This window comes from Nerophis ophidion, linkage group LG18, assembly GCF_033978795.1.
Source record: "Nerophis ophidion isolate RoL-2023_Sa linkage group LG18, RoL_Noph_v1.0, whole genome shotgun sequence".
Taxonomy (NCBI): domain Eukaryota; kingdom Metazoa; phylum Chordata; class Actinopteri; order Syngnathiformes; family Syngnathidae; genus Nerophis; species Nerophis ophidion.
This window is the reverse complement of record NC_084628.1, coordinates 16,611,360-16,755,538: the sequence shown is the minus strand read 5'-3', so window position 1 is coordinate 16,755,538 and position 144,179 is coordinate 16,611,360. Positions and strand designations below refer to the sequence as shown.

General features: G+C 40.7%; 1 protein-coding gene across 1 annotated transcript; it reads left to right on the top strand.

Moving 5' to 3' along the window:
• Nucleotides 1–25,020: 25,020 nt before the first annotated feature.
• nectin3a (nectin cell adhesion molecule 3a) lies at nt 25,021–79,178 on the top strand. The gene is made up of 6 exons (XM_061877341.1): nt 25,021–25,206; nt 50,504–50,851; nt 59,868–60,167; nt 64,504–64,621; nt 68,202–68,353; nt 74,857–79,178. Exons 1-6 carry the CDS (start codon nt 25,140–25,142, stop codon nt 75,468–75,470), a joined length of 1,599 nt encoding a protein of 532 aa, XP_061733325.1. The 5' UTR covers nt 25,021–25,139; the 3' UTR covers nt 75,471–79,178.
• Nucleotides 79,179–144,179: the final 65,001 nt, after the last annotated feature.

Here is a 144,179-nt window from a genome sequence, read left to right as displayed (position 1 = left end):
CGCTTATCCGAGGTCGGGTCGCGGGGGCAGCAGCCTAAGCAGGGAAGCCCAGACTTCCCTCTCCCCAGCCACTTCGTCTAGCTCTTCCCGGGGCATCCCGAGGCGTTGCCAGGCCAGCCGGGAGACATAGTCTTCCCAACGTGTCCTGGGTCTTCCCCGTGGCCTCCTACCGGTTGGACGTGCCCTAAACACCTCCCTCGGGAGGCGTTCGGGTGGCATCCTGACCAGATGCCCGAACCACCTCATCTGGCTCCTCTCGATGTGGAGGAGCAGCGGCTTTACTTTGAGTTCCTCCCGGATGGCAGAGCTTCTCACCCTATCTCTAAGGGAGAGGCCCGCCACACAACGGAGGAAACTCATTTCGGCCGCTTGTACCGTGATCTTATCCTTTCGGTCATGACCCAAAGATCATGACCATAGGTGAGGATGGGAACGTAGATCGACCGGTAAATTGAGAGCTTTGCCTTCCGGCTCAGCTCCTTCTTCACCACAACGGATCGGTACAACGTCCGCATTACTGAAGACGCCGCACCGATCCGCCTGTCGAGCTCACGATCCACTCTTCCCCCACTCGTGAACAAGACTCCTAGGTACTTGAACTCCTCCACTTGGGGCAGGGTCTCCTCCCCAACCCAGAGATGGGAGAGAGAACCATGGACTCGGATTTGGAGGTGCTGATTCTCATTCCGGCCGCTTCACACTCGGCTGCGAACCGATCCAGTGAGAGCTGAAGATCCCGGCCAGATGAAGCCATCAGGACCACATCGTCTGCAAAAAGCAGAGACCTCATCCCGCGGCCATCAAACCGGAAACCCTCAATGCCTTGATTTCGCCTAGAAATTCTGTCCATAAAAGTTATGAACAGAATCGATGACAAAGGGCAGCCTTGGCGGAGTCCAACCCTCACTGGAAACGTGTCCGACTTACTGCCAGCAATGCGGACCAAGCTCTGACACTGATCGTACAGGGATCGGACTGCCACAATAAGACAGTCCGATACCCCATACTCTCTGAGCACTCCCCACAGGACTTCCCAAGGGACACGGTCGAATGCCTTCTCCAGGTCCACAAAGCACATGTAGACTGGTTGGGCAAACTCCCATGCACCCTCAAGAACCTTGCCGAGAGTATAGAGCTGGTCCACAGTTCCACGACCAGGACGAAAACCACACTGTTCCTCCTGGATCCGAGGTTCGACTATCCAGCGTAGCCTCCTCTCCAGTACACCTGAATAAACCTTACCGGGAAGGTTGAGGAGTGTGATCCCACGATAGTGGGAACACACCCTCCGGTCCCCCTTCTTAAAGAGAGGGACTACCACCCCGGTCTGCCAATCCAGAGGTACCGCCCCCGATGTCTACGCGAAGCTGCAGAGTCTTGTCAACCAAGACAGCCCCACAGCATCCAGAGCCTTAAGGAACTATGGGCGGATCTCATGCACCCCTGGAACCTTGCCACCGAGGAACTTTTTAACTACCTCAGCAACCTCAGCCCCAGAAATAGGAGAGTCCACCACAGATTCCCCAGGCACTGCTTCCTCATAGGAAGACGTGTTGGTGGGATTGAGGAGGTCTTCGAAGTATTCCTTCCACCTATCCACAACATCCGCAGTTGAGGTCAGCAGAACACCATCCGCACCATACACGGTGTTGACAGTGCACTGCTTCCCCTTCCTGAGGCGGCGGATGGTGGTCCAGAATCGCTTCGAAGCCATCCAGAAGTCATTTTCCATGGCTTCCCCAAACTCTTCCCATGTCCGAGTTTTTGCCTCTGCGACCGCTGAAGCTGCACACCGCTTGGCCTGTCGGTACCTGTCCACTGCCTCTGGTGTCCTATGAGCCAAAATAACCCGATAGGACTCCTTCTTCAGCTTGACGGCATCCCTGACCGCTGGTGTCCACCACCGGGTTCTAGGATTACCGCCACGACAAGCACCAACTACCTTGCGGCCACAGCTCCGATCAGCCGCCTTGACAATAGAGGTGCGGAACATGGTCCACTCGGACTCAATGTCCAGCACCTCCCTCGTGACATGTTCAAAGTTCCTCCAGAGGTGGGAATTGAAACTTTCTCTGACAGGAGACTCTGCCAGACGTTCCCAGCAAACCCTCACAATGCGTTTGGGCCTGCCAGGTCTGTCCGGCATCCTCCCCCACCATCGCAGCCAACTCACCACCAGGTGGTGATCGGTAGGAAGCTCCGCCCCTCTCTTCACCCAAGTGTCCAAAACATGAGGCCGCAAATCCGATGACACAACTACAAAGTCGATCATGGAACTGCGGCCTAGGGTGTCCTGGTGCCAAGTGCACATATGGACACCCTTATGTTTGAACATGGTGTTTGTTATGGACAAACTGTGACGAGCACAGAAGTCCAATAACAAAACACTACTCGGGTTCAGATCCGGGCGGCCATTCTTCCCAATCACGCCTCTCCAGGTCTCACTGTCGTTACCAACATGAGCGTTGAAGTCCCCCAGCAGATCAAGGGAATCACCCGGGGGAGCACTCTCCAGTACTCCCTCGAGTGTACCCAAAAAGGGTGGGTACTCTGAACTGTTGTTTGGTGCGTAAGCACAAACAACAGTCAGGACCTGTCCCCCCACCCGAAGGCGAAGAGAGGCTACCCTTTCGTCCACTGGGTTGAACTCCAACGTGCAGGCTTTGAGCCGGGGGGAAACGAGAATTGCCACCCCAGCCCGTCGCCTCTCACTGCCGGCAACGCCAGAGTGGAAGAGGGTCCAGCCCCTTTCAAGAGAAGTGGTTCCAGAGCCCTTGCTGTGCGTCGAAGTGAGTCCGACTACATCCAGCCGGAATTTCTCTACTTCGCGCACTAGCTCAGGCTCCTTTCTCCCCAGTGAGGTGACGTTCCACGTCCCAAGAGCGAGCTTATGTAGCCGAGGATCGGACCGCCAAGTGTCCTGCCTTCGGCTGCCGCCCAGCTCACATTGCACCCGACCTTTATGGCCCTTGCTATGGGTGGTGAGCCCATTGGAGGGGTGACCCACGTTGCCTCTTCGGGCTGTGCCCGGCCGGGCCCCATGGGTACAGGCCCGGCCACCAGGCGCTCGCCATCGTGCCCCACCTCCGGACCTGGCTCCAGAGGGGGGTCCCGGTGACCCGCATCCGGGCGAGGGAAATATGGATCCTTTGTTTTTACTTTTCATAGAGGTTTTCTAGCTGCTCTTTGTCTGGTCCCTCACCTAGGACCAGTTTGCCTTGGGAGACCCTACCAGGGGGCTTAAAGCCCCCGGACAACATAGCTCCTAGGATCATTGGGACACGCAAACTCCTCTACCACGGTAAGGTGGCAGCTCAGAGAGGAGAAAAAAAAAAAAAATATATATATATATATTGATTTAAAAAATCGATTAAAAAAAAAAATTGAATCGCACAACGTGGGATTCGCGATTTAAATTCGAATCGTTTTTTCCCACACCCCTAATACTTTTCAAGCATTTATTTTGTTAAAGTAAAAACCAACACTTACGTATCTTATGATTTCATAGGAAATTATCCATCACATTGCACACTGTAAAAATGGCAATAGATTTTATGGTAACATTTACGATGGCTTTTACAGCATATTACTGTAAATTGTAAAACCTCAACTGCTGCTTTTTAATGATACATTTATTTCATATATATATATATATATATATATATATATATATCTTAATAATATCTTTATGTATCTCATCTTTTTTTGTAAGGGGCGCTGGAAGCCGGCAGACCCGTCAGCGAGCCTGTTCTGTCTCCCTTTAATGTTTGTCTGATCTTGAATGGGATTGTGCTGAAAATTGTAATTTTCCTGAAGTAACTCTCCTGACGGAATAAATAAAGTACTATCTAATCTAATCTAATCTATCTATCTAATATATATATATATATATATATATATATATATATATATATATATATATATATATATATATATATATATATATATATATATATATATATATATATATGTCTTGATTGGATTATCCAGAGAATAGTGCTCGATACCGTGGTAGAGCGCAATATGTAGGTGTGGGAAAAAATCACAAGACTACTTCATCTCTACAGAACTGTTTCATGAGTGGTTCCCTCAATCATCAGGAGATTTTAATGGAAGCATTCACATACAATGGTTTATATAGAGCACAGAGTGGGTGGGTACAGGCAGGCGTAGGGTGTGGTGATTGGCTCATGTGTTACCTAGGAGGTGTTTCCGTCTGTGGCGGCATGTTGAAATGATTTCACTGCGCTTGTTGAGGGATGATAGATTTGGATGATATATAATAAACAGTTTCTCTTTTAAGCATAGGTTGCATCTTTTATTACCACTGTTGTAAGGTGTGCTGGATGCAAGAATTTGGCATGTTATTGAATATTCAACATTATTGTCTTTGAGGTTCCAAATGTGTTTGCTGAGTTCTGTAGAATTCTGCAAAGTCTGGTTTCTAAAGGAGGCGTTGTGATTATTCCATCTTGTTTTGAACGCTCCTTCGGTTAATCCTACGTATGTGTCGGATGTGTTAATGTCCTTGCGTGTTACCTTTGCTTGGTAAACGGCTGATGTCTGTAAGCACCCCCCGTTGAGAGGGCAATCAGGTTTCTTGCGACAGTTACATTCATTATTGGTTTCAGAGTCGTTTGGTCTGGGGGTGGGCAGTCCTTTTGCAATTGCTTTGTTGTGGTTTGAAATGATTTGTTGCATGTTATTCATACAGCTGTAGCTCAATTTAATGTTGTTCTTGTTGAATATTTTTCTTAGGGTGTTGCCTTTGGGGAAGTGTTTGTCGATCAGAGTGAGGAACTTGCGGCCGATGTTGGTTGAGACGTCTTTGCTGAAGGGCGGATTGTACCAGATGATGTTGTTTCGTTTTCTGCTCTTTTTTGGTTGGTTTCCTGGATATATATATATCTATCTTTATATATATATATATCTTTATATATATATAGCTATCTTTATATATATATATCTTTTTATATATATAGCTATATATATATATATATATATATATATATATATATATATATATATATATATATATATAAAACATTATTTATCTGACACCACATGGACAAAGATAAGACCTTCTGGAGGAAAGTTCTTTGGTCAGATGAAACAAAAATTGAGGGCACAATACTTAGCAATATGTTTGGAGGAGAAAAGGTGAGGCCTTTAATCCCAGGAACACCACACCTACCGTCCAGCATGGTAGTGGTAGTGTTATGTTCTTGGCCTGTTTTGCTGCCAATGGAACTGGTGCTTTACAGAGAGTAAATGGGACAATGAAAAAGCAGGATTACCTCCAAATTCTTCAGGACAACCTAAAATCATCAGCCCGGAGGTTGGGTCTTGGGCGCAGTTGGGTGTTCCAACAGGACAATGACTTCAAACACACGTCAAAAGTGGTAAAGGAATGGCTAAATCAGGGTATAAGTAAGGTTTTAGAATGGCTTTCCCAAATTTAAACTTGTGGACAATGCTGAAGAAACAAGTCCATGTCAGAAAACCAACATATTTAGCTGAACTGCACCAATTTTGTCAAGAGGAGTGGTCAAAAATGTAACCAGAAGATAGCCAGAAGCTTGTGGATGGCTACCAAAAGCGCCTTATTGCAGTGAAACTTGCCAAGGGACAAATATTAATACTCCTGTATGTATACTTTTGACCCAGCAGATTTGCTCACATTTTTAGTAGACCCATAATAAAATCATAAAAGAACCAAACTTCATGAATGTTTTTTTGTGACCAACAAGTATGTGCTTCAATCACTCTCTCAACAAAAAATAAGAGTTGTAGAAATTGTTGGAAACTTAAAGGCCTACAGAAACCCACTACTACCCACCACGCAGTCTGATAGTTTATACATCAATGATGAAATATTTAACATTGCAACACATGCCAATACGGCCTTTTTAGTTTACTAAATTGTAATTTTAAATTTCCCGCGAGTTTCTTGTTGAAAACGTCGCAGAATGATGACGCGTACGCGTGACGTCACAGACTGTAAGGAAATATTAGCGCTGCACCAAACACGGCTAAAAGTCGTCTCTGTTAATGGCGTAATTACACAGTATTTTGGACATCTGTGTTGCTGAATCTTTTGCAATTTGTTCATTTAATAATGGAGAATATAAAGAACAATGCTGTTGGTGGAAAGCGGTGTGTTGCAGCTGTCTTTAGCACCGAGACACAGCCAGTGTTTCTTTGTTTGTTGTGAAGCTTTAACACAGAGCGGTCAAGCGAACATGTTTTCTCTACGTCAACTAACATGTTTTTGGATGGGGAAATTGCGATAGATGTCTTACCAGAGAAATCATTGGATTATTCGTTGTCCTGCAGCAGCTGTTTAAAAGGCAGCTGTGAGCTTGGCTCCTCGGCTTCTCTGTGAGACACTTCGTGTTCACCGCAGCCATCCGACCTCGAGGTATGTCTTTACAATCTTTAAAATCTCACTAAAACACTATTAAAACAATAAGCAGATAAGGGATCTTCCAGAATTATCCTAGTAAATGTGTCTAATTACATCTGAAACGCTCACACTGCTGTCGCCTGGAGCCGTCGCTTTTTATTTTTGTATTTTTTTCTAGTCCTTCACTATCAATATCGTAATTCACAAATCTTTCATCCTCGCTCAAATTAATGGGGAAATTGACGCTTTCTCGGTCCGAATTGCTCTTACTGCTGGTGGCTCCCATTAAAAACAATGTGAATATGTGTGGAGCCCTTCAACTCATGACGTCACGCGCACATACTTCCGGTAAAGGCTGGGTTTTACTATTAGCGACCAAAAATTGCGAACTTTATCGTCGATGTTCTTTACTAAATCCTTTCAGCCAAAATATGTCAATATCGCGAAATGATCAAGTACGACACATAGAATGGACCTGCTATTCCCGTTTAAATAAGAGAATCTAATTTCAGCAGGCCTTCAAGACATCCATCCATTTTCTACCGCTTATTCCCTTTTGGGGTAGCGGGGGGCGCTGGCGCCTATCTCAGCTACAATCGGGCGGAAGGCGGGGTACACCCTGGACAAGTCGCCACCTCATCGGAGGGCCGCCTTCAAGACAGCCATGACATTATGTTCTTTACAAGTGTATGTCAACTTTTGACCATGACGCTTTTAGCACACTGTGCCAGCAGATGGCAGTCCAGGTGCACATTTCCACTGCATGCATCCACTGAACCATTACCTAATCATTATTGACTCATTAGTACTTGTGTGTTTGGGGACCACATAAATGTTCCTTTATAGCGTGTACAAGTGGGCATTAATCCTCATAAGTCCCTCAAACATTTCCTATCCTAAACATTATCTCCCACACACATTTTAAGGGCATGACTCTGCAAGAGACAAAGTGCATGTCCAATTGTCTGCATATTAGCCTTTCAAAGGTCACTTGTGTTCTGCAGACGCAGCTCATTAAGGGGACAGGCTACAGTATGTGGTGCTGCAAACACAAACACCTGGGTGACCTCTTCCCACTCTCGTCCAGTTTTGGCGGGACGGTGCGACTGGGGCTATAAGAGGCGAAGTGGGTGGGAGAGTTTGTGCGTGCAGGTCCTGGCTGACCAGTGAGGAATGCGGTGTTTTAACAAAGGCTGTGTTCACAGGCTGCAAAGCCAAATGTCTCATACTCTCTGTGTGGAAGGAGCAACCAACCTGGCATGTGTGTACACAGGGAGGAGAGGTAACAAAGTGTATAACTTTTTTTGCCCCGTAAAACTCCCATGTCAAAGAGGTACGAACACAAAGGTCGTGACTCGCGGGAAATAAACCTTCGTTTTTATGACAGCCGATTATTTGTGCAGCAATTGATACTGAAAGCACTCATGACACTGCATGCAAAACAAACTGAATGGAACTACAACACGATGTTGCCACCTACGGCTGTCAAAAATGTTTATTTTTTAATTAATCCTGATTCTTATATGTAATGATTCTTAATTTAAAAAAATCTATATTTTTTTGTTTTGTTTTTATTTTAATTTTTTAAAATGTGTCCTGTCCAGCCACTCAGACAAATTGATTGATTTAAACTTTTATGGAGACAAGAATATAAGTTGGTGTATTACCTGATTCTGATGATTTGCATTGATTGGAATCAGACAGTAGTGCTGATAACGTCCACATTTTCAAATGGAGGAGAAAAAAAGTTCCTCCTTTCTGTCTAATACCACATGAAAGTTGTTGGTTTTTGGCATCTTATTTGTCCAGCTTCCATATTTGTTTTTATACACTTTACAATAAATACATTTGCGGCAAACTCCGTAGCTTGCTAGCTTGTTTGCGCTGGATTTCGGAGACTCTCATTTTGTTAGCGCAGGCGCGATAGAGCGGCACTTTTATTGTGAAGACAGGAACTGTGCAATCAGTCTTTAGGCTTTTGACGGGTAGTACGGTTGAAATAAAAAGTGTTTTTTTTCCTTCACACTTTTTATTGATTGATTGAAACTTTTATTAGTAGATTGCACAGCACAGTACATATTCCGTACAATTGACCACTAAATGCTAACACCCGAATAAGTTTTTCAACTTGTTTAAGTCGGGGTCCACGTTAATGAATTCATGGTAAACCATATAGTTGATGTAAATGTCTGCTGTACAGATTTACTTTAGAATTGATAACTTTTCTTCTTGCATTATTTGTATTTGACTTTATTAAATGTTTGGGTAGAATTTTATTAAATAAATCAAATTTTCTTTTAAAGGCCTACTGAAATCAGATCTTCCTATTTAAACGGGGATAGCAGGTCCATTCTATGTGTCATACTTGATAATTTCGCAATATCGCCATATTTTTGCTGAAAGGATTTAGTAGAGAACATCCACGATAAAGTTTGCAACCTTCGGTGCTAAAGTCGGAAGTCGCAGACGATGACGTCACATTTTGATGGCTCCTCACATCTTCACATTGATTTTATTGGGAGCCTCCAACAAAAACAGCTGTTCGGACCGAGAAAACGACAATTTCCCCATTAATTTGAGCGAGGATGAAAGATTCGTGTTTGAGGATATTGATAGTGACAGACTAGAAAAAAAAAAAATAAAAAAAGTTAAAAAAAAAAAACGCGATTGCATTTGGACGGATTCTGATGTTCTTAGACACATTTAAGAGGATAATTCTGGGAAATCCCTTATCTTTCAATTGTGTTGCTAGTGTTTTAGTGAGTTAAACAGTACCTGATAGTCGGAGGTGTACGTCCACGGGTGTGTTGACACTTAGTGTTTCAGGGGAGTCGACGGCAGCTTTATGGGCGGCACAAGCTCAGCTACTTTTTACCACAGTTTTCTCACCGAAACCTGCTGGTTGACATTCGGTCGGGATCCATGTTCGCTGTGATCCATAGTAAAGTTTCACCTCCGTGAATTTTAAACAAGGAATCACCGTGTGTTTGTGTGGCTAAAGGCTAAAACTTCCCAACTCCATCTTTCTACTTTGACTTCTCCAATATTAATTGAACAAATTGCAAAGGATTCAGCAACACAGATGTCCAAAATACTGTGTAATTATGCGGTTAAAGCAGACGACTTTTAGCCGTGTGTGTGTGCAGCGCTCATATTTCTTAACAGCCCGTGACGTCAAGCGTACACGTCATCATTACGCGACGTTTTCAAGAAAAAACTCCCGGGAAAATTTAAAATTGCAATTTAGTAAACTAAAAAAGCCGTATTGGCATGTGTTGCAATGTTAGTATTTCATCATTGATATATAAACTATCAGACTGCGTGGTGGGTGGTAGTGGGTTTTTCCAGTAGGCCTTTAAGTCTTGTAGAAATGTATCACCGATGTTTGTCTATTTTATGGAGGAATGTAGTTAATCATAGACCTGGCACCCAATGTTATCAAAAAAAACGTTTTAAATCAAGAATCAATTCTGAATTGAATCATTACAACCTCAAATCGAATCAAATGGTGCTCAAAGATTCACAGCCCTTTTTCCACCTAGCGGCACATTATAGGTATTGCTGTTGTGTCATATACATACAGTACTACGTTGGCTTGGGATGTCCCAAACTTCTTCACTTCCTATACAATACCAATAATGGAGCCTTGAGTAATCGCGAGGGCAGCACGGTGATTCATGGGATTGTGCATGTGCCTCACAATACGAAGCCCCTGGGTTCCATCCCTGGCCTCAAGCACACCCCACGAAATACAGTAATTATTTTGCGGTGCGGAATGTTAGAAAAGCTTTGATCACGTGAAATTAGTCAAACAGAGAACAATATTAGGCATGAATAACAATAATCTATTTATTATTATCTTCAAGGAATTGACTTATACTGTCTCTAAATTGAAGTCCAGTGGTTATTGTTTCCGGTGAGGTTTATTCAGGTGTACTGGAGAGGAGGCTTCGCCGGATAGTCGAACCTCGGATTCAGGAGGAACAGTGTGGTTTTCGTCCTGGTCGTGGAACTGTGGACCAGCTCTATACTCTTGGCAGGGTTCTTGAGGGTGCATGGGAGTTTGCCCAACCAGTCTACATGTGCTTTGTGGACTTGGAGAAGGCATTCGACCGTGTCCCTCGGGAAGTCCTGTGGGGAGTGCTCAGAGAGTATGGGGTATCGGAATGTCTTATTGTGGCAGTCCGCTCCCTGTATGATCAGTGTCAGAGCTTGGTCCGCATTGCTGGCAGTAAGTCGGACACGTTTCCAGTGAAGGTTGGACTCCGCCAAGGCTGTCCTTTGTCACCGATTCTGTTCATAACTTTTATGGACAGAATTTCTAGGCGCAGTCAAGGCGTTGAGGGGTTCCGGTTTGGTGGCCACGGGATTAGGTCTCTGCTTTTTGCAGATGATGTAGTCCTGATGGCTTCATCTGGCCGGGATCTTCAGCTCTCACTGGATCGGTTCGCAGCCGAGTGTGAAGCGACCGGAATGAGAATCAGCACCTCCAAGTCCGAGTCCATGGTTCTCGCCCGGAAAAGGGTGGAGTGCCATCTCCGGGTTGGGGAGGAGACCCTGCCCCAAGTGGAGGAGTTCAAGTACCTAGGAGTCTTGTTCACGAGTGGGGGAAGAGTGGATCGTGAGATCGACAGGCGGATCGGTGCGGCGTCTTCAGTAATGCGGACGTTGTATCGATCCGTTGTGGTGAAGAAGGAGCTGAGCCGGAAGGCAAAGCTCTCAATTTACCGGTCGATCTACGTTCCCATCCTCACCTATGGTCATGAGCTTTGGGTCATGACCGAAAGGATAAGATCACGGGTACAAGCGGCCGAAATGAGTTTCCTCCGCCGGGTGGCGGGGCTCTCCCTTAGAGATAGGGTGAGAAGCTCTGCCATCCGGGAGGAGCTCAACGTAAAGCCGCTGCTCCTCCACATCGAGAGGAGCCAGATGAGGTGGTTCGGGCATCTGGTCAGGATGCCACCCGAACGCCTCCCTAGGGATGTGTTTAGGGCACGTCCAGCTGGTAGGAGGCCACGGGGAAGACCCAGGACACGTTGGAAAGACTATGTCTCCCGGCTGGCCTGGGAACGCCTCGGGATCCCCCGGGAAGAGCTAGACGAAGTGGCTAGAGATAGGGAAGTCTGGGCTTCCCTGCTTAGGCTGCTGCCCCCGCGACCCGACCTCGGATAAGCGGAAGATGATGGATGGATGGATGGATGATGATTGACTTCCCTGCTTAGGCTGCTGCCCCCGCGACCCAACCTCAGATAAGCGGAGGAAGATGGATGGATGGATGGTTTATATTGACAAATGTCCTGTTTTAGATTGCAAAATTGCTCAAATAAAGACATCAATTGCGTGATGACTAGCTTGTGTGGTACTGTGCGCTTAGCTGTTGTGCTAACCTGGCAAGAAAAGACCAACCTTGTGTTTATTGGAGGACATTTAGATACTAACTGGCTGTCCAGCTTTGCACAAGTAAATACGCTGCAGGGCGGCTTGTATCGGGACATTTTAGATGCAAGCCAATATCAATATTGGATTGGAACACCCCTAAATTCAGCATCTATCCACTTTATAATTCAAAGGGGCTAAAATTGGAGAGCGGCCGGCCCGAAACTTGAGGGTTCCTTGTTTGAATCCAGCTTTGGCCATCCTAGTCACTGCCATTGTGTCCTTGGGCAAGACACTTCACCCGCCTTCCTCCTTGTGCCCCTCACACTGGTGTAAAAGTATGGGCTTCTCAATGTAAAACACTTTGAGTCACTAGAGAAAAAGCGCTATATAAATATAATTCACTTAACTCCACTTTGCGTACATAATTTATTATCTAATCTATTTAGGGCTTCTGTTGCTGCAGCATGTTTCATTTCTGGTTTCCCTTTTTTGTGCTGGCTTCACAAAAAAAGCCTAATAAAAAGCCCATCAAACTCTTAAACAATTTAATATGCTATCACTCATGCAGCGCTTACAACAAAATGAATCAATGAAAGCAAACAATAAGATGAGAAAAAAACAACTGACTAGATTCACTGTACAAAAGAGTAAAACCATTCACCTTTTGGAGACAACTACTAATGCGGGGAGAACAGTAAGGTGTTTGAGGGCATCACCTATCGTGGCACTTTATAGGTATTGCTGTTGTCATGTAAGTTAGCATTAGTTTATTAGTCTATATAAAATTATCTTTAATTGCTTATAGGGCTCATATTATGGTTCCATCTCTGGTTATACGGTTATCATCACACTTTAGCATTTAAAAGTTAAAGTGCCACTGATTGTCACAGACACACTAGGTGTGGTGAATTAGTCTCTACATTTGACCCATCACCCTTGATCACCCACTGGGAGGTGAGGGGAGCAGTGGGCAGCAGCGGTGGGCGCGCCCAGGAATCATTTTTGGGTGATTTAACCCCCAATTCCAACCCTTGATGCTGAGTATCAAGCAGGGAGGTAATGGGTCCCATTTTTATAGTCTTTGGAATGACTCGGCGGGGGTTTGAACTTACAACCTACTGATCTCAGGGTGGACACTAACCACTAGGCCACTGTTCATATTGTTGCAGTGCATTCCCATTTCTGATTCTATGGTTATCATCACATTTTACCTGTTTTTCACCAATACTTGGGATATTGTTAAAGTCAGTTTTAGGTCTGGTTCTGTGGTTATCAACACACTTTACTGTCTGTCCTGGCATCACCGAAAAAACAAAGAAAAGGCAAAACACACTGAATGTAATCTGCAAGCGGAATTCTCACTATGTCGACATTTCACAGGAACTCCCACAGGTCTACTTCTCTTTTAATAAATAACATGGTGGTGTGTTCACTTTCTCTATGTGGCTTCTGTATACAGCTCCTATAAATGCTGTTAACAATCGTATATGATACATGTTTGTGTTATGAACACAATTATTCATGAATTCTGTTGCTATGTGAAGCCACCTGGGAGGGAACGTGGATTAAGTGTTGGAAAAGGGCACAATTTCTCACCTGAAAATTGATTTATGCTCACTCAGGATATTAAAAAAAAAAAAGCCCCAGAGGCTGTAAAAGTCATATGGTTTGCAAACATGCTTTAATCCCATTAATGTCCTAAAATAAGTAGGATGATGCAAGGAGGACTCAAGATTTTTACGGCCCCATTCGTCACAGTTTGCCTGACACATGAATCGTGACAAAATGGGGAGTGAACTATGTGTTGAATATTGTATAATATATTTGTGGCAATTCCAACTTCGACCACAGCTTTAGTTGCTATGTAGAGTGGCGCGTCCCATCATTTCCCCCCCTCTTCCTCTCACGCAAGATCCACCCAAAAATTCCTGCCCTATTTTATGAAATAAACACTATAACAACTTCTAAAAAGGAGCACTTTTGCTGAAGTGAATAAACATGAACAATCAATGTTTATTTATATAGCCCTAAATCACAAGTGTCTCAAAGGGCTGCACAAGCCACAACGACACCTGCGGTACAGAGGCAAAGAAAAACTCACCCGAGTGGGAAGTTGATGTGAATGACTATGAGAAACCTTGGAGAGGACCGCATATGTGGGTTGACATTGCCTCAAAGTGCTGAAAAATTGGTATTGTCAGTCATGTTAGTACTGTGAGTTTATCAGGGTTTCTTACCCTCTAGTGACGTTAAATGTGACTCTTTGTCCTTTAGGAAGTGATCTCTAATAATTTTACATTTACTTTCACTTCCTTATTTATGCTTTCCTTAACAATTGTTGCTTCTTGACAACGCCAGAGAGACTCACTGAACACAGAAGTTGCCCATTATCTGTATACTTAAACAGAGAATTTATTCTGAATATTTTGCTGATCAAAACTATCCCCCCAAAATGAATGATGAGGAACCACTGAACTATACCTGATGTACAAAACCCAAAACAAGTGAAGTTGGCATATTGTGTAAATCGTAAATAAAAACAAAATACAATGATTTGTAAATCATTTTCAACGTTTTTTTTACTGCCTAAACGGGCTGCCAAACACCTCAAAACAACATAAATGTTGTAGAAGTTTGGACTATCTTGGACAATAAACTAACTACAATGTTTTTTTGTATAGAATGGTACAGTTTTGGTTGGAAGGTGAAAAAAGTAACTTTCCCCGACTGCAGCTGCCTCAACAGGCCGACAAGACCTAAAAAAGCAAATAATGACTGTAACTGTAAAGTTTGGGCTATCTTGGACAATATACCAATCAAATATATTGTATAGTACATTTTGGTAAGAAAGTGAGAGGAGTGATGAACCGTAACCAGTTTGCTGCCTAAACGGGCTGCCAAAGAATTAAAACCGAAAAGTAATCTTTGTAAGGTTGAAGTCTCGACAATGTTTGATGATAAACTATTTCAATTAGTTAATTAGTATAATACATTTTGGTTGAAAAGACAATAGAGATATACAATCTACAACTTGTTTGCTGCCATCCATCAATCCATCCATTTTCTACCGCTTATTCCCTTTCGGGGTCGCGGGGGGCACTGGCGCCTATCTCAGCTACAATCGGGCGGAAGGCGGGGTACACCCTGGACAAGTCGCCACCTCATCGCAGGGTCAACACAGATAGACAGACAACATTCACACTCACATTCACACACTAGGGCCAATTTAGTGTTGCCAATCAACCTATCCCCAGGTGCATGTCTTTGGAAGTGGGAGGAAGCCGGAGTACCCGGAGGGAACCCACGCATTCACGGGGAGAACATGCAAACTCCACACAGAAAGATCCCGAGCCTGGATTTGAACCCAGGACTGCAGGACCTTTGTTTGCTGCCAAAGACCTCAAAATATGAATGAATCACTGTAACGGTGAAGTCTGAACTCCTCAAAGATGGACGCTTTTGACCTACCTTTTTGTCAATAACACCTGTGGTCGAACTTTGAGATCGGCCTCAGTCCATTTAAAACATTTTATCATCTCTCCCAAGTTAATTGGGTATATATGCACACACGACCCCCACCCTCGAATTAACGCCTTCACCACCGCTTAATTCCTCTGGGGCTGTGGATGGCTGAGCAGCGCTATATAGCGGCAGCGGGTCTACTCAAACCCACCCCTCCCTCTGTTGCAAGTTGGTGTGATATACGTACCATGTTTAATGTGTGCCATGCTATGTGAGGTTTTTTCCTTGGACTCAGTCTGGACCCCTCCTGAGGGTCTAGCCTTAGACTGATATTTTATTTACTCCCCAGCCCTTCCCCAAAGCCACCCTTTTCTCACCTTTTTTATGGAGCGCCGCAAGAGGCTGATTCGTTGGCGGTCTCGTCTTGTCCCCCCCTATAACGTATGTCTGCTCTTAGCGGGACTGGTCCGAAAATGAAATGTCGTTGTACTTGTGCAATGACAATAAAGATCTATCCTAGCCTATCCTATCCTATCTATCATATCCTATCCTAATTTGGACAATAAACTTTATGTTACAGTATATTTTGGTGGATAAAGTGAATGGAGTGGCATTCCCCAATATTTTTGCTGCCTAAACAGGCTGCCAAAAACATTGAAACTGAAAGTAATCTCTGTAAGAGTAAAGTCTAGACTATGTTGTATGATAAACTTTATAGTTCAGGGTAACCTGTATTATAAAGTCTCTGCATCACTGTTCCGCCCGAGACTCGAACATGGGTTGCCTCCATGAAAGAAGAGCGCGCTAACTACAGAGATAAAAGCCCGGTATATCAAGCAGATAACCCACACTGGTCGTGAGGTTGTCATGTAGTGAGGTTTACGAACCTACACATGGCCCAGCCTCAGTGGCTGGCCTCCTTTACAATACTACATCTCAGTGGGGAAAGCGAAAGGAGTTCCATTCCCCAATTTGTTTGCTGCCTAAACGGGCTGCCAAAGACCTCAAAACAGTACGAGCAGTCTGAACTAGGTTGAATGATAAACGGACCATTGTGTTTTTTGTTGGAAAGTATTTTTTTTTAGTTGGAAAGGAAATGGAGTGACGTTCCCCAACTAGTTGGCTGCCAAAACAGGTAGCCAAAGACCCCAGAACAGGAAGTAACCACTCCTGTTGATTGATTGATTGATTGAAACTTTTATTATCAGTAGATTGCACAGTTCAGTACATATTCCGTACAATTGACCACTAAATGGTAACACCCGAATAATTTTTTCAACTTGTTTAAGTCGGGGTCCACGTTAATCAATTCACGGTATTCACTGTACTCCTCACTCCAGCAGATGATGGCGTGGAGCACTGCACTGTGAGTGGGTGTCAAAATGGTATTGTTTCGTCATATGTATGTGCACAATATCTATTATTCACTGCAGGTTTTTTGTAGAGTTTTCCTTTGTAGCTGTATGTAGCCATGGCGCCACTAAAGTGGCAGCTTTTAACATAAAAAGCTCTGTGCTCTTTAATATATTTTATGTCCTTGTGTACTTTAATGTTTCCCTCTTGTTTTCATGTGGGATTTTTTTTTACCTTATTTGTGTGGCCCTTATGAACCTGCACTGCAACCTCATAATTTCCTCATTGTGGTATGAATAAAGTCTATCTTATTCCATCCTAAGAGTGAAGTCTGGATGATGTTGGACAATAAATTGTATAGTATAGTAAAACAAATACTGGATAGTGACATTCCCCAATTTGTTTGCTGCCTAAACGGGCTGCCAAAAACATCACAAAAGAAAGTAGTGAAGTCTGGACCATGTCGGATGATAAACTAACCACATTTTCTTGCATAGTATAGTAAATTTTGTCTGGAAAGTAAATTAATTGGTGTTTTTAACTAGTTTGCTGCCTAAAACAGGCAGCCACAGACCTCAAAACAGAACGTAATCGACGTGAGAGTGACGGTGTTGGAGGATAAACGAACCATCCATCCATCCATCCATTTTCTACCGCTTATTCCCTTTCGGGGTCGCGGGGGGCGCTGGCGCCTATCTCAGCTACAATCGGGCGGAAGGCAGGGTACACCCTGGACAAACCACAATTTTTTTAATAGTATAGCGCAGGGGTGTCAAATTCATTTTAGCTCAGGGGTCGCATGGAGGAAAATCTGTGCACATACGGGCCGGATTATCGAAATCATGGCATGATAACTTAAAAATAAAGACAACTTGAGACTGTTTTCTTTGTCTTACTTTGGCCAAAAATAGAACAAACACATTTTGAAAATATTCCAATAAAAATATAGAAAAAAGACAGTAAAGCGGTAAAGTTTAGATCCATGAAGGAAAGAAGAAAGTGAATGAATGTTTACAACTAAATACATTTACATATTAGATTAGCTAGATTAGATAGTACTTTATTTATTCCGTCAGGAGAGTTCCTTCAGGAAAATAAATTTTTTTTAGTACAATCCCATTCAAGTTTAGACAAACATTACAGGGAGACAGAACATGATCGCTGACGGGTCTGCCGGCTTCCAGCGCCCCTTACAAAAAAGATGAGATACAGGTAAACAAGGGGGAGGGATGGGAGAAAAAAATAGAAGATTAAAATAAAATAAAATAAAAATCGGTCTTAGCCTGGGCCCTGGAGAGGGGGTGCAGACTGAGGCCAAGGGAAAAAAACAACAACTCATAGCCATGGTACACAGCCCTCTTCCATGTGTGTAAGAGGGAAACATCAAACATCAAAGAACACAGAGGACATTAAAGACATTAAAGCAGCAGATACAAGCAGACACTTCTACATACAGCTATGAATAAAAACTAAAAGAAACATATTCACTGTGGTGGCCTCTGCGGTGTTCCACGCCATCGTCCGCTGGGGTGGAGGGAGCATGGCCGGAGACAGGAGCAGACCCAACAAAGCAACCGAGACAGCAGACTCCACTCTCGGCCAGTGTCCAGCCCGCATGGATGAGCGAGGATACGTCCAAGGTGACTGAGGTGTCCAACACCTGCTCACCCAGCCAAGACACCACGAAGCCTCTCCGTCCCAGCGCTCAGTGCTAGCTCCGCAGACCTGTCCCCTCATCCGCATCTCCTCCAGTCCCTCCAAACTCTGCAGTCCTGTCCCCTCATCCGCATCTCCGCCAGTCCCTCCAAACCGACTACGGTGGGGCAGACACCCAGCAGCTGGTCTCCATGGCCAAAAGGCTCCCGGGAGGCAGATCCAGAAGTCCACAAAAAAAGCACCACAGAGGTCACGAAAGTGGCACCCCTTGTCACACAGTCCCAAAGGGTCCCGGACCAAAAGGCAAAAAAATATAATAAGACATGAAAACAAGAGGGAAACACAAAAGGATGACACAAGAGCACAGAGCTCCTGCCTACAGCAGCCACTACAGCAGCGCCATCTTGGAAAAAAAAAAAAAAAAAAAAAAAATGCATAAAATTGTTTTATTTTGTACTATTATTTTTAATCAATTAACTAAAATGTATGACAAACTTTTTTCAAAACACAATATACAGTGTGAGATATAACAGGATACTGCATACATTGATCATTTGTTTTAAAAAAAATTCCAAAAATGTGGGACCCCAAAAATTTCTTGTGAGACCCCATTTTTATGACTTGATGGAGCGGGACCCCATTTTGAAAATTCCTAGCGCCAACACTGATGGAGTATTGGTGCGTGCAAAACAGCAGCAGGCGGCTGTGGCCTGTGGGTCGGTTCTAATACTAATCAAATATCATGCCGGGGGCCATAGATAATTATTTGACTATGACACATAGGCATTAAACCATGTCCAATTGTATTTACAATCCACAAAGTATGTGAAACATAGGTGAAACATCACAAAACGCCACAGATACATTCAGCCATTTTGAATGTTCCGCTCCGAATACCTTTGGCTATTTTTGGAGATTCTACGTCACGTTAACTCCTTTGCAGCCTGACCATGTTCATAATGGAAATACGCAAAAATTGGAACACGATGAAGTGAATTATATTTATATAGCACCTTTCTCTAGTGACTCAAAGCGCTTTTACATAGTGAAACCCAATATCTAAGTAGTGTGGGTGGCACCGGGAGCAAGTGGGTAAAGAGTCTTGTCCAAGGACACAACGGCAGTGACTAGGATGACGGAAGCAGGGATCAAACCTGGAACCCTCAAGTTGCTGGCACAGCCAGTCTACCAACCGAGCTAAACCACCCCAATGTACTGTTTATCATACACTGGCTTTTTCATCCATTCAAAATCGTGGTAACACTTTAGTATGGGGAACATATTCTAAGTAACACAGACTTAATTTAGAGTTATTTGGACACTAGGGGAACATGTTCTAAGTAACAAAGACTTAATTTAGAGTTATTTGGACACTAGGGGAACATGTTCTAAGTAACAAAGACTTAATTTAGAGTTATGTGGACACTAGGGGAACATATTCTAAGTAACAAATACTTAATTTAGAGTTATTTGGACACTAGGGGAACCAATTCTAGGTAACACAGACTTAATTTAGAGTTATTTGGACACTAGGGGAACATATTCTAAGTAACAAAGACTTAATTTAGAGTTATTTGGACACTAGGAGAACATATTCTAAGTAACACAGACTTAATTTAGAGTTATTTGGACACTAGGGGAACATTCTAAGTAACACAGACTTAATTTAGAGTTATTTGGACACTAGGGGAACATAATATAAGTAAAGAAGACTTAATTTAGAGTTATTTGGTTCGGGTTAGGGTTAGAGGGTTAGCGTTGGGGTCAGTTGTATAATAAGGCATTAATAAGTACTTAATAATGACAAATTGAGAGCCATTATGTTACTCATTTGCATGTTAATAAGCAACTAATTAATCATCAATCAATCAATGTTTATTTATACAGCCCTGCGCAAGCCACAACGACCTCCGCGGATCAGCGCCCACATAAACGCAAGGAAAAACTCACAACCCAGTGAGACGTCCAAAAGAACCCTTGGAGAGGACCGCAAATGTGGGTAAACCTCCCCCCATCCCCAATGGTGAACATGTTCCCCATTCTAAAGTGTTACCGAAATCGTAAATAAATAGCTAAGAATTAATTAAACGGATCGAGGATCCTCTATTGCACTCATTATACTCTATCTAATACTAATACTTTACCACACTGAAAAAAATAACTCATAAGATTTACTTTAAAAAAAATTTGTAAGTAGTTGCACGTAAATGATTTAAGTAAAATTCAATGCTGCGACATCAAGTAACACTCACTTGCCAGTATCAAGTAAATTCTACTTACCATATAACATAACAGTTGTGAAGATATAAAGTAACAGTTGCTTAATTAACAGTTCGAGATGCTACCTCAGTAGAAGCATTTAAGTCTCACCTTAAAACTCATCTGTATACTCTAGCCTTTAAATAGACCTCCTTTTTAGACCAGTTGATCTGCCGCTTCTTTTCTTTTTTCTCCTATGTCCCCCCCTCCCTTGTGGAGGGGGTCCAGTCCGATGACTTTGGATGAAGTACTGGGTGTCCAGAGTCGAGACGCAGGATGGACCGCTCGTCGGGACCCAGGATGGACCGCTCGCCTGTGTATCGGTTGGGGACATCTCTACGCTGCTGATCCGCCTCCGCTTAAGATGGTTTCCTGTGGACGGGACTCTCGCTGCTGTCTTGGATCCGCTTGAACTGAACTCTCGCGGCTGTGTTGGAGCCACTATGGATTGAACTTTCACAGTATCATGTTAGACCCGCTCGACATCCATTGCTTTCGGTCCCCTAGAGGGGGGGGGGGGCTGCCCACATCTGAGGTCCTCTCCAAGGTTTCTCATAGTCAGCATTGTCACTGGCGTCCCACTGGATGTGAATTCTCCCTGCCCACTGGGTCTGAGTTTTCCTTGCCCTTTTGTGGGTTCTTCCGAGGATGTTGTAGTCGTAATGATTTGTGCAGTCCTTTGAGACATTTGTGATTTGGGGCTATATAAATAAACATTGATTGATTGATAATTACATACAAGTTTTAAGTTATATATTTTCAAACAAATTAGGTAATGTCCACTTGTTTTTCATCAGCGGGAACATAATTTTTCTTAAAATTTTAAGTAAATTTTATGTACCATATTTCCTTGTATAGCCGTCGGAGTGTTAATTTTATCACAAACTCTTCCCACTTCTACGCAAAACGATGGAGAGTGATTGAATAAACTTTAATAAAACTTAATCTACGGCCGCCGCACGGCGGAAGGGGATCAATGCTAACCGCGCCCAGCTTCACAACTTCCTGCCTACGTGCCGGAACAATGCATGCGGTTCTATTATTTACCAACGAGTTTGCAATGCACATTTGATCAACAGCCATACCTTTAACACTGACGGTTGTGATATAAACAACTTTAACATTATTACTAATGTGCACCACACTCTGTGAACTCACACCAAATACATTTCTGATAAAGATCGACTCTGTAACACATTATAAACGCAAGATAAGAATGACCCATAATGCCACTTTGCAGTGCTCTGTGAAGTGATCCTAACAGCCGGAGCAGAGCCAGTCGGCCCTGTAATGTTTGTGCTGTGCGCATGCGTTGTCGTGCATGCGTTTCAAAACACTAGATTTTCAGAGTAAAGTTTATGTAATATTTTTAGGTTTATGTACGTACAACTATTAAACATTTAAATAGTATGAGGAAACATAAGTAAAACTTACTCTTCCCCTATAATTCATGTATTACGTTAATAACATGTTTAATTTATTTAAGAAACTCTAATTCTTACTGAATGTTAAAAATATTAGGTATAAATTATGACAGTTACTCTAATAGAGTTTACAGCTCCAAAAAGTCACTTTTTTCACTGCATGAATTGATTAACGTGGACCCCGACTTTTTGGCTTTTGGTACGGGACCCTTTGGGACTGTGTGACAAGGGGTGGCAATTTCATGACCTCTGCGGTGCTTTTTTTTGGACTTCTGGATCTGCCTCCCGGGAGCCTTTTGGCCATGGAGACCAGCTGCTGGGTGTCTGCCACACCAGAGTCAGTTTGGAGAGACTGGAGGAGATGCGGATGAAGAGACAGGGCTGCGGCGCTGGCACTGAGCATTGGGACCGACAAGCTTCACAGTTTCTTGACTGAATGAGCAGGTACCGGACACCTCAGTCTTCTTGGACGTATCCTCGCTCATCCATGCGGACTGGACACTGGCCGAGAGTTGGTTGGCAACCGAGAGTGGAGTCGGCTCTCTTGGTTGCTTTGTTGGGTCTGCTTCTGTCTCTGGCCATGCTCTTTCCACCCCAGCAGACGACGGCGTGGAACACCGCAGAGTCCACCACAGTGTATATGTTTCTTTTACTTTTTATTCATAGCTGTATGTAGAAGTGTCTGGTTGCATCAGCTCAGCTACTTTAATGTCTTTAATGTCTTTAATGTCCTTTTTGTTCTTTGATTTTTGATGCTTCCCTCTTACACACATGTAAGAGGGATGTGTACAATGGCCCCCGTCCCTAGGGGCCCAGGCTTAGACCAATTTTTTTATTTTAATTTATTTTATTTTAATCTTTTATTTTTTTCTCCCATTCCCCCCCCCCACTTGTTTACCTGTATCTCACCTTTTTTGTAAAGGGCGCCGGAAGTTGGCAGACCCGTCAGCGATCCTGTTCTGTTTCCCTGTAATGTTTGTCTGACCTTGAATGGGATTGTGCTGAAAATTTTAATTTCCCCTCGGATTAGCCACAACGACATCCGCGGATCAGCGCCCACATAAGGGCAAGGAAAAACTCACAACCCAGTGGGACGTCGATGAGAAACTTTGGAGAGGACCATTTAGTGGTCAATTGTACGGAATATGTACTGAACTGTGCAATCTACTAATAAAAGTTTCAATCAATCAATCAATGCCAAAAGTATCCCGGGGTCCATATATAATTCATTCACGGGCCTAGTACTCCGGCGACCCCTGTTTCCATAAGGGGGGTCGATGTGGACATGGTTGAGGATTATAAATACCTCGGAGTACACATCCACAACTAGCTGAATGGGTCAAAACACGCTGAGGCCCTCTACAAAAAGGGACAGAGCCGCCTTTACTTCCTCAGGAGGCTAGTATCCTTCAACGTCTGTACAAAGATGTTGAAGATGTTCTACGAGTCGGTGGTGGCGAGCGCTTTCTTGTATGCCGTGCCTTGCTGGAGCAGCGGGCTGAGAGTGAAGGACGCAAACAGACTGGACAAGTTGGTAGAGAAGGCCAGTAACGTGGTGGGAGTGGAGCAGGAATCTCTGGCGGTGGTGTCAGAGAGGAGAAGTCTAGCAAAACTCCTAGCCATTATGGACAACACCTCCCACCCACTACACTCGGACCTTGCGGAGAGAATGAGCACGTTCAGTGGAAGGCTCAGACTCCCAAAATGTAACACGGAACGACACAGGAGGTCCTTCATACCGACAGCCATCAGACTGTATAATGCATATGTTCCTTCTTGACTGCACTTAAATGTAGAATATATAATAAATGGGTTGTACTTGTATAGCGCTTTTCTACCTTCAAGGTACTCAAAGCGCTTTTGACACTACTTCCACATTTACCCATTCACACACTGATGGAGGGAGCTGCCATGCAAGGCGCCAACCAGCACCAATCAGGAGCAAGGGTGAAGTGTCTTGCTCAGGACACAACGGACGTGACTTGATTGATTGATACTTTTATTAGTAGATTGCACAGTTCAGTACATATTCCGTACAATTGACCACTAAATGGTAACACCCGAATAAGTTTTTCAACTTGTTTAAGTCGGGGTCCACGTTAATCAATTCATGGTAAAACGAGGTTGGTACTAGGTGGGATTTGAACCAGAGACGCTCGGGTTGCGCACGGCCACTCTCCCCACTGCGCCACGCCGTCCCTTATATGTAGAATATATTTATATTATTCACATAGTATATGTATAATATATATCATATGTTATTTGATATTATTATTGTTTATTGTGAGCGAACTGTGGTGCTGAATTTCCCTCAGGGATCAATAAAGTACTTTCTATTCTATTGTATTCTATTCTATTCTAGACTTTGACAGCCCTGGTATAGTGCATTTCGGTTGGAAAGTTTTGATTGATTGAGACTTGTATTAGTAGATTGCACAGTACAGTACATATTCCGTACAATTGACCACTAAATGGTAACACCCGAATAAGTTTTTCAACTGGTTTAAGTCGGGATCCACGTTAACCAATTCATGGTAAAGTTAATGGAGTGACCTTCCCCAACATGTCTGCTGTCTCATCAGGCCAGGGCCATTTTTGAAGCTAGGTTGATGTATTATAACAAACATGTAAACATATGCCCTCAAGGCTCATTTAGGTTTTCAGCACCGAAGGCTTGGAATAACCTACAATCGAATACTCAACTTCAAACCCTTGTTACATTAAATGAGTTTAAAGCTTCTGTGAAAGGATTGCAGTCTACCTTGTCTGTATGCACATGTGGCATAGGAGAAAGTTTTAATGTTGTAAATGTGATGTTTTATGTGTTGTTTACTGTTTACTGCTGCCCTCTCGGCCAGGTCCCCCTTGAAAAAGAGATATTTAATCTCAATGGGATTTTACCTGTTTAAATAAAAGCTAAATAAAAATATAAAGGAGGAACATAACCAGAGTGCATTGAGCTGAGTTAGTGCTATGATCTTCACCGTGTCATAAAAGTACCTTACTTGGATCCCCTCCCGGCCAAAAGTTGACCGTTATTGCAGAAGGAGAGAAGTTTGCAGCGCTGAGGAGAGTTAGTTGAAGTGAGCAGCACAGAAAGTGGTACAGCCCATGTGGAGGCAGGAAGCCTGCGAGAGAGAGGCAGTCAGTCAGTCTTGCTGGGACACTCGCTCATACAACACAGTCCATTCCTCGGAGCCATGGAGAGAGAACCCTCGCTCGGACTGCGACTTTTCACAGCGCTCGTCGTCTTTTACGGACTCACCGGTGAGTTGTTGAGTCAGACCTTTTTCTTTGTTTCTAGAACTTGTGTGTTTTTTTTTTCTTCGCCACCGCCGCGTCTTGACCGGCGAGTCGTGGCTGCTAGCTTAAGCTAACATAAGAGTTTCTCTCTCCATGCCTATGTTAATCATCACCATAGCAGTGCTAACTTGCCTCGCTTTTTGCCAAACTTTCTCCACTGGGGTCGTTCTGCTGCTCTCCTATCTTCCAGGGATGCCACATTGCTTCGCCTTTACAGCAGTTGTCTCCGACTAACGGGACGCGGTCGGTACCAGTTCGTAGGCGGTACCAAAACACTCACAGAAAAATCAATGGACACAGTTTTTTTTTTTTTTTACACATTTCTTAAATTTATTTTATTAATAACTTGGTCAAAAAAAGTGAAATGAGTTATACCTGTATAGTGTTTTTTTTCTTTTACCTACAAGGACATCAGAGCATCCATCCATCTTCGTCCGCTTATCCGAGGTCGGGTCGCGGGGGCAGCAGCCTAAGCAGGGAAGCCCAGACTTCCCTCTCCCCAGCCACTTCGTCTAGCTCTTTCCAGGGGATCCTGAGGGGTCCCCAGGCCAGCCAAGACATAGTCTTCCTAACGTGTCCTGGGTCTTCCCCGTGGCCTCTTACCGGTTGGACGTGCTCTAAACACCTCCCTAGGGAGGCGTTCGGGTGGCATCCTGACCAGATGCCCAAACCACCTCATCTGGCTCCTCTCGATGTGGAGGAGCAGCGGCTTTACTTTGAGTTTGTCCCGGATGGCAGAGCTTCTCACCCTATCTCTAAGGGAGAGCCCCGCCACCCAGCGGAGGAAACTCATTTCGGCCGCTTGTACCCGTGATCTTATCCTTTCGGTCATGACCCAAAGCTCATGGCCATAGGTGAGAATGGGAACGTAGATCGACCGGTAAATTGAGCGCTTTGCCTTCCGGCTCAGCTCCTTCTTCACCACAACGGATGGGATCGGATTTTTACATATTTCTTGAATTTATTTAATTAATAACTTGGTCAAAAAAAAAGTTAAATGGGTTGTACCTGTATAGTGTTTTTTTCTTTTACCTTTAAGGTACTCAGAGCATCCATCCATCCATCCATCTTCTTCCGCTTATCCGTGGTCGGGTCGCGGGGGCAGCAGCCTAAGCAGAAAACCCCAGACTTCCCTCCCCCCAGTCACTTCGTCCAGCTCTTCCCGGGGGATCCCGAGGCGTTCCCAGGCCAGCCGGGAGACATAGTCTTCCCAACGTGTCCTGGGTCTTCTCCGTGGCCTCCTACCTGTTGGACATGCTCTAAACACCTCCCTAAGGAGGGGTTCGGGTGGCATCCTGACCAGATGCCCGAACCACCTCATTTGGCTCCTCTCGATGTGGAGGAGCAGCGGCTTAACTTTGAGTTCCTCCCGGATGGCAGAGCTTCTCACCCTATTTCTAAGGGAGAGCCCTGCCACACGGCGGAGGAAACTAATTTCGGCCGCTTGTACCCGTGATCTTATCCTTTCGGTCATGACCCAAAGCTCATGACCATAGGTGAGGATGGGAACGTAGATCGACCGGTAAATTGAGAGCTTTGCCTTCCGGCTCAGCTCCTTCTTCACCACAACGGATCGGTACAACGTCCGCATTACTGAAAACGCCGCACCGATCCGCCTGTCGATCTCACGATCCACTCTTCCTTCACTCATGAACAAGACTCCTAGGTACTTGAACTCCTCCACTTTGGGCAGGGTCTCCTCCCCAACCCGGAGATGGCATTCCACCCTTTTCCGGGCGAGAACCATGTCGCATCACACTCGGCTGTGAACCGATCCAGTGAGAGCTGACGATCCCGGCCAGATGAAGCCATCAGAACCACATCATCTGCAAAAAGCAGAGACTTAATCGTGCGGCCACCAAACCGGAACCCCTCAACGCCTTGACTGCGCCTAGAAATTCTGTCCATAAAAGTTATGAACAGAATACTCAGAGCACGTTGACACTGTTTCCACATTCATCCATTTTGATTAATTGATTGATTGATTGATTGATACTTTTATTAGTAGATTGCACAGTTCAGTAAATATTCCGTACAATTGACCACTAAATGGTAACACCCGAATACGTTTTTCAACTTGTTTAAGTCAGGGTCCACGTTAATAAATTCATGGTACAAATATATACTATCAGCATAATACAGTCATCACACAAGTTAATCATCGTAGTATATACATTGAATTATTTACATTATTTACAATCCGGGGGGTGGGATGAGGAGCTGTGGTTGATATCAGTACTTCAGTCATCAACAATTGCATCAACAGGGAAATGGAACTTGAAACAGTGTAAGTCTTACTTAGTAGGATATGTACAGCGAGCAGAGAACATAGTGAGTTCAGATAGCATAAGAACAAGTAAATACATTGGAAGTACATTTGATTATTTACATTAGGTTATTTACAATCCAGGGAGATGGAACACACGCTAACCACCACCCATAAGAAGCAAGGGTGAAGTGTCTTGCTTAAACACAATGGATCAGACTAGGTAAAAGCTGGGGATTGAACCAGGAACCCATATACTTGTATAGTGTTTTGTTTTGTTTTTACCTTCAAGGTCCTCAAAGCGAGTTGACACTATTTCCATTAGGGGTGTGGGAAAAAATCGATTCGAATTTTAATCGTGATTGTCACGTTGTGCGATTCAGAATCGATTCTCATTTTTAAAAAATCTATTTTTTTTCTTTTATCCAACCAAACAATGCAATCCAATTCCAAAACCAAACCTGACCCAGCAACACTCAGAACTGCGATAAACAGAGCAATTGAGAGAAGACAAGATAAAAAAAAAAGAACAATAGTGTCACAGTGGCTTACACTTGCATCGCATCTCATAAGCTTGACAACACACTGTGTCCAATATTTTCACAAAGATAAAATAAGTCATATTTTTGGTTCGTTTAATAGTTAAAACAAATTTACATTATTGCAATCCGTTTATAAAACATTGTCCTTTACAATTGTAAAAGCTTTTTACAAAAATGTACTACTCTGCTTGCATGTCATCAGACTGGGGTAGATCCTGCTGAAATCCTATGTATTGAATGAATAGAGAATCCTTTTAAATCGGAAAATAATAATTTTTGAATCGAGAATCGTGTTGAATTGAAAAAAAAAAAATCAATTTTGAATCGAATCGTGACCCCAAGAATCGATATTGAATCAAAGATTTGCAGCCCTAATTTCCATATTCACCCATTTACACACGTTAACCACCACCTATCAGGAGCAAGGGTGAAGTGTCTTGCTCAAGGACACAATAGACCTGAGTAAATAGAAGCTAGGGATTGAACCAGGAACCCTCAGGTCGCTGGCACGGCCACTCTCCCAACCGCGCCAAATGTAAATGCAGTTTCTTTTTTATCAGTGGTATCCAACAGGGTTTGTACGGGTGCTTAAAAACCTTGAAAATGTTTGGGTTTTAATGTTGGGTTTCCAAGGTTTGAAAAATGCTTGAATTTGGGTTGAAGTGCTTTTAAATGCTTGGAAATGCTCATCATATTTCTCGGCAGTCTGACTCAATAGGCTAGTAACAAAATTGGCTAAATTAAAATAAGTTTCCTTAAAAATGAAAGCTACACGCTTCATCTGTTGGCTTTGCACGAGCCCTTACATTAGGTTTTTGTCATGCCAATACGGCTCTGTGTTGCCCACAAGAGGACTGTGGTGCATTGGTTTATCATGCCGGGATGTTGTCGTTTGGGAATACTGTGGTTTCTTTCTTATCAGTCGTATCCAACAGGGTTCGTACAGGTGCTTAAAAACCTTGAAAATGTTTTGGTTTTAATGTTGTATTTTCAAGGTTTGAAAAATGCTTGAATTTTGGGTGAAGTGCTTGTAAATGCTTGGAAATGCTCATATTTCTCGGCAGTCTGACTCAATAGGCTAGTAATAAAATTGGCAAAAATTAAAATAATTTTCCTTAAAAATGAAAGCTACACGCTTCATCTGTTGGCTTTGCACGAGCCCTTACATTAGGTTTTTGTCATGCCAATACGGCTCTGTGTCGCCCCCAAGAGGACTGTGGTGCATCAGTCCATCATGCCGGTGGTTGTCGTTTGGGAATACTGCGGTTTCTTTCTTATCAGTATTATCCAACAGGGTTTATATGGGTGCTTAAAAACCTTAAAAATGCTTGGGTTTTAATGTTGTGTTTTCAAAGTTTGAAGAATGCTTGGTTTTTGGGTGAAGTACTTGTAAATGCTTGGAAATGCTCATCATATTTCTCGGCAGTCTGACTCAATAGGCCGGTAATAAAATGGGGAAAAATAAAATAAGTGTCCTTAAAAATGATAGCCACACACTTGATCTGTTGGCTTTGCACAAGCCCTTACATTAGGTTGTTGTCATGCCAATAAGGCTCTGTGTCGCCCTCAAGAGGACTGTGGTGCATTGGTCCATCATGCCGGGCGGTTGTCGTTCGGGAATACTGCGGTTTCTTTCTTATCAGTATTACCCAACAGGGTTCGTACGGGTGCTTAAAAACCTTGAAAATGCTTGGGTTTTAATGTTGTGTTTTCAAGGTTTCAAAAATGCTTGGATTTTGGGTTAAGTGCTTGTAAATGCTTGAAAATGCTCATCATATTTCTCGGCAGTCTGACTCAACAGACTAATTATAAACTGAAAAAAAAAAAAAAAAGTTTCCTGTAAAATGAAAGCTACACGCTTGATCTGTTGGCTTTGCACGAGCCCTTACATTAGGTTGTTGTCATGCCACAGCCGTATATACAGCTCTGTGTCGCCTCCAAGAGGACAGTGATGCATCCGGGGTAGAGCGGCCGTGCCAGAAACCTGAGGGTTCCAAGTTCGCTCCGCACCTCTTGACATCCTAATCGCTGCCGTTGTGTCCTTGGGCAGGACACTTCACCCTTGCCCCCAGTGCCGCTCACACTGGTGAATGAATAACGGGTGGTGGTCGGAGGGGCGGTAACCGCAAATTGACAGTCCCGCTTCCATCAGTCTACCCCAGGGCAGCTGGGGTAGACTGACGGGCTCAAAAAGGTAACACTGAATTAGTAATCTTTCTCTTGATTTTAATCATATTCAGTAATTAAATCTAACCTACTTACAGTTTACATCCTTTTGAAATGATATAAAAACCTTGTTAATTAAAACAAATCATGGCATAGGTTAGGTTGATCACAAAAACAAATATTAAGGCATATTAGTAACAGAACATGTCTATAGATTGTCCTTTAATTAAACAATACCTTATATTATTTAATTATTTACACCATGTATTTTGTGTCCCTACATGTTTGCGTTTACAAGTACTTGCATGCTATCTGTATCACATGCACAAGAGCAATCAAATTCAATTAAATGACTCCTCTTTATTTTGATTTAATTGATTATTTTTGGGCCGTGCGATGAGTTGGCGACTTGTCCAGTGTGTACATCACCTTCCGCCCGAATGCAACTGAAATAGGCTCCAGCGACCCGCCGTGGCCCCAAAATGGACAAGCGGTAAAAAATGGATGGATGGATGGATGGATTATTTTGGAGTCTTTGTATTACCTTCTATCATGAAAGGTGGTGGTTAAGACCTATAACTGTGGAGGAACGATTGCAATATCAGTCACCCATGACAACAAAGAAATCTAAATTCAGTCTGAAATAAGTACGAGAGCTCCTTATACGGTTTTATAAGTTACAGGCATGCTAAAGCGCCAAATCCCTATTTGTGTCGAATGCGGGGGACTTGTTCTTTGTGCCGTCAATTTGGATTCAAGTTAAAAGGACTGATCCAGAACTTTCCAAAACGGCACCGTTGTTGACATTCTAATCTAATTACGTACATAGGGAATTTCGGCACTGGACAATACCATAACATACAAACCCCGTTTCCATATGAGTTGGGAAATTGTGTTAGATTTAAATATAAACGGAATACAATGATTTGCAAATCCTTTTCAACCCATATTCAGTTGAATGCACTACAAAGACAAGATATTTGATGTTCGAACTCATAAACTTAATTTTTTTTTGCAAATAATAATTAACTTAGAATTTCATGGCTGCAACACGTGCCAAAGTAGTTGGGAAAGGGCATGTTCACCACTGTGTTACATCACATTTTCTTTTAAAAACACTTTATAAACGTTTGGGAACTGAGGAAACTATTTGTTGAAGCTTTGAAAGTGGAATTATTTACCATTCTTGCTTGATGTACAGCTTAAGTTGTTCAAATGTCTGGGGTCTTGTTGTCGTATTTCACGCTTCATAATGCGCCACACTTTTTCGATGGGAGACATGTCTGGAGTGCAGGCGGGCCAGGAAAGTACCCCCATTCTTTTACTATGATTCCACGTGGTTGTAACACGTGGCTTGGCATTGTTTTGCTGAAATAAGCAGGAGCGTCCATGATAATGTTGCTTGGGTAACTTACACAGATAGATGTAAGTTACAGATCTTGGCTTTTGAATTTTGCGCCTATAACAATCCGGATGGTTATGTTCCTCTTTGTTCGGGAGGACACCACATCCAAAAACAGTTTGAAATGTGAACTCGTCAGACCACAGAACACTTTTCCACTTTCCATCAGTCCATCTTAGATGAGCTCTGGCCCAGCAAAGCCGGCGGTGTTCCTTTGTGTTGTTGATAAATGGCCTTCGCTTTGCATAGTAGAGTTTTAACTTGCACTTACAGATGTAGCGACCAACTGTAGTTACTGACAGAGGTTTTATGAAGTGTTCCTGAGCCCATGTGGTGATATCCTTCACACACTGATGTCGGTTTTTGCTGCAGTACCGCCTGAGGGATCAAAGGTCCCTAATATCATCGCTTAGGTGTAGTGATTTCTCCAGATTCTCTGAACCTTTTAAAAATTTTACGGACCGTAGATGGTAAAATCCCTAAATTCCTTGCAATAGCTTTTTGAGAAATGTTGTTCTAAAACTGTTCGACAATTTGCTTACAAATTGGTGACCCTCGTCCCATCTTTGTTTGTGAATGACTTAGCATTTCATGGAATATGTTTTTATACCCAACCATGGCACCCACCTGTTCCCAATTAGCCTGCACACCTGTGGGATGTTCCAAATAAATGTTTGATGAGCATTCCTCAACTTTATCAGTATTTATTGCCACCTTTCCCAACTTCTTTGTCACGTTTTGCTGGCATCAAATTCTAAAGTTAATGATTATTTGCAACAACAAAAAAATGTTTATCAGTTTGAACATCAATATGTTGTCTTTCTAGCATATTCAACTGAATATGGGTTGAAAAATCATTTGCAAATCACTTTATTCCGTTTATATTTACATCCAACACAATTTCCCAACTCATATGGAAACGGGGTTTGTATGGTTTTTTTTTTTGTTTTCAGTGATGTTAATGTGCCAAATCCTGTTTTGTTTTTGTTGTTCCGTCATATTGGATTAAGGTTGAAAGGAACGATCCTGAACTTTCCACAATGGTACTGTTGTTGCAATTCACATCTAATTATGTAGGATTTTTGGTGTTGACGGTTACCAAAACAAGACTGCCCTGCAAAATGCAAGGTTAAAAACACACTGTGCCTTTTCACTCATGCAGTTCCTACAACGCTATTATCGTCTTCCTGCTGGAAAATGAATTCTATACTCGCATGAGTCGCACACAATGATGATTTAGTAATAAATGTACGTTTTGTTTGGTGCTTCTGTTTAATATTTAGTCCTTTGTTTTTGGTGCATGTCAGAAGCATTAGTCTACCATGAGGTGTGGACTTAAGTGTTCCTCTCACTCCAGTCAAGTCGGTCCATGGACTCAAAAATATGTGGAACTACTGTTTGAGCGTAAGGAGTTAGCGTTCATCCTAAAGAGTGATGGTCCCTCAAAAAAACTTAAGTGAAATTAGACAGAAATGGGAATAAAATATGAAGTTTGCTAGTTTGAATGCTAGGATGCAAATGGTTTGACTGACTGAGGGAAGGCAGCACAGACTCCTCTGCTTCAGGCGTGGAGGATGGCAGGGGGAAATGAAGACCCACTCCGGGGGAGGCACTGCAGTCGCAGAGTCTCTGGAAGTATTGACCTGGAGTTGGGCTGAACGCCAGCTGGAGATTCACCCCCTCCTTCCTTCTCCTTTTCATACTTTGTCCCAAGTGGTGCAGCCTGGGGGGGGTTTGTTCCTACATCCCCGGTCCTAAACTGGAATTACCAGACACAACCAAAGGGGTACAATGTCTGATTGATGTCTGTCTGAATGCTTTTAGGCTACTGAAACTTGACAACCAAAAAGAAGAAACAAAAAGGTTGAAATCCAAAATGTATGGTATGTGTGCACGACACGTATGTTTCCCTAGGTACATCTGCACAATGATGTCACTAATGAACATGTGTATTATTGTGCTTGTAGTCTGCACTGCTGTAAAACTGCACTATGACAGACTAAAAAGGTGTGTGTCATACTTGGGTGACCTTATTTAGCTACATAAGATGTGGGAAATGTTGTAGTTTACCACTGCTGCCTAGACGACCTGCCACAGAATTGAAAAAAAAAATTAACCACGTGACCATTTTTGATTATAAACAAAGCAAGTTTGTTGTTCCCCCATGAAAAGAGATGGGAGTGACGAGATTGATCCCTAAACGGGCAGCCAAAGACCTCAAAACGGGAAGAAAATGCTGTAAGAAAAGAAGTCAGGACCATTTTAGATGTTAAACTAACCCCCATTGTTGTGCATACCATATTAGTATGCACATTTTAATTAAGTCTGCAACACAAACTGATTGAAAGTGAATCGTGTGAGGTTCCGTTGGGTGGCCAAATTAGCAGCTCAATACATAAGCATCCCCTCCACTTTGGCACCTATGAGGGCAATTAAATAACACTTGTTTGTATTTTAAAATATAAATGTGAAAATGTGTGTTGAATCTAAAATTCACACAAAACAATCAGGTGTTTTTTTTTAGTTCCTAAAATGACTCTTTATTAGTTGTAGCAGCACAACATACCCAGTTTTTATAGTCTTGACACGTTCTGCATATTTGAGGCCACCATTTGACAGCAAAACTACATGTAATATTCTTAGACAAATACTTTGGATTCGATGAAACCACTTTTATATTGCTGCGTTTGTCAAAGACATTTACTGTCAGACTGCAATTTACACTTCCCAGCAGCATAAAGTAAGGAATTTCCTGATTACATGTGTTTGTCCCTGATCCATAAACCTTTCACAATGTGCCATACCACGCTCACGTATTTAAATAGTGATTACATTTATGGAATCAAGTTGTTTGATTGTTAGATGTTTGTTGGTATTGTCTAGACCCTTACCACGATTGTCATGTGTGCATACTGCATAGCATACCTTACCTTGTTTTCAGCATGTAACCACAAAATTTGGCATTTAAATCCGCAAACTTTGCTTCCAAACAAGTTATAGCTCATAGTCCATCCATCCATCCAGTTTCTACCGCTTGTCCCTTTCAGGATCGCGGGGGGTACTGGAGCCTAACTCAGCTTCAATCGTGCACATTTTATTTTGACCAGATAGTTCCCCTAGCACCTAGATTGATACATGATTAGGTTTGGGGGACTCAAACTGAACTGCAAAACTCGCCTGGTGTTGTGTTTTGGAACAGAAACCTCCCTAATGGTTGGAGCCTCTGTTGCAGAGGCTGTTGTACAGTAAGCAAGGCAGACAGAATCAGTTTAACTTGACACTGTCATTTTCAAGCTCCTTGCGGCTGGGATTGGGGTTGTTTGAGTCGCAAAGTGGGGATCGATGCTAGTGAGGGCGGGGTCTAAAGCTGTGAGGTCTTTTAATTGAAGACCGTAGGGCGGTTTGGTCTTGTCATGCAACATAATTCACATCTAAATAAATATTACAGTAATTGAGCCACTGAAATTACAGGATTGAAACAGAAATAGATTTTTAGAGGGCAGCACAGCGACAGAGCAAATTCATTAAGGATTTACTGTAGTTTGATGTGCGTTAATAAAAAGCATTTTTTCAAAGTTTTTATGCTTATGTTGTACGGATTGTACAGATATACATTTATAGAAACTGGTTTTAATTATTTTGATAGCTGAATTGTTATTTGAAGCAAATGTTAATAATTTCAGACTGCAGAAAAATCTTAGTCCAGAAGAAATGATCTACTTTATATTATGTTAATCATTAAACTTTGGTGCAGCAGTAAGAGGCTCAAGTTTGAGACTCTGAGCTAAACTTTTTGACATTTTTATGCATTTACTGGCTCTTAAATATGGATTCTTGCTTAAAAATTATAAGCATGTCAACAAGGGAAAATTCCAGACAGTTGGTATTGTCGTTTGAAATTTTAATTATCGTAAAATCGTAATTGATTAACGCAAGTTAAAAACACTTTATTAGCTGAAATGCTAGCATCATTACAAGACACACTAACGTTTTGTAATTAAATCTGGTTAAAAATTTCAGTGGGCCATTAAGTACTTTTTAAGCACCTTCAACAATAACTTAATAGTAATGATAACTGTGATCATTTTGGCCACTATAACCGTGATGTGAAATTTTTGTATCGTTATTTCTCCAATATCAACATATGAAGACTTGCTCTAAAGATAACCAAGTTAAAAAAGGAGAGGGTGCTAGCTTTTCTAGCCAGGGTAACCTCCCTCCATGCACTTTAATCAGTTAGTTTTGCATACATACAGTATACAGTATGACAATAAAATATTGTTTTTTAGTCCAAACTGGCCCTGCACCAAATATCACTCGTCCTGTTAACCCTTTGTTTTGTTCTAGCAAGCCTACTATCTATTGAATCCTGAGACTTTGCAGTGTGTTTGTATTAGCATTTTCCTGACACTGTGCCTAAATATAGGTAGTTTTCAGAAATGTGTAACACTGACAAAAGAAATAGACCACTAACAAATATTTATTGCCGAGGATGCATTTTCTCTATATGATAGGGATTTCAGATCTATCATTGATTGATTGATTGATACTTTTATTAGTAGATTGCACAGTACAGTACATATTCCGTACAATTGACCACTAAATGGTAACACCCGAAAGAGTTTTTCAACTTGTTTAAGTCGGGGTCCACGTTAATCAATTCATCAAATTATGCTATCAACTTCTGCATTATTGCGTATCTTTTAAGACTCTCATCCCTGCACTGAATAGACCATTGGCAAGTGTTGTTATTTGTCACCGGAGTTAGTTTTAGCATAAACATCTCTGGTCTCAGCTGTTGCGTTCATCTGAACTTCTCTTATGACCTTTTTTAATCTCAGCTGTGAGGCATCAGACAGCAAATCTTGATCTCATTAAAACACATGCAGTGTTTTGTTTGTGGAGGAAAGCCCATCAGCAGATGACTGTCGCTTTATTGTGGGACCTGCTGGCGGAGTGTGGAGCTCCACAGCGTTCTAGCGGCCTCTGTTCCCCAGCTTCTGTAGGACTCCACCCGTTGCTTCGCCTTTGCTGACAGATGTGACTGTAAAGTGCTCTACAGGGAAAACTGCTCCCTGGTGGTCCATGGGTGAATTTAGAGTTGTATCTTATCTGTGTTAGGACACTGGCTACGATAAATAAGAAGACAATAACGGCTGTGATTTATAGATCATGCTGATGAATGAATGCATAAGTAACTGCTTGCACTTTCGCTCTCAACTTCACCCCAAAATGTTTTTGCACTAATCGTTTAAAGATACTAAGCAGAGTTCCTAACTTTACTGGTCAAATTAATTCCTTTTGTGAAGTGTGTCTAATGATAGATGATGTCACATCTTTCATTGGCCCTCCTGTCATTAAAAAAAAAGTGCCTGGCAACTCAGTGTGTGTATGCTGAAAAACACATGGCTGGCCAGGCTTTACTGCACGCACAAAAGTCATATGCTACAGCTGTGTTCTGACCATGAACTTCCAGTTTCACCTGATCTCACCCCAACTGTGTGTCTTGTCTTGTTAAACCTTTAGCTTTTGATTGTTCTGAATGCTTAATTGCTTAATTGGACCAGCTTCTGTCTGCCAGTTCTTTATCTAGATCAGATTTTTTTATATGCTCGGTGCATCGAAATCTTTTTCGTCTGTTGTAAGAAATTAATGGCCTCCTTTTGTCTAGCTGACTGACATTTGTACAAGCTAACTCTTCTGCATCACTAAACACAAAATGCGTCATATTTACTAAAACACTCCCCTCTATTGTGTAGCCTGTGCTATTATTTTTCTGACAAATACATTTTTTTGGGGTGCTGGTTTTAAATCCCAAAGTTTGACCCATATATGACGGATTGACTTGAAATTGCTCGTACAGCTCAATGCGCTCTACAAAACACTCACGGTTACTTCAGAATGTAATGCTGAATCACTGCAATCACTTCAACAGGACTCACAAACAGATGTGTGTAAAATTTTAGCAAGTTTCATTGATACACGTGGATGCCATGAAATGAAAGTTCTCTGCAGGGGCACAGCCAGAACTTAACGTATGGCGTTTTCAAATAATTGCCCATTTGCCTAAACTTAATAAAACTTTGAGGATTTTTGTATTACATGTAAGTTAACATTTATTTTATCCCAATCCATATGGGACGAAACAAATGTTCTAAAAAAATGATGACACATGAATCTGTGTTAATCCTTTGGCAAAGCATATGTAGAAGAAAGTAGGTTTTTCCTGTGTGATATATTTTTGTTTCTTTTTTATTCATCATTGTGCTCTGCATCTGATTTTTAGTAAATAACAGAGCCACAGTAGCAAGTGTAGGTTTTTCGATGACAAAAAGTGTGACACATTTTTGTGTTTTGGACTTTCCATGAGGGTAATCTGGAGTTAGTGGATAATTGATGGAGAAAGATGAGCTTTTGTGTCCCTCGTAGTGAATTTAACCCGCATGCACATGATTGTACAGACAGAGGCTCACTGTAGAACACAACTACACGGTAAAAATGGCTTGCAGGTATTTCCATAGTTAATTCCCTGTTGCGAATGGCCCTTTTTTGCCTGCTGTTTAAAGGGTTTAGATTTTTTTTTCCACCTTCTGAAAGCAGTATCCCAGCATGCTCCTGATGCTAGGATCAGTTGAACACACTATGGTTTCATCGTTTATATTAAAGAGAGGTATAAATGCGAGGATGTGCAGAGTCAGCAGAATCCTCCCCAGGAGAGCTGCAAGGGGTTATGGGAAACAGGTGTGGCATCTATTCAGTCTTATTTAGTCCAGTCATTCAGCTGTCAGGTGGTTAGTGTGTTTGGGTTGTGCGCACAGTCAGTTGTAAGGACGGACACACCCCTGCCACCCAAGTGGGAGATTATTAACGGCCATCAGTCAAATACTGAGAAACGCTGACTGTAGCAATTGAGCTTGTTGTGTTGTCTCATTTTCTAGTGGCACATCCCCACTGTATGGCTGCTACTCAAGGCAATAGAACCACTTGGCGGTCACATACATCTTAACAGTTTACAGAGAAAAGACAGAAAGTGTGGCAAGCACTCTCAATGAATGACAGGTCCAAAACCATAAGAAGCAGGAAATGTTCGCAGCATGCATTATTTACTGCAGTGTTTCGCAGTCTAAAACATTTCCCATTGTAGTCAGGAGGCGGCAATTCCTGCATTTCTGAATAAATGTCCGCTGTTTCTTTTGATGAAAGTATAACACGGTTGGATTAGCCATATAGAGATTTTAATGTGACCAAGTTGTGTAGCTTTCCACCTCATGGTTGGAAATGCCAAGCAGAGTGGAAATTATAGTCCCCTAGCTTGGATTGCTGTGGTTGTGTTTGTTCAGCAGCCCCGGTCCATGAGACAGATGTACTGTGGTAATGGCCTCAATAAGAATATGTTTAAATATATCTACACTGGTTTTTGGCCAGTTTAATATTCCCTCTGCTCTACTTCACATGAACCCACCACCATATTTAATTTTCTGTGTTACAGTAGTAGCTGAATGCAGTGCCCTTTTCCCCTCATACACTTGTGGTCAATGGGAAGACATAATAGTTCTAAGGAGTGCATACACTGTTAAAACATTAATAAGCTGTGCACTCAGGATCTGTAAGAGCGACTATAAATGGGCTCCCTTTATGTACTCAAAATATTTGTCTTCTACATCCCAGTAATCTTTTTTAATACAGTATGGCACCACTAGTTCAAACCAGATATGTATCCTGAGTCTGAGAATAATACAGTCGCAGTACACCAGTATTTCTCTTGTTTCTAAATACGAACAAATCAGAGGTGTACTTGTGTTCAGGAGCTGATTCTGTTCAATCCTGTTTGAGCAAAAAAAAAAAAATTATGTCAAATACTTGTGTTTTTGGCATCATAGGCACACCGTCACTGAAGACTGTTTTCTTTCCACTATGTCCGAAGTGGCATTGGATCTGTTTGGGTGAAACCAAGCGTAAATTTATGGGTGTCATTCATCTTTTAAGTGCTGGGAAAAATGGTTGTCTCAGAGAAAGTGAACTCCCTCTGACCAGGCGGAATAATGTTGGTGCAATGCCACGCTTAAACCAGACTACTCTTTTTGACTCACCACTGTATAGATGGAGGTTTTTTTTTGGCGGTTGGACTTCCTTCCCATGAGCCCAAATGGGCAGAGACACCGATTTGCTTGTTTCCTCTTTTTGGTAGGCCTTAGAAATTGAAAATAAATAAATAAAGTTTATGAAAACAAAACTTACAATGTTTTCCTAAATCTGCAATTGTGCTATTTTCCTACTTAAACAACTACCACAATGCTATTGAATAACCTTAACATTGACAACTGGAAAGTTTTTCTATCCGATGTGTCTGTGACTTTATACAACTGGATACTATTGGGAGGAGGTTGTCACACAAGGGATCTGAAATAGGACAATCATGGGAAAGATTCAAAAGGAAAACAATGTAGTTCCCAGCTGGGTTTCACTAGTATGTGGGAACATATGTACTGTATGCACGTATATTATACTTCTGTGTAAGTACAATTGCCTAGACTCGTTCCCTATTAGCAAGGGCTAGTATTGAATTGTATAATTTGTCCAATTTGAATGTTTGCATCAGTCTTGAATTTAGGTACACATGGGATCACTGTTCGATTAGTTGTGTTTTGTGAAATAATAACGTTTCTCCGCTCTCCGCCTAAACAAAGCTCAACCAGATGCAATTGGCGAGCAAGCGTCCAGCAGCTAGTCCTTTATCATGACAGAGGCTCTTTGTTTGTGCTGTCTTTGTCAGCGTGGAGATTTATGGTTGTATAGTTTGTGTTAAGAGGCTGTCCTCTTGGTCTGTAGGATCATTAGTTTGTGAAAGCCCGGGCAAGAGTATCTGATTAGAGCTACCCCAACTGTGGAGACGTGAAGATTGCATGCATTCTTTGCACTCATACGTGAGGTAAGGCACACACATTGCCTCTAATTGGGGATCACCCGGTTATCACCAGGGCAACAGCTTGTCTTTTACAAATTGTTTGTGCTTTCTTAAACTTCTTCAATCTGAGACCAGTTAGCATGGCTGCCATCTATACGCAAAGCATTGTGAGTCCACCCTAAAAATACCACAAACCCCCCTCGACAAACAATAAGGCTGGACTCTAGGAATGTTTGCGTTTCCTCGGTACACAAGACATTGTCCGTCATGAGTACCACATCACAGCAGTTGACTCTACACTACCCCCTGACACTTTGTATGTTGACACTATTATTGATGTAGTCCTGTTCAGCGTCAATCTTTAATCGGATGACAAGGAGGGCGGTGGGCTCCACTTTGCAGTGGGGGGAGCAAAGAGAAAGGGCTGCTGAAGAGGACGGTGACAAGTGAAAGAGACCCGCCTGCCTCCTTTTTTTAAAGGCCTGTCACCGTGTATTTGTCGCCGCTGTGAATTAACCATCTGAAAAACGGCCTCTCGCCCTCCAGGACACAATGCAAGGAAGGAAGGGCACATTAGAGGTGGTGTACGGCCTAATGTTGTTGTCACCCTGCACAAATATTCTTTATGATAAAGACACGCTGTATAGGAGGCACTCTGCCACTTGGGCTTTCCTGTCTTTTGCAGACTGTGGGGAGAGAGTTATAGGTCTGGCAAAGATAAAGCCAAAGGTCTGCGCTACTGTGTTAAGCATATAGACATTGTATGTTGGTGTTTAAGCCTCTTTCAGAGAACAACACTAGAACACAATGGCTTTACGTTGCTATTGACCACTGTGTGCACTGTGCAGACTCACATACCCATCAAAGCCATGCCAGAGGAATTTGAATGTCTCATTTGGGGAGTTCTTCTCTCTAAGTTTTCTTGTTAACAACTTGGACAGTACTTGTACGTCCATTAAAATCACTAAGTCATTTATGAGAGGCATTATAGTATATTTTCGTCCTTGATCAGAAGCACAGAAACCATCTTAATGGAACATAATGGATGTTTAATAGTCCGCTTACATTAGCACATACCGGACCAAGAGGCCTCGGGTGCGCACTCTTTTAAACAGTAATGAAACACTGCCCCTCATTATGTCTACCTGCTAGGAGGCAAGAAAGAGGGTGAGGCTGAGGGACCAAGGCGAGCCTAGCACCCTCCTTGGAGGTTTGCTAACTTTGGACAGAAGCCACTTTTATCCTGACAATCTGTAATACTGCTGTGAAAACAAGCCAAGTGTGAACACCAGTTGGCTTGCTTAAATGCCACCAGACAGGTTGAAAATATGACCCCCAGTGGGTAATGTGGCCATGTTTCTGTTATTGTGACGTACATTCAGTACATTGTTTCTGCATGCGGTACTAAACCACACTCCCTTCTGCACGCTTCTTAAGTCTACATTCTTGATTTGTGAGGTCTTTAAATCAATCCCTTACGACCATCCATACAAGATATTTGATAGCATTGTCTTCTTCTCTGCTACTTTTGTGTATTTGACTTGGAATTCTCTCATCCCATTCCGGTCCTTACATACATACCGACCTAATGGAGTGGATCTCCATCCAGATGACGCGCTCCTCTGGGGAGGTGAGCTTCGCAATCCGGTCAGGTCTGGTCCACGGGCGGGTGGAGAATTCAGCTCATCAAGCGGCCCACGTGGAATGTTTGAGCTGGTTTCCAGGCAAAAAGGAAGGTTTTGATATACCCTTGCGCCACGCGGAGCAGCTTGTCACAATTAGTGATGTCATGAGGGAGAGAAACAAATATGGAGCATTTCTTCAAAGAAAGCGTAGTCTTCCCATGAGTTCATTGTTTCTCCAAACTTTATGAAGGGGGTGAAAAGGGCAAAAGTGCAGCTGGTTCCTCCACTTTGGTATGTTTTGCAGACAAGTGCACTTGATGGTTGTACAGCAGGACTACAGCTTTCACCCAGGATCCTAATATCCGATAGATACAGTACGTGTGTGAAGTAAACAATATTGCGCCATTTGCACTCAAAGCAAAAGTGACTGTTAAACTGTCTTGGGATTGAAAAATCCCCTGTTAAACAGGCGTGATCTCACCTCTGTAACGCCTCTATAGGCTTCAAATTGCCAGGTTGAATATTTCCACCCATTCAGTGTCGGCGCCGTTTATAAATTTGAGACAAAATGCCTGGTCAGCAGTTGGTAATGTCTTTTTGTAAAAAAAAACACTGCGCATATGTGCGCCAACTGCTTGTCTGAAGTCTCATCCATCAGTCGTCTTGTGAATGCCCCTTCTGCGGTGCACGTGTTGGGTATAGAATTTGACGTATGTAACTAATGCGATTCTGCTGGACACTGTATATATAATGTATTCTTTACGAGAGAAGAGTCATAAGCCCAGCAGCCCTGTTGTCTCCCATCTGTTTGGTTTTTGAGGAATTTGTGCATGCCAACACTTAAAAGGGAACTGCACTCTTTTTTGGAATTTTGCCTGTCATTCACAATCCTTATGTAAGAGAAGAACAGGTTTTTCGTTTTTTGAATGTACTCTAAATAGTAAATAAATGCAATAAAAATAATCTTTACTGCCTATAAAACACTCTAAAAACAGCCTAACACCTCCATTAAGGTTTTACATACACACTGTAAGTAAATATGTAATGAAACAGACATATTTATAATAACATGTAATAATTACGTATTTTGATAATTTTAAGCATTCGGCAGCGCATTAATTTAAAAAACGCATCACGACGTTCGCTGCTTAATACTCACTGCCGACTTTGTGAGAGCCAAATAATATCATAATAAAACATCACATACTGTTTAATGTCTGCTGTCATTAGGATGCCGACTGTGAGAATGTTTATGTATTACCATTTAGATGAAGAAGAACTCTTAACTCTTACGAAGAAAAAAGGGGGTGGAACTAAGAGTCTTTTTGGGTCTTTGTCACCATTCCTTGGTCTAGTTTGGATGCCAAAGTGTACTAACTCGTCAGATTATGTCTTCATCCTTCTACTATCAAGGTGAGAGCCAGTATTTATGATCTACAATAAACTTTCAAGCTCTGATGCGTGAAAGCAGCTCACCGCAGCCGCTGATGTCAATATCGCCAGCACAAGCTCTCTGTTCTCTGTGATCATGGCGCCGCTAAAAGTAGTCTCCGTTAATGCTTATAATAAAAGTTTTTCTAATAATTGGTTAATATTCAAATCACAAAATGTAATTGGAGTATTTTTTGCCGCTTTTTTAGAGGTTTTTTTTAATGATTAATGGGCAGAATAGAGGACCTCCCATTGACTCTTGTTTCAAGCAGACTTTTATTTACATTTATTTACGAGTTAGAATACATTAAAAAGAAAATACATCCATTGCCATCTCTTTCATAATTATTGTGAACCATTGGCAAAATTCCCAAAAAAGTGGAATTCCCCCTGAATACAAGGAGGTTTCGAAGTGTGGCACAATGTGAGGGAGCCTCAGATGGAAGAAAAATAATATGGTTGAGCCCTCCCCCACTCCCAAAAAGCTGATTTTCTGCGGCATATGTTGTGGCGTTTCTTGTACAGTACATTGTTTACTCTCTCAACAAAGGAACTTAGGCCATCTGCACACAAATGCAATTATTCAAATTTTTTTTATTTCTGTATACATTTGTCCACATTCAAACAGAGTGCAGATTTTTTTTTAAAATCTGTGGTTTCAGCATTTGTAAATGGACAGGAAAAACTGTTATTTTTGTGTCATAAGAAATCTGCGAGAAGAACTGCAGTTGTTGATTATTTTAGACACTGAGAAATCTCTTGATCAGTTTGTTTGAATAATTGAGCAGTTGGATAAAACACAGTGTCAATGTGCGTTTTAAAGAAAATCCATCGATCCATTTTTCCACCGCTCGTCCCTTTTGGAGTCGCGGGGGGTGCTGCAGCAAATATTAGAAATAAACAAGCATTTCTGATTGCCGTAAATTTTATTATTTTTCTCCAATCAACATTGGAATGGAATGGAACCAGTTAAAGTAAAAAGTAACATAGTGATGCATGTATGGAAATAAAGCGCCACTGTATGTGTTAAATGAGCAAGATAAGTAAATATTACATGTTATAATGAAAGCACATGTTACTAGATTACATATACACTATAGCATGTATATAAAAACTTAATGGAAGTGTTTGGATGTTTTTAAGCGCGTTATAGACGGAATAGAGTGACTCACCTATGCTCCATTGTAAGTGAAATTTTGCTTGCATTTATTTACCATTTTAGAATACATAAAAAAAGAAAAATGTGTGTTTTCTTGTCTAACTAAGGGCTGTGAACGATAGGCACAATTCCAAGAACAAATGCAGTACCCCTTTATCATGTGTGCATTAATTAAATAGTTTTTAATTTAAATAAAAATGTCTGCTTTTCGGCACCACGAAGCCACCACGCTCTATTGCAGCGGCCGTGTGGAAACTATGTCTGCAAATTTAAAGTTCCAGGCACTTGATGCTGGCTGGATTTAATTCCTTTTTAATTAGCTACAGCTATTAAACAATTAATCAAAGGAAAGTAATATAAATCAAACCAATAGTTTAATCCTCTAATCACCTATTTAAATAGTATTTAAAAGAGAACACGAGTAAGTAAATTGTTGACTTACGGGGGTGTAAGTTTGGTCTCGCTGCAAGTGTGGGCTGATTGAACGATAAGATCTAATTATATATCAAATTTTAATGAACATTCAGGTAAGTGCTATAAATAATGAACAACCAAGTCAGCTTTTTCAGGTTTCTACTTGCTCAAAATTATAAATGACATCCGGGGAATATGATAAAAATTGTGAACATAAGAAATAGCCTTTAAAAATGTGTTTTTTTTTTAATCTTTTTTTTAAGTTATTGTCCATCTGCAGTTTGAAAATCTGTAGACCTAACACACAGCCCCAAAACACCACCATTTATTATCCATCCATCCATCTAATTTCTACCGCTTGTCCCTTTCAGCCTGTTTTAAGTTTTAAACTGTGAAAAAAAAAATTGGTTGCAAAGCACAGGATGATAATCTCTACCAGACATTTTCCGAGCTGGCATGTTTTCTCCATGAACCTCTGTAGCAGCTTTTATTCAGCGCAATGCTTACATTTGATTTTCCAGACGTATTTTTCGGTAATATTTCACGGTTCTTGTTCGCTGTACTACTCTTCATAGTCTTGTTGATGACATTGCCAAGTTTCCCTCCCAGCCTCTTCCTGGCTGTAGGTGTCCCATGCAGAGGACCATCTGTCTCTCTCTCTCCTCCCCCTAACGGTCAGGGTGGAGTCCACTCATGGCTCCACCACCCTTTTTCCTCTCTCCGTGTTTATGTACATGCTCCCCATATGCCTACTGTAAAGCAAACAGCACATTGCATGCATGAGAGCTCGTGTTTCTCTCGGTGTTTATACAGGCATGAAAGCAGACACGTTCTGAGAAAGCAAGAAGTCGTACGGTAGCAGTTGGAGCGTTGGGTCAGGTGGCTGCAGCAGTGCGCCGGGCACATGTGTGGGCGCACGTGTCTGCGTACTTCAAAACAATGTCCCGGGTGTGATAACCATTCGCAGTCTTGCCAATGCATGCTGTTTAGTATTAACTTAAACATGTTTAATGGTATATTATGGAGATGCACTTGTAACATGTCGGCAAGCAGCTGTTCTTCTCAGCTCCCATTGCTGTGAAGTGGAGAATGTCAAAGAAAATCTGACCTTGGTTGTCCCACTTGTAAATAAAGGTAAACACATGCACTGTTCTTTTTATATGTACCATAATAGTACTTAAAGGCCTACGGAAATGAAATTTTCTTATTTAAACGGGGATAGCAGGTCCATTCTATGTGTCATACTTGATCATTTCACGATATTGCCATATTTTTGCTGAAAGGATTTAGTAGAGAACATCCACAATAAAGTTTGCAACTTTTGGTGCTAAGAGAAATGCCCTGCCTCTAACGGAAGTCGCAGACAATGACGTCACACGTGTGGGGGCTCCTCACATATTCACATTGTTTTTAATGGGAGCCTCCAACAAAAAGTGCTATTCAGACCGAGAAAATGACAATTTCCCAATTAATTTGAGCGAGGATGAAAGATTTGTGTTTGAGGATATTGATAGTGACGGACTAGAAAAAAAATAAATAAATAAAAAAAGTTAAATTAAAAAAAAAAACGTGATTGCATTGGGACGGATTCTGATGTTCTTAGACACATTTACTAGGTTAATTCTGGGAAATCCCTTATCTTTCTATTGTGTTGTTAGTGTTTTAGTGAGTTAAATAATACCTGATAGTCGGAAGGGTGTCTCCACGGGTGTCTTGACGCGCAGTGTCTCAGGGGATTCGACAGCAGCTATGGACGGCACAAGCTCAGCTTCTCTCCTGTAAGAACTGACTTTTTAACCACAATTTTCTCACCGAAACCTGCTGGTTGACATTCGGTAGGGATCCATGTTGGCTTGGCCGCGCTCTGATCCATAGGAAAGTTTCACCTCTGTGAATTTTAAATAAGGAATCACCGTGTGTTTGTGTGGCTAAAGGCTAAAGCTTCCCAACTCCATCTTTCTACTGTGACTTCTCCAATCTTAATTTAACAAATTGCAAAAGATTCAGCAACACAGATGTCCAAAATACTGTATAATTATGCCGTTAAAGCAGACGACTTTTAGCTGTGTGTGTGTGCAGCGCTAATACTTCCTAAAAACCCGTGACGTCTTGCGTACATGTCATCATTACACAACATTTTCAACAAGAAACTCCCGGGAAATTTAAAATTGCAATTTAGTAAACTAAAAAGGCCGTATTGGCATGTGTTGCAATGTTAATATTTCATCATTGATATATAAACTATCAGACTGTGTGGTGGTTGGTAGTGGGTTTCAGTAGGCCTTTAAAGAAAGAACCCCTTCTTTCAAAATAAGCCAAAAAAAGGAGTTATTTGGTCAAAAAGTGGATAAAACAATGTAGGTGGATACAAGAGTCCCCTCAGAAAATATTGTGACAACATCGACTGTGCTGGCAGGGAAAAGAATCAGGAAAGCCCGAGTATTATAGCAGGGCTGGCAAGTTTACAGATACAGATTCACAATTCACCATACGTTTATAGCACTGAGTAGCCATTCAAACATAATGTCTGACTGCACGGTCACACACTTAGCCTTTATTTTGGAAGAGAGAAAGCGTGTGTTTTGTGTATTGTGTGCATGTGTGTGCGTGTGTCTGTGTGTGTAATCAGTGAAATTACAGGGGACGTACGGGGGGAGCTTCAGCCTCCCTGGCTCTGGTCCTCACAAAGCCAAGCAAGCATTGCTGTGGCTTACCACTCACATTCATGCCAAAAAAAAAAAAATACCAGCCAGTGCACCACTTTTATGCTTAAAAAAAATAAAAATACAATTTATGCAGCACACATCCGAGACGACGCACAAGAGAGCAGATTGATGGTTCCCAAATTTAACTAACTTAACTGACTGTAAACATGTCATCGCAGCTAAAACAGTGCAGAAAAATATCTTGTCTGTAATCCATGTTTAACTTTATGGGCCTAAAATACTTTTGAACAAGAACCCCATGAATGAATAATGAATGCTGTTTTAATAAAAGTTTGAATATGAGTATAAAAAAGTATGCATTTTAACTTATTTTTTTATTACATTTATACCCAGATTATTTTCGTAGATTTTATATTACACTTGAAACACATGGTCAAAGACAACCACAATGTATCCCACCAGACATCTTGATTTTCCTCCAATACACAAGTGCAATAACCAAATTATAAGGCAGTTTGTTGGCAGAAAATGTCAAGTTTGTCCAAAATTAAAGGCAATTTCATTTTTCTCACGCTCGATGCTCAGAAATGGACTCATATGACCGTTTTAAAACATAAATAAAAAGTAAATTTTTAATCATAGGGGATCTCACACATTTTTAGCCATAATAACACTATTGTTGGACTCCTTAAAAAAAGAAAGCAACTTTAAAGAGTCTTTCTGCTGTTCTTTCTGGGTGGTCCCCAAAGCACAAATGACTGGGGAAATATTTGATAGAAAGAAAAAGAAAGGTTGAAAATAATTTCTTTATGCATACAGTGTCCTATGATATTGACTCAAATATATATACGATATAGGTAATTATATTCCAATAACGACATACTTCACGAGATAGTATTTTTTCTGTTGTGTATATATATATATATATATATATATATATATATATATATATATGTATGTATATATATATATATATATATATATATATATACACACACACACACACACTTGACATGGATGCTAGTTTCGCTGATCTTTTTCCCTTTTTTTAAAGACATTACACATTGTACTCACATTTGATATATAAAGGACAAGACAATTTACAAAACAATAAGCAGTATTTTTAGTGCCAGCCCTTCTTTTTGACAATGTATATTAGAGCCCTGTCAACATTTAAATTTAGAGATGGTATCTGTAATTTAAGTCGTTTACATCTTGTTAGTGGCTTGTTTTACAGATTTCCTTTGTTGTTTGTTTGTGACTGACTCTTCCAATCTAAACCAAAGCTAAACAATAAAGTAAATTTTTCATTGTTTTTGCCTCCAAATTCTCTTGGGGTTTTGTTGGTTTAGCGTCCATTGTGCTTTCCATCTCTGCGAGTAGAAGACTGCTACATTGTTGACATACATGCGCCGCCGGCTCTCGTCGTAAAGTTCTTTCAAGTGACATAAAAATGCCACTGCGGAACAGCAGCTGCTGCTGTAGTTACTTTATCCACAGCTCAGATGTTTAAATTACAATATAAACAATAGAGAATTATAACATACAATAAACCTTTTTATGTTGCAGTACTTAATTGGTCCGCTGATTAAATTGATTAAATCAGTTAGAAAAAAAACATTGATTTATATAATACTTAAAAAGTGTAACTAATACAAACGTATCAAATCCAGACCTCATAGAGTGCCCGGAACTTGTAATGAGTGTACATAGTTCCCACTTAGTCACTACAACAGCGCGCACATGGGAGCAGTGGTGTGCATGCGACGATATCTGTGTGGTGGAAAACAGCGGACTGCTAAGAAGTTTTAAAAAATGCATTAAAGCACTCATGTTAAATGTGCAATTTTATTGTTTTTGATATGCATTTAGCTGAGATAGGCGCCAGTGCCCCCCGCGACCCCGAAAGGGAATAAGCGGTAGGAAATGGATGGATGGATGGATTTATTAGAAACTTAATTAAGTTTATGACAAGCGGACTATTTTTTATTTTATCTATTTTCCCTAAAATACGCATTAGGCTTTAAAGTGTGATTTATCTGATTACTCGATGAATCGAACAACCTAATCAATAGATTACTTAATTACTGAAATAATCGATAGCTGCAACCCTAATAAAATATGTATTGTTTTATCGCGCAGCACTATATGTATGTCTTTAAGACAAGTCAAAAGAAAATTGATTAACTCATTTCTAGTCTGAGCTGATTGATGCCACTAGTCAATCCAAATGTACTTGTAAAGCATTTTTTTTTTAATTATATAAGATTTAACCTGAACATTGGCAGCATTGGTTTATGATTAGGGATGCAACAATAAACGGTGTTACTGATAACTGCGGTAAAACTCCCAACGGATAGTATTACCGTTCTAAATACAAAATGTTGAAAACTGTGATTTGTAACTTTATAAACTCACGGACCATCTAGTGCTAGCTCAAATGCTAACATGAATATAAGAGACATTAACATTTTGACATACCCCAATATATTCACTTGTTTACATTAAACATACAGACTTTGCTCTTTTTGTTAAAATATTTCAGTGTGTGTTTCAGTACTTTTTGAGCAAATTGAACATTACTGCGATAATAATGATAACTGTAATCATTTTAGTTACAATAACTTTGATATAAAATGTGTGATATAAAATAATCAAATCTAATCTCTATTCATTTCTCTGCAGGTGTGTCCAGTAACCTGGTGGTCGTCCCTGACAAAACCGACGCTGTGCTGGGCAAGAACATTACACTTAGCTGCAGGATCGAGGCGCCCCCTGACCTCATCCTCATCCAGAGCTCCTGGGAGCGTCAACTCCCTTCAGGCAAAGAGATCTTGGCCGTGTTCCACAAAGAGTTTGGAACGTCCATCTCTGCGGACTACGCCAGGCGCATCTCGTTTGTTTCCCCCTCTGTCCACGATGCCAGCATTACCCTTGGAGGAGTCGACATTGCAGATATCGGCTTGTACACCTGCAAAGTGTCGACATTTCCGCTGGGAAATTCCCAAGCGTCCACCAACGTCAACGTATTAGGTAAGTAGTATGCGTCTTTGCATGTATACAAGGGCTGAAGCCTGAACAGGAGTCATTTCACAGATTTACTGACTTTTGTAAGCTGGAGCCCTGTGTGACATTTACTGGCAAGGTCTTCGTGGAGGTGGACGTTTCAATGCAGCTAAATGTGTTTGTAGCCGTCACATAAAACACAAGTGGCGCTTATAAAGCTCTATGTACTTTGTGTATGGAAGCAGTACATCTTTCCACTACCTCACAATATGAAGGTCCTGGGTTCCATCCTGCGCTCGGGATCTTTCTGTGTGGAGTTTGCATGTTCTCCCCGTGACTGCGTGGCTTCCTCCCGCTTCCAAAGACATGCACCTGGGGATAGCATGATTGGCAACACTAAATTGGCTCTATTAGATTAGATTAGATAATACTTTATTAATTCCTTCAGGAAAATTTAAATTTTCAGCACAATTCCATTCAAGATCAGACAAACATTACAGGGAGAGAGAACAGGATCGCTGACGGGTCTGCCGGCTTCCAGCGGCCCTTACAAAAAGGTTAGATACAGGTAAACAAGTGTGGGGGAATGGGAGAAAAAAATAGAAGATTAAAATAAAATGAAAAAATCGGTCTAAGCCTGGGCCCCTGGAGAGGGGGTCCAGACTGAGGCCAAGGGAAAAAAACAGCAACTCATAGCCATACTACAGATCCCTCTCACATGTGTGTAAGAGGGAAACATCAAACATCAAAGAAGACAAAGGACATGAAAGACAATAAAGCAGCGGATACAACCAGCCACTTCTACATACAGCTATGAATAAAAAGTAAAAGAAACATATACACTGTGGTGGCCTCTGCGGTGTTCCACGCCATCGTCCGCTGGGGTGGAAAGAGCATGGCCAGAGACAGGAGCCGCCCCAATAAAGCAACGAAGAGAGCCGACTCCACTCTCGGCCGCCAACCAACTCTCGACCAGTGTCCAGTCCGCATGGATGAGCCAGGATACGTCCAAGGAGACTGAGGTGTGCGACACCTGCTCACCCAGCCAAGACACCACGAAGCCTCTCCGTCCCGGCGCTCAGTGCCAGCTCCGCAGCCCTGTCCCCTCATCTGTATCTCCTCCAGTTCCTCCAAACCGACTCCGGTGGGGCAGAGACCCAGCAGCTGGTCTCCATGGCCAAAAGGCTCCCGGGAGGCAGATCCAGAAGTCCACAAATAAGCACCGCAGAGTTCACGAAAGTGCCACCCCTTGTCACACAGTCCCAAAGGGTCCTGGACCAAAAGGCAAAAAAAAAAAAAAAGCAAAAAATAAATAAAAACAATATATATATATACAGTATATATATATATATATTTATATGTGTGTATATATATGTGTGTGTATATATATATATATATATATATATATATATATATATATATATATATATATATATATATATATATATATAGTATATATATAATATAACACATGAAAACAAGAGGGAAACACAAAACACAAAAGGATGACACAGAAGCACAGAGCTCGTGGGTGAATGTGAGTGTGAATGTTGTCTGTCTGTCTGTGTTGGCCCTGCGATGAGTTCGCAACTTCTCCAAGGTGTACACGTACACCGCCTTCTGCTCGATTGCAGCTTCGCGACCCCGAAGGGAATAAGCGGTAGAAGATGGATGGATGGATGAATCACTGCCAGTTTATTAATTTTAAAATACTCTACTAAGCACATTAATCTGACTGCATATTCAACACAAATATTTTAAAAGATGAATTGAAAAGACCTAGCATATATTGCGTATCCCTTCTCTTTCTCTTCTTCTTTCCTTTCCAGGCCAGCCGGGAGACATAGTCTTCCCAACGTGACCCAGGACACGTTGGGAAGACTATGTCTCCCGGCTGGCCTGGGAACGCCTCGGGATCCCCCGGGAAGAGCTAGACGAAGTGGCTGGGGAGAGGGAAGTCTGGGTTTCCCTGCTTAGGCTGTTGCCCCCGCGACCCGACCTCGGATAAGCGGAAGATGATGGATGGATGGATGGATATTGCGTATCCCTGCTTCCTAAAATGAGACTTTACTATGAATTATGATAATTGAATTCCTTCATGAATGTTATATGTTTTATATATTTGTATTACTCTTTATCCAAACCATACTTTGACTAGATTTTCTTTAAAGACAAAAAAATGTTACAATTTAATAATAGTAATAATAATAATAATACATTTTATTTATAAGGTGCCTTTCTGGGCACTCAAGGACACCGTACAAATTCTAATCAATTTACACTGAAATATTAGCTGATCATGCCGCCATATATTCCAAGCATTGTTTTGGTTATAAAAAAAATACATAAATATCAGTTCATCACAGATATTTTAATCTTAATTTCTAATACAAAGTGGCGTATAGTTTGAACATCTGTCAGTAGACTCACAATGGAAGCGCTAAAAACTACGGGGAGAAGACGAAGTCAAAGTGAAAGCACGTAAATAAGAATGGCCACATAACTATAATTTGAAAGTCAGACAGTCAGAAAGTGTTTCGATGATGGTCGGCAAAACATAATGGATTCAAAATGTTGACCATAAGAACCACCATTACATGTTATGCAGAGCAAAGGGGAAGTGTTTTAGATGTAGAAAAAACATTATAATAGGACCCTTTTAAGATTTCAAAGTAATTTATCCATCCATCTGTTGGTGAAAACTATCAATCAATCAATCACAGTTTACTTGTATCGCCCTTAATCACGAATGTCTTAAAGGGCTGCACTAGCCACAACGATATCCTCGGCTCAGATCCCACATCAGAGCAGGACAAAACTTAACCCAAAGGGAACAACAACCAACCTTGGAAAGGACCGCAGATTTGGGGATCCCCACTTGGGTGACTGGTGCAATGGATGCAGAGTGTATACAGTTAACAATGTGTTAATAGTAATCAAACACAATTGCCCATTGAATAGTCTATTATACGTGTATAGTCATGTACATAGTCATGTACTGTATATTCATTGTAACAAGTGGTCCACTGAAGGCAGCTATAATTGCGATGTGGCTCTCAATGAAAACGGGTTTGACACCCCAACCCTAACACATTTCCCCTTCTGAAATATGTGGAATATTCCACAAGTCACATGGTCCACAGCAAGTAACATTCTTCAGATGCTCTGTAGGCCATGGCCAGGACCAAAATTAAGTTCACTCATTTTCAACTATGACTGGGAGGGTTGAATTAAGTCCTCTTGCATAAATTATTGGGAAAAAAAATATCTAGAAATTTAGTTGTAGTTTTCATTACCAAATTTTGAGGTGTTGAAATCTTCAGGTAAAATCGCTAATGCTAATATTTAGCATGTCTATGCCAAATTCAATGTAAATTGGTATTGAGCTATCGCAGCAATCTGTACTTTTGTGCACCTTCTTCTTTATTCTTGCTTTGTGGAGTGCAGGGTGCAGAGACTTTTTGTTTAACTGCCAAATGCTTGAGCTTTTGACGTCACTTGCAACAAAGGTATCGAAATATGGCACCATTTGATTTTACGTGAATCGATACCCGGTATTACCGACGGACTTCTGTCGGTACCTATAAAAGTACTGAATTCAGTATCCATTCTTAAGCATGCTGTTAGCATGAATGCCATTTTGTTATGGTTCATGTATTTGCTAATTTTATGCCAAAAAACCCCTTTCTGTTAGATTTAGTTCTCTTACTCAAATGGGTCCTTTTTGGCTCAGGAACCTTGTCAAAAATAAAATAAACTTCTCTGAGATCGGCCAATATGCATTGATAGTGGTTCAATATGTGTGTTATCAGAAAAAAGGCAGAAATGTTAGGTTATTTTGAGTGTTACAACAAACAAATGGCACCGATTTGGTGGAATGCCCCCATTTATCATTGGCACACAATCTATGTGATTTTATATACCGTATGATGGAGCTATCGCCATCTTGCAAGATTCGGGTTTACCACAGCATATGGATGGAACTGAACTGTACAGCTTGTTGAAAGCATGACCCGTTGTCACCCACTGGAATGGTTATGTTTGGTGTAATGGGGGAATGGCACGTGGCAGTAGCAGACACAAAAGTATACTGTTGTCTAGCTGGCAGCTGTTAAATGGCTTGGCCCCGTCTGGGTAAAGTTCTCAACATCTTAGTTTTCTTCATGGTGAGATGTCTTTGCTTTAATGTTTTAACTCATCCTTTGGACTCTGCGGGAAAACCTCAATATTTATTATTAATGAGCATTTCATCAATTCAATGTGGGATTTTAAAGGCAGCATTGGGTTTGGTTGTGTACAAACAAACCTCAAGAACATCCCCCATTGCAGTCTTGTACTGTTATACTTCTTAACATTCTCCAATTGGCACAACAGCAAGACTTTTTTTCCGGAGTTTTTATTACACATAGGCCTATAAACCAGACAATGACTGTCTATTGCCACATGGGTTCAATCACGCCACACAATCTTTGTAGCAGAGAGTTGACACTCAGTCAAATCAGCATCATCGAAGATAAAATTGAATTTTTCTGTGTCCATGATCATTTACAGGCAGTCTTCGGTTTAAGACATTTTGTGGTTATGACACACTCCAATGAATTACTTAAAACATAGTTTCGACTTAGGCACTTTGTTTTGTAATTATAAGACTCACACAACAACAAAAATTAAATTTTTATTACTTCAATGTACTGTATGTCCCTCAACTGTTCTATGTACACTAGCATGAAAAATGTTGGTGTTGATTTAGGTATAATTGTGGTATGAGTTAATTTACTCTGAATGCGTTTGTAAACCCAATAATCTGCTGTATCGTCATAGGAAAATATTAGGACACTACATTATGAACCCCTTATTGTTTGTGCTCAAAATGTTTAGGGAGACATGTAAACATACTTACAGTATAATACAGATACCCTCAAAGTTTTGAAATCATTACAAAAATGGTCTTAGTTGCTAAATAATCGGTAAATATGTTTTGCTAAATGGCATTTATGTTTTTCAACCAATATTACTCAAACTTTATATGCATGTGTTTGCTAGTCTACTAAAAGTGTGCACCAAATTCCGTGTGAATTCGGGCAAAGACTCTAAAGCTACAGTGGGTGTTTTATAGAGTGCATTATAGGGGCCTATGATGAATTTCGTCTTTTTTGACTTGTAAATGTAGCTACAAAGTTTAATACGTGTGTTAAACGATGCCAACGTCTCAAATCACAAAAACACCAACGTGTCATATGCAGTGACATAAATGTTGCTAAAAACAGAATTTTTAATGCAGCTCTGGAGTCTGTGTCGATCAGAGAGTGTTCAAGTTTGCTTAATGTTGTGACCGGGTGAACCTATACATCGAGGTGACTCTAAAAAGGTATATATTTAACAGTGTACACTGTCAAAAAATGAATTTATACTTTTGAAGAGCATATCAAGTACATTTTATCTAGACCATTATTTCTTAACCAATGTTCGGCCGCGAGCCCCCCGTTGTGGGTCACCAAAAATATCTGATTTTCTGCTGTGGTCCGTATGGGCCGCAGCGGTATTCAGTTGTATACACTATTAGACCATTTGGGGTACTAAGGACAATATAAAACCAACAAGAAGTCTGGAGCTACAGTAAATTTATGAAGAAGTTTTTAAGCACAAAAATTATGACTAAAGTGGTGAAGCTATACTTGATTTGCATGTAAATGTTTTATTATTAATTATTAGATTAATTTAAAAAAAAAATTTAGCTTTGCGTAATTGTGTGTTAATATATTTTTCATTAGTATTTATGAGTCCCTTCTTTTGGAGTATATTTGATCAGTATTTATTTTTGTTATTATCCTGACCTAAGCCGTGATAATAATCTTTTTGATTAACACATGGTTTCATATCATTTGCCAGGTTTATCCTGTTGAACTATAAGTAGGTTCGCTATAATTATTGAATACGATCAAAATCAAGAGTAGTATTACTAATTCAGTGTTAATATTCGAGTGGGCCCTGTTCCCCTCTGTAATGGAAAAGTTGGGCCCCGAAGTCATAAAGGTTAAACACTGATCTCGATCACATTAAAGTGTTTTACATGTAGATTAAAATTATCATAGGTCCTGTTTTAAGGTGTGAGAGCAATTTCAGATCAATCAAAAAAACAATAACAGAAGCAATGAGAGTTGGGGGGAATAATTTATTTTTAGATGCATTGTAATTCGGACAGGTCGATTCTAAAATTGCTGAGTAAACGTCAATAATCTACGTATTTATTGTAAATAAGGTAATACAGACAGTTCTAAAATTTGGCTGACCGCAACGAGCCACCTCACCAAGAGATCTGACCAGCTCCTTTATTGTAAAGCATTTATGTTTTAGTTTTGCACACATTTCTATGAATTTAATAAATGTGATGGAAATGTCCTATTACAAATGCACAGTTTTTAAAAGTTGCAAGTGATGAACACCTATTTAGTGAAAGAAAAAGAAATGTAAAACTGCATCAATATACATAAATTAAAGATGCATCAATAATCGATTTTTAATCGAATCGTAGCTCCTGAATCGTAATCGTAATCAATTCGTTAATTGGCCGAAAATTCCCACCCCCAGAAGCAATACGGAAGCAGTGCATATTTTGACAGATTTTCACCATTTTAAGTGCAGCGGTTCAGGAGTAGAATAAGGTAGCTTCCACAAACAAACGGCTTTCTCACAGCTGTAAGTTACAGCCCAAGAAGACGGAAGCTTTGAGAAGTCCCAACCAATAAGCAGTAGGCTGGAAATATATGATGCAAGTAACCAAAAGGATTAGAATGACCTTTTTGTCTTATACTGCTGATAGGTTCACAGGAAACCTGCTGTATAAGTAAATGGACTTTCTAAAAAAAGCAGGTCTATGGTACACCAAGTTGACAAGTGCAGCAGCTCTGAGAATTTATTGTTCCGCTATGAACTATTTTTTCCCCTCTTTTAAAGTTGTCTCCTCAGTCGTGCAGCCAACGATGCAGCAGCTCCTCTTCTTTTTTTTTTTTTTGCCTAGTCAGAAAGCTGAAAAATCCGCTGCATAGAGATTTGCTTACTCATGGAAAAAAAAAACAGTGCTCATCCAGTGGCAAGTAATGCTCAACTGAAGCCAGTTGTATGTTACTGTAAAAAAATAAAAAAGCATCAGATGCAAACCTAGAAGCATTATATCTGATCATATTGCACTGCCAAGTCAGATATTAATGCCCATGTAAAATGCTTCTGTGGAGTGCAGGTGGCTAGAAAGGAAATGGTTGCCCCTTTCCAATCATCAACTGTTCCCCTCCCTTCCTGACATTGACTCCAAATGAACATGTCTGTCTGATTTAGTCATTGTGAGGGCTACGAACATAGAGCTGCTACTGTTTTTAGCCCCAGTCTGTTAGGAGGGGCAGAGAGCACGGCGTCCCCGCCCTCACACAAGAAGACGGCTGGTTATTTTTAGGAAGCGGGTGCCAAGAGTTATTTGGATTTGTAGCCGCAGCTCCTCCCTCGACTGGGACGAGGCTAGCAGATGTCCTAAAGGTGACGGCCTTGTCTTGTGGATTAGGTGGACGGGCAGACCCCCCTCTTTCTCCTGTGTCACCTTTAAAACTGTCAGCACTGCAGTAAGTGGAGCAGTGTTTCTTTTATTAGACAGCAAAGGAGACAAAAAGTATCATGAAACATACCAAGACAATTAAAGCACTTTAAGGGATGGCCGGAGCAATACCAAAATTACGATACTTTGATACTGAGGTTCTGGATACTAGTATCGACTTTTTTGCAATGGATTTGCAAGTTTTGCATATTGTCTTTTCCTCCACCATTACATACAGTAACACTTTCAAAATAAATACGCAAACAAGGAGTAAAAAAAATCACAAAAATGCAGTGAAAGTAATAAAAAGATTATGAAAGGGAGAAAGGAAGAAATGCTTACTAATCCAAGTCTATCCATCCATTTCTTACCACTTATCCCTTTCAAGGTCGCGTGGGGTGCTGAAGCCTATCTCAGCTACAAAGGCGCCACCTCATCGCAGGGCCAACACAGATACACAGACAACATTCACACTCACATGCATATACTAGGGCCAATTTAGGGTTGCCAATCAACTTATCCCCAGGTGCATGCCTTTGGAAGTGGGAGGAAGCCGGAGTACCCGGAGGGAACCCACGCAGTCACGGGGAGAACATGCAAACTCCACACAGAAAGATCCCGAGCACAGAATCGAACCCAGGACCTTGGTATTGTGAGGCAGACGCACTAACCCTTCTACCACTGTGCTGCCCTAATAGTACAAATTTGCTTAATCATACATATCCATACATCCCTTTTAAGACCCCTGTATTCATCTCTATAGAAATACAGTTGGGCGTGATGGATAAGAATAAATCAAATTGTACATTTCAAAACCAGGACTCTTTCATAATGATTTGACATTTGTCTGCCTTGTCAACATCACAATAGATGCACAGTGTTGTCTTAAAATATGCTGTGGCTCAGTCAAAGTTGGTAATCAATACAGGCCAGGCAAAGCATTGGCCAAATAAATGCCTGCGTTTACATAATATTTTTATGGATGTTGTGGGAGAGACAAAATGTTAGCAAACAGCATTAAAAGCTAAACAAATGTTTTTAGAAACACAAATTAACTTTCTTTTGTTGCTTCTTTTTGTAATTAGTTTTTTTTGTCACAAGCAAGGCGGCGCCGCCTGTGAGTACTTTTAGACGGGGGGCGCCAAATGTGTATCCGCTGTCATAACACAGTGCAAACTAGTGACATCCTAAGTGAATGTCATGATATAAATGTGCACTTTAAAAGCGATTAGGGTTTGGCGGATCAAAACAGGGCTAATAGATACGACCATTGAAATCTTCTTTTATGATTGAATAGCATCCATTTTTAATGCATGTACAGTATGTAAATGGAGGATATGCTTCCACTCCGCGGTCAAATCCACCAAGGGCCACTTCCTTTACTTCTTATCTAATGATGGACATGATTTATTCATAACAGAGGTCCGAAAAACATAATTCTCCCCTCCCCTCATCTCATAGTGGAGCCGAAGGTGTACGTCTCCGCCGGCCCCGCCACCCTGCTGGACGGCGAGAGCGAGTCGCTGGTGGCCACCTGCATCGCCGATCACGGCCGCCCCGCCGCCGAGGTCTCCTGGGAGACCGATCTGCACGGGAGAGTGGAGAGGCAGAGTCGCGACGAGACCGACAGCACCACCAGCGTGCACGTGCACTACCTGTGGAACCCGCAAAGCTACGCACAAGGGAAGACGCTCACGTGCGTCGTGTACCACCCGGCCCTGCAGACAGAGTTCCGTATCCCCTACACGCTCAATATTCAATGTGAGTAACCCATACCTACGTACGTTCAAATGTTGTATGAGCAAAAGTGCATCTATCCATCCATTTTCTTTAGCGCTTTTCCTCATTAGGGTCACAGGTGAGCTGTAGCCTATGCCAGCTGACATTGGGCCAGAAGCGTGGTATACAGTGGACTGGTCACATGACAACCACAGGACACATATAGACAACCATTCACACTCGCTTTCAATTATATGGACAGTTTAGAGTCTGAACTGACCGTAAATTGTCTAAATCCGTGTTTTACCATAATTAAGCTGTCTAAACATGATTTAACATCCATGTAGTCACCTTTACACTCATTTCAACAAATACGTACAGTAGCCTTTAGGGCTCCACAATTGATTGACATCAAATCGACATTGAGGCTTTAATTAGTGCCATAACGTAACTGCAAGAGGCGGAGGTTTGTTTTTGATTTACCAGCAAGTGAGTGACAGGCATTTTCGCTAATGAACCTCACGTATCTTCGTTTCTAGCTTTGGAGAAAGTCTCGATGTGCATGGTTCTCAGCACCTGAGCGCGTTTATTTAACAGTATGATTAATTGAACACAGTGAGCCTTCTTTTCAGTCATGGGCAGAGAGCAAGAGTGCTAGCTTTACACACACAGGAAGAACGGACAGAGAGCCATGTGACTCACTGGTGAGACGTCCTGCAAAGTAAGTCCCATTGTGGGAATATCCAGCTTCAAACCAAATAGGCAATATGAGCCCATCAACACGGACGAACGAGCGAGAATGCCGTGATGATAACCAAAAAATCCTGGATTATTTCTCTCAATTAAAACTAAGCTTTGATGTGCTGAAATCATGGGCGTTTTTTCTTTTGCAAAAACTTGGTCAACTTTACAGTAGCATTGGCTGTGTTGTTAGCACTCCATGTTGTTAGCATTGCGTCACGTGCGTTGTCATTTCACATCCACAAGGCTCCCCAATGTCATATGGAGCTGTACTACTGATTTTGAAGATGAAGTGCATACTTGAATCAACAGAGTTCATCTCCACTTAGCATCAGCTGCTGAAAGCTGATAGCCGTTTTGTTAGCATTCGGTGGCGCACCAAGTCCCATCGAGTCCTGATGTGTCTCGAGTCGAAGATGAAGTGTGTTAAAATGTTGTTCTGCCAAAAGTTTGTGAACTTGATTGTCGTGGCAAAGATAGTTAGCAAAGTGAACCGCCGTGTTGTTAGCAGTCTTCACTCTTAATCTGGAAACAGAAGTCCTGCTTGATGACTACCTGTATCAATCACCACTACATAAAAAGACAAAAACTGCTCTGTAATACATCCATCCATCCATTTTATGCCACTTGTCCCGTTCGAGGTCGCGGGGTGTGCTGGAGCCTATATCAGCTGCATTCGGGCGGAAGGCGGTGTACACCCTGGAGAAGTCGCCACCTCATCACAGGGCCAACACAGATTGACAGACAACATTCACACTCACATTCACACACTAGGGCCAATTTAGTGTAGTCAATCAACCTATCCCCAGGTGCATGTCTTTGAAGGTGGGAGGAAGCCGGAGTACCCGGAGGGAACCCACACAGTCACGGGGAGAACATGCAAACTCCACACAGAACGATCCCAAGCGCAGGATCCAACCTAGGACCTTCGTATTGTGAGGCAGACGCACTAACCTCTCTTCCACCGTGCTGCCCTGCTCTGTAATACATGTAGGACATAAATAAAACTAATTTTTTACACCAAATTTTGACCAAAATATGTAGAATATGCTTAAAAGAAAAATAATTATGCGATGGAGTGAAGACACAATATTTGAGGAGGAATGACTGCACTTGGAGAAGACCCAAGCACACATGGGAAACATGAAAAGTACACATACAGAGACTTCAACCCGGATCTCCAGCCTTTGAGGCTGATGTGCTTACAACTAAAGTTGATCACTGTTCCTTGAGACCTGCACAAATTTAAAATAAAATAAAAATGTCTCCACCTATATCAGGGAACACCATACCGGCCCCCACAGTTCAGTTTAAAAGTTGGGAGACAGACATTGTCTCCACCTAGATCAGGGGACACCATACCGGCCCCCAGAGTTCAGTTTAAAAGTTGGGAGACAGACATTTTTGTAGCAAATTCGTAAAACACAAGAGTGCCCCTGTTTTATAGGAGAGCTTGGAGAACTGTAAACAGATCCATCTATTAACATATTAACCTTGCTAGCAAACAAAGAACACTAAGGTCTAAAGTTGTGATTTACACAGGTGAGGCATTCCTCCGGGAACCCCTTTAAATTCTCTCCTTTTTTGGCAGTTACATTTTTTTTTTAAACTAAGCTGTTAATTTGTCCTGTTTTTTACTTCAGATGCAGTCAGTAGTCATTTGTTCAACCTTTTTCCTTATACTAGTAGTATTCCTCGAGTTTTGATTTTAGGTCCTCTCTTCTTTTTCATCATTTGTGCTATTCAACTGGTGGCCCGCGAGTATGTTTAAAAAAAGCTTGTGAGAGACTCCTATTTTTGCAGCAGATTCTTAAAACCATAGATTGTTGTCATAGAGACATTTTTTGACTTGCTTTTTTGCAGGAGGTTCTTAAAAACAGCAGAGTGCTCTTGTAATTCCGACAAAATACATAGAATAGACCAGAATCAATGTCTACTGTGGAGGACGCTTGCTCTCCGGAACTTATAGAATAAGACTAATATTAAAGGAAGACGTCTGGCTTCCCGGTCCTTAGCTTTTTTCAAATGTAATGTTTTTAGGAATGTATGAGTGCCAGATATTGAACACATTTATAAAAATAAAGTGGATGGGTAATAAATGTGACTGTGGAGCAAAATGTACGCCAAAATTTACACCAAAGCATATCAAATACATATTATCTAGACCAGTGTGTCTTAATGGTAGGGCCCATTGTTTGGCCGCAGGCGCTCCCTATAGGGCCACCGAAAAATACTGTTATCTATTTCCTAGCTGTGGTCGTATAAGTTGCAGCAGTACCCAGTTGTAATACACTTTTCCACCACTTGTGGCAGTAATGACAATGTTAAACAAACAGAAGAAGTCTGGCACTAAATTCCAAGACAAGTTTCTGATGCGCAAAGTTTATGACTAAAGTGGTGAAGCTGGATTTTCATTTGCACTTACATTTTATTGACAGTTTGTTTAAGAAACATATATATATATATATATATATATATATATATATATATATATATATATATATATATATATATATATATATATATATATATATATATATATATATATATATATATAATATATATATATTATTATTTAGTTATATAGTATGTACATTTATTTTTAACAACCGTATATGAGTCCCTTCTTTTAAAGTAGATTTGATTAGTTTTATTTTGTCATCAGCCTGACCTAAGCCTTGTTAGTAATATGTTTAACTAACAAATGGTTTCATATTATTTCAAACTGTTTATCCTGTTAAACTATAAGTAGGTTGGATATAATTGTCGAATATGACTAAAATCAAGAGTAAAATCACATTTTCAGTGTTATTATCTGAGTGGGACCCAGGCCCGAAGTGGAAATATGGCCCCCAAAACAACTAAGTTTAACATACCCTGACATAGATGAAACGCCACACAATGGTCTTGAAACTATTATTCATTAAAAAAAACACAAATTATTTTTTCAAATGTTTTTAGGACTGTATGAGTGCCAGATATTGGAGACTGTTTATAAAGTCTGGATCAAATATTAGCAGCAACACACAGAGCAGGACTGTGCTAAGGGCCAGTGGGCGGAGAAGCAGGAAAAGCAAAGGTTAATACTGGCGGAATGATGCTGTGCAGCTCAATAAATCGTCTCTGAGGCAGAAGAAAAGGGGTTTTCAACTGCAAAAGAAGCACAATTTCAATACTGACAGGGGTCAGAGGATAAGACGAGGCGAGGCATCCTCCTTTTGTTCAGTAATGAGTTCCTCATTTGTTCTCCAGAGAAATCAAAATGAAAAAAAAAATGGATATCTAAGTCAGTGTTTGCCGTGTTTTATTACAGTAGCACGTGCTGGCTTCATTTAGTGCTACCTCCTGTTTCCCTTGTTTTTGTTTTTGCCAGGCAGTAGACTTTATTAGCTGCTCAACTTCTTTTTTCAGACCGAAGGTTCACTATTTCATATTAGCTTCCTTTAACACAATAAAAAAGTAAAATTTTAGTGCTTGCAATATAACATAATGCATACTCTGTTTTGCGGGGTATGGAAACGCCTGTGTCGAATTGAGTATATAGTCCCAAGTGTTAAAATACAATATGCTTTGGTCGGCATAACCCGCCTATTGTTGTAGCTTCTCAAGCAACCTTTTGTTTCGCTCTGTTCCACAGTTGCACCGATGGTCTCAATAACAGAAGTGGAGAAAAACTGGTATGCCGGGCAAGCAAATGTGAGGTTCATCTGTGACGGCCAGGCCAATCCCCCTGCCCGTCAGTACACGTGGGTCAGGTCAGTATACCACCTCCCAAAATAACATCCTACGTATTAGATTATCTCACACCTCTTAGATTTCAGCAAGCATTTTACTCCAGTTTCTTAATAGATGAATTAAACGCGGATGTTTTGTATAGCGGCATCCGTGATCCCTAGGGGACTGCAGAGGTATTGCAGGGGAGTCGTGAAATGTTATGTTGAGTTACATTTTTTTTTAAATATATTTATTTGTAATCCCACTGCAGTTTTTGTTCAAAATTTAAATGCCTTTAATGCACATTAGTTTATGAATGGTAGTGGAATAGCCACCCTACTCACTGTACATTGCAGGTTTAAAATCAAGACATTGAATAAAAAATTCCATTATTACAGTATATTTATGCCGGGATTTAAGATAGCTAGCAATGTGTTCTCGCTGCCTTTTTATTTGAATATCTTAATATAGCACAATAACAAGTTTGATTTAAAACTAATTTTCAGTAAAGGGGTTCTCTGCCCCAAAAATGTTGAAGACCCCTGCTTTAGAGGAGTCAGTGTACAGCTTGTATTGCAATATGGAGTTCAAATCCAGTGAAAATGTGTCAAAGCACAATATCTATTTTTGAAATAGCTGGAATTAATGTTTCCACTCTGTGAACTGCAGCTCTCTTGTGTTGACAGCACTCATGCAGCCCCAGATCATGGCAATATCACCACAATGCTTAACTGTAGGCAAGACACAATTATCTTGCTACTCAATTGCGTTGCCAGCAATCTGGACAAAAATGGCTGTGTGTGGACTTATTTTTTTGTGGAGGCTTTATGCTGACTACTATAAAGTATATCTTTAGAAACGGTTTTTTACAAGGAAAAGGAGCATGTTTTGCTTCTCAATGTCCCACTGCATGGTGGAATTCATGTCCTCTCAATGAACCAAGGCTCCCTTGTGTCGACAGCACTAATATAGCCCCAGATCATGAAAATACCACCACCATGCTTGAGTGCCGGCAAGGCACAATGATGTGCGGACAAGGCACAATGCATGTTGGTATTTTTGTGTACTGTCAATGAACCTCAGCTCCCCAGTCTCGGCAGCTCTCGTGCAGCACCACATCAAGAAAATACCCCCACCCCTCGCCACTACGTTGTGTTGTTGGTGCCTTAGATCAGTGGTTCTCAAATGGGGGTACGCGTACCCCTGGGGGTACTTGAAGGTATGCCAAGGGGTATGTGAGATTTTTAAAAAGTATTCTAAAAATAGCAACAATTCAAAAATCCTTTATAAATATGTTTATTGAATAATACTTCAACAAAATATGAATGAAAGTTCGTAAACTGTGAAAAGAAATGCAACAGTTCAATATTCGGTGTTGACAGCTAGATTTTTTCTGGACATGTTCCCTAAATATTGATGTTAAAGATTTCTTTTTTTGTGAAGAAATGTTTAGAATTAAGTTGATGAATCCAGATAGATCTTTATTACAATCCCAAAGAGGGCACTTTAAGTTGATGATTACTTCTATGTGTAGAAATCTTTATTTATAATTAAATCACTTGTTTATTTTTCAACAAGTTTTTAATTATTTCTTATATATTTTTTTCCAAATAATTCAAGAAAGACCACTACAAATGAGCAATATTTTGCACTGTTATACAATTAAAAAAATAAGAAACTGATGACATAGTGCTGTATTTTACTTCTTTATCTCTTTTTTTCAACCAAAAATGATGTGCTTTGATTAGGGGGTACTTGAATTGAAAAAATTTTCACCGGGGGTACAGCACTGAAAAAAGTTTGAGAACCACTGCCTTAGATAATAGCTGACTGTGTGCTGGCTTATTTAAAGTGGAAGCTGTACACTGACTACTCTAAAGTATATAATGATAATGATGATAATAGATTGGATTTATATAGCGATTTTTTTGACACTCAAAGCACTTAACAGAGAGAACAAATTTTCACCGGGGGGTACAGCACTGAAAAAAGTTTGAGAACCACTACCTTAGATAATAGCTGACTGTGTGTTGGCTTATTTAAAGTGGAAGCTGTACACTGACTACTCTAAAGTATATAATGATAATGATGATAATAGATTGGATTTATATAGCGATTTTTTTGACACTCAAAGCACTTAACAGAGAGAACTGAGAGCCTATCACTCATTCTCTCACGTATTCACACATATTTGTAGCCACAGCTGCCCTGGGGTAGACCGACGGAAGCGTGGCTGGAAATTTGCACCTACAGCCCCTCCGACCACCCCCAAACATTCATTCCCATTTGTGCACCAGTGTGAGCAGCACTGGGGGAAAAGTGGATGAAGTGTCTTGCCCAAGGACACAATGGCCCTGACTAGGAAGGCTGAAGCTGTTATTCGAACCAGGAACCCTCAAGTTGCTGGAAGGCCGCACTACAATCTGAGCCACGCCGCCCCAATCTTTAACAAGGAACCGCTTCACCATTTGCATTTTGGAATTAATGTGTCCTCAATGAACTGCAGCTCCTTAGTGTCGGCAGCACTCGTGCAGCCCCAGACCATGGTCGCAGGCAATATAATTATCTTGCATATCCCTTGTGATGCCAGCTACAGTATTTAGACAATAGGTGGCTGTGTGTTGACTTGTATTAAGGGAAAGTTGTACACTGACTAATCTAAAGAAGTGATTCTCAAACTGTGTTACGCGGGCTCCATCGAGTGGTACGCCACAGAACCACCTAATTAAATATTAATTCACAGTATTAGTGTTCAAACTCGGTTTAATGTTACAGTGTAACCAAAATATTAATATACTGGTTAAATAAAACATCTGCCTTGTTTTAATGAATATTCAGGCCTACTACGCTACTGTGTTTTAATGTTGGTCATTATGGTGGTACTTGGAGAGTCAAGTGTGTTCTGAGGTGAGGTTTGAGAACCACTGCTTTAAAGTATCTCTCGGAAAGATGTTAATTTAAGGAACAGATTTGCCTTTTACATTTTGAAATTAATGTGTTCCCATTGAACCGTAGCTCCCCGTTGTCGGCAGCACTCGTGCAGACCCAGACCATGACTTTAGACAAAACAGCTATCTAGCTACTCACTTGTGTTGCTAGCTATTTAGACAATAATTGGCTGTGTGTTGACTTATGTTAATTGAAAGCTCTACACTGACTACTCTAAAGTAAATCTAAAAAAGCAGCATGTAAAAAAGGCAGAGAAATGCTGTCTTTTAAAGATAAATACCAAAAGGGCTATACTCGGGAGCCAAATAAAGTGACCCTGACAGCCCAACTTGACACTGGATCTGTTGAATCAGGAAGACTCTTGACGGCTATAAATAAAAGATTCCAAATGGTTCCTGCATCAGTGTAACTCCGGCCCAGTGGCACTTTGTTGTCCTCTGATATGAAAACAAGGCTCATGGCGACCTGACAGTAGAAGCAGAGTCTTGCCCGGTGAAACCTTATGCCCCACGGTTTTGACTTTAAAGAGTCTTTAAAATTGTTATTATACCAAATATATTTCCTGACTTTTGTAACTTTTTGTCCATGAAGTGCATGTAGTCTAGTTTGTACGCTTAGGCTGGTGCTTCTTTATGGAAATGAAAGGTTTCCTGTCGTTTCGTTTGTGCACAGGTTGGATGGGCCCATGCCTGACGGCGTTGAGATCGTAAGCAACGTGTTCATGTTTATGCGGCCGCTGCAGCTCAACGACTCTGGAGTGTATCGATGCGAAGTGACCAATGACGTCGGCCTCCGCAGCCAGGACGTGTCCCTGTGGGTGCAAGGTAATGTCCACCAACATTAAGGTCCAGGTCCACTTTGGCTCCGTCCCGACCGGATCTGGCAGATGAAGGGTATCACTAGCAGAGTTTCCCAGCGTTGTGGTTCTGGAACCGTAGTATTTGTTTGATATAGAAAATATCCCATGCAGCTCGGGTTTCACAGTCGTAATGAATCGCAATGACAGATTTGCAGGGCAGAAGAGTAATGTGCCGTATATATAAGCCGTGAAATGTTCCTGCGTAACCCTCACAGCGGTCGTGCGTGCGCAAATGTCAGTGCCATCGAGTGAAGGCCAAAGAGTGGACTTTTCTGGATCATCCAAATAGATTTTCCTGATTGTGGTTGTATAAACGTTGGGGATAAATCCTTGTCTGCAGACACTTACGACATTCACATCTGCTTCCTGTGCCGGGCCCTGCGTCGCCGCTTCAGCTCACTGCTGCAAAGTCAGGGGTGTGGACCCTGAGAATGCCGCGTCACCGCCTTTTTTTTATTTTCATTCCTCCTTCGCTCCTTTGTAATCCTTCTCCAAACAAAGCGACCGCTGCTTTGGGTTCCCCACCGGGCCGCACCGATCACTCGTTGTTTCTCACCGCCGAGTGGAAAGAGCTGGACAAGCCCCAAAAAAACTGTCATGCTCCATCTGTTTACAGGCCCGAGCCCCAGTCCTCGCATCCAAACGAAAGCACAGCTGACAGACATCCCGTCCAGGAAAGACTTGGCCAATTATCTTGCCTCTCTTGTCAAATATTAAGACTTGCGGCCCCCGTCTCCTTCTCTCACCCCGGTGGAGATAGCCATTCTCTAGCGCAGCAGCCATAGTTCCTCCTGCTAGCCCCCTCCCCCTGTTGCTGTTTTGCATTCCCGGCCGCATGTAAAGCCTTGTGGTTTTGGGCCTTTTACTCTCCCAGATGATCAGCTAGGTGTTCGCAGATGCTCTTAACCTACGTGAGGTTAACCCCCGCCCGTCCCTCCAGGGTGCAATCGACAGCGACCCACAAGGAAGGTTAATACCAGGATAACGGTTCCTTGACTTGTCGTTGCATAATTGCAACTCGTAATACTCCATGTTGTTTGGAAATACAAATCTTTTTGTGTTTTGGACCACTGAAGGCAGACTTTTTGCCAAGTTTTCACGACAGCCTACGTTTATGACATGCAGTACGTTGGTATTTTCCAATTGGTGGCTTTCCCGTGCCTCGTTAATTGAAGGGTTGCATCAGGAAGAGCATCCCGTGTAAAAACTGAGCCAAACAAATCACATTATTAGCAAAACTGACTCACGGTGGCTGCCCCGCATGAGAGTTGCTGATTTTTGTCCCGATCAACACATTTTTAAAAAGCTTTTCTTGTTAAATGTTGTGGCATCGAATGCTACATAAGATAAAGTGACTTGTGCACAATTAGGGATGTTTATGGAAAGTTCATTTTACAGTTAACCTGACCAAAATTAACATGGTTATTATTGCGGTATCTTTGAATGTGTTCAAAAAGTACCAATGTTTTTTTAAATAACTGATATAAATAGACACACAATTTTGCATGTTGTGTGTCTTATGCTTCACTGATAGTTAGTATTCTATCTTTTTCATGGCTGAACTTTTTTTTTTTTTAGTTTGTATTGCAGCACATTCAGATTTATTTAAATCAAAAGTGCATAGCAAATAAAAATTGTTATTACTGTTTATTATTTCTGGCAGGCATTCTACTCTGTTCAGCGGTCCTTGAACACACCGTAAAAACACCTGTTCTAAGTAAGCAGAGCTTGTAGGTTTGTTGTGCACAATAGAATAGTTTAGTTGCTCAGTCATCAACATGTTTGTATAAGTTTAGATTGAGATATGTTGTTTTTTAATGGGGAAAGACGTTAATGTCTCTTGTTTTCATGTTAGCATTTAAGCTTACGAGCTGGCGCCAGTCAGTCTGTGTGTTTATCAAACTGCAATTATCAATCACAGTTTTTCAATAATTTTAATTTTATCGAATTACCGTCAGTCAGTCTGTGGGTTTAAATACTAACCATCAGGAGTTTTGCAGTGATTATCATTCGTACCGTTTATCAATACGTCCTTATGCACAATGACTAAACAAAAGCAAAAAAAAACATCAGTAATGTTGGTATCATTTGTTTTTTGCACTCAAAGCCTTCCTGTAGTACAGGGGTCTCAAAATCAATTTACCTGGGGGCCACTGGATGTAGAAACTGAGTGAGGCTGGGCTGCAAGAAAAGATTTCTTGAAAAAACTAACATGCACTTTTTAATGACTTCACCTTCTTTGAATGGCTTTCCCGCCCTAGCAACATACTTGCCAACTCTCGCGATCTTTCCGGGAAACACACGAATATCAGTGCCCCTCCCGACAATTTCCCGGGGCAATCATTCTCCCGGTTTTCACCCGGACAATAACAATAAGGGCGTGCTGAGATGGCACTGCCTTTAGCGTCCTCTACAACCTGCCGTCTCGTCCGCTTCTCCAGTGTGCCGGCCCACTCACATTTTATATGTGGCTTCTGCAAGCCTACGGAAGTGACTCCCAATTTTCAGTGCCCCTCCAGGGGTAATTATTCTCCCGAACTTTGCCTTTACAACATTATTAAGGGGGCACCGTGAAGGCACTGCCTTTGAAATCCTCTACAACCTGTACAAATTGCGTGCCAAATTGATCAACAGCCATACAGGTCACACTAAGGCTAGCCATATAAACAACTTTATCACTGTTAAAAATATGCGCCACACTGTAAACCCACACCAAACAAGATTGACAAACAGGGCAGCATGGGATTCTGGGTATTTGTTTTGTTGTGTTTGTTTTGTGTCACAGTGCGGATGTTCTCCCAAAATGTGTTTGTCATTCTTGTTTGGTGTGGGTTCACAGTGTGGCGCATATTTGTAACAGTGTCGAAGTTGTTTATACGGCCACCCTCAGTGTGACCTGTGTGGCTGTTGATCAATTTGGCACGCAATTTGTACAGGTTGTAGAGGATTTCAAAGGCAGTGCCTTCACGGTGCCCCCTTAATAATGTTGTAAAGGCAAAGTTCGGGAGAATAATTACCCCTGGAGGGGCACTGAAAATTGGGAGTCTCCTGGGAAAATCGAAGGTATACAAATATAACGTTGTAAAGTGCCATTCATATAAACCTCGCAGGTCGTACCAACATTAAATTTTCATATTAAGGTGCGGGCCGCAAAATAACGTCTCGCTTTTGAGACCCCTGCTGTAGTATATATAGAGGCTTACTTACCTGAGTTTGTAAATAATTTACAAAACCAAACAAAAAATATTTTTTAATAACAAGAGTAAAAGAAAATCAATCTACCGGTAATCATTTTAGTACTAGTTGTAAACTGATACTAAACTAGGTATCGATAGTATTCATATCTGGATAGATCGCTCCTACTTTTCATTGAAGCTTTAGCGGTTAGCTTTTTGTGTCATTCTTTTTTCTGTAGTTGTTTCAATGATAATGATACTTATTTAGTTGTATTAGTATATTAGAAGTATTATGGTTTCTGTGGATAAAAGACGCGTTTGAGCCGGTGTTTTGGCACACGCACCTCCTGCATGTGTGTAACACGGAATATGGAAATGTAATCGTGTCTCACTGAGCGTGCATCACTTTTGAACGTGTGTACAATCATTAGCCGTGTGAACCCTGGCACAGCTGCGGTATAGCTCAGTTACAAATGGCAAATATCGGCCCCAAAAGCAGGATTAGATCATCAAACATCTCAAATTCAAATGTTAAGTTTTCAAATAAAAAATGCCTTGATTTACTTGTGTGCCTTTACTTAAGTAGTAGGAACTTCTACAAACTGTGGTACATTAGTGGTATGCCAAATAATCACTTGATTAAAGTAGTAGTGTATATTCAAACAAAGTGTTACTGTTCAAACTGTGTGTAATTTAATTTAATTTAAGTGTTTAACCTTAAATATAGTTGTTAAATTACACCTATACCTTGTTTTGAATAAATACTTAGGCCTACAACGCTACTGTATTTTAATGTTGGTCATTATGGTGATACATGGAGAGCCAAGTGTTTTATGAGGTGGTACTTGGTGTAAAAAAGTTTGAGAATCACTGTTCTGCATAATTGGAAGATACAAGAAATAAACCCTGCATAACTTAAGAAGGTGGCCTGTGAAGCTTTGATGGTGACTGATAAGGAGCAGAAGATGGAGAATGCATACAGCACAGCACCATGCTCGTGATGTATTGCTGCAGGGAAGGAGTGGCGGTATCAGGCTCCTACTAGCCCCACAGGCTGGAGGTCAAAAACGGAGACGGGCCTTTTGACCTTCTGTTGTATGCCGCCCTTTTCTGTCACTCTGGCTGCTATCACAAATGCCCCCCTATCCCCCGCACGCCCCAAATCATATGCAGGGACCTCACATCCATCACAGCATCTCATCTTCTCACCTGATGACCCTGCAGGAGGCTTTGGGAGAGCGGACGGGGGAGGGGGAGCTAATAGACTCTACCTCCTCGTCTACTTTTATGTCTCCCGTGCTCCAACGTAGAGCGTGTTTTATGTTCATTTCCTCCTTTTTTTTGCTCCGCAGTGCAGCTTTTAACAGATTATCTTCTCCTGCGAAACATAGTGTGTGTGGAAATTAATCCGAAGAAATGTTGTCAGTTGTTACAGAACATAAAGTGCAGCTCGTAACATTTATGATCATCCGGTCGCGTTTATTAAAGGGACCCTACTATGCAAAAAAACAACGTTGCTTACCTGATGTTTCCTCGTTATGTGTACCGTATTTTCCGAACCATAAGGCGCACCTTCAATGAATGGCCTATTTTAAAACTTTGTTCATATATAGGGCGCTCCGCATTATAAGGCGCATAGAATAGATGCTACAGTAGAGGCTGGGGTTACGTCAGTGGTTCTTAACCTGGGTTTGATCGAACCCTAGGGGTTCGGTGAGTCGGCCTCAGGGGTTCGGCAGAGCCTCTGCCGCGGAGGTCAAGACACACCCGACTCATCGTGTAAATTAAAACTTTTCCCTATCGGCGTATTATGGATAGCTCCAAACAATGTTTCCTATAATATTCCATCTGATTTGCAGGTGTGTAATTTGTTGTGAGTTCATGCACTGTGTTGGTTTTGTTCTTTGAACAAGGTGATGTTCATGCACACTTCATTTTGTGCACCAGTAAAAAAATATATATAACTTTGTCTTGAATTTGAATTAAAAAAACATTTTATTTTCCACTAAAAAAGGGTTTGGTCAAGGCGCGTATGAAACTGGTGAGGTTCGGTACCTCCAACAAGGTTAAGAACCACTGGGTTACGTTATGCATCCTTTAGATGGAGCTGCGCTAAAGGGAATGTCAACAAAACAGTCAGATAGGTCAGTCAAACTTTATTAATAGATTACAAACCAGCGTTCTGACAACTCCGTTCACTCCCAAAATGAATTAACAGCTGTTTTATTATTTTCCCCGATTCAATAAACACGTAAAAACTGTCTGATACTGTTACGGTAAATCAAACGTTAGTGCAATCACAATATAGTAACACTCGAAATAGTGCAAAGCATTAATATATCAATAACTCAACCTTGCTCAAACGATAATGTCAAACAACACAACACACAAAATAAACATGTAAAGCTCACTTTATCAAGTTATTCCTCATCCACGAATCCCTCAAATTCTTCTTCTTCAGTGTTCGAATAAAACAGTTGGGCGAATATGGCATCCAACATGTCCGGCTCCGTCTCGTCGAAGTCGTCATATATCCAAGCATGCACCGCGCGCGGCTTCTTCTACGGGGGAATATAAGGTTGGCGGCTGCTTACTGTAGTTGCGAGACCTCTTGTGGCATGTTTAATTCAGACACTGAAAAAGAAGAATTCGAGGGATTCGAGGATGAGGAATAACTTAATAAAGTGAGCTTTACATGTTTATTTTGCTTGTCTCTTAATAGGAGCAGTTTTGGGGTCTTTACACACAGAAACGTCACGCCTCCCGCAGTCATATATCCCAGCATGCACCGCGCGCTTCTTCATCTACGGGGGTAAATAAGGTTGGTGGCTGTAGAAGAAGAAGCGTAGAAGAAGAAACGCACTTCTTCTTCTTCGGGGGAAAATTAAGTTGGCGGCTGCTTATCGTAGTTGCGAGACCTCCATCCATCCATTTCTACCGCTTATTGTGGCTCAATATTGGTCCATATATAAGGCGCCCCGGATTATAAGGCGCACTGTCAGCTTTTGAGAAAATTTGAGGTTTTTAGGTGCGCCTTGTAGTGCCGAAAAAACTGTATTTGGGATCTGCGTAAGTCCTGAAAATATGCAATCAAACTGTGAAGGAATTGCAGAGATATTTATTAAACAATCTTGCCTTCCTTTTTACTTCCTTGAAAATAGGTCTGTAAAACAAAAATGTTTCACCAAAGAAGCATCATTACATGTTATGTAGACCTCATGGAGGTTTTTACATGTTGAAAAAAATCATGATATAACCCCTTTAATCCTTTCATCGCTTGTACCCACTGCAGAGCCCCCGTCCACCACGGCCAGGCCTATCACCACCACCGCGCCAGACCACATCTTCGGACTCGGCACCGCGGCGGACCAGCGGAGGTCCTCGTTCACCAACTCGACCCTGGCCTCTTTGCCAGACAGCACCCTGGGCACTATCATTGGTGGAGCTGTGGGCGGCGTGCTTGTCCTGGTCCTGGTCCTGATCCTGGCCGCAGCCTGCTTCATGCGCCAGCGCCGCACCTTCCGGGGCGACTACTACACCAAGCAGTACCTGGGACCCTCGGACATGCAGAAGGAGTCTCAGCTGGACGTGCTGCAGCCGCACGAGCTGCAGGAAGTGTACGGCGACAAGGCCAGCAAAGGCAGCCAGGATCTGAAACCCAAACTGGGCGGGGACATCATTTACCCCGACCACGTCCCGCAGAGCAAGGATAGGAACGACTGGGCCGACCGGGAGGGGGACTACTACCCCGATCACTACCACGGCCAGAACATGCACCCCTGCGGGCCTCCGGTAGCGAACGGCTCGCCATACATCCCGGAGGACTGCTACAACAATTGCACAGACGGCGACTACGTCTCCCACTTGGACGGATCCGTCATCTCGCGGAGGGAGTGGTACGTCTGAGGACGTGATCAAGAGACAGAAAGACTGGAAACCACTTCCCTTTAAGGACGCCTTTGCTGCAGACAAGCCAGGACGCCTCCACGATTTGATCTGTATGGGTTTACGGTGGAGGAGACGGCGCCTCATGTTTGTGCACCTGTCTTTAAGCGCAGCGCGGGAGGTCAGGTGTAGAGACCCCTCGTTTGTGATGCGTTTAAACCTCTTAAGTGGCTGGAAAGCTGCATTTCAAAGAGACTCTCCTCATGCGTGTTAAAGGGAAAGTCAGGAAAAAGGGAGCGCGAGAGGACTTCCTTCCACTTCAGTATTGCTTTAGTTTCAACTACTGAGAAGCGGCCGCGATAACCAAATCGAGGTTATTTTGGCGTCTGGAGCACCGAGTGATCATCATCGCGTTTTGTTTGTCTTCTCCCTACTTTTAATTTGGCATCAAAGCGACGCCTTGCAGATGTGAAGCTCACAGCTGTCATCATTTGGGGCTTCTGCGGCGACGCACAGCGCCGCCATTTTCAGCGTCGGCGGATAAGGAAAATAACACCACGCAGAAGGAGGGGGAAGCGTCGGAAACATTGTAGCCCGCTGACATCACCGTCGATCACAGAACTGTTTGGCTGCTCCCTGGAAATGTGATCCGCGGCTGCAAACAAAATGACGTGAAAAAGCGTCTCAAGTCGAGAGTGCGCGCCTCCCAAAAGGACATGTATATTTTCTCTCTTCACACCGACAACAAACCCGCTGACATCATTCTGATCTCACAGCCCGCCGCTTGATTTGAGCTTTTTTTCCGCCGCTCTTCCTTAGGATTTGAGACCACACCACTTAGGGGGGCTCAGACACAAGAAGCACGTGTTGAAGTGCGTCCCGGACGAGGCGTCTCCTGCCTCCTTGGGGTTTTTATTTTTTATTTTTTTCAGCTTGTGGGTGCTTCCCATCTCCGCCCTCGCATGCCGGCCCACCCCGCCCCGCCTGGGAATAAACCAGCTTTAATGTCAGTTGGCCTCAATGGCCGCACACACACATCTGCACACACGCAGCCCACATACGAGGAGCGGCCCTCGCCTCAAAGAACCTTAATTTAGCCTCTCGCACTCAATGATTTGCAGCACGTGTTCTCTGCTCGGAGGGTCTATCGTCAAACCCAAAACATTGTGAGCTGAACTAAGTGATGAATGTCGGAGGGTTTTTAAACCTGACTTTTAGTTTAAGTTATTGATACCCATTCTGTGTACATAATGCTTAGCATTAGCCTTTACCGTGTACGTTCCACCACAGATTAAATAGCCGGTGCCTTAGATGGTCTTCCTCGAGGCGTCTTCCATTTTAATATTAAAGTTTTCAAATGGTTCAGTCAGACAAAAGGTTGATTGACACGCCTTATACGCTTTTTAAACGGACGCATGTAACGAGTTAAGTTACCAAGCGAGCCAGAATCATAGAAAATATTGTCCTGTAAATAAGCTGGTGTTTGTTTTTGTGCATTGATGTGGGAAAAAAATTGCTTTTTTTGTTTTGTATGACTTGTTTGATATTCATACGAGAGTGGTACCTCGGTTTTTGTTAGTAATCCTTTCAAAAATGTCCGTCAAAATCAAATCGTACGAAAATCGAGGACGTTTTTGCCATTAGAAATCATGTAAATTCAATTGATCCAGGCCCTGCGATGAGGTGGCAACTTGTCCAGGGTGTACCCCGCCTACCGCCCGAATGCAGCTGAGATAGGCTCAAGCGACCCCAAAAGGGACAAGCGGTAGAAAATGGATGGATAGATGTATGGATCAATTGATCCAAAAGGAGTCCAGGATAAATGATATCAGACACTATGGCTTTCATTCAATAATAATGAATACATTCAGGATAAATGATCTCAGACATTATCATTCAATAATAATAATTTTTTCATTAAATATTATGAAATTATCATTTTAGTATAAATAATATCAGACACTGGTTTTCATTCAAAAATAAATATTATGAAATGATCATTTTAGCATAAATAATATCAGACACTGGTTTTCATTCAAAAATAATGAATAAATTCAGGATAAATGTTTTAAACACTGTGGTTTTCATTGCATAATAATGAATACATTCAGGATAAATGATTTCAGACAGTGTGGCTTTCATTCAATTTTAATGAATACAATTTAGGATAAATTATATCCGACGGGTTTTCATACAATAATAAATAAATTGGGACGAAGTAAATAATATCAAACTCTGATTTTTCATCAGATATGATAAAATTATAATTTCAGGATAAATGATATCACACACTGAGGTTTTCATTCATCCATCAATCCATTTTCTACCGCTTGTCTTTTTCAGAGTCCCTTAAAATTAGGTCAGGGTAACTTATATCCGACTCCGGTTTTTTATTAAATACTGTGAAATTATCATTTCTGGATAAATGATTTCAGACACTGTGGTTTTCATGCAACAATACCTAAATTGATTAAGCGTAAATTATATCCTACTCTGCTCTTTCATTAAATAAAATTATATGGATGATTTCAGGATAAATAATATCAAACACTGTGTAAATATCATCCAAAACTGTGTTTTCAAGAAATATTATTAAATGATTAAATGAGGATAAAGGATATCAGGTGCTGTAGTTTTCATTCAATAATTCCAAAGTCTATTCAGAAACTGCATTGTACGAAAATCCAAGAACATGTTCCTGTAAGATGTTCAGTAAATTTAATTTAACAAATAATAACACGTTGAGGATGAATGATATCAGACACTGTGGTTTTCATTCAATAACAGGGTAAGGATATATAATTAATTCCGGATGAATGACACCAGGTACTAATTTTCATTAAATAATAACGTTGAATTCAGAAGCACTGATATCAGACATTTTTTTTTAATAATCATAAATGAATTCCGTACAAATTATATGAGACACTGTGGTTTTTCATGAAGTACTACTGAATATTTCAGGGTTAGTAATATCAGATTCACTTTTAATACATGAATTCAGGATACATTATATCAGACAGTCTTTCATTTATTACTAATAAATCTATTCAGGATGACTGTAGTTTTCATTGAATAAGACCTTAATTATTTCCAAAAACAAATCATTTCAATCAATCCATTCAGGATTTTAACAAAACACATATAATGGGGAATAGTCATATGATATGTTGTACTCTAAAGATAATATATTAAATGAATATTTAACATCACTTACCTTTAATCAGGACTTTTGTTGGCAAAGACGGCGATGAGCAAAGTGGGAGGAAACCATGGGAGGGGGCGGAGCCACACTAACACCACCCTGTACTTTCCCACCCCAGTTATTTCTAGAATCGAACAATGTTTCTCACCTTCTTCATCAAAGTGCTGGCACTCACAACTTTATTCGCCCCCAAAGTAGATTATTTTGCAGTCATGCTGAATAAAAAAGTAGAAAGATCAGCTGAGTCTTACCTTGGCCAGGGATTTTTTTTTTTCCAATTTGAGAAAACACGACTCGTTTGTAACCCACAATATTTGGCCGTACGAAAACCGGGACAAACTGTTGGCAAATAAGAACCGAGGTACCACGGTATTAGTTGACCCTGTTTGACGAATATGGAGCATTTAGTGTTGTTCTCGACCCATGAACTTTTTGTACGGGATGATGGCGGTCTCACAGGAAGCGGAGATGAACGTGTGTCAGTTGTTGTTGTGTTTGCAATAAAGTAAAACCACATTATTGCACCCGTGCGTGTCTTCAGCCTGTCCTTCCAGACATGAAGCCTCACTTTGGACATTTGAAGAGTCCACTTAAGAGGTCGGACTTAAGGGACTTAACATCCTTTTTTTTTTTTTTTTGTCCATTCATGCACTGGCCCACAATGTTGACTTTAGTGACAAGTCATTAGCGTATACCACTCATCATTTCACTCCAGCTTGTTTTTAAAAGAATTTAGGAGGATTTTCTACCAAAAAAAACAACTAAACTAGTCATAGTTTGCGGTTCACTTGAGCGAGACTGCTTTAAAAAACTGCTTTGAGAATATGATATTCCTTAATAACCCCCCTTAAATCCACTTTGAAATAGCTACATTTACTCAAATGCAGCTTTGTGGTTTGGTTTTTGTGACGAGTTCTTGCTCTAAAAGCTAATGCAGGTGCTATGATGCTCATGCTGCTTTAAAAACCTATAATTTTCAAAATAAAATTGTCTGTTTTTCATATAAATTGTTAGAGAACGTGTGAATCGGCCATTGTAGTCCTGCTTCTTTAGTCTTTTTTTTTTTTTTACCAAATATCCTTGAAACTATGTTTTTGTGTAGCTCCTGTTTTTGTTTGATATTCTATCATGTTTTTACTGAATTGTATGCATTCAACTGCTTTTGTATGTTTGTTAGCAGCAATATGCTAAAAAGATATGCGAAGATCCGCCATTATCAACTTTTTAAATATTCTCCTGAGAACCGCCGTCCTCTGCGGTGGACAGTTATGTTTTGCATAACGCCTAGTGGTTAGAGTGTCCGCCCAGAGATGGGTAGGTTGTGAGTTCAAACCCCGGCCGAGTCATACTAAAGACTATAAAAATAGGACCCATTACCTTCCTGCTATGCACTCAGCATCAAGGGTTGGAATTGGGGGTTATATCACCAAAAATTATTCCCGGGCGCGGCCACCGCTGCCGCTCACTGCTCCCCTCACCTCCCAAGGGGTGATCAAGAGTGATGGGTCAAATGCAGAGAATAATTTCGCCACACATAGTGTGTTTGTGACAATCATTGGTACTTTAACTTTAACTTTAACATGGCTGTAAAACTGGTTTTCATTGAGGGCTACATGGCAGCCCAGCAGGCACAACACATTGAAACAACGTTGAGAACTTGTTGAATTAGGTCCTGATGTTGAACAACTCAAACCTAACGTTGAAACAACATGTTTTTTGACGACGTTTAATCAATGTTGGGTTCTGACGTTTATTTGACCATTGAATTTTGGTCATTTCCCAACCAACACAAACACAGCGTTGAAACAACATACTTTTTGACGTTGTTAATTCAATATCAGGTTGTGACTTAGATTTGACCATTGAATTTTGGTCATTTCCCAACCAACAACCTGGATTTAAATACAACAATTTTGCAACGTTGTTTCGAAGTCAGTTTTAAAGGACATGTATGTATAATCAACGTTATATCAATGTCTTGTGTCTGCAGGGAGTAATGGCTGCCCTCACAATGTGTGTATATATATATATATATATATATATATATATATATATATATATATATATATATATATATATATATATATATATATATATATATATATATATGTATATATATATATATATATATATGTATATATATATGTACATATATGTATATATATATATGTACATATATGTATATATGTATATATATATATATGTACATATATGTATATAAATATATGTACATATATGTATATATATATATGTACATATATGTATATATGTATATATATATATATGTACATATATGTATATAAATATATGTACATATATGTATATATATATATATGTACATATATGTATATATGTATATATATATATATGTACATATATGTATATAAATATATGTACATATATGTATATATATATATGTATATATATATATGTATGTATGTATATATAATAATAATAATAATAATAATAGATTAGATTTATATTGCGGTTTTCTTTTATTAGATACTCAAAGCGCTCACAGAGAAGTGGGAACCCATCATTCATTCACACCTGGTGGTAAGCTATATCTGTAGCTACAGTTGCCCTGGGGTAGACTGACGGAAGTGTGGCTGCCAGCTTTGCGCCTACGGCCCCTCCGACCACAACCTATCATTCATTCATCATTCATTCACCAGTGTGAGCGGCACCCGGGGCAACGGTGAAGTGTCCTGCCCAAGGACACAACGGCAGCGATTTGGATGTCAATAGGGGCGGAGCGAACCCACTACGCCATGCCGCCCACATATATATGTGTATATATATGTGTATATATGTAGGTGTGGGAAAAATCACAAGACTACTTCATCTCTACAGAACTGTTTCATGAGGGGTTCCCTCAATCATCAGGAGATTTTAATGGAAGCATTCACATACAATGGTTTATATAGAGCACAGAGTGGGTGGGTACAGGCAGGCGTAGGGTGTGGTGATTGGCTCATGTGTTACCTAGGAGGTGTTTCCGTCTGTGGCGGCATGTTGAAATGATTTCACTGCGCTTGTTGAGGGATGATAGATCTGGATGATATATAATAAACAGTTTCTCTTTTAAGCATAGGTTGCATCTTTTATTACCACTGTTGTAAGGTGTGCTGGATGCAAGAATTTGCCATGTTATTGAATATTCAACATTATTGTCTTTGAGGTTCCAAATGTGTTTGCTGAGTTCTGTAGAATTCCGCAAAGTCTGGTTTCTAAAGGAGGCGTTGTGATTATTCCATCTTGTTTTGAACGCTCCTTCGGTTAATCCTACGTACGTGTCGGATGTGTTAATGTCCTTGCGTATTACCTTTGCTTGGTAAACGACTGATGTCTGTAAGCACCTTCCGTTGAGAGGGCAATCAGGTTTCTTGCGACAGTTACAGTCCTTATTGGTTTCAGAGTCGTTTAGTCTGGGGGTAGGCAGTCCTTTTACAATTGCTTGGTTTGAAAGGATTTGTTGTATGTTATTCATACAGCTGTAGCTCAATTTGATGTTGTTCTTGTTGAATATTTTTCTTAGGGTGTTGCCTTTGGGGAAGTGTTTGTCGATCAGAGTGAGGAACTTGCGGCCGATGTTGGTTGAGACGTTTTTACTGAATGGCGGATTGTACCAGATGATGTTGTTTCGTTTTCTGCTCTTTTTTGGTTGGTTTCCTGGAGTGGGTTCATAGGTGAGGGTGAAGTTGTATCCGCTTTCATCAAGTGCTTTCTGGTACGGGGGGGTTGCTTGGTCGAATTCAGCTTTGCTAGATGACAGCATCGATAGCCTTTTATTAATTCCGGTAGGTATTCTTTTCGTGGTGGTGGGTGGGTGGTTGCTGTCGTGGTGCACGTATTGGAGTGTTGTGTTGGGTTTCGTGAATGGTTGGTAGCTGTTATTTCTCAGGTTGAAAGTGACGTCGAGGAAGTTGACGGTTTGCTTGTTGGCTTCAATCGTGATCCGTAGGCCGTTTTCTTTGAAGATTTGGCATATGCTCTACTTGGTGTTCTCGCTGCTCCTTGGCGAGGCGCGGCACACTGCCAGTCCGTCATCACGGTAAATACCAAGGTTCAGTTTGAGGCTAGCAAGCTGGGAGAGGAGGAAACTCCCAACGAGTTCGCACGTTTCTGCTCCGTCAAAACTCCCCATAGTAACGTCAAATGTTGAATTGTTCTTTTTTTGCCATGGTGTACTGTTGTGGATGAGTATGGAGTTCTTTGCGTGGATGATGATGTTTCTATCGTTGCCTGTGATTGAGTCGTAGTCCGAGGCGAAGTTTAGTGCTTGGGTCAGTAGGTCTTGCGTGATGGAAGGGTAAAATTCTTCGATGTCGAAGGAGATAAAGTTGTGTTGTTGTTTGTCTTGGATGTTGTTAAACCATTTGATTACTGCTGCTGTATTTCTCCATTGGTTGAGTGGTGTTTTGTCCTTGATTTTTGTGTTGATTCTGTCCAGGATTATTTTGCTGATTTTTCCTATTTCGGATGTGTATATATATATATATATATATATATATATATATATATATGTGTGTGTGTGTGTGTATATATATATATATATATATATGTGTTTGTATATATATATATATATATATATATATTTATATATATGTATATATATACATATATATATATATGTATATGAATATAAATGTATAGTATAAGAAGTCGCCTCATGATTCTACTGCACAATTGCTGATGCATTTGCTTGTTACATATTTTTTCATGCCCTGTCATGATCTGTTGTCTAAATCATGTTTTGTTTTGTTATTTTCTGTTTATTTTGGAGTCTTTTAGTTCCTGTTTGACATCTCCTGAGTTTGGTTTGGTTGCCGTCGCAGCTTATCTTTTTCACCTGCCTCCGGTGTTCGGGACGTTCATCTGTGTCTAATCAGAGGCACTATTTACGCCTGCTTTTGCCAGTCAGTCGACCTGGCGTCATTGTTCGATTCATGCCGTGTCCACGTACGTTTTGTTACCTTGCCAAATAAGTCTTGTTAGTTTATTGCCACAGTTCCCTGAGTGTTCCAGGCCATAGTTTATGCTAAGTATTTAGCCTCAAGTGCGATCAGCACCTTCTTCCTTTGCCTTGTTTTCCGTTTTTTGTACCTCTGAGTTTTTTGTTAAAGATTAAATCATGTCCCTACCTGCAAGTCCTGTCCGGAGTGATCCTTTTGCATCCCGGGGGAAAAAACTCATTGTGACATCAGCACTCTAAAGGCCTACTAAAATGCGATTTTCTTATTTAAACAGGGATAGCAGGTCCATTCTATGTGTCATACTTGATCATTTCGCGATATTGCTATATTTTTGCTGAAAGGATTTAGTAGAGAACATCCACGATAAAGTTCGCAACTTTTGGTCGCTAATAAAAAAGCCTTGCCTGTACAGGAAGTAGCAGACGATGTGTGCGTGACGTCACGCGTTGTGGAGCTCCTCACATCCTCACATTGTTTACAATCATGGCCACAAGCAGCGAGAGCGATTCGGACCGAGAAAGCGACGATTTCCCCATTATTTTGAGCGAAAATGAAAGATTCGTGGATGAGCAAAGTGAAAGTGAAGGACTAGGAAAAAAAAAACTAAACGGCAGAGCGATTCAGATGTTATTAGACAAATTTACTAGGATAATTCTGGAAAATCCCTTATCTGCTTATTGTGTTACTAGTGTTTTAGTGAGATTATATGGTCGTACCTGTACAACCTGAAAGTCGGAGGGGTGTGGCCACGGTTGTGGTGACCGCCAGTGTCTCTTCTGGGGGAAGTCATGTTCTCGACAAGGCGAAGGCAGCCGGGCTGAGATTTTTTTTTTCCCCTCCTCCGTGGTGGAAGCATCCGACAGGGGCGGCCGGTGGGAGGAGGCAAGAGAGTCCGCAGCTGCAGGAGGACCGACTCAAGCTCTCTACGGTAAGAGCTGACTTATTTCCACCATTTTCTCACCGAAACCTGCCGGTTGACATGTGGTAGGGAACAATGTTCGCTTGACCGCTCTGTTCCATAGTAAAGCTTCACCGTCATCCTTCGGGAATGTAAACAAGGAAACACCGGCTGTGTTTGTGTTGCTAAAGGCGGCTGCAATACACCGCTTCCCACCTACATCTTTCTTCTTTGACGTCTCTATTATTAATTGAACAATTTGCAAAAGATTCAGCAACACAGATGTCCATAATATTGTGGAATTATGCGATGAAAAGAGACGACTTATAGCTGTGAACGATGCTTGACCAAAATGTCCTCTACAAAGCATGACGTCACGCGCACACGTCGTCATACCGCGACGTTTTAGCATGATACTTCCGCGCGAAAATTAAAATTGCAATTTAGTAACCTAAACCGGCCGTATTGGCATGTGTTGCAATGTTAATATTTCATCATTGATATATAGATTATCAGACTGCCTGGTCGGTAGTAGTGGGTTTCAGTAGGCCTCTTGTAGACTATGCGGCAGTGAAAGTGCAGTTCAGTCGCCAGAATTTTTACATCAGGCAAATCATATCTGCTGTACACATTTACTTCAGAAAAAAAGAAGTGTTGGATACTTCTATTTTTACATTATTTGACTTAAATAAATGTTTGGGTAGAATTTTATTAAACAAAACCGTTTTTCACAGCGGTTTACCTTTTCTATAGTAAATCATAGAAGTGGCACCCAATGTTATTGATTTTAAATCGATTCTGAATCCAATCGTTACCCCCGAGAACGGAATCGAATCGTGTGGTGCCCAAAGACTCACAGCCCGAGTGTTCAGTGAGACGCCTTAAATGGATGATGTGACACCTTTTCCCCCTCGTTTGTCTCTGTCAGCTTCCTCCTCCGCCGCTGTCTTCACCTGTGAAGCGGACTTAATGGCCCGTTCCACACAAGGCCTCGTCCTGTCCGACTCAGCACCCACTTCATCACCTGGCCGACCAACAAGAGGCGCGGCGGCTTGTGTCGCACCTGGAAAAAGGTCGATGACCACCCACGTCTTGCCGCGACCCTGCAAATATGTCCGCTTTATGGCATCGGTCCCTAATCCGGGCTCTCCCACTCGGAGTGGCTGACTGTAATCCCCTATCAATATGTGTTGTTTAGCTAAGTGCCAACACTCCAGCCTGGTCCTGATTAGACCAGAAACCAGATCCTTAATCCTCAGAGGCATGTCGGCCCCCCAAAACTCCCTTCTTGGACTTCACTTTCATCACTCGGGCGTCCACGCCGTCAGAGCCGGACAACCTGGACCATCGCTAATCCATCACGGCGTGTTTGTGCAGGCATTGTGGCCAAATGCTCTTGCTGCTGGGCTTGGGTTACCTTCCTAAACTCTGGGGCAGATGGCCTTTTTTTTTTTTTCCCCCTTTTTTCACACTTAACGAATCCGTCAGCAAACGTGTTTGGTTTTGTTACGTCGTAAAACAGCAGTTTACCTCTTTCAACCTCCTTTAAAGCGCCAATACCCAGGGAGGCGATGGCGTGCATCAACTATGAGGGAAATGGTCCGTTTCACACTTCTTTTGCTGTAACCAGGGTGTCCAAAGTGCAGCCCGCGGCTATTTCTTTCACACATTTCCCAAGTACTACAACACAAAAACATAAAAGAGTGCAATGAAAAAGCAAACAGGTGAAATGTAACAAGAAAATGTTGCAACATTGACACTAAAACAGAGCTGCCATTCGGTCCAGTTCAGTTTCAGTTTATTTCGAACGTGCATAAAATACAAGCACAATGTAATGCATCACATATTTCCTGTTGTTTCATTTCAGCACATCAAAAAAGTAGTAGGAAGAAGCAGAGCGTATTTAATCCTACCCCTTTTCTTCCATCTATCCATTTTATACGCTTATTCCCTTTGGGGTCGCGGAGGGCGCTTTTCGTAGCAATTTTATCCTATTTGCTTGTTCTCTGTAACAGAAAAGTGAACAAAGAAAGAAATAAAAAAAAATAATATACCATAGGAAGTAAACGAATATTAAATACATAAATAATCTTTGTCTTAATAAAAAAAAATGTAGGCAGTTTTTTTTTTCTTTAAAACGGTCATTGCTCAAAAATATATTTAGGAATTAAAATGAATGGTGTTATTGAATATTTCCCTTAGAAATATTTGGGGGGAATATATTGCATATTTCGGGTTTGCCATAAAGAAAATATTTTTTATTTCACCAAAAATGCATAAAAAAATTAATCTGCAAATAGATCTAAAGTTGATCTCAAGATTTGAGCATTGAATTTTTTTTAATTTCACTCTCTGAATTATTGTTTTAAGGGAAAATGTTGCATATCTTGTGTGTTTGCCATTTAAAACAGTTTTCTTTACAAAAAAAAAAAGGCAATACGAATATATACAAATTTAAAATCGACAAATTCATCTGAGGTTGATCTAGAGATTTAAGCATTGAAAAAATGTCTATTGTTACTCTCTGAATTATTGTTTTAAGGGAAAATGCTGCATATCTTGTTTGTTTGCCATTACAAACAGTTTTCTTTACAAAAAAAGGCGATACGAATAAATACAAATTTAAAATCGACAAATTGATCTGAAGTTGATCAAGAGATTTAAGCATTGAGAGTAAAAAAAAATGTATTTCACTCTTTGAAATATATTTTTGGGACAAAATATTGCATGTTTTGTGTTTTCCGTAAAAAACTAAGTATGCTTTTACAAAAAAGGGCATTAAAAAAAAATAAAAATAAATACATCGGTAAATGGGTTGTACTTGTATAGCGCTTTTCTACCCCTTTTAAGGAGCCCTAAGCGCTTTGACAGTATTTCCACATTCACCCATTCACACACACTTTCACACACTGATGGCGTGAGCTGCCATGCAAGGCCCAAACCAATAGCTAGTATTCACAAAAATTCAAGTATTTGTTTTATATATATATATATATGTATATATATATATCTGCGATGAGGTGGCGACTTGTCCAGGGTGTACTCCGCCTTCCGCCCAATTGTAGCTGAGATAGGCACCAGCGCCCCCCGCAAACCCCAAAGGGAATAAGCATTAGTAAATGGATGGATGGAGATATATATATATATAAATATATATATATATATATATATATATATATATATATACATAAATACTTGACTTTCAGTGTTCATTCACATATACACACACATAACACTCCTCTACTCATTGTTGTATTTGAAGTGCAATGCTTTGCAGCCGGGCTTCACGGTGCCGGAGGGGTTTGTGCGTCTGCCTCACAATATGAAGGTCCTGAGCAGTCAGGGTTCAATCCCGGCTCGGGATCTTTCTGTGTGGAGTTTGCATGTCCTCCCCGTGAATGCGTGGGTTCCCTCCGGGTACTCCGGCTTCCTCCCACTTCCAAAAAATGCACCTGGGGATAGGTTGATTGGCAACACTAAATTGGCCCTAGTGTGTGAATGTGAGTGTGAATGTTGTCCGTCTATCTGTGTTGGCCCTGTGACGAGGTGGCGACTTGTCCTTGGTGTACCCCGCCTTCCGCCCGATTGTAGCTGAGATAGGGACCAGTGCCCCCCAAAGGGGAATAAGTGGTAGAAAATGGATGGATGGATGCTTTGCAGCCAGGAGCTTAGCCTTTGAAGGGGCATAGGTATGGGCAGCATCTGTGAGATTTAATTTGCAGGAAAGTAAAGGGTTCAGGGTTGAATTGTCCATCCTCGTTCTATTCTCTGTCACTATCTTTTTTTGGACGTCACTACTTGCCGTAGTTTTGAATTGATTGATTGATTGATACTTTTATTAGTAGATTGCACAGTACAGTACATATTCCGTACAATTGACCACTAAATGGTAACACCCCAATAAGTTTTTCAACTTGTTTAAGTCGGGGTCCACGTTAATCAATTCATGGTAAAGCAATGCATGATGGGATTCCGGATGTTGTGTGTCAGTGTATTATCATGCCGGCTGGGATAAAATCACGCTGAGAAATTGTCAGGCTTGTCCCTGACAGTTTGGCCATGTTTTAGTTTTTCCTCTGCATTTGTCTTTGTTTCCTGTCAGCGCTCTTATTTTGTCCGTTTCCTGTTTGTCTCCCTGAGTGCTGTGTCTCCCCAGCTGTGGCTGATTGGCACCTGGTCACACCTGGCCTCGATAAGCCAGATACTATTTAAAGCTGCCTTCCCCTCCAGTCAGTGCTGGATTATTGTCACCACTACCTGTCAATGTCATTAAGACTTATCGTTTTAGCTGTGTCTACTTCTGTGTCATAGTGCCTTCGCGCCACAGTAAGTGTTGTTGTTTCAGGTCCACAGTTAGCCTTTGTGCTAGTTTTTGTTCATAGCCAAGTTTGTTCTCCGCCTTGTGCGCGCCTTTTGTTTGTACCCTTTTGTTTGTTTTTGATTTAGTCTTAAATTAAATCATGTTTACCTCCACAATCCCTGCCGCCTTCTCTGCATCTTGGAGTTCGTCACACACTCAATGTGACAGAAATAGCTCCGTGCCTGTCTACTTTATGGGTTGTATATAAATGTATGGCTAACAGAGACATATATAATAGTCTCCTTCTTGTTGTGTGTGCAGTTGCGCACTGAGCTCCAAACGCCGTAGATGTCATACCGTGACTAGGCCGGCACGCTGTTTAAAAGGAGGAAAAGCGGACGTGACGACAGGCTGTCCTCACTCAGGTCCGGCTGGAAATCGGGAGAAATTCAGGAGAATGGTTGTCCCTGGGAGAGGCACTGATTGATTGATTGATTGATTGATACTTTTATTAGTAGATTGCACAGTACAGTACATATTCCGTACAATTGACCACTAAATGGTAACACCCGAATAAGTTTTTCAACTTGTTTAAGTCGGGGTCCACGTTAATAAATTCATGATAATGAAATTCGGGAGTCTTCCGGAATATTCGGGAGGGTTGGCAAGTATGGTTTAACAACCACACAATGTTCAGAAAAAAAAGTCAGAAGCAGCACTCCCTTCCTCATGTCATTACCGGGAACTTTGATGAATTATATATATATATATATATATATATATATATATATATATATATATATATATACATATATATATATATATATGGTGCTTTTTCACTATTGATTTATTACATTAAGAAACCCATATATTGATGTTGGTAGTGGGGAGTTATATTTATACCAGTGTGGGTGGCACTGGGACCAAGGTGGGTTAAGTGTCTTGCCCAAGGACTCAAAACTTCACTGGTTTAATTGTAACTTAGATAGTGTGTTTCTGTCATGTCCTGGTGATCATGTTTAGCTTGGCTATGATCTGTTTGGTTTTTAGATTTTGTCAGCTCCTGTTTTTTCACTCCCTGCTTTGTTTCCATGACAACCCATTAGTTTTCACCTGTCCTCATGTCACGCACCTGATTCATTTGGACTCACGCACATGTTGTTAATCACCACATCAGTATTTAAGCCTGCAGTTGCCAGGCAGTCAGGCTGGCGACATCACCCTGTACACACCCTTGTTATTCATGCTCTTTTCTTGTTCCAAGTACCGTATTTACATGAATTGCCGCAGGGGCGCTGATTAATTTAAAACTTCTTCTCACTCCTGCGCGTACCAAAGGCAGGCGGTAAAAGTAAGCATGCGCTACATATTTTACAACCTCTTCTCACTCCGGCACTTACCAAAGGTTTGCAGTAAAAAATTGAGTGTGATGTAAGGATACCATCATGAAAATTACATTTAATAAAAAAACGTTATTATGGTCTTACCTTTACTTATAAATATAGTCCATGTCAGCTCCTTCTGATCAAAAGTATCGATATTTATAGAAGTCTTCCTTATCTTTCTTCAGTTTCAAAAGTCTCTCTGTCTCGATGGAGATCTTCCTTTATTACCTCCTGCTTTGATTGAAATTCCAGTTTAGAAAACTGTTTTATTTTAATAAACACACGCTGCTCACTCTTGCTGGTCCAGTTCATATTCGTCATATCCGTTCCAGCACATATCACGTCACTCATTTCACTTCTTCTGCAGCCGAGTAGTCGCAAGAAGGATCACTAGCGCCCTCTACCACCAGGAGGCGGGAGTCATTTAATGACTCATATTTGACACATGCAGCTAGGTTATTATGACGGTCTCAAGCCGTCGTCTTGCGGGTTCCCAGGACCACCAAGGAAGGACATGGCTTGAGCAGTTTGACTTTGTTTATCTTTCAATAAAACCTCAGTCCAGGTCGCTCTTCCGCTCCTCCTCTCCGCTTGCTCGCCGTCTCCTCGCCGCCATCTTGGGTCGGGCTCCTGCGTGCCCTGCCTGTCTGTCCGACCGTCGGCTCCACAGGTATATTATTAATACATAGCTGCTTACACTTCTTTTTAGCATAGCTTGGACCTTAAATCCTACTGAATAGCTCTTAATCGTCCTCCCTTTTATGCAATTTCGAATTACCGGTATTGAAATCAGCCTCCTCCATTTTGAAAATGACGACAGGGGAAGTGTCACTCGTGACGTCACGAGTTTGACCAGGCGGTAATACTAAGCATGCGCTAATTATTTTGCGAAGCAAGTTTGACCCGGCAGTAATTCAAGGCAGGCGCATACTATATGCCCGGCGGCAATGCAAGGTAATACGGTAAGTTTTCTTTATTCATACCATAGTTTGCACGTTTTGTTTTATGTCCATAGTTCTGCCTTTGTGCGAGTTTTTGTTGATAAGCTTTGTTTTTGTAGTATTTTTGAGTGTTAAAATTAAAAGATGTCATTACCTTCACGCCAACCGATTCAGTCGCTTCGCACCTCGGGAAAACAATCCAAACCATAGTCCTAGTCTTGACAGTTTCACTATGTAAAAGCGCTTTGAGTCACTAGATAAAATCGCTATATAAATATAAGTCACTTCACACTTCACAAGGACACAATAACTGAAGCTGAATCTACAATTCTCATGTTTTGGGACAGCCGATCTATAAGCTGAACCTCGGCGGCAGTACCAAGTGTCCTGCTTCACTCAGGTAAAGTTACATTGTAGAAAGTACAAAGTATTTAAAAGTACCTAAACACATGGTGTTTTCCCCCAGAATGCAACGGGACAGTTAAAACGGCTGCCACTGTGCACCCACAATGCATTGCTCTGTTGGTTTTTGGCAAATTTTGGGGGTCAATCCAATGTTGTTGTTTTTTTCCTTTATAAAAATACATTACCTGATTGTTTGGAACATCTACTTGCAAACAAAGTTATATTTAGGAGAACAATTTTGAAACAATGATTGTGGTAAGTAAGATATTCAGTGACTTTGCACTAAATGGTAACACCCGAATAAGTTTTTCAAATTGTTTGAGTCGGGGTCCACGTTAATCAATTCATGGTAACTTGTCCTTTGCTGGTGAGTTTTGCGAGATGAAGCGCACGTCAAATGTAAATCATTGAATGACTAGGTGTTTAATCTAAAACGTTATCCATACTAGGGTTGTACGGTATACCGGTACTGGTATAGTATCACGGTACTAATGAATCCGTCACGATCCGCTGCCCGGATCATGTCATATTCTGGTTTTGTTCCGTTTTTGTATCACATCTTGTTAGTGTTTGACTTCCTTAGTTCCTGTTTGTTCGGTTGCCATAGTTACGCATTAGTTTCACCTGCTTCTTGTTTCCGGACTCACACCTGTTTGTAATTACTCTCCTTATTTAAGCCTGCCTTTTCAGTTGACTCGTCCTCGCTTCCTAGTTTCTGTTCCATGCAACAGGTGACGAAGCTGATTCCTGACTCTGGTAAAACAGTTTTTTGTACTCGCTAGCCTCCGCGCTAATCCTTTGTTTGTTCTCTAGCTCACATGCTAGCGCTTTTAGTTCTTTCTAGCTCCCATGCTAGTTCTGTTCGTTGTGCCTTTTGTGCCTGGTACCAGTTTATCTGTTCGTAGTCTGTTTTTTAGTATAAATAAATCATCATTTATTACCTTCACGCTGTGTCCAAATCCGACTGCATCATTGAGAGAACGAACCCGCACCACGATGCCAGCGAACCGTCACAGAATCAAAAACGGTAGTATGCTCTGTTTGAAAAGTACCAGGTTTTTTTTACGAGCAGAGGAGCATGTTCGGCAGCACACGATCACAGAGTAATTACAAAAAAACAAAGTGTGTAGGCAGAAAAGGGAGAACGGACGCATTTTGGTTTAAAAACTAACGATAAATGTGAAGTTATAACACTGAAACGCCCTCGGGAAGAGGTGCTGTAAGACATGGCTAGCAAGCTAGCAGCGAACGTCCAATCGCAGTGTTTTAGTTACTTCTAAATCACTAATCACTGTCTGCATGGCGACAAATTAAGTACGTTTCTTACAAGTACTAAATCCATTAAAAGAAGACACCCTACCTTTCTTTCGGGGTCCACGTTAATCAATTCATGGCATTTCAAAGCCAGTAATTCAAAGGTGTTACCTAACCCTCTGAGACACTGACTTTATGTGTTGCCTTCATTATAACACTTACCTAAGGCTTTTAACTTTTTGCGGCTCCAGGCAGATTTGTTTTTTGCATTTTTGGTCCAATATGGGTCTTTCAACATGTTGGGTTGCCAACTCCTGTCTTAAACCCTAGCTCCAAAAACACTGAGGGTTAACTAATGGCAACGGTGGCAAGGACGGGAACTGGAGGGCCGGGTGGTCGAGGGGGCGCGCACTTCAAACACCCCAGGGCGACTGAGCTGAACCGAGAAATTGTTTAAGCTCGCGGCTTCGGAAGTAATGAAATGCCGCAGAAAGTGGGAAGAACGCCGAGCAGTTAGAACAAAAACGTAATTGTCACGTGGGTGGGACCAACCTTCAAGCGTGCCAGGCGTGGCACCAAAGTGCTACGGTTTGGTTGGGTACACTTTTGCCTCTGGTGTGCCAGAAAAGTGGACACGTATCAAACTAGACAGAAATTGCGTGTCCGAGTGGCACCTCCGTGCTTGTAACGGAGCGAGGAGTTTTCCTAACGGATCGGACTCCTGTGACCAGATTGGGTGGGCGGCGCCGTGACACGGAGACCCCCACACCGCTCCCCATTATTCCGCAGTGCTGGAGCAGATGTAAGCTTGAGTGAATTCTAATCCCTGCAAAACAATGCAATGCTCCCTGGGAATTCTGCAGGGTGTGAAAGGTGGCAACAAAGAAACGTGCGTACAAAATGTCATTCTACAACTCTGGTGCCTTTTTTATTTGTCGACAAAAATATTTGGATGTCCAAAGTAGTAGTTTGGAATAAAAATAGCTCAATTATGCCAACATGTTAACATGATCATTAGAAAACCACAATACCGCATGAAAGCTCGCAGTTTTAATAACATTGCGTGCCAGTTATGTGGTTAACTACATTACTCCATAAAATATATATTTCTATATTACTCGAAAGACAACTGGTTTTGTTTAATAAAATGCTTCCCAAACATTTAATAAATTCAAATACAAATAAGGCAACAAGAGAAGTATCCCACATTTCTCTTTTCTATAGTAAATCTATACTGAAGATATGACAATATACAGTACTTCAACAATATGATTTGTCTGAGTAGTTGAACAGGACAGATACTATATATATATATATATATATATATATATATTATATTATATTATATTATATTATAGTCACGGTGGCAGAGGGGTTAGTGCGTCTGCCTCACAATATGAAGGTCCTGAGTAGTCAGGGTTCAATCCCGGGCTTGGGATCTTCCTGTGTGGAGTTTGCATGTCCTCTCCATGAATCCGTGGGTTCCCTCCGGGTACTCCGGCTTCCTCCCACTTCCAAAGACATGCACCTGGGGATAGGTTGATTGGCAACACTAAAAATTGGCCCTAGTGTGGGAATGTTGTCTGTCAATCTGTGTTGGCCCTGCGATGAGGTGGCGACTTGTCCAGGGTGTACGCCGCCTTCCGCCCGGTTGTAGCTGAGATAGGCAGCAGCGCCCCCCGCGACCCTAAAGGGAATAAGCGGTAGGAAATGGATGGATGGATGGATATTGTCAAGGTTTCTGTGGTTTATCCGTTATACAGTGCTCAATACTGGGGTAAAGCGGAATATACATTAGGTTTCTCTGCTCTTCAGGGGATATCTCCTGAAGAGCAGAGAAACCTGCAAAACAGGCTTGTAGAGATTAAATGGCCTCTGTGTTTTTTTCCTGACCTAACGTGTGTGTATATATATATATATATATATATATATATATATTTTTTTTTTTATTTTTTATTATAGTTTTTTTTTTTTAATCTGTCCTGTCCAGCCACTATGGCAAAAAAATATATATATATATATATATATATATATTTTTTTTTTAAATTTTATTATAGTTTTTTTTAATAATCTGTCCTGTCCAGCCACTATGGCAAAAAAAATAAAATAAAAAATAAAAATATATATATATAAAAAAAAAAAAAAAAAATAAAAAAAAAAAAAAAAAATATATATATATATATATATATATATATATATATATATATATATATATATATAGGACAGGACAGATTAAAAAAAAAACTAGAAAAAAAAAAAATATATATATATATAGAGAGAGAGAGAGAGAGGGATTTTTTTTTTTTTTAACTGAGTAACAATTGTTACCAAAAGGAATCCCGAATAATTTAAAAATAGATTTAAAAAATGTTGACACCCCTAGTAAACAGGCGTATAAAGTGCAAAGGCCAGGGCTGGCGTAAGAACCATCCTGATTGGCACCCAGGGAGAAGTGAGGGAGACAGCGCTCAGACCAGAGGAATGCAGGCAAAACAGGAAGTTGGACAAAAAATAAATATGGCGAAATAGAAGAAACTAAAAATAACTGTCGTGTGACCTCATGACAATATTTGTCCGACATGCACATGCTGGCATGTCTTACGGAGCACTTTAACCACAACCCACAGGGGTACCACAAGTGTAATTTACAGCCAAGTGTAGTGAATAAGTTGCTATGGCAACCACGCAGCGTCTTATTTTCTTTACTGTGTAGTGGTTCGACGACATTATATCTTCATTTTAATTTTCCTAGTCATTCCTTTAAAGGGAATTTATGACACCATTTTTTCCCCCTCCCTTAAAAAAAATCCATAGTGTGTAATCATTTCACTTTGGAAGCAGAATTCCTGGCCCACATTTCAGGAGCCCAGTGTCACATTCCTCTTCTCCCCGACGCAAGGCAAATGTTGTTCTGGCTTCACAAAGTGTAAGGGGGTAAAAGAAAAACATCCATCACATCCAGAGACGTCTGCCATTCTTCTGCTCCCTAATTCCTCCCGCTCTGGTATTTTTAGACTTTAAGACTCACTTTACTGTCACCTGCTCGCTTCCATCCATGGGTGACTTACTCCCCGCCGTGCATGCGTCCTCACAGTCGTGCCTACCAGTCTGTGCTCTGCTGTGTGGATTGGTGCGCCGTCATGTGACTGCAGACCACCACCAAGTTGCAAAAAAAAAACATAAAGTCGGTCTATGATGTCGCATCGCGTCATTTCGATCTCTTTTGACGGCAGTTAGGATTTGTTTGCTATAAAACACAAAAAGAGTGAGTGGGCCACATCAGCTGTTGATGCATCGTCAACACATGGGAACATATGTTTTTTGGGGGGAGGGGGACAGCACCTGCAGAGCAGCTGATTAATGGCCTCCAAGCACATATTTAAAGCAGACGGAGGCTTTGACGAGCAGTCTTTTACTAGTGATGTTTCAATAATGCAGTTTACACTCCCACTTAGCTGTTTTGTAAATATACCTGCGCACGTTCCCACTATTAGGTTGTAAATATTAAGGTCAAAGGTCAAAATGAAAAGATCATTAAATGACAATTTAATAATACGCCATCTTTCATCAGGATATATTGCCATTCTTGTATACACCCATCCATTTCCATTCATCTTGACTATTAATAATACAAATATTTACATGCCCTCCTTGTAATTTTCAAGTTAAGCTTCCATCCATCCATCCATTTTCTACCGCTTGTCCCTTTTGGGGTCACGGGGGGCGCTGGAGCCTATCTCAGCTGCGAAGGCGGAGTACACCCTGGACAAGTCGCCACTTCATCGCAAGGCCAATGTTAGGTCTAAGTTAAGTTAAAGTACCAATGATTGATTGTCACACACACACACTAGGTGTGGTGACATTTGTCCTCTGCATTTGACCCATCCCCTTGATCACCCCCTGGGAAGTGAGGGGAGCAGTGGGCAGCAGCGGTGCCGCGCCCAATTCCAACCCCTGATGCTGAGCGCCAAGCAGGGAGGCAATGGGTCCCATTTTTATAGTCTTTGGTATGATTCGGCCGGGGTTTGAACTCACAACCTACCGATCTCAGGGCGGACACTCTAACCTAGGGGTCAACAACGCGGTGCCCGCGGGCAACAGGTCGCCCGTAAGGACCAGATGAGTAGCCCGCTGGCCTGTTCTAAAAATAGCTCAAATAGCAGCACTTACCAGTGAGCTGCCTCTATTTTTCAAATGTTATTTATTTACTAGCAAGCTGGTCTCGCTTTGCTCGACATTTTTAATTCTAAGAGAGACAAAACTCAAATATAAAATTTGACAATACAAGAAAATATTTTAAAGACTTGACCATTCACTTGTTTAAATAAATTCATTTATTTTATTACTTTGCTTCTTTTAACTTTCAGAAAGACAATTTTAGAGAAAAAATACAACCTTAAAAATGATTTTAGGATTTTTTTAAAAACATATACCTTTTTACCTTTTAAATTCCTTCCTCTTCTTTCCTGACAGTTTAAATCAATGTTCAAGTATTTTTTTTTTATTGTAAAGAATAATAAATACATTTTAATTTAATTTTTCATTTTAGCTTCTGTTTTTTCGATGAAGAATATTTGTGAAATATTTCTTCAAACTTATTATGATTAAAATTAAAAAAATATATTCTGGCAAATCTAGAAAATCTGTAAAATCAAATTTAAATCTTATTTCAAAGTCTTTTCAATTTCTTTTAACATTTTTGTTCTGGAAAATCTAGAAGAAATAATGATTTTTCTTTGTTAGAAATACAGCTTGGTCCAATTTGTAATATATTCTAACAAAGTGCAGATTAGATTTTAACCTATTAAAAACATGTCATCAAAATTCTAAAATTAATCTTAATCAGGAAAAATTACTAATGATGTTCCATAAATTCTTTTTTAAATTTTTCAAAAAGATTCGAATTAGCTAGTTTTTCTTTTCATTTTTTTCGGTTGATTTTTTTAATTTTAAAGAGTCGAAATTGAAGATAAACAATGTTTTAAAATTAAATTTTCACTTTTTTCATGTTTTCTCCTCTTTTCAACCGTTCAATTAAGTGTTTTTTATTATCATTTATTCTCTACAAAAAACCTTCTGTAAAAGGAAAAAAATGTACGACCGAATGACAGACAGAAACACCCATTTTTTTATATATATATATATTTATTTATTAAAGGTAAATTGAGCAAATTGGCTATTTCTGACAATTTATTTAAGTGTGTATTAAACTGGTAGCCCTTCGTATTAATCAATACCCAAGAAGTAGCTCTTGGTTTCAAAAAGGTTGGTGACCCGTGCTCTAACCACTAGGCCACTGAGTAGGTTGACGGGGGTAGGAGACGGCACAATAGCGGAAGTACAAACTCAATGTATTTATTGAGTGATTAATGAGTGCGTAGAGTGTGTATGCTACTATGTGTTTGAATGTAAAACTATGTGCTGGAATCAACATATGAAGATACCGTAAGGAGTGTTGTCATGCGTGTTGAATGGTGGCATCCAAATACAGAAGGGGAAGGCAAAGAAGTCCGGGGTCCATGCAGGAGAGAGCGTCCAAAGTCCAGGACGAATCAGGAGGGCAATCAGGGTTCAAGGGAATATGGCAGCGGGAGCTGAGACAGGGACGCGAGCAGAGCAACGTTCCGTCGAGGAGTAGTCAGCGACGAGGCTCCTTATCCTGTCGTCTGTAATAACTCCCAGGTGTTCTGATTGATGATTGCCTCCGGCTGCGGCGGCGTGTGGGGGCGTGTCTGGATGCGCTCACATTGGAGCTGCTGAATGCTCCCGCAGAAGAGGGAGAAACGGACTGTGCGTACGCCGTAACAGCCAACGCAGATAGACAGACAACATTCACACTCACATTCACCAATTCAATCAAAAACAAACTAATTGGACTGAAAAAACAAAAACAAATAATATATTAAAGAGTGACTTTAATAAAAGTTTTTTTATGCTTCATTTTAAAAAAAATTAGTTTGCAATAACACAAAGAAACATAAAGGATACTCACTGATATCTAATTATAATGCAGTAGATTTTAGAAATATAAATATTACAGGCAACATAAGAAGGGGGACCGGAGGGTGTGTTCCAACTATCGTGGGATCACACTCCTCAGCCTTCCCGGTAAGGTTTATTCAGGTGTACTGGAGAGCAGGCTTCGCCGGATAGTCGAACCTCGGATTCAGGAGGAACAGTGTGGTTTTCGTCCTGGTCGTGGAACTGTGGACCAGCTCTATACTCTCGGCAGGGTTCTTGAGGGTGCATGGGAGTTTGCCCAACCAGTCTACATGTGCTTTGTGGACTTGGAGAAGGCATTCGACCGTGTCCCTCGGGAAGTCCTGTGGGGAGTGCTCAGAGAGTATGGGGTATCGGAATGTCTTATTGTGGCAGTCCGCTCCCTGTATGATCAGTGTCAGAGCTTGGTCCGCATTGCTGGCAGTAAGTCGGACACATTTCCAGTGAAGGTTGGACTCCGCCAAGGCTGTCCTTTGTCACCGATTCTGTTCATAACTTTTATGGACAGAATTTCTAGGCGCAGCCAAGGCGTTGAGGGGTTCCGGTTTGGTGGCCACGGGATTAGGTCTCTGCTTTTTGCAGATGATGTAGTCCTGATGGCTTCATCTGGCCGGGATCTTCAGCTCTCACTGGATCGGTTCGCAGCCGAGTGTGAAGCGACCGGAATGAGAATCAGCACCTCCAAGTCCGAGTCCATGGTTCTCTCCCGGAAAAGGGTGGAGTGCCATCTCCGGGTTGGGGAGGAGACCCTGCCCCAAGTGGAGGAGTTCAAGTACCTAGGAGTCTTGTTCACGAGTGGGGGAAGAGTGGATCGTGAGATCGACAGGCGGATCGGTGCGGCGTCTTCAGTAATGCGGACGTTGTATCGATCCGTTGTGGTGAAGAAAGAGCTGAGCCGGAAGGCAAAGCTCTCAATTTACCGGTCGATCTACGTTCCCATCCTCACCTATGGTCATGAGCTTTGGGTCATGACCGAAAGGATAAGATCACGGGTACAAGCGGCCGAAATGAGTTTCCTCCGCCGTGTGGCGGGGCTCTCCCTTAGAGATAGGGTGAGAAGCTCTGCCATCCGGGAGGAGCTCAACGTAAAGCCGCTGCTCCTCCACATCGAGAGGAGCCAGATGAGGTGGTTCGGGCATCTGGTCAGGATGCCACCCGAACGCCTCCCTAGGGATGTGTTTAGGGCACGTCCAGCTGGTAGGAGGCCACGGGGAAGACCCAGGACACGTTGGGAAGACTATGTCTCCCGGCTGGCCTGGGAACGCCTCGGGATCCCCCGGGAAGAGCTGGACGAAGTGGCTGGAGATAGGGAAGTCTGGGCTTCCCTGCTTAGGCTGCTGCCCCCGCGACCCGACCTCGGATAAGCGGAGGATGATGGATGGATGGATGGACAGGCAACATGAAAAGAAGCCCCCTGTGCCCAAAACAGCACTTTTTTAAGAATGTTACATTCCAGTAGGCACAAGACATTAAAGCTACATTGACAACGTGTAGAATTAGGTCCTGACGTTAAGCAACTCAAACCTGACGTTGAAACAACATGCTTTTTGACAAAGTTTAATCAATGTTGGGTTCTGACGTTGATTTGACCATTGAAATTTTGTCATGTCCCAACCGATTTTGTACAACACAAATACGACGTTCAGATAACATGCTTTTTGACGACGTTTATTCAATGTCAGGTTGCGACGTTGATTTGACCATTGAAATTTGGTCCTTTCCCAACCAACATTGTGGATCCAACATTGGACATCAACGCTGTCTCAATTTACATTTCGCGACGTTGTATCAAAGTCAGTTTTAAAGGACGTGTATTGATTGATTGAAACTTTTATTAGTAAGTTGCACAGTACAGTACATATTCCGTACAATTGACCACTAAATGGCAACACCCGAATAAGTTTTTCAATTTCTTTAAGTTGGGGTCCACGTAAATCAATTCATGGTACAAATATATACTATCAGCATAATAGAGTCATCATACAAGTTAATCATCAGAGTATATACATTGAATTATTTACATTATTTACAATCTGGGGGTTTAGGTTTGGTTGAAATTAATACTTCAGTCATCAACAATTGCATGGTCAGAGAAATGGACATTGAAACAGTGTAGGTCTGACTTGGTAGGATATGTACAGCCAGCAGAGAACATTGTGAGTTCAGAAAGCATAAGAACAAGTATATATATTTGATTATTTACATTTGATTATTTACAATCTGGGGAGGTGGGATGTGGAGGGTTGGAGCTGCCTGGAGGTGTTCTTTTAGTGCGCTTTTGAAGGAGGATAGAGATGCACTTTCTTTTACACCCGTTGGAAGTGCATTCCACTTTGATGTGGCATAGAAAGAGAATGAGTTAAGATAATTTGTTAGATCGGAATCCGGGTTTAACACGGTTTGTGGAACTCCCCTTGGTGTTGTGGTTATGGCGGTCATTTACGTTCTTGAAGTAGTTTGACATGTATTTGGGTATCAGGGAGGCCTAGCGGATTTTATAAAATAGGCTCAGTACCAAGTTGTTTTACTGTCCTCCACCCTGAGCCAGCCCACTTTGGAGAAGTGGGTTGGGGTGAGGTGGGATCTGGAGTGGAGGTCTAGAAGTAACCTGACAAGCTTGTTCTGGGATGTTTGGAATATAGTTTTGAGGGTGTTGGAGGTGCTAGGGTACCAGGAGGTGCAAGCGTAATCGAAAAAGGGTTGAACGAGAATTCCCGCTAGAATCTTCAGGTATGTATAATCACTGTTGTACCAATAGCTTGGAGGCCTTTTAAACAGAAAAAACAACTTTTAGATAAAAAAAAATATGCTTCTCCGTCAAACTCACCATCTGCAGCTTCTCCATATTTTCATGGATAAATGCCCCACCATTGAGATACTTTTAAATTGCTTTGCCAAGTTGGGAACCCACTGGGTTACGTTTTTGAGTGTTATTGTGACATGTGCGTCCTTGTTTAAGCAATCCTATTGTTCAAGAAGATACTACAGATCATGCTGTGGACTTCCAACTGTACCCACTGATTAAAAGATAAGTAGCCCCACTAAAGGCGTCTTTGAATGCGTATTAGATCAGTCGTATCCTTCCTCCTCTTCATCATTGCCTCCAAACTCAATCACTTCCCGACTGACTGTTTGACTTCCTGATCGTCGGCTCTCTTGTTTCAAAACACGGCCCGCTTTGACTTCGTTAAACACAACCGCCATGCTATACCCGAGCGCGGCGGACGACAAGGCCGGACGGACAAAAGGACGGGAGGAAGTCCATTGTGGCGTGCGCGGCGGGGGGCGGCGAGGCCGAGGCGAAGCACAACCGGTGTCGAATCGAATGAGCAGGGCTTTCAGCTGAGCGGGTCAGAGGCCCGTTTAGGAGCTTCGAAAGTCGAGCAGCGTGAAGTCTTAATTACCGAGACTTAACGCCGCGAGCGCACGCTGTGGCGGTCAGGAGTTGGACGGGGAAGAGAGAACATGGATGTGGAGACAAAACAGAGCGCTGGCATTGTCTTTGAGCTTGATTAGGCGTTGTTTTTTTTCCGGACTGTCAGATAAAAGACCTCACCCTGTTCTCCAATACACGTCTGCACCAGATGGACTTGCAACAAATTACAAGTTTTTACCCTTCCCCCCTTCCTGTCAGGTCACACTTTCATGCACGCTCAGGTTGATTGGCGCTAATGACCCCAGCGTGCGCCCTCCCGCTGACCAATCACATGCCAGCGACTGTAGCTGTGAGCAATAAAGTCAGCATTCAGGTGTTTACCTTGAAAAAAACGCCTCAAATAACGACCGCCTGCGGTCTTTAGGTACGATGTGCGGACAAAACAACCACAGAGGTCCCTGGTTAACGTTGGCTGTAGCCGCTGTGGCTGTAGACAACCTCTTGATGCACTTTTCCCGTGTGACTGATTGCCGCGGCATCATCGCTTCAGCACCACGCGGCAAAACGCTGAGTCAGCAGAAGTGGAACAAAGGTCAGAAGCAAAGAGATGCATGTTTAGATAACACCTGGAATATTCCAGTATATAGTGGGAATGTTTTTAGATTGTGTTGTCATTGTGTGTGCGTGTGTGTTTGCTGCAGGAATGCACCGCATGAGTGATCATAGCGCACACAAGGGGCGCCATGGGGATTTTGAGTGTGTTTGTGCGTGTGTGTGCGTGTGTGTGCGTGTGTGTGCGTGTGTGTGTGTGTGTGTGTGTGTGTGTGTGTGTGTGTGTGTGTGTGTGTGTGTGTGTGTGTGTGCGTGTGTGTGTGTGTGTGTGTGTGTGTGTGTGTGTGTGTGTGTGTGTGGCTCATGGCCCAACATAATGTCTATAGCTGCTTTTAGAACTGGATTGTACTGTTTACATATCACAGAATTGTCACATATCAAACAGTGTGCACAGTATTATCCCAGAGCTGTTTGACATTGTGCCTGAATTGCTCCAGTCCCGCAAGTGTGTCAATGGGAAAATAAGAAACAAAACAACAGATGAACAATTTAAAAACTGAGATTGTGTTTATTGCATACAAATTCTGAGATGCATCTCACAGCGTGGCACTGTTATTTAATTTAGTTGAATTAAATTGAATATTATTCTATTACACTTTATTTTGCTTTATTTCATTTCATTTCATTTTATCAAATTAGTTTTTACTTTTTATTTATTTTAAAACATTTTATTTGTATTTTCATTCCATTTCTATTTAGATTTTTTAAAATAATTCTATTTTATTACATTCAATTTATTAATTTAATTTAATTAACATTTTAATTTAATTTTGTATTCAACTTTATACTACCTTAATGTAATGTAATTTAATAAGGAAATTAAATTACATTTATGTGTTAGATTTCATTTTATCAAATTAGTTTTTACTTTTAATTTATTTTAAAACATTTTATTTGTATTTTCATTCCATTTCTATTTCGATTTTTTTAAATAATTCTATTTTATTACATTCAATTTATTAATTTAATTTAATTAACATTTTAATTTAATTTTGTATTCAACTTTGTATTACCTTAATGTAATGTAATTTAATAAGGAAATAAAATTACATTTATGTGTTACATTTCCTTTTATTACAATTTTTAGGGGTGTCAAAATTAATATGGTAATAACTGTGTTTAAAAAACAAATTGCATTAAAAGGGAACATTATCACAATTTCATAAGGGTTAAAAACAATAAAAATCAGTTCCCAGTGGCTTGTTGTATTTTTTGAAGTTTTTTTTTTTTAATTTTACCGGTCTCGGAATATCCCTAAAAAAAGCTTTAAAGTGCTTGATTTTCGCTATTTGCGATGCGACTATCCATTTCCCTGTGACGTCATACAGTGCTGCCAATGTAAACAAATAATTGCGAATACCACAGCAAGATATAGCGACATTAGCTCGGATTCAGACTCGGATTTCAGTGGCTTAAGCGATTCAACAGATCACGCATGTATTAAAACGGATAGTTGGAGTATGAAAGTTTTGAAGAAGAAACTGAAGCTATTGAGCGAATAGCTATTGACGCTATTCATAGCCATAGCATGGCCGAATAGCTGTGTTAGCATCGCCGGTAAAATGTGCGGACCAAACGATCAGGACTTTCGCATCTCGTGACACTGGAGCAACTTAAATCGGTCGATTGGTAAGTGTTTTTTTCGCATTAAATGTGGGTGGAAGGAAACATAATATAGTTGCAAATGCATCTGCAGGTTATCCATACATCTCTGTGCCATGTCTGCTTTAGCACCGCCGGTAAATAGCATGTTAGCATCAATTGGCGTAGCATGTTAGCATCGATTAGCTGGCAGTCAACATCAACAAAACTCACCTTTGTGATTTTGTTGACTTTATCGTTGCAAATGCATCTGCTGGTTATCCATACATCTCTGTGCCATGTCTGTCATCGCCGGTAAAATGTGGAGACACTCTGGCACATTCAATGGGGGTCTGACGGCAGACACTTTCGCATCTTCGGGCCAGTGGTGCAACTTGAATCCCTCCCTGTTAGTGTTGTTACACCCTCCGACAACACACCGACGAGGCATGATGTCTCCAAGGTTCCAAAAAATAGTTGAAAAAACGGAAAATAACAGAGCTGAGACCCAATGTTTACAATGTGTTGAAAATGAAAATGGCGGCTGTATTACCTCGACGACGTCACGTTCTGACGTCATCGCCTCTAGAGCGATAAACAGAAAGGCGTTTAATTCGCCAAAATTCACCCATTTAGAGTTTGGAAATCGGTTAAAAAAATATATGGTCTTTTTTCTGCACCATCAAGGTATATATTGACGCTTACATAGGTCTGGTGATAATGTTCCCCTTTAATCATGTACACACTGAGATTAATCATGCAATTTATTTAGACCGTAGAAGCTCTTTTACCTTAACCGCTTTACGGTCGGTGATCAGATTCATGCATGTCGAAAAATGAGTATGAAGAGTCCGCCTGCTTTAAATTACATTTTGACAAGAACATTGCATTTTATGTACAAACATTAGGCCATTTTTTAAAAGCAATTTTTAATTTTGAAAGTGAGTAATCACTTGTGATTAATCATGATAATGCAAATTCCAAAATGTAAATGGTCTAAATCAGTGTTTTTCAACATTTTTGGAGCCAAGGCACATTTTTGTTCATTGAAAAAATGCGGAGGCACACCACCAGCAAAAAACATAAAAAATATAAACTCGGTAGTTGATATTGACAGTAAAAAGTAATTGTTGGATATGAAGTTAAACCATAACCCAGTATGCATCACTACAGCTCTAGTCTCAAAGTAGGTGTACTGTCACCACCTGTCACATCACACAGTGACTTATTTGGAGTTTTTTGGGGTTTTCCCGTGTGTAGTATATTGCACTCCTATTTTAATGGCTTTCCCTGTTTTGTTGGTATTTTCTTGTAGCAGTTTGAGCGCTATTCCCCGCATCTGCTATGTTTTAACAATCAAGACTATTTCCGTTGTTGTTATCCTTCTTTGTGGGGACATTGTTGATTGCCATGTCATGTATGGATATACTTTGTGGACGCCCTCTGCTCCACACGCTGTAAGTCTTTGCTGTCGTCCAGCATTCGTTTTTTTGTTTAATTTATAGCCAGTTCAGTTTTAGTTTCGTTTTCCATAGCCATCCCTTACCTTCAATGCCTTCTTTAGGGGCAGTCACCTTTTGTTTATTTTTGGTTTAAGCATTAGATACGACGTTTACAACGCAATTAGCTACCTGCTGCCACCTACTGAAATGGAAGAGTATTACATGGTTACTCTGCCAAGCTCTGGACAGCACCGACACTCAACAACGGTACATTATTTGCAGATTATAATTACTGGTTAGCATTATATATTTTAACCCAGATAGGTGAAATTACATAATCACCCATGGCACACCAGACTGTATCTCACGGCACACAGGTCTAAATGGTCAGTATTGATTTAGCCCTCTACTATACCTGGAATGAAAACCAAAGCGCTTAACCCATTCACACGTACATTCACACACTAATGGCGGAAGCTGTCATGCAAGGTGCGAGCCACGACTCATCAGGAGCAAGGGTGAAGTGTCTTGCCCATGGACGCTTAGGATGGCGGAAGCTGGAATCAAACTTGGAACCCTCGAGTTGCTGGCACGGAAGCTTTAGTATCTTCATTAAAACAATAATGATTTGACGGCCCTATACATTTCATTCTATTTTTATTTTATGAGAGTTGGCAAGGAAGTCTGACAGACCAATGGCAGTCCAGATGGCAATAAAACAAATATAGATACTAAATGCCACACTCATAAAATTGCATAGTTATAAGTGGCGATATCTGTGCAATACCCCCACAGTATGCACCTATTTTTAAATCTAATTTAATTCCATTAATCTTTTTGGTTTAACACTAAATTTTCAAATGTATTCTATTAAGTTTCATTTTATTTCACTCTCTTTTTCTTAATTTCATTGTATTTTAAGACATTTTTTTATCCTGTTATATTTTTATTACATTTATTTTAATTTTATTGAGTTTTTATTTAGTTTTTATTAATTTCATTTCAATAATTTAATTTTATATAAATATGGTTCATTTATTTTAGATTTTTTCATTATAATTTGTAAAATTGCATTTAATTTTATTAACATTTATTTTACTTATTGTTCTATCTTTCTCAAACTTAATTTTTTTGTTACATTTTATTTTATTGTATTAATTTATTCTTATTTTATGAAAGCTGGCAGGAACAGCAAGTCTCCAGACCGAATACAAATCCAGGTTGCAATTTTTTTTTTTAAATACTAACTGCCATGCAAATCAGAGAAAGGACAGGGAAACCTGGCAAAAAGAGGGAGTCGGACGGACATAAAAACATCAAAATAAATCACTGAGATAACAGTTTAGGTGACAATAAAACACATCACAAAGTAGGTAGCAGGACCGCCACACAAAGCAGAGAATGGACAGGGACACATGGCTTGCTGAACAATTATAAAAACCTCAAAGTCACTAAACAGGTACCAACACTGTCACATCTTTCAGTTTTAATGAATGTATTATATGTTTGCCTGCATGAAACCCAAATTACAGGCTGTGAACACAACTTGGAATCCATTTTGACAGTCATCCATTTCAAAATATTGTCAAAACTTCAAAAACCAAGCCACATTGAACGCATCAGTCAAAAGACGGGTGGGTATAAGGTAGATAGCGACTTGTCCAGGGTGTACTCCGCCTTCCGCCTGAATGCAGCTGAGATAGGCTCCAGCACCAAAAAGGGACAAGCGGTAGGAAATGGATGGATGGAAGATAGCAAACACCAGTAATGAGGTTCTCCTATGTGTTCTTTTTGGCATTGCAGGACAACACATTTTATCCGAGAGGAGACTGAGGGCATTTGCAGCAAAGTGGAGACTGACTAAAGCGTACAAAGCAACTGGGTAAACTAACATTAGCATATGTGTTCGTTTTCGCCTCAAGTGTGTCAATAATTCAGCAATATCAACCTTTTGACCAATCCATCCATCCATCCATTTTCTACCGCGTATTCCCTTTCGGGGTCGCGAGGGGCGCTGGCGCCTATCTCAGCTACAATCGGGCGGAAGGCGGGGTACACCCTGGACAAGTCGCCACCTCATCGCAGGGCCAACACAGATAGACAGACAACATTCACACTCACATTCACACACTAGGGCCAATTTAGTGTTGCCAATCACCTATCCCCAGGTGCATGTCTTTGGAGGTGGGAGGAAGCCGGAGTACCCGGAGGGAACCCACGCATTCACGGGGAGAACATGCAAACTCCACACAGAAAGATCCTCAGCCTGGAATTGAACCCAGGACTGCAGGACCTTCGTATTGTAAATCAACCAGTGTCTCATAGCGCCTACTAGTACCTGCTTTTGACTGTGGATGTGTAAGTAAGCCGTGTTAAGTAGTGTAAAAGGGCTGCAATAATAAGAGTAGTGTGTTGTTTTGTTGTTAGCATTAGCATTTCAGGTACACCCAGTGGTGTGCCGTCAGGGCCAGCAAGGCCTTCTCTGCTGGCCTAACATTACCCGGAAATCATGATCACAATTAAAGATAAAAGTTATTTTCGCTTCCATCCATCCATCCATTTCCTACCGCTTATTCCCTTTCGGGGTCGCGGGGGGCGCTGGCGCTTATCTCAGCTACAATCGGGCAGAAGGCAGGGTACACCCTGGACAAGTCGCCACCTCATCGCAGGGCCAACACAGATAGACAGACAACATTCACACACTAGGGCCAATTTAGAGTAGCCAATTAACCTATCCCCAGGTGCATGTCTTTGGAAGTGGGAGGAAGCCGGAGTACCCGGAGGGAACCCACGCATTCACGGGGAGAACATGCAAACTCCACACAGAAAAATCCCGAGCCTGGATTTGAACCCAGGACTGCAGGAACTTCGTATTCATGTCATATTATTAGGCTGACCATATTCTGAAATCCCAAGGCGGGCAGGTGAAAATTTGCCAATGATACTGGAATTTGTTCTATAAATAATATATTTATTTAAATAAAGCCTTTTTTCCCTCTGTTGACAGCAGTGTTGGCGCTAGGAATTTTCAAAATTGGGTCCCATGAAGCCCATCAAGTCATAAAAATGGGGTCTCACAGTAAATTTTTGGGGTCCCACTTTTTTGTAAGCGTTTTGAAAACAAATGATAAACGTATGCATACACAAGACTAAGTATGCCTTGATTAACAATCAATCCACTACCCCGCTCTCTCGCGCTCTCTGTTTCTGCCCCGCCCCTTACAAATGCTGTTGCGTGTGCACACCTTCCCATCTTACCCGTGCGTCGGTAAGGTGGGCAGGGTTGGGGGTGCGGGGGTGTAAAATATATTCAGGATTTGTCACGAATACAAAGGATTATGGGTATTTGTTGTGTTGCGTTTATGTTGTGTTACTGTGAGGATGTTCACCCGAAATGTGTTTGTCATTCTTTTTTGGTGTGGCTTCACAGCGTGGCGCATATTAGTAAGTGTTAAAGTTGTTTATATCACAACCATCAGTGCACTCTATATCACCCAGTATGCCTTTCAATCTTGTACGTGTGATTACGAACGTTGCACATAACATGTTGCTGGACCAACAATCGGTTCGTACATGTTGTTGAAGGTGTCTAAGGCATTAGGTTCATAGCCCCCCCTTTTTACTTGTCATCAGGATAAACGCTGTTGGATTGTCGCGAGAACGTTAGTGGCTCTAATTGTCTTCATTACTCTGTGAAACAGGTTTAAATAGCTCTTTGAGTGGTAAAGGCGGCCGACCTCTGATGTATTTCAGCGGACGGGTGGCGGGCGAGTACGGTCCTGATAAAATGTTGGTTCGGGTGGACGGCGGGTGGATGACGACTTTGGTGATGCGGTTGCGGATGATATGTTTGCCTATCCGCGCATCTCTACCGCCCGGACAACCCGGACAGCCCTGCCCTGCAAAAGAGGACATGTCCGGGGAAAAGAGGACGTACAGTCAGTCTACATATTATGCTCCTTCCAGCGCTGTTGTTTTTAGGCTATAGAGTTTTTATCCAATCAGAATTCAGCTATCTTATGTTGCCATGCCGGACCAAATCTGCCAAGGCCTTAAGAGTCAGCAATGCAGGCATTTGACAGACAGTTGCGACACCCAATCAGATCAAGAGTTGTTGTCAGTAAGGCCTCCTAGGTGGCCTAAGACAGTTATGTAATGTTATGTTTAATGAGCTAGCTCAGTGTTTTTCAACCAGTGTGCCGTGAGATACAGTCTGGTGTGCTCTGGGAGATTATGTAAATTCAGCTAATTGGGTTAAAAATGTTTTTTTGCAAAGCAGTAATTATAATCCGCAAATGTGCCGTTGTTGAGTGTCTGTGCTGTCTAAAGCTCGGCAGAGTAACCATGTAATACTCTTCTTTTTTAATTATTTGTCTTTTTTTATGTATTTAATTGTATTCATTTTTTAATCAAATCCAACAAAAAAATACACAACAATACCATAATAATACAATTCCAATTCCAAAAGCAAACCCGATCCAGCAACATTCAGAATGGCAATAAACAGAGCAGTTGACAGGACCCAAAAACATGACACAAAACAATCCAAAAGCAGTCAGACAAAATGAATATTTTCAACAATAGCATCAATATTTCTTTATTATTAACAATTTCAACATAGCAGTGATTAAAAATTCCTCATTAACATTATCATTACAGACATTTATAAAGAATGAAAACATTTAAAAAACAAAATGAAAAAACAAAAACATTAAAAAATAAAATAATTATATATATATATATATATATATATATATATATAATATATATAGATTTTTATTTGTTTTTGTTTTTTTATTTATTTTTTAAAAATTAAAAAAACAAAATTAAAAAACAAAAACATTAAAAAATAAAACAATTATATATATATATATATATATAATATATATTGATTTTTTTTGTTTTTGTTTTTTATTTATTTTTTAAATGTTTATATATATATATATATATATATTATTATTTTTATTTCTTTTAATGTTTTTGTTTTTTTATTTATTTTCTAAATGTTTATGTATATATATATATGTGTGTGTGTGTGTGTGTATATTTATATATAATATATATGTATATATACATATGTGTGTGTGTGTGTGTATGTGTGTACATATATATATATATATATACTGTATATGTATATATATATATATATATATATACCCTTCCAAACCAGTAGGTGGCACAGCAGTTGCTTTGTAGATTTTTGTCGTTATCCCAATATGCAGACGACACTGGGAGGCAGTGTGCAGGTAAAAAGGTATCTAACGCTTAAAAAACAAAAATAAACCAAAGGCGAGTGCCGCTGAGAAAAGGCATTGAAGCTTAGAGATGCCTATGCAAAACGAAACTAAAACTGAACTGGATGCAAAGTAAACATACAGAATGCTGGCAATAGCAAAGACTTAGAGCTTGTGGAGCAGACGGCGTCCACATAGTACATCCGTACATGACATGACAAACATCAATGTCCCCACAAAGAATGATAGCCTCCGCAAAACTTAGTTTTGATTGCGAAAACAAAGCAGGTGCGGGGAATAGCGTTCAATGAAGACATGAAATTGCTACAGGAAAATATCAACAAAAGAGGAAAAGCCACCAAAATAGGAGCGCAAGACAAGAACTAAAACACTACACACAGGAAAACAGCAAAAAAAAACTCAAAATAAGTCACGGCGTGATGTGACAGGTGGTGATAGTACACCTACTTTGAGACAAGAGTTGTAATGATGCATGCTTGGTTATGGTTTAAAGTCATATCCAACAATATTGTCAATATCTGCTGCTGAGTTCCATTTTTCAATGATTTCTGCTGGTGCTGTGCCTCGGGATTTTTTCAATGAATTAAATGTACCTCTACTCAGAAAAGGTGGCCTTGTGGTTAGAGTGTCCGCCCTGAGATCGGTAGGTTGTGAGTTCGAACCTCAGCCGAGTCATACCAAAGACTATGGAAATAGGACCCATTACCTCCCTGCTTGGCACTCGGCATCAAGTGTTGGAATTGGGGGTTAAATCACCAAAATGATTCCAGGGCGCTGCCACCGCTGCTGCTCACTGCTCCCCTCACCTCCCAGGGGGTGATCAAGGGTGATGGGTCAAATGCAGAGAATAATTTCACTACTAGTGTGTGTGTGACAATCATTGGAACTTCAACTTTAATTTAAAAAACACTGAGGTAGGTAGCATAAGAACTCCATTACCCAGCATGCCACAGTAGTGAAGCGCCTGCTCAGTAGCCCTGTTTAGCTTGTTGAATGTAGACCTGCCGACAGCTGGATGTTTTTGATGAGCACATTGTGGAGTAAACTTTAAGAAGTCAGCCAACATGCCTCATCTGCATCTTTTATGATTAGACAAGACAACACATATATTTGCAAGGCCATTTTCAAGAAGGATATATAAAGAGCATCTACATCTTGTGAGATGATGTCGGCCAACCCAGGCAGCTAGCTCAGCTTTCCTGGCGATGTGAGTTCAGATATTTTATTTCTTTATTTTTTCACATTTAACATGTTTTTTGCATTTTTTTATTTTGACAGTAGATACCACATAAGGTATGTTTTAATTGCTGATGCGGATTTATTGATTTTTAAATGCACCAAAAAAATAACCTGTTTTGTACAATGCGCATTAGTGCGTAAATGTGTTCCTGTATAGTATACTGTGAACTCCTGCCGTCATCGTGGGGGTTGCATGGACCATCAAGGAAGGACATTGCCTTTGCAGGTTTGACTCTCGTGTATTTATCAATAAAGTTTTGTCTTTTTGGTCGGATCGCTTTCCAGCTGCTCCTCTCTCCTGCTCGCTCCTCTCTCGCTCTTTGATCGGCCGCGTCCTCACTGCTGTCTTTGGCTCGCTCTCGGTCGTTCTCACTCGTCTGCTTGTGCCCCTGGTTCTCCTACTCCTTCTGCCTTGATCGTTCCTCCTTCTCCCCTTTTATACAGCGTCAGGAGAAATCTTAATTAGATTGTGGCGGCGTCGCTCCCAGCAAGCCCCGCCTCTCCGCTCCGCCACATCCTCCGCCTCCTTGCCGTCATCTTGGGCAGGGTGGCGTGCCCTGCCCCGCCGTCGGCCCGTCAGCTCTGCCTCTCCACATATATCTACAGCAATGGTCATGTCGTGACCTCAATGATGGTATTTTGAGAGGTCGGACATCTAGGTGGGAAATGCACGGCCCACGGCATCCTGCCAGATTGTTTTCTTCTTCTTGAATTGTTTTACGCTTAAACAGTCCAAAATGTGTTGCTACTGACACCTGTAGGACTTAAGTGGAACAGCAGCAACACAGCATGCCAGCTATCCCTGTAGGTGGCAGTCACGAGAATTTTGCCCCGGAATGCGTGCTGTTAAACGCGTAACCGACTTGGAATCTGCAGCGGCGATGCGTCTAAGTCCCCCCCCCCCTCATTAAAAGAGGCACGGGCGGGCGTGCCCAAAGACAGTTCTCGCGGCGAGCCAAGAAGGAACAGTGGAGCGCTCTATAAAGTCCTATTGATTTGCTGTTCGCTGGCCGCCAACATTCATTTGTCCCGTGGGGCCGAGGTTGCACGTGAATATTTGTTGCATCAGCTAAGTGTCACACACACACACACACACACACATACACACACACACACACTGGGCCTGAAATGGACTCTTTATTATCACCCCGCTGCTTTAATTAAGAGTTGGCTAAAATCTTAACCCGAAAGACATCCTGGGGACATTTCGTCCTATTCAGTTTTTTCTTTATAACCCATTGTGTTTGAGCTGAATGAATATCCAGTCGGTGAAATCTGCCAGAGGATATTAATTCTCAAGCCATTTTAGAATCGTCATCTCTGACCTAAAACGCTGCACAAATATGCACCCTTATTTTCCAATAAATGTCCTATTGGAAACCAATGAAAATGCTGTTTTTTGATCCCACATTTATCTGAACACAAACTAATGCAATCATTTTTGCTAATATTTCAATTTAACTTTTGATTTTGATGTTTGTACACCAGATGGCGCCCCTCTTTCCCACTCAAAGCATGCTGCAAAATATTGCATATTTTACTGTTTTCGGCAATGTTTTCTCCTTCTTTTTAAAAAATTAAAAACCAGTGTCATTATGTAATCATATTGGTCTTTATAAAGTTAAATTCCACAAAATATAATGAATACTTTATGTAATTAGGGCATGAAGTAGTGTTCGTAGACTGACTTATTTAAAGTGAGGTGGGGAAATTATATATATCCATCCATTTTCTACCGCTTATTCCCTAAAATCAGGCAGAAGGCGGATTACATCCTGGACAAGTCGCCACCTCATCGCAGGGCCAACACAGACAACATATAATGCAGTATATTTACAAAGGTTTTTTTTGTCCTGATGACTTTGACCAATACCAGTGCCTAATAATAATAATAATAACAGCAATACTAAAAATAAAAAAACATATTAAACAGAAAACACATTGGCTTGTAATTTATGGACATTATTTTTAATTTTTCTATTTTTATTATTACAGTTTTTAAGGTTTAATGGGGACTCTGGGAGCTGCGATGAGGTGGCGACTTATCCAGGGTGTATAACGCCTTCCGCCTGATTGTATCTGAGATAGGCACCAGCGCCCCCCCGCAACCCCAAAGGGAATAAGCGGTAGAAAATGGATGGATGGACTCTGGGAGTTTTATACAAAAACAAACATGTGGAGTTATGTAAACAACCTTAAAGTTCAAGTTCAAGTACCAATGATTGTCACACACACAAGTGTGGTGAAATGTGTCCTCTGCATTTGACCCATCCCCTTTTTCACCCCCCTGAGAGGTGAGGGGAGCAGTGGGCAGCAGCGGTGCCACGCCCGGGAACCATTTTTGGTGATTTAACCCCATATTCCAACCATTGATGCTGAGTGCTAAGCAGGGAGGTAATGGGTCCCATTTTTATAGTCTTTGGTATGAGTCGGCCAGGGTTTGAACTCGTGACCTACAAATCTCAGGGCAGACACTCTAACCACGTGGCCACTAAATTTAAAATTCCCCAAAAAAGAAATAAATACTTAAAATGTGTATTATAAGCGAAAGTATTTTATGGGCATTACAGTATTCAATCTTAATTATTATTATTATTATTACTACTATTATTTATTTTAAACATGCACTTATGTAAAAATCCAAATTTTAAAGGGTAAAATGTTTACCAAAATGTATATTAGAAGTAAAAGTATTTGTGGAAGGTAAAAATAGTATATCATTTTTGCAGCATGTTTTGGTGGGCTGACATTTTTGGGCCTAAGGACTTTGCTTGAGATAGTTTTTTCCCTTCATTTATTAAATACGACATATAAATTGTATTTAAACCTTCATCATTGTCGATAGTGAATTTATTCAAAATCAGCATTCTATTTATTATATTTATTTTACTTAAAAAATGTAATATTTTAACATTGCAATATGTTTATAATTACTTATTACTAATACAATGAAATACAATTGTTTTATTAAATTCAATGTGATAAAATATCACAAACCTTTAAATTAATTAAACTACAGTAAATTAAAGTAAATGTCTGATGTTTTTAGATTATCATTAATGCATCCTCTCTGTGTCACCATTTCCATATTGCTATAGTTATTGATATCATTTTTTCATTAATGATGACACCCCGCCGCCTCATCATGCAGCTGCAGGAGTCCTGCAGTGTGTTTGAGGAGAATGTGTGTTAGTCAGGATGGGTGCCAGGTCTAAAGTGGGCGGGTGCAAAGTTCCCCAGCACTTCCAAAACTACATACGCTAAAAGCACAACCATCTGCCTTCCATTTTTACTTACATTCTCACTTGAAGCTCTGCCAGCGGCTTCCCCCATCCACCACAGCGAATATACGTTGGCTGAATCTATCAAAGCTATCCTCTACGTTTAGTAATGAGCAGGCTACTTTACTCCAGAAGTGTTAAATGCTTCAACATCGCTGTCACAATCATTTGAAGGCCACTAAACAATTGCGACATTCCATTGGCGCATAAACAGAAAGTCACACAGATGCTCAATATGTAGACTTGCAAAGAGACCAAACAAATGGAGAATTTTGAAAACTCAAAATCAGTGAAGCTGCCCTGTTGTGTAAATCGTATATAAAAACAGAATACAATGATCTGCAAATCCTTTTCAACCTATATTCAATTGAATAGACTGCAAAGACAAGATACTTAACGTTCAAAGTGGTAAACTTTATTTGTTTGAAAATATTAGCTCATTTGGAATTTGATGCCTGCAACGTGTTTCAAAAAAGCTGGCACAAGTGGTATAAAAGACTGAGGAAATTGAGGAATGTTCATCAAACACTTATGTGGAACATCCCACAGGTGAACAGGCTAATTGGGAACAGGTGATTGGGTATAAAAGCAGCTTCCATGAAATGCTCAGGGATTTCACCATCTACCTTCCGTAATACCATCAAAAGGTTCAGAGAATCTGGAGAAATCACTGCACGTAAGCAGCAGGGCCGAGAAGCAACATTGAATGGCCGTGACCTTCGATCCCTCAGGCAGTACTGCATCAAAAAGCGACATTAGTGCGTAAAGGATATCACCACGTGGCCTCAGGAACACTTCAGTAAACCACTGTCAGTAACTACAGTTCGTGGCTATATCTGTAAGTGCAAGTTAAAACTTTACTATGCAAAGTGAAAGCCATTTATCAACAACACCCAGAAACGCCGTCGGCTTCGCTGGGCCCGAGCTTATCTAAGATGAACTGATGCAAAGTGGAAAAGTGTTCTGTGGTCTGACGAGTCCACATTTCAAATTGTTTTTGGAAACTGTGGACGTCGTGTCCTCCGGACCAAAGAGGAAAAGAACCATCCGGACTGTTATAGGCGCAAAGTTGAAAAGCCAGCATCTTGTATGGGGGTGTATTAGAGCCATAGGCATGGGTAACTTACACATCTGTGAAGGCACCATTAATGCTGAAAGGTACATACAGGTTTTGGAACAACATATGTTGCCATCCAAGCAATGTCTATTTCATGGATGCCCCTGCTTATTTCATCAAGACAATGTCAAGCCACATTCTGCACGTATTACAACAGCGTGGCTTCATAGTAAAGGACTAGACTGGCCTGCCTGTAGTCCAGGCCTGCCTCCTATTGAAAATGTGTGGTGCATTATGAAGCGTAAAATACGACAATTGAACAACTTAAGCTGTACATCAAGCAAGAATGGGAAAGAATTCCACCTGAAAGGCTTCATCAATTGGTCTCCTGAGTTCCCAAACGTTTACAGTGTTGTTAAAAGGAAAGGCCATGTAACGCAGTGGTAAAAATTCCCTGTGCCAACTTTTTGCCATTACATTCTTTGTTAATGATTATTTGGGAAAAAAATAACTTCCTCTGTTCGAACATAAAATATCTTGTCTTCGCAGTCTATTCAATTGAAAATAAGTTTATAAGGATTTGCAAATCATTGTATTCTGTTTTTATTTAAGATTCACACAACGTGCCGACTTCACTGGTTTTGGATTTTGTAAAATAGGTTTATACCCACAATGCTTTTTATGCTTTCATGCATTATGATTTCCCTGTACAAACAATGCAGAATACTCCCCAATAAACAAAAAGTGAAAGTGTCACAGATAAGTACCAGTAAAAAAGCACCATCAGTAACACTCACTGCATTCATTGCATATATCACTGATAAATAACTTGAGCAATCTCCACTTTTTACTGCATCGGGGGCCAGTTTGCCCTATTTCCACTCTCTTTGTCGTCAAGCACATTACCGCTTCCTACAGCACTGGAGTGGAAAAAACTCTACAACATGCCATTAATTTGCTTTAACCCTCAGGGGACATTTTTGGGCCATAATTTTTGTTGTGTTACTTAATTAGACATGATTTTTCAAAGGGCATAAAATATATTTTGATTGAGAAATTTGAGCGAAGTAAAACAAATAAAAATCCAAAATATTTTTACAGCCTTTAAGAGGAAGGACTTTTATGTCCTGTTTGGCTTCGGAGATCAAAAAAAAAAAAAAAAAAGGAATGTCCCCAGATGTTTAAAACGGTGCTGACAAATTTAAAATCAAGTTGCCAGAATATGAGCGAGTGAGTCATTATGCACTTAAATATGATAATAAATATGTCAGGTGTTTCTTTACTTTATGGTGTACAGAACACATTATCTGATTCGTGTAGGATTTGATACATCAAAATTAAAATTGAAATTGTTAGTTTATCTACGAGGGGATTAACCCTCACCTGTCTTTAAAAATGAATGATGCCTCTGTTTCGAACCTTAATCAAGGTTACTTGAATGCATCACAATTACATTCCATGAGATTCCAAAAATAGAACCTGAATATAACTTTGTCTGCCAAAAATAGATTTATTATGATTAACTTTTTTGTATTACATCAATCTGGTTCCCAAATGAAAGAACAACAATGAAATCCTCATGCTTTATATCCTTTTTGGCTTTGAAAATAATTAAAATCGTATGTCCCCAGATGGTTGAAATAGTGCTGACAAATTTGATAACAAAGTAGCCAGAATTTTAATAATCATACAACCTGTCATTATAAACAGGATTTATAAATATGTCAAGTTTGCCTTAACGTTGTAGTTCAAGGTAGAGATTAGCTGAATCATGTCAGATTATCATAAATGCATAGCAACAAGTGAGTTGCGTTCATGAAAATATTTACAGCACATAACTATTATCAACTGTTCCCAAATAAAATACATGTCATAGTTTTATTTATTTTTTGTCAAGATATAGATTCTGTTGTGTTTTTGTTGTTGTTTTTTTTTAATACTGTAAGCAGAGGGAATGAATAACACTATAGGTGTGTGCCAAAGAAAATGCAAACAAAATAATTACATACAGTGAGGTGTGTGGACTTGTTGTAGGGTTTCCCCAGCTAAATGACAGATAGTTAATAGCAATGGACCCTTATCTCAATTACGTTAACATTTATATTATACATGTGGGCCCATTGATATAAATGCTGTTAAATGGAGACTTTAAAGCTCATTTATATTAAATGCCCCCAGATGGTTAAAGCTCCTCCTATAGTCTTGAAATATACAAACCCTGTTTAAATATGAGTTGGGAAATTGTGTTAGATGTAAATATAAACGCAATACAATGATTTGCAAATCATTTTTTCAACCCATATTCAGTTGAATATGCTACAAAGACAACATATTTGATGTTCAAACTGATAAATATTTTTTTTTTTTTGCAAATCATTAACTTGAGAAATTTATGCCAGCAACACGTGACAGAGAAGTTGGGAAAGGTGGCAATAAATACTGATAAAGTTGAGGAATGCTCATCAAACACTTATTTGAAACATCCCACGGGTGTGCAGGCTAATCGGGAACAGGTGAGTGCCATGATTGGGTATTAAAACAGCTTCCCAAAAAGGCTCAGTCTTTCACAAGAAAGGATGGGGTGAGGTACACCCCTTTGTCCACAACTGCCTGGGCAAATAGTCAAACAGTTTAAGAACAACGTTTCTCAAAGTGCAGTTGCAACAAATTTAGGGATCTCGACATCTACGGTCCATAATATCATCAAAAGGTTCAGAGAACCTGGAGAAAAAACTCCACGTAAGCGGCGTGAATGGCGAATGACCTTGACCTTCGATCTCTCAGACGGCACTGTATCAAAATCCGACATCTATCTCTAAAGGATATCACCACATGGGCTCAGGAACACTTCAGAAAACCACTGTCACTAAATACAGTTCGTTGCTACATCTGTAAATGCAAGTTACAGCTCTACCATGCATAGCGAAAGCCATTTACCAACAACATCCAGAAATACTGCCAGCTTCTCTGGGCCCGAGATCATCTAAGATGGACTGATGCAAAGTGGAAAAGTGTTCTGTGGTCTGACGAGTCCACATTTCAAATTATTTTTGGAAATATTCGACATCGTGTCATCCGGGCCAAAGGGGAAGCGAACCATTCAGACTGTTATCGACGCAAAGTTGAAAAGCTAGCATCTGTGATGGTATGGGGGTGCATTAGTGCCCAAGGCAAGGGTAACTTACACATCTGTGAAGACACCATTAATACTGAAAGGTACATACAGGTTTAGGAACAACATATGCTGCCATCTAAGCGCCGTCTTTTTCATGGACGCCACTGTTTATTTCAGCAAGACAATGTCAAGCCACATTCAGCACGTGTTACAACAGCGTGGCTTCGTAAAAAAAGAGTGCGGGTACTTTCATGGCATGCCTGCAGTCCAGACCTGTCTCCCATCGATAATGTGTGGCACATTATGAAGCGTAAAATTCGACAACAGAGACCCCGGACTGTTTAATGACTGAAGCTCTACATAAAACAAGTATGGGAAAGAATTCCACTTTCAAAGCTTCAACAATTAGTTTCCTCAGTTCCCAAACGTTTGAGTGTTGTTAAAAGAAAAGGTGATGTAACACAGTGGTGAACATGCCCTTTCCCAACTACTTTGGCACATGTTGAAGCCATGAAATTCTAAGTTGATTATTATTTGCAAAAAAAAAAAAAGTTTAGGAGTTTGAACATCAAATGTCTTGTCTTTCTAGGGGTCGAAAAGGATTTGCAAATCATTGTATTCCGTTTATATTTACATCTAACACAATTTCCCAACTCATATGGAAACGGGGTTTGTAATTGGTTTTGAATCCTAAATCTATTTTATATTGTTTAGTATACTACTGCACACAAAAGTTCAAATATTTGTCAGCAATGCAATCCTATTGTGTTGCCTCTGCAAGTACACCACAGGGTGGCGCTGTTATTGAACCGCATAAGTTGGATTGCATTGAAATTTCTCTCACAGTTCCACAAAACGACGACTGTAACTTTAAGTTTTTTCGCCAAATCAACGCGGAATTTGGTAAACTCTCTTAGGGGACTGACAAGCACATGTGTGTTAATTTTGAGCAAGATTGGTCGCCATAACAGAAGATAATACAAATGATAACAGAAGAAATGAACAAATTAAATAAATGGTTTGACAAAAACTGACTATTATTGAATCTCAGTAAAACTAAAATAATGCTATTTGGTAACAGTAGAAGAGAAAGTCAAACACAAATACGAATAGACGGAATAGAAATTGAAAGGGTAAATGATTGATGTAAAATTTAACTGGAAATCTCATGTAAAATATATACAACATAAAGTCTCAAGAAACAGGTCAATAATGAATAAAGCTAAATATGTTCTAGACAAAAAAAATCCCTTTTTATTCTATGCCTTTGAGACACTAGTGATTTAGGGCTATATAAGTAAACATTGATTGATTGATTGATTGATATGCTGCTCACTGGTGTTACCATATCTGAGTTATTGTGTGGAAATATGGGGCAATAATTCCAAAAGTACACTTCGTTCACTAACAGTGTTACAAAAAAGATCAGTTAGAATAATACATAATGTTGGATATCGAGAACATACAAACCCTTTATTTATTGAATCAAAGATACTCAAATTCCACGACATAGTGGATTTGCATACAGCTAAAATTATACACAAAGCAAACTATAACCTGCTTCCCAAAAATATACAACAATTCTTCTCAACAAAAGAGGAGAAATATAATCTTAGGGAAAAATGTAACTTAAAACATTTGTACGCACGTACAACACTTAAGACCTTCAGTATATCAGTATGTGGAATTAAATTATGGAATGGATTAAGCAAAGCAATCAAACAATGTACTAATATGATCCACTTCAAGAAACTCTTCAAACATCAAGTGTTTACGAAGTACAAAAAATAAGAATCATGATAAACATTCTGAATTTATTCACCCATTCATTCTTTCATTCTCAAAATAATCTTACTTATGGAAAAAAACTTCAACAATTATTTATTTATTTTTATTTAATTAATTATGGAGCATATTGTGAAGACATTGAGAACAGGAAGTGAACAAAAGTTTTAGCAACTGTTATGTAAAAGAAAAGGGGTAGGATTAGATCAGCTCTGCTTCTTCCTACTCCTTTTCGAACATGTTGAAAAGAGAAACTGGAAATTGTGATGTATCATGTTGTATGCTTGCATGTTCCAAATAAACTCATACTCATACTCATCAAGCAAAATATTTTCGGACTTACCAACTAATTGACCCTTTGTGATATGATTGTAAAACTTTGATGATTGAATTAGCATCAGCATTTGGAGCACAACCCATAGAGGGCGCCGCACTTTTTTGAAGTGAGCGTAAGTTGCTGGGAAAGTTTGCACGGAGTTAAGTGGATTACCACAGCAGCTTTTACTTCTTATTGGCGGCTCCTCACCAAGCAGCTTTCCCATATGATGTTGTGCATGCGTGTCCACGGAGGAAGAGTGCGCGATAAAGGATGCACATCTGTAAAATCTCTAAATGCTCCATGCGAGTTCGCGTCTTAACATATCAGCTTCAAGTCTGGGAAAAACATTCCCCAGAAGCAGACGCGTGTCTGACATTTTCCGGACTGTCGTTCCAGCCTCCACTGGCTGGCCCCGCGGCGGAGGAAGGAAGCGCTTCAGGTCGTTTCATCAGCTGTAAGACGAGGTCATGTGAGCGCTGGTGATTGCAAGCAGAGTGAAAAGGTGCGGTAGTGTCAAGTGTGCGGAAAGAAAATAAAACATAACAAATAAATGAAATGTTCCGTGTCGTTCCTGCTATAAGCTGACCTTCCTTTTACCTTCCGGAAATATGATAGTCCTCACAGTGGAGACTCGACGCGAAGCCAACTCCCAGATTTACTCTTTATGGCGCTCACAAGATGACACTTGCAATGTTTCATACGTCTAAAACTGTCCTCATTCTTTTTTCAGCTGACCTACTCAAAAGAACAAAACAAAACTGGTTAGTGTCAGAGGTTTAAACCCAAACATCCATCTATCCATTTTCCTACCGCTTGTCCCTTTCCGGGTCGCGGGGGGTTGCTGGAGCTTATCAACAACAGAAAAACATTTATACTTAAAGGAGGTCTGCAATTTTGGGGGGAATTTAGCAAATTTCGCAAACCTTATGTGAGACAAGAAGACAAAAAGTTTTTGTTTGTTTTTTACATTCTAACGTGCAAAAATTGTCTCGTTCTTGGTGGCTAGCAATGCAGCTAATGGGAGCAATCAATTCTACCCCTAAATCACTTTAAAAGAATAATCTCCCTTTTATTTATGTATTTTTTTTATATCCTTTTCTCTCTTCTTTCAGCCTCTAATGTCTTTCTCTGGCTTTGTATGGGTGTGTGTGTGAACGTCCATCCATCAATCCATCTTCTTCCGCTTATCCGAGGTCGGGTCGCGGGGGTAGCAGCCTAAGCAGGGAAGCCCAGACTTCCTTCTCCCCAGCCACTTCATCTAGCTCTTCCCGGGGGATCCCAAGGCGTTCCCAGGTCAGCTGGGAGACATAGTCTTCCCAACGTGTCCTGGGTCTTCCCCGTGGCCTCCTACCGGTTGGACGTGCCCTAAACACCTCCCTAGGGAGGCGTTTGGGTGGCATCCTGACCAGATGCCCGAACCACCTCATCTGGCTCCTCTCGATGTGGAGGAGCAGCGGCTTTACTTTGAGTTCCTCCCGGATGACAGAGCTTCTCACCCTATCTTTCATCTTCACCTATGGTTTCCATCTTCACCTATGGTCATGAGCTTTGGACTATGACCGAAAGGACAAGACCACGGGTACAAGCGGCCGAAATGAGTTTCCTCCGCCGAGTGGCGGGGCTCTTCCTAGAGATAGGGTGAGAAGCAGGAAAGCCCAGACCTCCGTCTCCCCAGTTACTTTGTCCAGCTCTTCCCGGAGGATCTAGAGGCGTTCCCAGCTGGAAGACATAGTCTGTCCACCTTGTCCGGGGTCTTACTCGTGGTCTTCTACCGGTCAGACGCGCCCCAAGGGGGCGCTCGGGGGGCATTCTGACCAAATGCCCGAACTACCTTATGTGGCTCCTCTCAATGTGGAGGAGCAGTGGCTTTACTTTGAGCTCCTCCCGGATGGCAGAGCTTCTCACCCTATCTCTAAGGGAGAGCCCCGCCACACGGCGGAGGAAACTCATTTCGGCCGCTCATCCGTGATATTATCCTTTTGATCATGACCCAAAGCTCATGACCATAGGTGAGAATGTAGATCGACCGGGAAATTGAGAGCTTTGCCTTCCGGCTCAGCTCCTTTTTCACCACAACGGATCGGTACAACGTCCGTATTACTGAAGACGCCGCACCAACCCGCCTGTCGATCTCACGATCCACTCTTGCCCCACTCGTGAACAAGACTCCTAGGTACTTGAACTCCTCCACTTGGGGCAGGGTCTCCTCCCCAACCCGGAGATGGCATTCCACCCTTTTCTGGGTGAGAACCATGGACTCGGATTTGGAGGTGCTGATTCTCATTCCGGTCGCATCACACTCGGCTGCGAACCGATCCAGTGAGAGCTGAAGATTCCGGCCAGATGAAGCCATCAGGACCACATCATCTGCAAAAAGCAGATGTGTGTGAACGTGTTTGTTTTTGTCGACTTACTTGTTGTATGTGTGTGCCATATGTTCCTTGTTGGTTTGACCTGAGTGGGCGGGTGGTTTTGGGTTTCAAGGGAAGGGGTGTGAAGAATTTACTGACTTTAAAATTGTAATGTTTCGACTTACACTCTTTTCTGTCCATTTGAAAATGTCAATAAAAAGAGTTGGATTAAATCACTTTAAAAGTGCATTCAAAGACCGTCAACAATGAAGTTAAAGTACCACTGATCGTCACACACACACTAGGTGTGGGGAAATTACCCTCCGCATTTGACCCATCCCTTTGTTTCACCCCCTGGGAGGTGAGGGGAGCGGTAAGCAGCAGCAGTGGCCTCGCTCGGGAATAATTTTGGTAATTTAACCCCCAATTCCAGCCGTTGATGCTGAGTGCAAATCAAGGAGGTAATGGTAATGGGTCCTATTTTTCCTAATCTGTAAAGTATTAGCCCACATTTCATGTTTTGTTTGTACACAGCTGAGCTATTGTCAGACAGCTGTCTGACTAGCTGTGTGTATTCACTATCATGCCACTCGCATAACGTGCTGCATGTACCAGGATTTAAAGTGTGACTCAGTCGATGCGTTTTTTTCAGGTTCATTTGGGTAAGCACTCCATTTATGTCAAAAATAGCATGTCTTTAAATTCCACATTTTGCCGCTTCAAATCACTTTTATACATAACAAGTGACCATGCAGTCTAGACATGGACAGAACAGTCGCTGAGTTCATCGTTGGAGTGATTGAAGTGCAGTATTTAGTGCAGCCAGCAGAGGAGCTGTTTGGCGTATAAAGAACAACAACATTGCGCCAGCGAAGGGAAAGATGACTTTTCGGCGCACAATCGGCAAAACATTTCAACGATAAAGACAGAGTAATGTCTAGAGAATTCATAAAACTAAGGAATGGATGTGGATTTTTCATTTAGTGATTGACAGAAGCAGTAAAACAATATATAATAATGATAATAATAATGAAAATAAAAATTGTATTATAAATGGTAATTACGATAATTACCTTTTATGATATTTTAAAACACGTCCGACAGTATTACCGTTTTAGAATAAAATGATCGAAAAAACATGATAAGTGCAGTTTGATAAACACACAGATTGACCGGCACCAGCTCGCTAGCTTGAATGCTAACATGAAAACTAGAGACAATAACGTCTTATCCTATTAAGAAAACCACATACGCCAACCTAAACTTATGTAAACACATCACTGTCTGAGCAACTAAGCTATTTAATTCTGCACACCTACAAGCTCTGGTCACCTAACAGTGATTGAGAAACACCAGACAGAGGTGTTTTTATGGTGCGTTCAAGGACTGCTCAACAAAGTTGGGTGACACACCGTCCGCCAGAATTAATAAATAAGGATAAGGGATTTTACACGTTTTTTATTTCAAAACATTTTAAAGTGGTATAGTACAAACAAATGCTTATCCATTAAAACAGATAAGATAATAAGACTAAAACACTATCAGTGAAGCATAAGAAACACACAATGTGCAAAATAATGGGTGTCTATTTACTTTGGTTATTTAAAAAACAATAACTTGGTCAAAAGATTTCTGTATGCGGACAAGTTCTCTTTGAGCACATTCAACAATACCATGATAATAATGATAACTGTGGTACGACATTTTCATATCCTTACATCCCTATTACATATCAATTGTATATTTTAATAAATGTAAATATAATAACAATATTAGTAGTAGTAGCAGCGGTATTATATTTAACACAAAAAAATATTAAATTTATAAAGCTAAAACGTTAATTCGATACATCGCACTATTAATATATATTTGTTTTTATCGGTAATATTTTTGTTAGACCATATTCCATAATATAATTTGATATTGCAAAATTACCGTATTTAATGTAATTTGTAAAAATAAAATCTTATGCTACACATCATACAGTATATAATAATAGTTATTGTGCTAATATTATTTTTGACAATACAATTTGATGTTTCAATATTTAATTAATTCAATGTATATATTCAATGTACTTGTTATTATGCTATACATTATAAAGTATACATCAGGGGAGTCCAAAGTGAGTTTTTGGACAGCGGAAAGTTTTTTACTGGCCCTCAACCTGTTCTGAAAATGTATTTAATTCATCATTGTATAAGGTATATTAGACTTGACACAAATTACTACAGTATTTGCATTGTCACCTATAACACAAAATCCAAGACAAATAAAAACATCAAATTATTTGTTATATATAATGATGTCCATGATTTGGTTTTAGCATATTTAATGTGGAAAATGTATCAAAGGAGCCACTCCTATTCTTTAATTTTTGTCATGTCTGTGTGATCATGTTTTGTTTTAGTCATGTTCGGTTTTGTTTTTGGACTCTTTGTGCACTTTTGTTTGTTGTCACCATAGCAACCCATTAGTTTTCACCTGTCCTCATGTCACGCACCTGTCTCACGTTTTGCACTCGCACACCTGTCACTAATCACCACAACATTATTTAAACCTGTAATTGCCAGATAGTCAGCCTGGCGACTTTACCTCTACTTCATGCCATGCCCTGCCTGTCACTCATACTGTCCAGAGTTTCCCTCCTGCCCATGCCACGTAAGTTTTTGTTTTTTTGTCACAGTTATCAAGTTTTGCCTATTGTCCATAGTTCTGCCTTTGTGCTAGTTTTTGTTTTCATTAGTCACGTTTGTTCTCCGCCATTGTGCGCGCCTTTTGTTTGCCTCCTTTTTTTGTAGTTTGTTAGTGTTAAAATAAAATATGTACTTACATTCACGTCTTGCCCGCGCCAACTTTCCTTTGCCTTCCGGAAAAACAAAACCCTAAGTCCACGTTCTGACAATTTTTCATTATTTGGCCCTTAGTGGAAAAGGTTTGAACACTTTTGGTTTATATATGCATACAATATTATTAATGTTAATAATGGTAGTTATTAATGTAAAATCACATTTAATCAAATAATTTGATACTGCAATATTCATTGAAATCAGTTTATAAAATTTACGAGTAAATGTTTAGCATTAAAATGGTATGTGATGGATGAGGGTGATTGATAACTGATAAATGTGTAATTGGGCTATTTTTAACAATAACCTCATCTATCTCTGATAGATGCCTGCTATAATATATGAGAAAGTGTACCGTAAATTGAAGATATTTAATAGTTGTTTAAATGATATTAAAGAATGAACATAAATAATGGCATGGTGCAAGAAGCGTAAAGAAAGTGTAAAGAAATTTAAATATTATTTTCCATTTTACAGTCTCCTAAACGTCTTACTCTAATTAATTGCAGCTTTTTCAAAGCACCGAGTTGAAAATGTGTAAGCACTTTTTTCAATTCGTTCACTGCCGTCCTCCTGCTGTGTCCAACAATCCACACTAAACAGGAAAAAAAACATTTTTTGAAAAGCACCTTCTCAGCACTTAAATGACTTTTTGTCATCCATTCTTGTTTTTGTTTAGAAAGTGTGCGGAATAAGAGCCTGAAAGAAAGGAAGTTAGGGGAGCAGAAGTGCGTCCTGCAGGCATGCAGCTTGTGGAGGACCAGCAGGGATGCGATGCCATGAATGATGCATTCAAAGGAACACAACTAACTCATCCTGCATGAAGAAAATATGCAGGACTTTTATTTTATTTAGTGGGAAAATATGAGAAAGACATCGCCGTGTAAAACTCCAACCTGTACCATCACATTTTAACCTTTTAAAAAAAAAAGGTTAAGGTATATGTTTTCATCATTTTAAATGTCGGAAATCCTGCAATTGTCATTGTCAAAAATCATGCTAAGATGTGTAAATTAAAAGCACTTTTAGCAAGCCCTAATGGGAACACAACATTTTTTGTGTCTGTAGCTTTAATGTTAATGACCTGTGATTGACCCCGCAACAGTGTGGTCTCCAAAAAGCGTGCAATTGGGCATTTTATCCACTTTTAACATAAACACTATAAATCATCCAATGTGATAAATGCCATACAACATTGTAATGTTTTACAATGTGTAGTGAAGCCTTTTTATTGCAGCGTAGGAAAAAGCACTTAATGAAATACAATAAAGATACATAATTATTATTGCTGTCTGACTCTCAGATTTTAAAATCAGATTGATCACACTTTTGAATTTTGATAAATGGCGATGAACCACTGTAAACTAGTTGCTTGCATAATTTAACTTTAAAGTAGACACAAATATTTTGGCAAAAATGCAATGAAATGTTTTTCTTGAATGCACATCATTTAATTGCTTAAAGGTTGTGATTAATTGCATGCGTAAACGCGCTAACTTTGACATCATTAATAGATATGGAAACCATGCACAATTGCATTTTACCAAGCAGATGCTAACATAAATAGTCTACAGCTTTAATGCTAATGAGCTGTATAGATGTCATATATCAGGGGTTCTTAACCTTTTTGACCTCAGGGCCCAAATTTCCACTGCATAAGTGCCTGCCTGAGGCCCACTCAAATATTAAAACTGAATTAGTAGTTTTACTCTTGATATTTTTCGCATTGACTAAATATACAGTATCTAACCTACTTACCGATTAGCAGGATAAACCTTGTCAAATGATATGAAACCACGTGTCAATAATAGGTTTAGGTCAGACTGATTACAAAAATAAATGCAAATCAAATATAGTGCAAAAGAAAGGATTCATACAAACTGATTAATATATAGTTACATACAATCATGCAGTGCTGAAATAAATACATTCTAAGTAAATTAATACAAAAAATTATCTTATGTACTTTTCTTAGATACACTGTCAATAAAATTCAAGTTAAATGAAAATACAGCTTGCCCACTTAAGTCATAATTTTTGCGCTTAAGAAACTTCACTTTGACTTTAGCTCCAGACTTCTTCTGTTTGTTTTGATATTGTCGTTACGGTCACAAGTGTTGGAAAAGTGTACTGAGTACCTCTGCGACCCATATGGACCACAGCTGAGAAACATACTTTATGCCGGCCCTCTAGGGGGCGCTCGCGGCCCAACAATGGGCCTTTGTTACGGTACAGGGCGGAAGAAGACGGCACAGAATGCAGGGATGTAGTTTAGCTCTATTTATTTCCATACAATATTATCAAGTGTGAAAATGAATCCAAAATGTGTATGGTGTGACTATATGTAGCGATTAGCTGAGTGTTACCAGGAGTGTTGAACGAGAGGCAGAAGTCCAAGGGGGCAAGGTAAGCTGGGAGATCCAGAGACAGGCAAGTAGGGATGATGTTTAAGAAATTATCGATTTCGATGCCATTATTGAATCCTCTTATCAAACCGATTCCTTATCAATTCTCTTATCGGATCCAGATAGGTTGTTGTCTATGGAAAAAATCACAAACTCACTTTTATTTTTTAAGAAAAAAATTTCATAAAATAGATAAATATTGACTGTTTGTGCCCCTTTAAGTGGGCCAACTAAGAAAAATACATGCAAGGAAAATCCTGCATTCATTTGTATTATTTTTTTAGACCAGACCTGGGCAAATTAAGGCCCGGGAGCCACATAGGGCCCATTGAGCTTTTCAATCTGGCCCGCCGGACATTCCCAAATACATTTTTTAGATCTTTAAGATGGAAAGTGTAGTTGCTATTTTGATGTGCAGTGATGTTTTCTAACGACCGTGAGTCTTGAACTATACAAAGTATTTCAATGGTTGGAATCTGTGCTTATGGATGATATACCAGTTACTATGGTCATTTAATTAGTTACTATGGTCATCTAATTAGTTACTGTGGTCATCTAATTAGTTACTATGGTCATCTACGTCACGGCAGCTCAGACGGGGCACCAAGCAGTGTGGATGGGGAGCCTTTCCACAGACGCGAAGGAGATTTTCACAACAAAGTTCTAAAGCTTAGTGATATATCTGATATATCAGATTGTAGGTAGGTTTATTTTGTACCCTTTGCGTTCATGTTTCACTGTTTGTTGCATTTTTGTTGCGTTTCACTTGATTGTAAAATGGGTCAATCGAAAGGGTGTTTGACGTTCATATTTTGTCACTATTCAGTGTTTTATCCTTCATAGAAAAATGTGAAATTCCATTATGTTTTTTAAGGCGGTCTGTCATAACGTTTTTAGCATTCAATCAGACATTATTGTGAGGTTTTGTATTAGTGTTCATAAAAATAGATATACCGGACCCCAGACACATTTTGCGTGTCTTAATGAAATTAAACAATGGATGTCCGCTAACTTTTTGCAACTCAACGCCAAAAAAACGGAAATGCTGATTATCGGTCCTGCTAGACACCGAACTCTATTTAATAATACAACTCTAACATTTGACAACCAAACAATTAAACAAGGCGACTCGGTAAATAATCTGGGTATTATCTTTGACCCAAGTCTCTCCTTTGAGGCACACATTAAAAGCGTTACTAAGACGGCCTTCTTTCATCTCTGTAATATCGCTAAAATTCGCTCCATTCTGTCCACTAAAGACGCTGAGATCATTATCCATGCGTTTGTTATGTCTCGTCTCGATTACTGTAACTTATTATTTTCGGGTCTCCCCATGTCTAGCATTAAAAGATTACAGTTGGTACAAAATGCGGCTGCTAGAATTTTGACAAGAACAAGAAAGTTTGATCATATTACGCCTATACTGGCTCATCTGCACTGGCTTCCTGTGCACTTAAGATGTGACTTTAAGGTTTTACTAATTACGTATAAAATACTACACGGTCTAGCTCCATCCTATCTTGCCGATTGTATTGTACCATATGTCCCGGCAAGAAATCTGCGTTCAAAGGACTCCGGCTTATTAGTGATTCCCAAAGCCCAAAAAAAGTCTGCGGGCTATAGAGCGTTTTCCGTTCGGGCTCCAGTACTCTGGAATGCCCTCCCGGTAACAGTTCGAGATGCCACCTCAGTAGAAGCATTTAAGTCTCACCTTAAAACTCATTTGTATACTCTAGCCTTTAAATAGACTCCCTTTTTAGACCAGTTGATCTGCCGTTTCTTTTCTTTTTCTTCTATGTCCCACTCTCCCTTGTGGAGGGGGTCCGGTCCGATCCGGTGGCCATGTACTGCTTGCCTGTGTATCGCCTGGGGACATCTCTGCGCTGCTGATCCGCCTCCGCTTGGGATGGTTTCCTGCTGGCTCCGCTGTGAACGGGACTCTCGCTGCTGTGTTGGATCCGCTTTGGACTGGACTCTCGCGACTGTGTTGGATCCATTATGGATTGAACTTTCACAGTATCATGTTGGACCCGCTCGACATCCATTGCTTTCCTCCTCTCCAAGGTTCTCATAGTCATCATTGTCACCGACGTCCCACTGGGTGTGAGTTTTCCTTGCCCTTATGTGGGCCTACCGAGGAGGTCGTAGTGGTTTGTGCAGCCCTTTGAGACACTAGTGATTTAGGGCTATATAAGTAAACATTGATTGATTGATTGATTGAAATATAGCCCCCGAGTCAAAATAATTGCCCAGGCCTGTATTAGACAGACCTGCAAACTCTGGAGTGGTGTAGGCTACAAGATAACGTTAAAATGATCAGACACATACAAAAAGGCTAATGTTACCGCTAGCCACTGACTATGCTTATATAACATTACTCTAGTTAACATTACTGCAGTCCTGGTTGACATAAGAGGTTATTTACTAAAGGCTACAAGTGAGCAGATATGGAAATGAACCGTCCATCCATCCATTTTCAACCGCTTATTCCCTTTTGAGGTTGCGGGGGGCGCTGGCGCCTATCTCAGCTACAATCGGGCGGAAGGCGGGGTACACCCTGAACAAGTCGCCACCTCATCGCAGGGCCAACACAGATAGACAGACAACATTCACACTCACATTCACACACTAGGGCCAATTTTTAGTGTTGCCAATCCACTTATCCCCAGGTGCATGTCTTTGGAAGTGGGAGGAAGCCGGAGTACCCGGAGGGAACCCACGCGTTCACGGGGAGAACATGCAAACTCCACACAGAAAGATCCCGAGCCTGGATTTGAACCCAGGACTGCAGGACCTTCGTATTGTGAACCGGCAACAGTTAATGCTATTTACTCACCGGCACTGTCACTGGGACAGCAGGTTGAAGCAGAGGAAGAGGGGCGTGCTTCGTCATCTCTGTCGCTGCTTCTCCACCTGTCAAAGACACGACATGTTTCTCTAACCTTCAGGTTATGTACGGCCTGAACATGTTTGTTGTACTGCTCCCCTTACAGGAAAGTGAAGCCTGGCAATAATTGCAGATAGCCGTTTCCTCGTATTTTATAGTAAAGTGAAGCCATGCTTTGGAGCGTTTTTTCCGGTCCATTGTTGTTGCTGCTTCTGTACCTGCCGCCGAATGACTGAGCTACGTCATTTCCTGTGACGTGCAACAGGACATTTAAGCATCAAATATTTTTATTTACAATAGTGGCTTCGATAACGGGAACCGTTTATCAAAAAAGCATTAGAATCCACGGAATCGGTTCTTTTTCTTATCGAACAATTGGGAGAACCGGAGAGAGGAGGCTGCAGTGAAGCTGGTCAGGGATATGCATGATGAGCAACATCCTTTGCATGACCTGCTACCTCCAACACGAGGCAGCCGCACTGCCAGGACATTGAGGAACCAACATAAGCTGGCTGAACCCCAGCCCAGAGCAAAGACAAAGAGACTTAAAAACTCTACCCTGCACGCTGCAATTAAGCTGTATAATGACACTAATTAAATAAGTAATATAGTTATATACCAGAATGCTAACAGTTTCCATGCTGCTGCTGCCCTGAGGATGTTCAAAATTTTTAAAATACTGTTTGTTCTTTTCATTTTTTATAGTTGTTTGTTTGATATCTATTGTAAAGTTCAGCTGTTTTTTCAGTGGGGCCTTGGCTCCACTGCAAGCATGAATAAATAAAGTCAAGTCAAGTCAACCGGTTATCGAACATCATCCCTACAGGCAGGAGGTCTCGGTCAAGAGCGAGGCATCAAAGTCTGTGTGCAGGCGGGAGCTTGATATCCAAAGAGGAATGAGAGGGAATATGGGGAGACGAGACACACAGCTTGTGAAGAGGAAACGCAGGAATGCTGCTGGATGGCAACAAGGGATACGAGACAAATAAACACGGAGAGGGAGAAACACAGAGAGAGAGAGCGTGCAGAGAGCTAAAGATTGTCGGCTTACTGTATGGGAATAGGTTGCTACGTTCTGGCCAGGAACGCAGGTTTGCTCTGGCTTAAGAAGGCCAGGGAGCTCATTAGCGACAGGTGTGTTGAGTGCCGACTGAATGCAGATTGAATGCAGCCGCCTGCTCCAGCCGGAGTGGCTCGCACAGGTGTGCGCTTGGAGGTGTGCTAAGTGCAGCGCACAGATGAATGATGAATGCGCATTGGAGTGCGCCTGGGCTGTGACCGACCTGGCCCCATAGCTGAGAAACACTGCCATATATCCCATACAACGAGGTAACATTAAAGAGACTTAGACTTCCTTTTATTGTCATTCAAATTTTAACTTTACCCTACAGATAAGAACTACATTTCTTTGTATTTGCTTATGGTAGTGCAGGATAAAAGAGCAATAAGGTGCAGATATAAATAAATAGATTACTGTACTGATAAATATATTGCACTTTTGCATATGCATCCACGTTTATGGATGTATGTTATATTGTCTTTATATTACAGCGAGTTAATCCAATTACAGAGTGAGACAAGATACGAGGACACATACGCCAGCAACGCTAGCGTAGCTACGTGAGCTACATGCTAACATTACGCTCATATTTTAGCAGGAGCATCATGCTAGGTTAGCATGTTCGATGAATAAAAATATCATCTGAATTGTTATCGGAGGTGTGTTAGAGATGTGTAGCGAAGCCTGATTTTTGAAAATTGTTGTGGGACAGTAAGCATTCATCTCTCAAAAGTGGAGACGACTGGTGAGCAAATAGATTTTTAGTACACATTAGTGAGACGATCATTTAAAAATAGCATCATTGTCTTCATAGTGAAGTGCTAGCTCTCATTAGCTTGTGCGGCGCTATGTACTTAATATATTGACTGCTGAGTGTCTGTGCACCTGCAAAAATAAAACTTGCACTTAATCTCTAACACACGGTCGGCGAAGCTCCGCCATATTTCACTGGGCGACATATTAACTTTGGATTTCCTCCCGCACGCTTGGAAAATTCTGGGAAGATCGGCTGTGACCGACCAACCGTCTTCTTTTACTGGCTCGCAAGGTTTTCTGGAAGCTGCAAGCTGTGCTTTCTTTGTCGCCGTTCCACTTGGAGACGCCATGAGCTGCAAACCACATTAGCTTCTTTAGTCCAAATATGAGACTTTTTTTTTTTTTTTACATTTTTGTCAGGTGTTGCAGTCCAAGAGATGCTGCCGTGTGTGTTCGTTTACCCCCCCCCCCCCCCCCCCCCCCCCCGCCTGCCCCCAAAGCCCCCCAAAATGATGCATTATGTTTTATACCTCAGCTATTACTTAGTGTGTGCGCTTCCCCCACGCTTGGCGCTCGTTTGTTTTGGCAATTACCCGCAAGGGCACAAAGCAACTGATACAGCAAATTCACTCCTCTGCCTCTAAGTGGCTTTAGGAGGACACTTGCTGCAGTAAACACTAAGCGTTTATACAAGAATTTAAAGCACAAACAGTGTCAAGACTGTAATATGCATGCCAGGCCAGTAGATGGTGATGTCACTTTGCAATGAAACACCCCCCCCCCCGTTGTGTTTTCTGTCATGCTCCCCCCTAGCTCTGCCCTCTGGTGTTCCTGCATACTTCTTCTAGGTACCACCTGAGCAAAGACTTGGCTCTCCAAGTACCACCACAATAGCCATTATTAAAATACAGTAACGTAGTAGTCCCGAGTATTCATTAAAAAAAAGGCTGAATATATTAGTTTTTACACAGTTTGAACAGTAAAACTGTGTTTGAATATAGTAAAATAAAACACTGTACTTTAATCAAGTGATTATTTGGCATACCACTAGGTGGTGTTCCTGCATACTTCTTCTAGGTACCACCTGAGCAAAGACTTGGCTCTCCAAGCACCACCACAATAACCATTGTTAAAATACAGTAACGTAGTAGGCCCGAGTACTCATTAAAAAAAAAGGCCGAATATATTCAATAGTTTTTACACAGTTTGAACAGAAACTGTGTTTAAATTTGGTAAAATAAAACACTGTACTTTAATCAAGTGATTATTTGGCATACCACCAGGTGGTGTTCCTGCATACTTCTTCTAGGTACCACCTGAGCAAAGACTTGGCTCTCCAAGTACCACCACAAAAACATTATTAAAATACAGTAACGTAGTAGGCCCAAGTATTCATTAAAAAAAAAGGCCGAATATATTAGTTTTTACACAGTTTGAACAGTAAAACTGTGTTTGAATATAGTAAAATAAAACACTGTACTTTAATCAAGTGATTATTTGGCATACCACTATGTGGTGTTCCTGCATACTTCTTCTAGGTACCACCTGAGCAAAGACTTGGCTCTCCAAGTACCACCACAAAAACATTATTAAAATACAGTAACGTAGTAGGCCCAAGTATTCATTAAAAAAAAAGGCCGAATATATTTAATAGTTTTTACACAGTTTGAACAGTAAAACTGTGTTTGAATATAGTAAAATAAAACACTGTACTTTAATCAAGTGATTATTTGGCATACCACTAGGTGGTGTTCCTGCATACTTCTTCTAGGTACCACCTGAGCAAAGACTTGGCTCTCCAAGCACCACCACAATAACCATTGTTAAAATACAGTAACGTAGTAGGCCCGAGTATTCATTAAAAAAAAGGCTGAATATATTTAATAGTTTTTACAGTTTGAACAGTAAAACTGTGTTTGAATATAGTAAAATAAAACACTGTACTTTAATCAAGTGATTATTTGGCATACCATTAGGTGGTGTTCCTGCATACTTCTTCTAGGTACCACCTGAGCAAAGACTTGGCTCTCCAAGCACCACCACAATAACCATTGTTAAAATACAGTAATGTAGTAGGCCCGAGTATTCATTAAAAAAAAGGCTGAATATATTTAATAGTTTTTACAGTTTAAACAGTAAAACTGTGTTTGAATATAGTAAAATAAAACACTGTACTTTAATCAAGTGATGATTTGGCATACCACTAGGTGGAGCCTGTGTACCATTAGTTGAAGGGGTGCTGTGAGATGCAATAGCGCAATAGAATCTTTAACCTACTCAGTGGCCTAGTGCAATGTTTTTCAACCACTGTGCCGCAGCGCACTAGTGTGCCGTTAGATATTGAAGCGATGCAATTTCACCTAAGTGGTCCAAAATATATTTTTGGGCGGGAAATGAATAATTATGATCTGCAAATACTGTGCCGTTCCTTAGTGCTGTGTAAAACTTGGCTGTAGAACTGTGATCCCAATATGCAGACCACAGCGTGCAGGTAAAAAAAGGTATGTAACGCTTAAAGGCCTACTGAAACCTACTACTACCCACCACGTAGTCTGATAGTTTATATATCAATGATGAAATATTAACATTGCAACACATGCCACTACGGCCTTTTTAGTTTGCTAAATTATATTTTTAAATTTCCCAGGAGTTTCGTCTTGGAAACGTCGTGTAATGATGACGTGTATGCAGGACGTCACAGGTTTTTAGGAAGTATGAGCGCTACACACACACACACAGCTAAAAGTCGTCTGCTTTAACGGCATAATTACACAGTATTTTGGAGATCTGTGTTGCTGAATCTTTTGTAATTTGTTCAATTAATATTTGAGAAGTCACAGTAGAAAGATGGAGTTGGGAAGCTTTAGCCTTTAGCCACACAAACACACAGTGATTCCTTGTTTAAAATTCCCGGAGCTGAAATTTTCCTGTGGATCAGAGCGCGGTCAAGCCAACATGGATCCCTACCAAATGTCAACCAGCAGGTTTCGGTGAGAAAATTGTGGTTAAAAAGTCAGTTCTTACCGGATATCAGCTGAGCTTGTGTTGTCCGTACAGCTGCCGTTGACACCCGTGAGACATGGTGTCAAGACACCCGTGGACAAACCCCTCCGACTATCAGGTAATATTAAACTCACTAAAACACTAGCAACACAATAGAAAGATAAGTGATTTCCCAGAATTATCCTAGTAAATGTGTCTAAAAACATCGGAATCCGTCACAATGCAATCGCGTTTTTTTATTTTTATTTTTTTGTAGTCCGTCGCTATCAATATCTTCAAACACAAATCTTTCATCCTCGCTCAAATTAATGGGGAAATTGTTGTTTTCTCAGTCCGAATAACTGTTTTTGTTGGAGGCTCCCATTAAAATCAATGTGAATATGTGAGGAGCCCCCACACTTGCGACGTCATCGTCTGCGACTTCCGGTAAAGGTGAGGCTTCTTCAGGAAGTACCAGAAATGGCGGACTTTATCGTCGATTTTCTCTACTAAATCCTTTAGCAAAATATGGCAATATCGCGAAATGATCAAGTATGACACATAGAATGGACCTGCTATTCCCGTTTAAATAAGAATGTCTCATTTCAGTAGGCCTTTAAGCCAAAAATTTACAAAAACACAAAAAAGGCAATAAAGCATAGGGATGGCAATGTAAAATGACAGTAGAACCGAACTGGTTACAAAGTAAACAGAAACAGAATGCTGGACGACAGCAAAAACTTGCAGCGTGTGGAGCAGAGACGGACAGCGTCCACAAAGTACATCCGTGCATGACATGGCAATCAACAATGTCCCCACAAAGAAAAATAGCAACAACTTCAATAGCCTTGCTTGCTAACGCAAAGCTGGTGCGGGGAATAGCGCTCAAAGGAAGACATAAAACTGCTACAGGAAAACACCAAAATAACAGCACAAGACAAGAACTAAAGCATTTCACACAGCAAAACACCAACAAACTCAAAATAAGGCACGAGGAGGACCTGGTGGTGTTTCATCTTTTAACGTTTTCTGCTGGTGGTGTGACTCCGGATTTTTAAATGGAAAAAAATGTGCCTTGTCTCAAAAAAGGTTGAAAAACACTGGCCTAGTGGTTAGAGTGTCCACCCTGAGATCGGTAGGTCGTGAGTTCAAACTCCGGCCGAGTCATACCAAAGACTATAACAATGGGACCCATTACTTCCCTGCTTGGCACTTAGCATTAAGGGTTGGAATTGGGGGTTAAATCACCAAAAATGATTCCCGGGCGCGGCACCGCTGCTGCCCACTGCTCTCCTCACCTGCTAGGGGGTGATCAAGGGTGATGGGTCAAATGCAGAGAATAATTTCGCCACATCTAGTATGTGCGTGAAAATCATTGGTACTTTAACTTTAACTTTAATGTTAGAAAAGAAAAATCTTGACACATTCAGATGAATAAATGAATGAACTTTAACCTCAGGGGGGCATTAAAAAAAATTCTGTCCACTGGGGGGGCATGACGGAAAATATTTAAGAAACACTGCTTTGAAGTTAAACTATTTTTCCTTAAAACATGTAATGGAAGCAATACTGTCCTCTCGTGCAGTGTTTCTTAACCATAGGGTCGGGCCTATTGTTGGGCCACAAGCGCCCAACCTGTTTCTCAGCTGTGGTTCCTATGAGCTGCAGTTGTAATACACTTTTCCACCACTTGAAGCAGTAATGACATCCATCTATCCAACTATCCAAATTAAGGCCCGGGGGCCGCATTCGGTCCATTAAGCTTTTCAATCTGGCCCGCTGGACATTCCCAAATAATTTTTTTAGATCTTTAAGATCCAAACTGTAGCTGCCATCATGATGTGCAGTGATGTTGTTGAATTACCGTAAGTATTTAACTATACAAAGTATTTCAATTATTGGAATCTGCGCTTTTGCATGATATATTAGTTACTATGGTAATCTAAGTCACAGCAGCTCAGACGAGGCACCAAGCAGTGTGGGTGGGGAGCGTTTCCACAGAGTATTTCTAGAGCAGCCAGCCTGAAATGCGGGAGTAAGGGACAGAGGTGGAAGGAGATTTTTACAACAAAGTTCTAAAGCTTTGTGATATATCAGATCGTAGGTGGTTTTGGTTTTTGGTTTTTCGGTTTCATGTTGCATTTTCGTTGCGTTTCCCTTGATGATAAAACATGTCAATCAAGAGGGTGTGACGTTCATATGTTGTCAATATTCAGTGTTTTATCATTCATAGTTAATATTGTAAAACCCACATTCTTTAATTTCACGTACCTTCTGGGTGTCTCATTCAGTAAAAAAAAATGTAAAATTCCATTCCTTTTTTAAAGCGGTCATAAAGTTTTTAGCATTCAATCAGACATTGTGAGGTTTTGTATTAATGATTCAAACACTTAAATGACTGAGGTACTATTTCCTGGTTTAGGGGGTTTAACCTTAAACAACAAGACTGTACCATTTTTTTTAAGTTTTTTATCATCAAATCGTAAATGAAAATATTTTAAATACGCCCTATAGTTGGAAAAATACGGTACGACTTCCTGGTTTAGTGAGCTTGACATTAAACAGTACTGTACCATTTTTTTTTATATATATATATTTTTTAATTAAATCGAAAATACAAAGATTTTAAGCGTGCCTAAAAGTCCTGGTTTAGGGAGTTAGACATTAAACAGCAGGACTGTACCATTTTTTAAATGTTCTTTTTTTTCATTTTTTTTTTTCAATTGAATCGAAATGAAAATATTTGAAGTATGCCTTATCGTTCGAAAAATGCACTACTACTTCCTGGTTTAGGCAGTTTGACATTAAAACTGCAGGACTGTACCATTTTTTTTTAAAGTTTTTTTTTATCAAATCGAAAATGAAAATATTTTAAATGTGCCTTTATAGTTCGAAAAATACAGTACTACTTCCTGGATTAGGCAGTTTGACATTAAACAGCAGGACTGTACCATTTGTTTTAAAGCTTTTTTTTTAGCAAATCGAAAATGAAAATATTTTAAGTATGCCTTATAGTTCGAAAAAATGTTTACTACTTCCTGGTTTAGGTAGTTTGACATCAAACAACAGGACTGAACATTTTTTTTTTTTATTAAATCGAAAATGAAAAGATTTCAAATGCGGCTTGTAGTTTGAAAAATATGTACAACTTCCTGGTTCAGGGAGTTTGACATTAAACGGGACTGTGCTATTTTTTTAAATGTTGTTTTTGTTATTATATCGAAAATAAAAATATTTTAAGTGTGCCTTATAGTTAAATACTGTACTAATTCCTGGTTTAGGGAGTTTGACATTAAACAGCAGGACGGTACCATTGTTTAAATGTTTATTTTTTATTTTTTAATTATTAAATCAAAAATTTAAAGATTGTAAGCGTGCCTTATATTTCAGAAACTTCAGTACTACTTCCTCGTTTAGGTAGTTTGACATTAAACAGGAGTCTACCGTTTTTAAATGTTTTTGTTTTGTTTTTTAAATCAAAAATGAAAAGATTTTAAGTGTGCCTTATAGTTCGAAAAATACAGTACTACTTCCTGGTTTAGGTAGTTTGACAATAAACAACAGAACAATACACTTTTGTAAGGTTGTTCATTCTTAAATTAAATTCAGATAGAATAGATTTTAAGTATGCCTTATAGCAGGGGTAGGGAACCTATGGCTCTCAAGCCAGATGTGGCTCTTTTGATGACTGCATCTGGCTCTTGGATAAATCTGAGCTGACATTGCGTAACACTTTAAGTAATGAATAATTCCACTTGTAATCACAGTGTTAAAAATAACGCTCAAAATGTAAAAAAATCTCATGCATTTTGAATCCATCCATCCGTTTCCTACCGCACCTGTTCAAGAAGTTGCGTTAATGGTAAGAAGTTATGTATTTATTATTGGTTAGTGTGGGGCTTGCCCTCCTGGGGGTTCTTCAGACCACCAAGCACCGACATGAGAGCCTGTTTCAGGGTTACAATATTTTTTTATTTTTCAATAAGTCTCTCAGTTGCTTCCTAGCAATTGTCTTTTCCTCTTTCGTTCTCGCTCGCGCTCTGGCTCCGGCCCCAACCCCGTCCCTCCCCCTGGCTGCTGCTTATAACAGAGCGACAGGTGATTAGATAACAAGGCAAAAGTGAGCCATCTATGCATCTGTCGCTGATTTCGAGGCCGATCCTGGCAACACCCCGCTTCGCTGCAGGCCCGCAGGCCACGCCCCCTCCACAGTTAGCTTCAGAATAACAATGTTATTACAAAGAATAAGATACCTATTATACTCTAGAAATATTGGTCTTACTTAAAAATGCACACATTTAGTTGTTCAGTGTTGAAAAAATTTTTATATGGCTCTTACGGAAATACATTTTAAAATATTTGGATTCTTGGCTCTCTCAGCCAAAAAGGTTCCCGACCCCTGCCTTATAGTCTGAAAAATACAATACTCCTTCCTGGTTTAGGGAGTTTGACATTAAACAGCAGGACGGTACCATTTTTTTAATGTTTTTTTTTTTTAATTATTAAATCAAAAATAAAAAGATTTTAAATGTGCCTTATAGTTAGAAAAATACAGTACTACTTTCTGGTTTAGGTAGTTTGACATTACACAACAGAACTGACTAATATTTTAAAATTGTATTTTTTTATTTTTTTTTATCGAAAATGGAAAGATTTTAAATGTGCCTTATAGTTCGAAAAATACAGTACTACTTCCTGGTTTAGGTGGTTTGACAATAAAGAACATCCATCCATCCATTTTCTACCGCTTATTCCCTTTTGGGGTCGCGGGGGGCGCTGGCGCCTATCTCAGCTACAATCGGGCGGAAGGCAGGGTACACTCTGGACAAGTCGCCACCTCATCGCAGGGCCAACACAGATAGACAGACAACATTCACACTCACATTCACACACTAGGGCCAATTTAGTGTTGCCAATCAACCTATCCCCAGGTGCATGTCTTTGGAGGTGGGAGGAAGCCGGAGTACCCGGAGGGAACCCACGCATTCACGGGGAGAACATGCAAACTCCACACAGAAAGATCCCGAGCCTGGATTTGAACCCAGGACTGCAGGAACTTCGTATTGTGAGGCAGACGCACTAACCCCTCTCCCACCGTGAAGCCCTACAGAACGATACAATTTTTTAAAGGTTTGTTTTTCTTAAAATAAATCCAGATGCATTGGATTTTAAGTATGCATTGTAGTCGGAAAAATACGATACTCCTTCCTGGTTTAGGGAGTTTGACATTGAAAAGTACTGTATCTTTTTTTTTTTTTTTTTTAAATTGAGATAGAAAATATTTGTAATATGCCTTATAGTCCAAAACATACGGTACTACTTCTTGGTTTAGGGGGTTTGACATTAAACAACAGGACTGCGCCATTTTTCTTCAATGTTTTTTTTTTTTTCAATAAATCCAGATGGAACAGATTCGAAGTATGCTTTATAGTCCAAAAAATATGGTACTACTTCCTGGTTTAGGGTGTTTGACATTTAAGGACTTTGCCAATTTTTAAAAGTTTTTATTTTGTTGCAAATATCAAAATTGGAATAAGGAACAAATTCCATTTTGAGGCTGATTCGGATCACCGCCTGGATTTAGGACTTTTTTTTAACGGACATGGCGAAATTGGGAGAGTGGCCGTGCCAGCAACCTGAGGGTTCCTGGTTCAATCCCCACCTTCTATAACAGGGGTAGGGAACCTATGGCCCTAGAGCCAGATGTGGCTCTTTTGATGACTGCATCTGGCTCTCAGATAAATCTTAACTGACAATGCTTAACACGATAAGTAATGAATAATTCCGCTGGTAATCACAGTGTTAAAAATAACGTTCAAATTATAAAACATTCTCATGCATTTTAATCCAATCATCCGTTTTCTACCGCACCTGTTCAAGATGTCGGATTAAAGGTAAGAAGTATTATATTTATTGTTGGTTAACTTTAGAATAACAATGTTATTAAAAACAATAAGAGACTTATTATACTCTAAAAATGTTGGTCTTACTTAAAAATTAACGCATTTAGTTGTATTCAATGTTAAAAAATATTATGTGGCTCTCATGGAAATACATTTTGAAATATTTGGCTTTCATGGCTCTCTCAGCCAAAAAGGTTCCCGACCCCTGTTCTATAATCCTAGTCACGTCCGTTGTGTCCTTGAGCAAGACACTTCACCCTTGCTCCTGATGGGGCCTGGTGTGCGCCTTGCATGGCAGCCCCCGCCATCAGTGTGTGAATGTGTGAATGTGGAAATAGTGTCAAAGCGCTTTGTGTGTACTTTAAAAAGGTAGAAAAGCGCTATACAAGTATAACCCATTTTACCATTTTTTTTTTTTTTTACTGTTAGTTGATAGTGCTTGGTAGAGGTCTGCGCTTTCTGAGTGTTTTTATAGTTAATGTTTTGTTATTAACTTAATGACAAGAAGAATAAAGCATGTCAACAATCTTTAAAAGAGTCTATAAAAAAGGCCTGATGAAGTTCAAATGTTGGTGTTGTTGCATCGCATCCCTCAAACATGGCCGCCAGAGACCACCCAGTGCTCCGTTCCCGCTCGCTACACATCCTCTGCTTTAATACTTTGAAAAATATTATCATTTCTCACGGCTTGATGTCTTTTCCAGCAAATTAAGACGCGGCCTGTTTTGGATCAGAGCGGCGAGGCGAACGTTAGCAAAACACAGCCGTTAATGGTCTTGTGCCTGGGTTTTGGACCGCGGTGCTTATCACCTGCTCCATCAGTTGGCTGGTCCTGCTGGGGCTGACAGCAGACGTCCGGCCCACACAAGCCCAGACCCTCCGTTATTGCCAGCACATCAACAGCTCTTCCCCACACGTCCTCACTGCTGCCCGCTGATTAAAGGCAGCTAATGAAGTGCTGATTTAAGGAGATGACACCTTTTAACAGGGCTCGCGAGCAATCATTACCTGAATCCTATTGATTTTTAATGGGAGTCTGACACAAGAAGCTGTGGTCAAAGGTCTGCTGGGAAAAGAAAATGTCTGTTTGTCCCAATTTATTGTTCTACAT

What these genes read in the sequence shown, in the direction of transcription:
- nectin3a (XM_061877341.1), top strand. Translation starts at nt 25,140, where the DNA reads ATGGAGAGAGAACCCTCGCTCGGACTGCGACTTTTCACAGCGCTCGTC. An exon ending in CACCAACGTCAACGTATTAG is followed by an intron (nt 50,852 to 59,867) that starts GTAAGTAGTATG and finishes CTCATCTCATAG; the next exon opens with TGGAGCCGAAGGTGTACGTC. An exon ending in CGTGTCCCTGTGGGTGCAAG is followed by an intron (nt 68,354 to 74,856) that starts GTAATGTCCACC and finishes TACCCACTGCAG; the next exon opens with AGCCCCCGTCCACCACGGCC.